The sequence below is a fragment of the Acipenser ruthenus genome, chromosome 13 (genome assembly GCF_902713425.1).
Source record: "Acipenser ruthenus chromosome 13, fAciRut3.2 maternal haplotype, whole genome shotgun sequence".
NCBI lineage: Eukaryota > Metazoa > Chordata > Actinopteri > Acipenseriformes > Acipenseridae > Acipenser > Acipenser ruthenus.
Genome location: NC_081201.1, coordinates 12197722 through 12341900, shown reverse-complemented (window position 1 = coordinate 12341900; position 144179 = coordinate 12197722). Strand labels below are relative to the sequence as shown.

At 39.6% G+C, this 144179-nt stretch overlaps 1 protein-coding gene and 1 long non-coding RNA gene across 2 annotated transcripts; both read right to left on the bottom strand.

The window, feature by feature from the left end:
- Positions 1-81592: 81592 nt before the first annotated feature.
- LOC131740203 (uncharacterized) lies at positions 81593-90781 on the bottom strand. The gene is made up of 4 exons (XR_009330823.1): positions 88962-90781; positions 86988-87109; positions 83701-83781; positions 81593-82840 (listed from the first exon to the last, which is right to left on the bottom strand). It is a non-coding gene; the product is annotated as an uncharacterized LOC131740203 (long non-coding RNA).
- A 1506-nt stretch (positions 90782-92287) lies between these two features.
- On the bottom strand, positions 92288-139386 carry LOC117418304 (ATP-sensitive inward rectifier potassium channel 12). The gene is made up of 2 exons (XM_034031223.2): positions 138787-139386; positions 92288-97654 (listed from the first exon to the last, which is right to left on the bottom strand). Exon 2 carries the CDS (start codon positions 97519-97521, stop codon positions 96235-96237), a length of 1287 nt encoding a protein of 428 aa, XP_033887114.1. The 5' UTR covers positions 97522-97654; positions 138787-139386; the 3' UTR covers positions 92288-96234.
- Positions 139387-144179: the final 4793 nt, after the last annotated feature.

Here is a 144179-nt window from a genome sequence, read left to right as displayed (position 1 = left end):
AAGAACTGTCAGAACGGCCGATCCAAAGAACTCTGTTCTCATTGCTTAGTGCCCTCACAGGATCGGGAGGGAGATTTACAGTCAAGAATCATTGTCTTTCTGTCAAAGGAACCAATTGAATTTCTCAGGAAAACTGCACCACTGCTATCCCTTTTAATGCTGTCTATGTTTTCTGATTCCCTATCAACTCAATCACTTCCTAAGACTCTTCGTCAGGCTTCTATAGCCTTGATCAGACATTGTTTATTAACCCTTTGCAGTCCTATGTCGGACCTGGTCCAACATTGCAATTATTCCTATCCGGTCCAATGTCGGACCCTGTCCGACATCATCACAAAAATGCAAAAAACGGGTTTCTAGTCGTTTTTTCTCCGGAAAAAGCAGAGAAAACCATTCAATGGCCGAGTGGGGGCGACAGGAGCCGAGACAAGCCGATAAAATAAATAAATAAATAAATAAAAGGCGTATCTCATCAATAGTCATACTTGCCCCTGGCATCCCATATGGGCGGTCATAAGAAAACAAGCTGGCTGTTACTATATCAGCGCACAGACTATCACGGACATTTGCAGAGCTTTTTTGAGATGTTATAGTAATAAAATAATGACTTGGATTGCATTATTGAGGAGTTTGGTGATAAAACGAGTGATCAGGAGATGACTGATCGGTATGTACAACTATTATTATTATTATTTATTTCTTAGCATATGTGAAAGCGATAGCGAACGAAAGGGTGGGGTGGGGCTGGAGATGCCTAGTGAGTGCTTTGTTGATATGCAGGGCCTTTTAAACCCATTTGACTGTGGAAAAAATACTTTTAAACAGCTCGTCTAAAATTAACTGCGCGTGTGAAAATAAATTGGACCTGACGCGCACTTAATAAATGGACTGCAAAGGGTTAAGGGCAGGCAGTCATTTTTTAACCTATTTAATATTGTTTACACTCAACCGACTTCTTCTTTTTCCCGAGATCCTTGTTTCAATAGATGCAGAGAAGGCATTTGATTGCGTCGAATGGGATTATCTGTTTGCCGCTCTCCACAAATTTAACTTTGGACCCAATTTCATATCCTGGATCAAGCCGTTATATTCATGTCCTGAAGCCTCAGTCCGTACCAATAACATTAATTCAAAATATCTCTCACTTCATCGTGGTCCCCTCTCCCCCCTTCTTTTTTCAATGGCTATTGAACCGCTGTCTTTCTTTACAGGATTGTAAGGATGTACAGGGGGTGATGCGGGGAGGAGAACAAGGTGAACCACTGTCTATCTCTTTACAGGATTGTAAGGATGTACAGGGGGTGATGCGGGGAGGACAACAAGGTGAACCGCTGTCTATCTCCTAACAGGATTGTAAGGATGTACAGGGGGTGATGCGGGGAGGACAACAAGGTGAACCGCTGTCTATCTCCTAACAGGATTGTAAGGATGTACAGGGGGTGATGCGGGGAGGAGAACAAGGTGAACCGCTGTCTATCTCTTTGCAGGATTGTAAGGATGTACAGGGAGTGATGCGGGGAGGAGAACAAGGTGATCCGCTGTCTATCTCTTTACGGGATTGTAAGGATGTACAGGGTGTGATGCGGAGCGGGGAGGAGAACAAGGTGAACCACTGTCCATCTCTTCACGGGATTGTAAGGATGTACAGGGGTTGATGCGGGGAGGACAACAAGGTGAACCGCTTTCTATCTCTTTACTATCTCATTAGACAACTGGCAGGTGTGCCGAGTTGCACTGATCATGGGGTGGAGTCTCCTAGTATATAAGGGCTGTCATTTTGTAAGTGCAGGGCCTTTGAGGTAACACTGAACCTGGGTTGCTGAGCTGTGTGTTTGTTTGTGTTCTACGTGTTTTTGATTTGCTTATTGTCAGGACTGGGGTCAGAGTGATCCCTGACACCAAGGAGCTGCCGCACTACTGCCAGCACTTTCACCTTGGACATCACACACCCCGCATGACTGGACTGGACACTTCAGCACCTGAGCACCTGCACTTTTCACCACCCCAAATGTGCACCAAAGAGCTGAGAGGGACTCGCTCTATTGGGACCTATGATTTGTATTTTTTTAATAAAGTACGCCCTCTACCATTGTTAGTATTGGAGTATTTGCACCTGTATCAGTGACTCTGTGACGTCTGTTCCACCACCACACCCACCACACCATCACAAATACTGTTTTAAACACAATACTAATGTCTGAATAATTCCTTGGACAGGGTAGATCAACTAGGGTTCAAACACTTTTAAATGGTAAATGGAAATACAAACTGTAAATGCCATTGAATTTGGAAATGTTTAACTGAAAATATACTCCTCTTATAGAATCTTACATTGATTTTTTTTAAATCTAAAAACATTTATATTTGTAATATTTCATGCATTGTAAACCATCCATCCATCCATCCATCCATTATCTGTAACCGCTTAATCCTATAGAGGGTCACGGTGAGCCAGAGCCTAACCCAGCAGACACAGGGCGCAAGGCGTAGAAGCTAATGCCAAATTTAAAATACAAACACATATAAAAAGATAATTTCTACAAATCAACTACGTTTCATTGAAAATTCAATCTATTAAACATAGATTTACAGTCTTAGTTACAACACACACAACTGCATGTTTGAGAGGGGATAGTACACGACTTGATTTCAGCATTAAGGATACCTACGTGTATTACTGTATTAGTAGCTCCATCATGATTGCTTCAAAGATGACATCCTATACTATAACATTTCCTTGCTTAAGAGAAGGAAACAGTCCCCTTTGACCCTGACCACTGCCCTGACCTTGCTGTCAGAACTGGTTCCCACTTTTTAAAAGCCATGGACTGTGTCTTACTTCACATTTTAGGACCAGTGCCATAACCAGGAGATACAAGCAAACCAAGATCGCCAGGTGATGATAATCCTGACATGGTACCTGGACAACTGCCTGCCCAGCAATATTATGAAACATTGTGTAAAGGATACATTTGCTGTCCTGCATTGTATAACTACAATAGTTGTTATGTTTTAATTATATAATCTAACACAATCAGAGGCAAGTTAAGATTATTTTTATTGTTACTGAATGTCCATTGATTTAAAGTTCTGAGTTTGCTCAGTGAAGGTCAAGCTTATTTATGGACCAGCCTTTTTTAGGGATTAGCCTAGGGATAAGTGTGCAGCATGAAAACAAGTGTCAAGTTTCTAGGCAGGAACTCTTGGCAATAAGTGAGGATTTTCCCTTCATTGTCTGCCAGTAGAAAGGGTAAATGCATTCACACTCACGTATCATTTCTGAAACGTAACAAACTATGAAGTCAAAGATTTTGACCTAGCAGACCCCCCAATGGAAACCAATTTGAACACCTTCCGGATGGATGAATAATACTTTTCTTTCCTGAGTTTTAATATTTTAAAAGCTTCTAAAGCCCTTCTTGAATGGCTCTTGACCAGAAGTGTTGTTTGTACAGTATGTTCAATATGGCTACATATTTGTTCAAGGACAGTGTACACATGCTGCTGGTTGATGAAAAATTCACAGGTAAGAATCAAAATCAATGAAGTACTGCACATACTGATGGTGGAATTAATAACCAGGAAGGGACCACTCTCCACTGTAATGTGTTTGAAGTTAAAAACAAGCACTGAATTAGCCAAACATTTATAATTCCTGTTTGAAACCAAACATACAGGTGTGTGCTATAGCACCACAATTTTTTTTTTCCTGTTTTTTGATTACATTCACCCTTCTTTAAAGAAACTACAACCTGCACTGTCTCTCTAAATTGTGGCTCATGTAATTTACTCTGTGCAAACTGGTATATAAATTAAAATCGTAATCCCAGTTTTTACATAAATGTAGGCTGATTTAAAAACGTGTTATTGTAAAGCAACATTTAAGAACACAATCTCAAGTAATAAACAGTCCAATACCACTGCAAGGCATGGTGATACGTACTGTAACTGGGTCCACTGCAAGGCAGTGTGGCACATGCATTATAACTGGGTCCACTGTAAGGCAATGTGACACATGTATTGTAACAGGGGTCCACAGAGGCTGCCCAGGGAAACCCCTCTTTTGTAAATGTGTGGCACACAGTACAACTGGTCCTACAGATCAGACGTAAAACGGAGGTCCTATTGTAAGTGACTCTGCAGCAGCAGTTGTGATGCATAGTTGTGATAGAGAGCGAATGATTCCTAGTCAACCATCTCCCTCCTGACTTGTGAGGGCACGGTATAACAGGAACAGTGTGCCCCGGACTGAATGGTTTGACAGTTCATTCCAGGGTCAGTTGGAAGTGGGCCATCTAGAAAGGGGGTGGAGCCACAATATCAGAAGTCAGCGCCTTAATGTGGTAGGCGATGTGTCAGTCACGAATTGGAGGATACGTGACTGGACTCACCACCAAAGGAGCCGTGACTAAGGGTATTTCAGGGGATGTGGCCAAGCAATCTGTTCCTATGTTATGGTTTATAACTGTTTACTTGTAATTATTAGATGGCTAAACACCCGGGAGCTGTGCTGTCAAGCCAGCATTAAAACCTGGATTACAACTCCTGCACCAAGTCACTAATCACTGTCCAACTTCCTGTCCAACCACTCTCTGCTTGACCCTCTCCAATCTGGCTTCCGCTCTGCTCACTCCACTGAAACCGCCCTCCTGTCTGTCACCAACTCACTTAAGTGTGCCCGAGCTGCCTCTCTCTCCTCTGTCCTAATTCTCCTCGACCTCTCTGCTGCCTTTGACACTGTTGATCACTCTATTCTACTATCATCTCTTGCTGACCTGGGGATCTCTGGCACTGCTCTGGACTGGTTCTCCTCCTACCTCTCCAACCGCACTTACCAGGTAACCTGGTGTGGAGCAACCTCCACACCTCACCCTCTCTTAACTGGAGTCCCCCAAGGGTCAGTCTTGGGTCCTCTCCTGTTCTCTCTCTACACCCGCTCCCTGGGCCCCCTCATCGCATCCTATGTTTTCTCATACCATTTCTATGCTGATGATGCTCAGATTTTCCTCTCCTTCCCCACCTCTGACTCCACCATCTCCTCCCATATCTCTACCTGTCTGTCTGCTATTTCCTCCTGGATGCACTCGCATCACCTCAAACTCAACCTCTCTAAATCTGACCTCCTTTTCTTTCCCTCCTCCTCCCCCTCCTCTGATCTCTCTATCTCTGTTCCTCTGGAATCTACCACACTCTCTCCCTCTTCCTCAGCTAAGAACCTTGGAGTCACCCTGGACCCCTGCCTCTCTTATTCCCAGCACATCTCCACTCTGGCACGCACTTGCCGATTCTTCCTGAGCAACATCCGAAGAATCCGACCCTTCCTCACCAACTATGCTACCCAGCTCCTGGTCCAGGCCCTGGTACTCTCCCGCCTAGACTACTGCAACTCCCTCCTGGCTGGCCTCCCTGCATCCGTCACCCGTCCGCTCCAGCTCATCCAGAACTCTGCTGCCCGCCTGGTGTTCTCTCTGCCTCGCTTCGCCCATGTTACTCCACTACTCCGCTACGCTCCCCTGCCTCCAGAGCCCGCTCCTTCTCCACCCTTGCTCCGCAGTGGTGGAATGACCTTCCTACAGATGTCAGGACTGCCCAGTCCCTGACCACATTCCAGCGCCTCCTTAAGACTCACCTCTTCAAACAGCACCTGTAGAACTCCTCTGTTTGTATCCTGGGACACTATCACCCTTCATTTAAATGTGCTTTATTTTTCTTTTATCTGCCCCCTATTTTACTGCATTTAATCCTGTACTTCAGAATACTGTAATCTGCCAAGTGTTTAACCTGTAGTACTTTGTATTTAATCACATCCTGATGTAACTATCACTATTTAATCATATCCTGATGTAACTATCACTATTATCTGCTGTATTATTGAATTTTGGTTTGTCACACTTGTACTTTGCTTGAACAAAAGTTATTGTATTTCTTGCTCTTATTGTATTACTTGTATTGTAACACTTGAAATGTATTTGCTTACGATTGTAAGTCGCCCTGGATAAGGGCGTCTGCTAAGAAATAAATAATAATAATAATAATAATAATAATAATAATAATAATAATCACTGTGTATTCACCACCAGCATGGGAGCAGCACGAAGGGACACAGAGCCGTGCCCGGACAGTGCCTTCGTTTATTATTGTTTCGGGACTGAAACCCAGTATTATTTCGCTGTGCAAACTACATACTGCTGTGTAGTTGCCTGCGATATTATTGAACGGTGCAAAACCAGGTAAAAGAAAAATTAAAGAACTGTTTGCACCGTGAACTTCTTTTGTGTGTTATTGTTGGAGCGCTGCATCACCTCTACAGCTGCGCACTACAAACCACTTTGTATATACCCCCCCCCCCATGTAATTTATTTTACTTCTTAATAGGTTGTAGATTTGTGAGTTAAAGTACCTGGCATAGTGTGAGTAACATAAACTTTTTAGTGCGAGTAATGGACATTAGGCATAAAGTTCTGTTCGCCATCGCAAGAAGATGGATCAGGTCTGAAATATGACCATATTTTTGCACTTGGTTTCAAATGGGCTGAGAAGTGATACTATTAAGACTGAAATGCACCCTTATCTGGAAGACATTAACATAATGGACGAAATGCTGTTCGAATGCTTGAATACTGTCTGTAGCAGTGAAGCAGAAAGGCAAAATAAACTGAAAATGCGCAAAGCCACTGCTGCTAAAGCATGCGCTGTTCAGTATGATGAAGTGTGTAATGATGTGGGACAGAAACTGAAAACAAACAAACAAAAAGATGTTTTCAGCTTACTTTCTGAAATTAAAGAAATCCGATCAGACATGGCATTGCTGCCATCTCCTTTAAGACTGAAGCACCGAGGAGCCATGGGGGAAATCAAGTGTGAACATTGTTTCAAATGCGGGAGCAGTGTCCACTATCAAATCGGCTGCAGGAGGAGAGCGAGGGGAAGCGGAGCAGCAGCAGGGGAATGCCGAGGGGTTACTGCCGCGGGACAGGCAGTAGCTGACAGCACAGCAACATCCCAACACTGCACAAACTGCGGGCATGGAGTGGGTGAGACCAAAGACTTTAAACAGTGTTCAAAGTGTAACACTGCGCTATATTGTTCTAAAACTTGTCAGGTTACACACTGGTCAGACCACAGACATGTATGTAATACTATTAGTGAGTTAAGTACGCAGAAAAATGAAGTTATGTCTAAAGTTAATAGCATAACAGAGATTATTGAAATGGCATATAATTGGAAAATAAATGTGCAAAACTTGTAGCAATAAAATATCTTATCCAGTGTATTCATGATAAACCTATAACAGCCTTGTGGGACACAGGTGCCCAAGTGAGTATCGTTGATAAGAAATTATTGAAAACTTCCAGAAGTTAAATTGAGAAAAGTGAACTGATGGAACCTGAAATTTCTCTTAACCTTACAGCAGCTAATGGAGCTCAAATTACTTATGATGGGTGGGCAGAGGTTAAATTCAAACTTTCAGGAGGGGGAAATGTAAGAGAACTAACTGTGCCTGTGTAGTTACTGTGCATTGGATCAGCTAATTATTGGTTTTAACGTTATAGAGGAGGTAATTAATGGGACAGGGGACAGCTGTAATACTCCTTTACAGCTGTCACTGACAGAACAAGTATGTGCTGCATTTACTGAAGCGCCAAAGGGCACAGTCAAAGCTCTTATCAATGTCATTCGAACAGGTAACACAGATGTTGCTTATGCAGTGAATAGTGGCAAACAAGATGTAATAATATCGAGAGGGAGGGTCACCAATCTGAAGTTTAAAATTAGGACAGGGGTACGAACAAAGAACCTGATGTTGTTATTTGAACCCATTGATGAGACAATGTGGCCTGAAGGATTATCATTTTATAAAATAGTGGTCCACTTGCATAAAGGGGCAGGTCAAGGTGTAACACTACGGGTAGCTAATAATGCAGGCCATGATGTTATTCTGAGAAAAAAAAACAAAAAAACAGTGATTTGGAAATTGCAAAAGGCTAAAGTAATTTTTCCAAATAACACTGACAATGTCACAATGGAAATCTGGGTGCTGAAACACTGAATGCCTGTGTAAATTGTGTAAGAGATTCAAACAAGTGTGCTATTAAAGAAAATGAATGCAGTGACAGGTCAGCTAATGAAATGTGGAACCAACCTGTACATATAAGTCACCTGACATAGGAACAGCAGGGAATAGTTAGGAACATGCTGAGAGAAGAAAGTACTGCCTTCTCAAGAAGCGACAGTGACATTGGAAGTATAGATAACTGAACATTGTCTATACAGTTAAAACCTGGTGTACCTGTGCAGAAAACATATACTGCTGTACCTAAACCACTGTATAAATAAGAAAGGAGTATCTTGAGAATGTCATTGCATGTGGGTTGATTACCCAATCCAAGTCTTTTTATTCTTTCCCAATGGTAAGTGTATGTAAAAAGCACGGGACTCTCAGACTTTGTATAGATTACCAAGAACTGAACAGCAAAACCATCTCTGACAGGCAGTCTATCCCCAGAATAAAGGATGTACTTGATAGCTAAGGGGGAAATACTTGGTTTTCTGTACTTGACCAGGGGAAAGCCTATCACCAGGGCTATGTATCAGAAGAGAGTAGGCATTGTACTGCTTTTATTACACCATGGGTCTGATGAACGCTCCTGGTTCATTTCAAAGGTGCATGGAGGAGTGTTTGAGAGGTCTCAGGGAGGAGACATGCATTGCATATTTAAATGATGTAATGGTATACAGCAAATCTTTTGAGTAGCATGTGGAGAATGTTAGGCAGGTGCTTGGGGCAAAGAAGGCTTGTGGGTGATGTCAGGCCACAAAGTGAATAGGCACAACAGGCAAGTACTACGGGGCGACACACAAATGCGCTAGTTTCTTTATTAAATAAAAAGATTAAACAAAACAAAACACTTCTCAAAACAAAATGGCACGGTGGCCAAAACAAAACAGACAAACATTCAACAAGACAAAACAAACAAGTATCATGCTAGTGTAAACCCAGCACGAGTAGCAATTGTTTATATTTTTAATGATCTTACTGTCTCGCTCTCTCGTTCTTTCTCCCTGAACACCCAACCCCGAGTGAGAGATTTTCACCTCTCTTATGCAGCTGTGCATAGGCTTGATTACCTAATAATTATTCAATCTGGCCCAAATACAGTCTGCACGTGAACTACTTTGGCAGGGAAGGCAATTAACTTTTCCCTGCCGACCTAAAACCATACTGCCCAAATACATTCATTTTAAATAATGTACGAATTAAACTGAAACCAACAAAATGTGAGCTGTCCAAAAGGGAAATTAGATACTTAGGGAGAATTGTGTCAGCAGAAGGCAGTAAAATGGACCCTGTAGACACAGCAGTTATCCAGGTATAAACACTAGAACCGCCACGGTTTGAGGTTTTCAAATTTAAATTACTCTGCGTGTTTGAAAGTTATGCAGTTGCCCATCTATGACTTTTTATAAATATATGTATAAATACCCTGACAGTGTTTGAAAGGCAGGGTCACGAAAATAAGGAAGTTATAATCCCGCCCACCTGACTGCCTTTTACAATACATGTTTTTATTTAGAATATAACTTACAATATTCTATATTTTTATATACAAGCCTGTTGTTATCTCTACCCCCGCTGATCTTACAGCAGTATGTCTTTGAGTAGAATATGGCTCTTGAAGTCTAGACATCCAAAGATTTATTGTAACCCTATCGATTTCTTGGAGAACTGGCATCTGGCTGTCTACATAAGCATATGTATTCTGCTAATGTATAGTATTACTGTTTTACTCTCACAGGTACACTGACAGAGACTAGGTTGAAACTCAAAATATCTCAAAGAAGACGCATGACCACTCAAGAAGCGATTGATATGCTTACCGCATTGTCCGAAAATGGTTCTGATGTAGGGAATGTGAGTGATCACGACAGCGATGAATCCTGGATTTGTGAAACAGGCAGTTCCACCAGTGAAAGCGAGGAAGGTGCCACGGAAGTTCCACGACCACAAACGGCTCCCCAGGTGCAGAAGAGGTCGTGGCAGAAGCAGCAGTCCTGGGGAATCCTCTGCAGTACCCGCCGCTTTGCCTGTATTGTCTCCTGAAGCAGCTGCAGGCATGCCAGCCATGCCAACCGCTTCACCCGCAGCAGTACCAAGGAGAGCGACTCCAGCTGCATCGCCAGCACAAACAGGCATTCAGGAGACTGGATAGGTTGCACTATTTGGGAAATTATAAATCGCAGTATTGAGGCTGCACAAAAGGTTTTGACGGAAACCTCAGGTCCCACGCCATATGCAAAACGCAACATCGATTGCACTCTCAGTGCTTTTCATTTATTGATTGATTTGAGAATGCTACACCACATTCAACGTTGATTGGCAAAAGAGTTGAAGAAAAAAAACAGCCTGGTTGAAACAGTGAACAAAGCAAGAAGAGAGCTTCCACCATCTGTGCAAAACTTGCAACCACAGCTGTACTCCAGTACAATTTCGAAACACAATGACTGTGCTACGCTAACTGTTTACAAGTGCAAGCCAAGAAAGAATGTAATTATTCTCAGCTCTTCAGATTATTCTTCATACATAAGTTGCAATCGGGACTGTTGACCAGAAAAAAACTGATATTTCTACAATGACACAAAGTTTTAGACCATATGGCATGTCAGTACTCAGTGAAAGCTGGTATGTACTGGACCTGGCAGCCATCAATTTCATAGTTTTATACAAGGAATGCACCAGGGAAAATAACAGTAGGAGAGATTTCATCTTGAAGTTTCCCACAAAGCTTTGGCAGAAACATTTTGATCAGAAAACTGCAAAGCAGCAGGCAAATGCAGCTCAACCTGGATTCAGTGCTGCACCCAGTGACACACGCAAGAGAAAACAATGCCAGGTAGCTAAATGCAATAAAAAATAAAACTTCTGATATCTGTGCCCAATGTGAAAGAGCAGTATGTGGTAAATGCACAGGACAAGTTGATAAGCGTTACATCTGTGTGGATTGTGCTACTTAAAGTGCTACTTTTCCCTGAAAGCGCATTCATGTTACATAATGGGAATAGAGTTATTTTCTTTTTTTGTTACTTAAAAAAATCAATTTTACAGTTTTGTATGTACATATACCTGTTTACGCACTAGTTTCTTTTGAAATGTTTATTTTATTATAGTTTTTTTTATTTTTTTAAGTAGTACTTTATATGTAGTAAGTTGGAAAATAAACCCTTTATGTTTAGTTGTTCATTTCAATGTGGTGTTTCAGCTGTGCAGATGTTTGATATGATGTGCTTGAATAAAACTTTTGAGTTGTATCCGATAGTTTGTCTTTCATTTTAATATTGACGTTGTTTAAAATGTAACCGTCATAATGACTGCCGGCGGCGGTTCTAGGTATGAGTATAACCGCAGCGATTCTAGTGTTACCTGCACTGTAACACCAATAGATCTTGAAAAATGCTCAATAGGTGATGTTAACATTAGATCAACTATTGAATTCAAGAGCTGAGGGAGGAAACCTAGTGAAAAGTAGATTAAAACTTTTAGTGCAAAGGCTAGGTGGCTGCTGAGGGAGCGGAATAGATTACATTTAGAAAATGATGGTATTTTACATAGGAAGACCAGTACAATATATCAGCTTGTGTTGCCAGAAAAATTCCATACACAAGTTTACAAAGAGTTGCATGAAGAAATGGTCATTTGGGCACTGACAGGATGCTGAATTTGGTTCTACTGGCCGTATAGGAGGCAGAGATTCTGGGATCAATAAGCTACTAACAACCAAACGAGCAAGATGGGCCGAATGACCTCCTCTCATTTGTAAACGTTCTTATGTTCTTATGAGTAATATAACAAGTAATGTAACGAGTAATATAACAAGTAATAAATGAGTAATATATCAATATAATGAGTAATATAACGAGTAATATAAAAGTAATAAACGAGTACTATAACAAGTAATATAACAATATAACGAGTAATATAACGAGTAATATAATGAGTAATAAATGAGTAATATAACAAGTAATATAATGAGTAATATAACAAGTAATATAATGAGTAATATAACAAGTAATATAATGAGTAATATAATGAGTAATATAACAAGTAATATAATGAGTAATATAACAAGTAATATAATGAGTAATATAATGAGTAATATAACAAGTAATATAATGAGTAATATAATGAGTAATATAACAAGTAATATAAAAGTAATATAACAAGTAATATAATGAGTAATATAACAAGTAATATAAGTTGTTAAGCTACTAACAACCAAACGAGCAAGATGGGCTGTGTTATCCAGCTGTAATGCAATACAGATGGTCACATCTCTGCAAAACACCTGATCACCCTGTTTGGGTCAATGTAAATCTATTTAGAGAGCAAACTGTATGGTCAAGAATCAGGTAAATCAGACAATCACTGGTAGACTGTAACATGTTTGAAAGGGACTCTGTTATGATTGTGAAGGGTTGATGAAGCTTCATATGGCTTTATACAGGTTTACATATGCTGTTATTATTAAAGTATTTATTATTAAAGTGTGTGCAGCAGTGTGGAGTCGTGGTTAAGGCTCTGGACTCTTGACCGGAGTGCCGTGGGTTCAATCCCAGGTGGGGGACACTGCTGCTGTACCCTTGAGCAAGGTACTTTACCTAGATTGCTCCAGTAAAAACCCAACTGTATAAATGGGTAATTGTATGTAAAAATAATGTGATATCTTGTAACAATTGTAAGTCGCCCTGGATAAGGACGTCTGCTAAGAAATAAATAATAATGGTAAAGTAAGGTGTTCTTACTGAAATTGAATGTGGAGACGACATTACCTTTTGAGAGGAGAATGTGGGGCACACAGTACAATTGGTACATTAGTAACCCCCCCCCCTGTAATTTATTTTACAGTGCCGAGAAAAAGATAATTATGGATAATGATAATTATGGAATGATAATTGTGAAATTCAATGATAATTATGGAAATTCCATAGTTTTACCATGATAGCTTTCTTGAATCAAAACCAGTCTTTTCTTAAATATCCAATAGGGTTTATATTAACCAATTCCATGTCTTTTGAAACAAAATGATGTATGAATTAGACAAACAATGAGTAATTAAGATTCATGGTATGTAAAAAAGTAAGTGAACCCCTGGTTTTATCAGCTCAATTATAATTGGAATCAGGTGTTTAAATAATTAGGTAGATCTTCAGGGGTGAGTTTGGTCTTAACCATACAGGTGTGTGGAAATACGTCATGCCACTATCAAAAGAAATCTCTGAGGACCTCAGAAAAACAGTTATTGATGCTCATCAGTCTAGAAAGGGTTACAAAGCCATTTCTAAGGATTTGGGGCTCCACCAATTCACTGTCAGACAGATAGTCTACAAATGGAGAAAGTTCAAGTCACTCTACCCAGGAGCCATCGTCCTACCAAAATCTCTCCAAGAACAAACCAGAAAATCATCAAGGAAGTCACAAAGAACCCCAGAGTAACCAAGGATCTGCAGGCCACTCTCGCCTTGGCTAATGTGAGTGTTCATGACTCAACTATGGTGTTCATGGAAGGATAGCCAGGAGGAAACCACTGCTCTCTAAAAAGAACATTGCTGCCCGTCTGAAGTTCACCAAAGAGCACATAGATGATCCACAAGACTTCTGGAACAATGTTCCCTGGCCAGGCGAGTCAAAGGTAGAACTTTTTGGCCTCAATGAGAAACGTTATTTTTGGCGAAAACCAAACACTGCGATCGAACAGAAGAACCTCATCCCAACCGTCAAGCATGGTGATGGGAGTGTGATGGTTTGGGGCTGCTTTGCTGCCTCATGACCTGGACGGCTTGCCATCATTGACACAACCATGAATTCTGCATTGTATCAGAAGATCCTAGAGGAGAATGTCAGGCCATCCGTCCGTGAGCTGAAACTGAACCGAAAGTGGGACATGCAGCAAGACAATGATCCTAAACATACAAGCAGATCTACAAAATAATGGCTGCAGAAGAAGACATTCAGCGTTTCAGAATGGCCTAGTCAAAGTCCGGACCTAAACCCCATCAAAATGTTGTGGCTGGACCTGAAGCGAGCTGTCCATGCAAGGAAACTCTCAAATGTCATCGAGTTGAAGCAGTTCTGTAAGGAGGAATGGGCCACAATTCCTCAAAAACAATGTGAGAGACTGACCAACAGTTACAGGAAATGCTTAGTTGAAGTCATTGCTGCTCAAGGGGGTGCCACCAGTTACTGAATCTAAAGGTTCACATACTTTTTCACACCTGGATATTGAATGTTGAATCATTTGTGGATAAATAAATGTTGAAAAAGTATCATGTTTTGTGTCATTTGTTTAATCAGGTTATCTTTATCTATTATTATGACTTAGATTAAGATCTAATAACATTTTAGGTTTGAAATATGTGAAAATCCTAAGGGGTTCACAAACTTTTTCTCGGCACTGTACTTCTTAATAGGTTGTAGATTTCTGAGTTTAAGTACATGGCATAGTAATATGAGCATTATGGGAGCTCGTTATCCTAGCTCAGCCGAGAGGGTGTGTCAATAGCTGTGGCACTTTAAATATGGGAGGGGCCGGCTGTGATGTTGCAATTCTGAACGCACCGGTAGTAAAATAATTACAGACACACACCGCATGGCCTGATGTGTGATTCATTCCATATTATTCAGGTTGTAACATAAAGCAATACGTATGTAAAGTACAGTCTTCACTTGTGAGGTGAGAGACACACCTTGTGATACTCACAAGCATGTACTTCCACTGCAGTACAGTCTTGTTTGCGATTTGCCTTTTACTCAAATAATTCTTAAAAAAGGTCTCTCAAACAAAAAAGTTGTAAAATAGCTGGCTTCAATCACATCTGGACTCAGCGCTATACCCAAAGGAAAAACAGGCAGGCCTGTGCCGTTCTTTCTCGCTGCTGTAGCTATCATGTGTTCACACATGGCACAAAAATGATTCTTGGCTTATAATAGTGATAATACCCTAAAAATTGGTCAATTCTGGTATTTAATGACAAAGACAGGGAATGATCACATTAGAAATTACAAAAAGCAATACTACTTTAGGAATAAAAGACACCAAAAAAAGGTTCTTCAGATTTATTTTTAAACCTGTTACTATAGACAAGATGGAGCCTAGATTAAAGCACATGGGTTGGTAGTATTGTGAATTTGCTAACTTTTTGACTATGATATTATAGTATCAAAAGAGACTAACTGATTAAATCCTTTCAAACAACACATGACTGTGTGCGCAGGTGTGTGTGTCAGTGTGTGTGTGTGTGTGCGTGCACATGTTTGTGTGTGTGTGTGCCTTTAAGAATCCAGATGGCTGTAATGTTATTGTGATTTTTTTGTTGTACTAAGTCCCTTGGGTATAATCGCCGCTTAATTTAAATTAAGGCCTTGTTTACATTTAAATATGTTAACAGAGAAGCTAAGACAAACCAAGGGATTTCCTTAATGAAGTATTTTAACTGTATTTGTTTGTTCCTAAAATTCGACAGATATACTAAAGAAGGTAGCGAATTAAACCTATTTTGATGAAGGGCAACTAAACCCTGATTCTGTGGGCATGGGAATTGATTAAAACAGATATACTGTGATGTACTGCATAGTCAAGTTCACCTCTGTTCTAATGATTCAAACTACAGGAGTCACATATACTCTAAACTGATTTATGAACATCCTGTTGTTTGGCACAAGACAATTCGCAGTCATGCCGTCTTCACTGAATCATCAAGGTAATTGGGAGGAAAGGGCCTGCTCCTGTAATTGTATTCATCTGGGTACTGCAAAAGAAAAGCAATTAATACTGAACAGTTCAATTAAGGGTATAAAGTAATTGATCAGTTGGAATGAAAACCAATGTCAGTCCCATGACCAGGGTTGAGAACCACAGCTATAATTTACGTACAGCTGTAAGGTTATATGGTTTATTATGTACAGGTTACGTGGGCATCTTAACTGACTTCACCACAGCACACAAACTGGCAGTTTAATGAAAATGACGACCAGATTTCAAAATGTTACTTATGAAAACATAGTAGACATGTTCACTGAAAATCAGGAAAATGCTGCAACAAGAAAAATACGTTGAGTGATATAAATTTACTAAAAGTTTAACTGGAGAAAAACAGAAAATTCATCAAACACCAGTACAGCAACTCGACAACATTATGGTATACTGGGACACAAAGACAGGTGTTTAACGAGACACAAATATGAAAGTTCAATTTACTACTGTAACCAAATGGACTTCACAAAAACAAAAGAAAGATTAGTGGCAAACAAAAATATTAAAAAACAAGGGAAGGGAAATGGTCATATGTGTTACTTTTTCAAGCTATTGTAAACAGCTACAGCTATTTATAACAAAGTACACCAAAGCGTGTAATAAAAAATCCTGTAATTGTACCTTGGGCTTCTGGTCACATGGGTACTCCACCTTCGGTCTCATCATGTATCGTGCTACGAGGTTTATAGGTTTATTTGTGCCTTTTATTGTTGTGGACTATAGTTGCTCAATGGCAGTGCGTTGTGTTTATTCATTTTTAGAAAGGGAAACGGTGATGCAATGTGATTGCAGTTTTCTAATGTGACAGTGTAGATGCTGTGAAACTCAGGAAAGAACAGAAATAATTCACTCTGATTGGCTGAAATGCTTTCTAGCATGGTGTGCCGAGTCATTATTGGCATGAGAAGGGATGTTGGTGTGGTTCAGTTGTGTGTACCATGTGAAAGACAGCAAAACATTCACTTGACAGTTGGCCCTTCCACATACATAAGTGACCTTCGTTTGGATGCTTAACTACTGTTTACTATGGTATTTTTGCAGTTTTACCATGATTTCCCCATGTTTATACTATCTATTTCCCATAGTTTACCCTGGTTTGCCAGGTTTACTAATATGCTTTACCATAACTCCCTATTCTTTACAGTATTTACCTATGCTTGATCATACTATGACCGTGCTTTATCACACTTTGCTATGCTTATACTACGGGAAACTTCTATAAAGGTGTCAATGCAGTCAGTTGTGCGGTGATTCGTTTGCTAAAATATGTAAATGTCTTAAGGTTTATAATACTTATTTTTGGAATATAAAACATCACATTGTGTGTGAATGTCCTTATTGAAATTTTCAGTTTTCACGGTTGCTTGCCACTTGAGCGATCAGCAATGTAACAATGCAGCAATGCACTCCCAAAGGCCAGGTCACTGTTGTACAGGCAGATAAGAGATCAATAATAGATCACAGTTTAGAGTCAGATGTCTCTAGAGCAGTAGGGACAGATTACAAAAAAACTTTTCTTAAATTTAAATTAAATACATCACTTATTAAATGCAGCCACGTTCTTAACCACCCAGCTGCCCATTTATTTTGGCAATTTCCATGTCAAATATTGGCTTTTTTTGTGGAGATTTTTCATTCTTAGCCCTCAAATAAGAAATTTAGACAGTTTTCAAAACAATTTTTGCAACTTTTTTTAAAAAATACACACTTTTTTATTGTTATTATGAAACACAAAAATATATTATTTCAATAGAACTTAAATAACAACAATGTGTTTACAATTGTAGCATTATAACAATATAAATCACAACATAACATATATATTTTTTTACAATGGCAGCATTATATAAGTATATTTGAATATTTGAGCAGATATATTTAAATATTTCAACTATTTGAAATAGTTGGTGTTTACAAATAAAATATAAAATACAACTATATTTGCTGGAAATTGGTTAGTAAATTAACCAATGAATGGACCAGGCACTTGTACTATAGATCACCTGCCTGAAAACCTTGCAAGCTTTATAATATATATATATATATATATATATATATATATATATATATATATATATATATATATATATATATATAATTTATTTCTTAGCAGACGCCCTTATCCAGGGCGACTTACAAATATTACAAGCTATCACATTATTTTTACATACAATTACCCATTTATACAGTTGGGCTTTTACTGGAGCAATCTAGGTAAAGTACCTTGGTCAAGGGTACAGCAGCAGTGTCCCCCACCTGGGATTGAACCCACGACCCTCCAGTCAAGAGTCCAGAGCCCTAACCAGTACTCCACACTGCTGAATATATATATTCTATTTAGGGGAAATTTGTTTTGATGCTGTGCTACACCTTGTTGCTTTGTGCTTTTGCTGTGGATCTGCATTATTCCTCAAGCTACTACTCACTCACATTCTTCCAGATCATCGAACATTATGGGGATATCTAGTTATGCCTATTCTTTGGCCCTGCCTACGTCAGTTCTCAGACATTAATTTAGCAGACCCATTCCCTCTTCACTCTCTGATATTTGGCCATGCATCTCCCCCACAAATGGCTCCTTGGATTCTCTGTGCATTTACTGTTGGAACCTGCTTTTCTTGTTACACAACTGGCAGGTCCTCCTTCACCACCTGCAAGCAAAATCAGGTATCTCCTCCTCCCTTCAACCAGGTATATCTCTCTGATATCTATTCAGCCAAACAATATTGCTAGTATGCCCGGAGTGGGGGCAATCTCTCTGCCGGGGCCACCAGAGGTTTCCTCCAAGAGGGTGACTCTCCCTGAGCCAGGGAGCAACCCTGCACTTTTCTCAAATCTCAGTTTTCTATCACTTGTTTCCCTTGGGGCAGCATACATGCTCTCGCTGAGCCAACCCTGTATTCTTTACTAACAACTTGCTTTCATCTATGCCACTCCCTCTCTTTGCCCTTTGAATGTTAATTTCCTTCTCTTTCAGAATTCTTGTCTCAGAGGTCTGGCCATGCCAATCTCCTGAAGCATAGGCATTCCTTGTTAGTCGGGGCGACTTCTAGTCTTCTCAATTGTATCTGCTATTCTTCTCTTCTCAATTGTATCTGCTATTCTTCTCTTAATTTTACGCTTGCTTCCCAGCCTTGGAGGCCGATCCGTTTAGTCTCACCTCCCATGAGGGCGGCTCTCCATGGGCCAAGGGGAAAGCATGTCATTTTACTAAACTCACAAGCGCAGAATCCCTATTTCAAGTCCCAGGGCTTACTCCTTGCAGCCCTTGATCCTGTTCTGTGAATATACACATGCTAGCACAACCTGAAAAGCTGAAATGCCTTATACACTACCTTTCTTATTAAAAAAGAATAATTCATGTTCAGAAGTATTTCAGTGGACTATATTATGGCAAATCTAAATAAACATTTGTATTAAAACAAGTATGTCAGTAACACAGTGTCCATTCTTCACCAATGCTGTTAATTCTGATTCAGAGCTATCATCATGATGAAAAAATGTGATGACCATTACATGCTGTATACAGTATGAACAGCATTACAGAATATTGTACATATACAGACAAAGATAATGCCATCTATCCCCAGGTTCTGATATCCTCAATAACGTTTGCTTTATATACCCCCAGGATCTGATATCCTCAATAACGTTTGCTTCATATACCCCAGGTTCTGATATTCTCAATAATGTTGGGTTTATATACCCCCAGGATCTGATATCCTCAATAAACATTTGCTATATGTCAGAACCACGTTTCATGATATTTTGAGAAGCAGTTCTCCAGATATATGAAAAGTGTGTGAAATGTGTCATACGTATGCACAACCGCATCCACTATATCCACTTCACAGGGGATAGCAACCACCTCGTCAAGTCCCAGAGCCAATGACAAAGCTAGAACAGGAGCGTGATAGGAAGAATCTGCCATTTTAAGCAGCAAAACACAACATATTCATAACAATTGTCTTAAATACATTGTTTAAGTATAATTCTAAAAATATTTTAAACAATTAATTTCAAATTAAGGTAACATTTAAAAGCCACGTGTTAAGGGACAGCACTGGGGATTCCCTCTAGATTACATCAACTACCTTTTTAGGGCTAACCACCTATCCGGGTATCCACAGATACATTTTAAGTGTGGTGGCTTTTCCTGGCAGGGTAAATAAAACTGCCTGCAACACACGATTCTGCATGGATAAAGGGCATATGGGATTACTATACAGTGGAGAGGCTAGATTGTAAGCGTGTAGTGCAGTGAACATGATGGATATTGAGAGTAGCGTGTGTTACTGTAATATGGTCAGACTGGGGCAGTGGCATGTAGCTTTCAAGGGAGGACGCTTGTGTCCCAAAATCTAAAACTGCTATTGGGGAAGGTAAATAAACAGGACAGGGTGTGATTTCTGTTCATGTAATAAAGCTATGAAGTCGGATTTCTGTTCATGTAATAGAACAATGAAGTTGTACTTCTGTTCATGTAATAGAACAATGAAGTCGTATTTCTGTTCATGTAATGGAGCCATGAAGTCGTATTTCTGTTCATGTAATAGAACAATGAAGTCGTATTTCTGTTCATGTAATAGAGCCATGAAGTCGTATTTCTGTTCATGTAATAGAACAATGAAGTCGTATTTCTGTTCATGTAATAGAGCCATGAAGTCGTATTTCTGTTCATGTAATAGAGCCATGAAGTCGTATTTCTGTTCATGTAATAGAGCGGAAGTTGTTTCTTTTGAACCCTACTGGTCACGAACATATACAGTACTAACCAAATCCAAGACGTCCGTCTGGTAGAAAAAATAGCTGAATTTAGTGTCATGTAAAAACATTTTACATGACAAACTCATTTTTTTTTTTGGCATTCTGATTTCAGATATTTTTGAATTAGGTAAAAACAAACTGTAATAATCTATCTTGGATTTTGTTTGTTGAATTTTAAAGTTTCATTTGACCACCCTATTCCTAATATATGCAAGTGTGGAATGTTTTATGTATTCCTTAATTTACTTCCAAATCAATAGTACGTTAAACAAGTTTATAGGCATTGTAAATGCATTTGGATTATCAAAACTTAAATGTTATATGGTAAAGATCTACCTTTACATCAGAAAGATTTTTTAAAACTCTTAAAACGAACAAAAATAAAAAAAACACACAACATTTTTTTTTTTTTTTTAAACTGTCATCCACCGTGGCATAAAGACCTTTTGACCTTCTTAATGAATTGATATTGCCCTGACATCAGGACACAAGCCAATTTGAAAGCCAGGCTGGAATATTTAGCTGCTTTAATTCTGAGCTCCACCTGTCAGGTTTGCAGGATCAGATTTCCAGTTTGAAATGCAATCATCCTGGGAAACAATATGATTAATTCATGGTTCACAGAGTCCTTTCTCAAATTAATCAGGAGAGTAGATTGCTTTACCTGTGTCTGCACAGACACTGACAGCAGTATTGGCTTTTTTATTATTAAACTTGACTCGTAGCGATTAGTAATTCAAGATAATTGTTTTGTAATGGAATACAGGGACATGTTTGAGTTTAGTGTCGGCTACTTCCTTTGTTTTTATTCCCCCTTGATTGAGTAAATGCTGACAGTGTAAAGTCCGATAACTAAGTTGAGTTACAATAATTGTTTTTTGCAACTTACTTATTTTAACTCAATTTTTAAACATTATTTTGGTATTCTAATCAGATTCAGTTAGTCTGTTTTAGTCACACAATTCCTACAGTCAGGTCATGTTGATTGTTTTCACTCAAATACTGATTTTATATATATATAATTGTGTATTTCATTTTCAATACCATATACCATCCATTCTGCTTTCCTCAGGGTGCCTGTTCAAAGTGTGCATCCCCCAAACTACCAATTGTAGTCGCAGTACAATATTACCTTTCTTAGTAATGCTTATAAGGAAAGATAGTTATCACTGAATTTCCTTTAAATAATTCTTCATGTAATACTTTGATTTAACCTTGAACTAAACTTAAAAATATAAGGTGTGGTAATTATCGGGCACTGTTTGGGGCTCACCTTAAGGCTGCCACACACCAGAGCAATGCAGTACTTATTGGGCAACAAGATACTTTCACAGCAACATGACCATAGACCCCAGAGGCAATGCAACAGATTGGAAAACTGCCAGATCAATAAAACTATAAACATTGCTATTGACAAAACTATGATCAAGACTGGTACATATTCGTCAACATGATGTAGTAATTATGAGTGTCTTCTCTGATGGTATTTCAACATATATTATCCAGTGTATTCGACATGGACTTCCATATATCACCTTTGAAATCTGTATCTCTATAATTGCGATGATCTTTGTCATAAAATTCGAGGTATTTTTTTTCTCTATCGTTTTGGATACAGCTTCACTGTGCTTGACCATGTGCATTGAAGCTGTTCACTGATTGGTCAATTCCCTAGTTGTCGCACGACAACTCGCAAAAAATAGGTGTCGCCCTGGTGTCGTCTGTGTTGTAAAAGAAGTTGATAACGAGTTAATAACTGTTGCAATGTATTTATAATGTAGAGTTAATAACTGTTGCAATGTATTTATAATGTAGAGTTAATAACTGTTGCAATGTATTTATAATGTAGAGTTAATAACTGTTGCAATGTATTTATAATGTAGAGTTAATAACTGTTGCAATGTATTTATAATGTAGAGTTAATAACTGCTGCAATGTATTTATAACATGCAGTTAATAACTGTTGCAATGTGTAGAGTTCATAACTGTTGTAATGTATTTATAATATAAGGTTAATAACTGTTGCAATGTATTTATAATGTGGAGTTAATAACTGTTGCAATGTGTAGAGTTAATAACTGTTGCAATGTATTTATAATGTAGAGTTAATAACTGTTGCAATGTATTTATGATGTAGAGTTAATAACTGTTGCAATGTATTTATGATGTAGAGTTAATAACTGTTTGTGGCAATGTGCCCCGCCCCCGTGTGTTTTTTTGTGTTTTATGTTGTATGTGGCATGTGTTAATGTTGGTGTATTGTAGTTGGTACACGGGATATAATGTGGGTAATGAGCACAAGTGTTTAAAATGTATAATTGTATTTAGGCACGGGGATTGCACTTCACTTCACGTGCATTTAAAGCATTTAATATGTGAGCACGGGGTTGCACAGAATTAGTTCACATGCTGGGATTCAAGTGAATAATTAATTAGTAATTGAATCCCGGCACAACAGTATATATAGATGCACGTTTTACTCACTAGGGGTTGGGTGTTCGGTGAAGAGTGAACGGGAGAGAGAGGAGGAGAAAAATAAAGTGAAATAATAATAATAACAATTGCTATTGCGTGCTGGTACATAAGAACATAAAAATAAAATAAAGTTTACAAACGATAGGAGGCCATTCAGCAATCTTGCTCCTTTGGTTGTTAGTAGCTTATTGATCCCAGAATCTCATCAAGCAGCTTCTTGAAGGATCCCAGGGTGTCAGCTTCAACAACATTACTGGGACCAGCATGATACTTGTTTGTTTGTTTATTCTCACTCACCGTGTTTGTTTGTCTGTTTAGTCCACCGTTTGTTTAAGTGTTAATCCGTTTTGTTTGTTTATTTATTTTGGCCTCAGGTGCCGTGTCCTGTGTTTTGTTCAACCTTTTTATTTACAATAAACCAGCACAAGCAAGCGCTTTTACCATTTCATCCATCCTGTCTGTGTTATTCATTTCCTGATTCTGACGTCACCACTCCACCAGCCTTGTGACACTGTTGCAATGTATTTATAATGTGGAGTTGATAACTGTTGGAATGTATTTATAATTTAGAGTTAATAACTGTTGCAATGTATTTATAATGTGGAGTTAATAACTGTTGCAATGAATTTATAATGTAGAGTTAATAACTGTTGCAATGTGGAAAAGTCTTTGCCTTCTAGAGTTTTGTTTCCGTTTGCATTGAAGATGCATAATGTTAAAATGATGATTTATAATTTTGAATGTTGTAACTTGGATAAATGCACAACATAAATTTTGTTTTATATACCACTCCTGCTGAATGTCTGAACGGTCTCATACTCTTGATCTGTGAGAAAATACATTTGTGACCACTTCAAGTTGGTAGCTCGTGCAATCATGACACGGTGATACAAGTCTGAATTTCTCTCTTACACTTAGTTATATCCACTAATAATTCAACAATATTTTAATATAATTTAGTTTGGGCAATAAGAAGAAAATAACCTGTAGCAGGGCGGTAGTAAGCCCTGATGTTTAAATGTATTTGTTTATTTTTAGAACGGTGTTTCCCCCTCCGCCCCTGTGTTATTTTGTATTGTTTGTTTTATTGTATTTAAATGTATGATGGCGAAAGTCGTGCATGTTTTGTTTTTGTATTTATTATTGTATTTATAGATGCTGGCGTAGCCGGTGGTTTTGTTTATTTTAAAACGTGTTCTGGCAGAGGCGAGATTGAGATTGGTGCTCGTCCTCTGCCAGGAATAATTAATAAACTTGTGCAGAAGGTGGCCATCTCCCGAATTAATTAAGTGATTAATTTTGTTGCTAATCGGGAGATGGTCACCTGCATAAAAGCCTGCAGCTCTCTACCCTTGCGGTGGGTGTTAGAGCGGAGAGAGCGAGAGGAGTGAGAGAAAAAACGAAACTAAAAACGAAAGTAAAAATTAAAACGTATAGGAACAGTGAAGGCGATAGCCCAGCCTGACCTATTCAGTTTGTATTTTTATGTTCCTGATTTTGTTTTGTTTACCTGTTTTATTTTCGCTCTGTGAGCAAGTTTCTTTTTGTTCAAACCTTTGATTTATTTTTGTATTATTTAAATAAAACGATGGCACAGCCTGTTTTCAACTGCAGTAATTGGTGTTAGTATTTTTACTTCCTGCATCTGGCCTAACGTCATGCCTCAGCCATTCCTGTCACAAACCTTTAAATTAACATATATATATAACACTTCAATATTTCAAATACTGTAACCTGACAAAATATTGCCACATTTGTTTTAATCGTCATACAAGAGCTGTAACCCAAGGCTGCTAAGATATGTGAGTTACAATTCCAACTGGGATCCCGACTGTCAAGCAGAACCATCCATCTCATGTGTGACAGCAAAGGTATTAGTATGTGGTATTCAATGGCTAGCGGTTGCTTATAAAATATGTATGATTTTGTGGGCCAACAGTAGGAGAGTCAGAAAAAAAACATACCCCCAACAAAATCCTATTTATCTTTTTTTTTCACCAGGCAACTTCATGGCATCTTTTTCTGACAACATATCAAGCAACATGTGAATAGTTCAAACTGCAATATCAGAGCAGCTCTGATTTCAACTGAAGCAAGTCCTCGAAACGTCCCATACAATTCTGTTTGAAAAAATGCTCAGGATGTTACATGGTCTTTAGAGGTTCAAAGCTATCAGTAATATTACCTACAGAGTTGAATGTAAGTTTTTCCCTTTCAGTGGAAATGGTTCAAATTGCACCTTAATGGAATAGAGCTTTGGAAAACGTCCCAGTGTTTGAGAGTGAAGGAAGAACCGCAAGCAGCATCACAGCATGTGTCTGTCTAATTGAAAACCCCAATGGGGACACAAGTTTAACATCATACCCCATAAATCTCGATCAACTGCATTTCGATTATTCATCAGAACGATTTCTTATAATTAGACTTATGTCCTGGAGAGGTTTATCGACCCGCAGGAGGCTTAGTATAATAACACTATACATCTATCATGGTCTAAAAAACTCCATGAGTGTAATTCTCAATACCCCCTACAGTACATGTTTCATAGAGTTAATATCCACTGCATTGCCAGTTTTTACTCAAATCAAGGGGACATGACCACAAAAGAAGCCTATAACATTTTCCTGTATTGCATTACAAAATATTCATCTTGAATTTCTAATAGAAAACAGTCACGATTAATAAAATAAACAGATACATGAATACATTCAGGAGGCTGTGTGGTCCAGTGGTTAAAGAAAAGGGCTTGTAACCTGGAGGTCCCCGGTTCAAATCCCACCTCAGCCACTGACTCATTGTGTGACCCTGAGCAAGTCACTTAACCTCCTTGTGCTCCGTAAAATATTTAAACAGAAAACACTCGCTCACAGAGCAAAATAAAAGGTTAAACAAACACAAATCACGAACACAAAATCAACAATAAATAATAAATAAACCATACAGGTCAGGCTGGGCAGTCACTGTTCCTGTATGTTATAATTTAGTTTCGGTTTTTAAATAAATTTCTCTCGCTCTCCGTCTCTCTACTCGCTCTCTCCTCTTTAACACCCACCTCGAGCTAGAGAGCTGCAGGCTTTTTATAACAGGTGACCATCTCCCGATTAGCAATAAATTAAATCACCTAATTAATTCGGGAGATGGCCACCTTCTGCACGAGTTTTAATTATTATCTTGTGGATGGGGCTACCCATCCACGCTAAACAAAACAAATTGGCTACGCCGTCAAAATACAAACAATAAAACATACGGCGCTCGCCGACAAATACAGTAAATCATAATACACAAAAACAATAATCTGCACAGGGGCGGAGGATGAACCCTCGTTCTAAAAATAAACAAACAAACAATATACAGGGCTGCTCGCCCTGTTACAGGGGTAAATCACCTCTCACACTAAAAAGCTGTACAATTGACCAATTGCGTGGAAACATGTCCGCAAGGGATACATGATGCTTAGGAGACCAGCTGTGGAAATCCTGTTTGTGATGTAACCTTGTGCATTTTTCTTTTACTATTGGCTATCTTCCTCGATCAAATAGGAAAAAATCAGCAAACAAATCACTTCTTCATTCAGTGTTTTCTTTTTTGTTGTGTGACACCATTTATTCAACGTTTCTGATTATTGCCATTCAAGTTAAGTTGTTTTATAAGCAAGGTTATAAAAAATAGAAATAAAAAAAAATCTGTGCAATAATATACTTGCCAACATTTGGGAACTGTTCAGCGGGATGCTCGTCCCCCTGGGGGGGGGGGGGTCATACACATCATACACATGGGAGGAGTCATATGCAAAAAACACTCATTATCATATAACCCAATACCACATGACCATCATGACAGTAAAAATAGACATAATGAAGCGTTCTTAACTTTGTATAAGTTAGTGATCAGCAGATGTGTCAGCCACACAAAGAGCACCGTGTGTGGTTTTCACTAACTCTACTGTGAGGAATAAATGTTTTTTTTTTTTTTCTCTGGGTATATACTGGGATTTTCTTCCTAGGAAATTGGGACGCGGGACATTTGCTAGGAAATCGGGACTGTCCTGATCATATAGGGACTGATGGCATGTATGCAATAAATACATAAATAATTAATGAAGCCCTTTACACTTATTGCTTCAGCCTAGAGTATTCTGTCCCTTAGCAATAAAATGCAATTCATTATACACTAGCTTTAAATAGCATGGGTACTTACGTTTGTACCAGAATATGTATTAAATTAGCATAGCTGTATTATTGCTGCCGTCTACCGACAACACCAGGCTTGAGCAAATTCATTGAGTAAGATTTGTTTTATAAGTATGAAAACATGAAAAAGAAAAAAAAAAACTTGTTTCCACAAATGTGTTCAAAAAGACAACTACGGGTCTTAACATCAGCTTGCTGCAAGACTTACTACTCCAGAAAGTCCCGGTGGATTACAACAGTATCTTCTCAGAAATGTGTTGAACTCAGATGGACTAATATACTGGATCCTAACAACAACAAAAAACTCTGTCACTGCGGAATTCAGATTCAGGTATGAAGAAGAAGAAGAAGAAGAAGAAGAAGAAGAAGAAGAAGAAGAAGAAGAAGAAGAAGAAGAAGAAGAAGTGGGAAATAAGGGCGAGTTTCCTATTTGAAAATACAGTCTAACTTATTTTTATTGTTGTTTTGAGAAAATAAAATAATTAAACACTCTCTGGGCTTAGCTGAGTGTGGGATGGAGGGGGGTGATGCTGGGACACCACAATCACTGTTGAGCCCTCTTGAGGTGTTGTGGGCTAGTCAACGAAACACCAAGGATGGAAGATGCCCACTTGAAGACCCCACAGAAGTACCCTACTCAGCTCAGTCTAGACGGTTATCATGCTGATGCGTTAGGGAGTCCGCACTGTGGTTGATCCCTGGAGCCAGCATTGCACTTCAGCCATCAACACCAGGCAGAAGGATATCTACATCATCAGATGGAAGGAAACTCAGATGAATCACATTAAGCTATGTCTTAGTTTTAATACCTACTCTCATGTAATGGAAATCACCCCTCCGTATATATAAAATGCCAAAACTATGCAACAAACCTATACAACACAACTATAAATTTCTCTTCCACATATGGTAGAGATTTCTACTAGTATTTTTGTGCTCAGTGCAGGTGCTTGAATTGTGATTTACTTATAATTCTACAAATGGGAATATAACTATGAATGAGCCACTGTGTCACAGATTCACAGAGGCTGTGAAACAATTCACAATTGGTCTTCTTTAGATTATTATTATTATTTTTTATTATTATTTCTTAGCAGACGCCCTTACCGCCTTACAGGGCGACTTACAGTTGTTACAAGATATCACATTATTTTTACATACAATTATTATTTTATTTTATTTATTTATTTATTTATTTTACATACAATTACCCATTTATACAGTTGGGGTTTTACTGGAGCAATCTAGGTAAAGTACCTTGCTCAAGGGTACAGCAGCAGTGTCCCCAAACTGGGATTGAACCCACGACCCTCCAGTCAGGAGTCCAGAGCCCTAACCACTACTCCACACTGCTGCCAGTTGTTTGAAAACTGTGACTGCCTGATCTCCAATCATCCATGACATACAGGCAGCCATTTTCAAAGAAGCGTCATTAGCTTCCTGAGGAATTTGAAGAGAAGCTTTTACAATTTCAGCATTTCATTATTAGGCTCCATTCTAACAAACAGTACCAGCTTGGACAGATCGGAAATGCTGATCAGACCCCTGTATTTTCCGACATGCCAAGCAATACCACAGTTCACAAAAAGGGAGACAAACAGGTGTGAGTAATCACGACTGGAAATGAGAAGCAGCGCATAACTGTAATGCTCTAACAGCAGACAGCCCCAAACTGCCTTCATACGTTGTTTTCTTATATGCAGAATGTTGTATCTTTGTAAAATAGCTTTATCTGATGTTTGATTTTTTCCTCAAATTGTGGGTGGGAAAGTTCGAGGGCATCATAAATTTGAACTCTGCTTTTAATTGACTGTTTTGCATTACCTTTAAGTTGTTTAAAAGAGCCGTGAATCTTTTCATCAGAGACACATCGAATATCACTTTCCAGAAGTTTTTGGAAAACGTCTGTACATTTTTGAGTGGGACTTTATGGTAAAGGAATACTGCAGCTACCAGTCTCACCGCTCTAACCGAGGAGTTTAAGAGCGCCAAGGTCCGACTGGAAATGACATTAGTAGAGTCACGTGACAAATGTGTAAGGGAGGCAGCACCTGTGTTGAAAACTGGAAGAAAGTGGGCGGCAAAGAAAGCTGTGGAGGATGCAAAGGCTGCCCTTCGAATTGGTGATATCATGGGGCAAGTTCAGCATGGAAGAGGGGGTCTTGGTCTCAGTTCAGCTCCTCCTACATGGCACAAGGCAGCCCCAGCTCAACGGAGGAAGCTGGTAGTCAACGAGGTGCAAAAGCAGGAGGAGAGGATGAGGTGCATAAAGGCCATTTCCCAGGCCAAGCAGGGAGAATGGATGAGATGGGAGAGTGTGGAACAACGCAAGATTGGCTGGCAAGACCTATGGTCAATGGAACAGAGCAGGATCAGTTTCCTCATCAGGTCAACATATGATGATCACCACAGAACCTAAACCTCTGGGTAGGAGAGGATCCCTCATGTCCTTTGTGTTCATCACCTGCAACATTAAGGCACATTTTGACAGGATGTAAGGTGGCTCTTAGCCAAGGACGGTTTACTTGGCACCATGACCAGGTGCTGCGATGTTTGGCCTTAGCATTGGAAGACAAGCGTAACATGACCAATAAGTTGTCACCTGTTCCATCAAAACATTACACACAAAAGACAACATTCTTCCGCCCATGAGAGCAACAGTCAAGAAAAGGTGTTAAAAGCAAGTCTCGCCCAGGACAACTGGAAGCTGCTAGAGACTGGAAAATGCTGGCAAATGTTGGTCAACGGCTTATTTTTCCACCTGAGATTGCCACCACTAACCTTCGACCAGATATTGTCTTGTGGTCTGGATCAGCATGCCTTGTTCACCTGGTAGAGTTAACAGTGCCATGGGAGGATGCTGTAGATGAGGCATATGAGAGGAAGAAACTGCGGTATGCTCAACTAGCCGCTGAAGCGGAACAGCGAGGATGGAGAGTCCGGGTTTACCCAGTGGAGGTCGAGAATTTGTGGCACATTCTACAACCTGGTTACTGAGAGACATCGGATTCAGTGGCCAAGAGTTGCGTTGCACAGTGAAGAACTTATCTGAAGCAGCAGAGAGAAGCAGCAACTGGCTGTGGTTGAGACGGAAAGATTATGGTTAGGGATCTCAAGCACAATAGAAAGAAAGAAATGCTGATGTACGGGTAAGTAAGCTGGGCTGAGTTGAGTGGGATGCCAGAATCACCGTCAAGCCCTCTTGAGGTGTTGTGGGCTAGTTGACGAAACACAGAGGATGGAAGGTGCCCACTTGAAGACCCCAGAGATGTACCCTACTCAGCTCAATCCAGATGGTTGTCATGCGCTGGGGAGACCGCACTGTGGTTGATCCCCGGAGCCAGCATCACAGCTGTTGTGTTTGCTGATGCGCTAGGGAGACAAAATAAGCTGATCCCTGGAGCCAGCATTACACTTCAGCCATCAACACCAGGCTTCAGCTTCAATCCCCCCTCCTCCCCCCCCGCCCCCCCACCGATTACAACGATCTCAAAATAACTAGTAAATAAATCATTAAAAATAAATACATGGTGCAGATTTGCAGTCTGGTCTAAGTGATCTCCACTTCACTGTGTACATTAGGCACCTCATCACAGACAGCCCATATACAGTCAGTTTCCATATTTCCATCTCCCTTTAGGGTTAAGAACCATCTCTGCATCCTAATTAAGAGAAAACTGTTCACTGGGTTTAAGGTGTTTTTGTCTGTTATTAGTGTACACTCCATGCTGAGTATTTTATGCTGAAAAGAAAATTTGTACGGGCATCTCTGTTAAACTAGTGGGAAAAATAATTAAAGCACAATGATAAAATAACAGGCTAAATTAGGTGACTGCAAGAATTAAAAGTAAAAGAGTTAAAAGTATGATTGGGGATGAGCAATTAATTTAATTTAATTTAATTTGTCAGTTTGTTTGAAATAAAAATAAGACAAAACAGAATCATAGACTCAATCATGATATGAAAGTAAAAACAAGTGACCATATTTTGTAATGAAAAGCTTTTTCTGAGTTTAATTCAAAACAGAATTGGCTCAAAATAAGTTTAAAGCGACATGATCAAAAATAGAACTTGAAAACTTCAAGCCCTATTTTCAAGCAAACCATCAACATGCACATTCAATTATTTCAGTTAATTCCTGTCTCAGTAAAACAAGTAAAACCATTAAGGCTTTATATGTGTACAGTTTTTCTACATAGTTTATTATTATTTTTAGATGTTATGTATATAAATGGCTTTGGTCTCCCTCACTTTGCATAACTATGTCTCTCTCTGCATTGACACACTTTTGTCTGAAGGCTCCTCGTGTGAGAATCTGCGTTTTTATGCCTAGTTTCTTTTAATAACAGTTCATGTCTGGCAGCTAAAAACAGAACGTTTTTATTTACAAAAAAACCTTCCAAAAAAACACCAGAAAATCACGAACAAGAGAAACTAGTAATAATGCTGAAAGAGGGATTCTTTTAAGTTATGTATATAATTTATCTGGGTTCAGTCATGCTCATCTGTGTGATGGCAGCACATAAATGACAACTGGAGAGATAATGAATGGCTCCTCAACTTCAGGATGAAGAAGAACACCACCACCAGTTGGTTCGGTTTCTGCTGCGTTTGAATTCTAACGCGATTGGCTTCACATTGCCTGACTTTGAGAGGGAAACCAATTGCAGTTCCCCTCAATCGAGCCGAGGCCACCTTATCAAGTGAATCCAAGTCCCCTCACTTGGTGCACACTGATGCGAAACAAATATTTTTGACATTTCACACCTGCCAAAACAAACCGAACTTGGGTCTTAACTGAACTCTAGTGTGAATTCTACTCTCTAAACGAACTAGGTATGAAAGGGCCCTTAAATTGTTGAAAAGTTAAAAAGTAAAACATAAAACAGACCAACTGTAGCAGAATAAAAGCCATGGCTGTAATAGACAAACCAAGCCAAGGCTGTGGTAGATAAAAATAAAAATATAAAGTCTGCAAAACTGTTGTAAGCCAAACAATGCTACTGGTACAACTCTGTTAAACGAGAGAGACCTGTTGCTAGGCAGCTGCTAACAACTTGTCTGTTTGCCAGCAGCGCTATGGCACACAGAAGCAGAACGTTTAAAACAGCCTGCAAACAAGAGAGACCTCCACAGAGACACAGAACTTTCAAATACCAAGCAAGGGAGTCAAGTACACATGGAAACTGTGTAACATGAAGTAATATAATAAAATAAATTAAAAACCCAAAACACCATGACGTCAATAGCTGGTCCATATTTCACCCCCAGAGCCATTTGACTTCACTTCTACTGCTGATTGACTGAAGTGGATTAGTCAATGTGAGGGATTTCATCTTGCATCATGGGTAAATAGAAAAGATGAACCGTACCAGGCAAACCCTTTACTGTGTACAATGGGGGATGAAGCTGATGACATTTGGTTTGTCCTGCCACTCACTGAGGATAACAAAAAGAGCTACACTAAAGTTAGAGAAGCATCCCAGCACTTTATAGGTAAGTACAATGTTATCTATGAGCGGGTGGTTTAAACTCAGGAAGCAGAAACCAGGGGAAGGTATACAAGGGGAAGAGTTAATTCAGAAAGGAACTGTAGTGGGCATACAGGATACTAAACTCTCAGAACGCCTGCAGCTAGACCCAGACCTGACTTTAGCCAAAGCAATACACTGCGTCAGGAAACAGCAACCCCTATTACGTGCACCACTGGAGAGACTGTTCTGCCAAAGACTGTGTGCTGTAAGGGTCACAAGAAGGGACATTATACTGTGTGCTGCTCGGCACAGGCACTTGGAACAAGACCAAGCTGAAGACTATGAGGAAGATTTCGTTTTTCTGAGTGAAGTAGCAACAAGAAACAGCAACAGAATGGTCTGAGCAGATATTTCTGAACAGGGAATGCATAGAATTCAGGTTTGACACTGGGGTAGAAGTTTAAGTAACAGAGACGGAGAGCTGATGCAACCATTAAAGGGCTCTTTGGATCCAGGAACAACATCCTAGGGTTTCAAGGATGGTTCAGGGGAACACTAGCTGTGAAGAATGATGCCTCAAAGCAGAAATACACAGTATGTGATTTCTGGACTGTCGAAAGCACTGTTAGGGCTACAGTCTATTGAGGCACTACACATTATGGGGTGCCATGTGTAAAAAAAAAAAAAAAGTAATAGTCTTTTTTTCCAGATTTAACTTAAATCTTATATTTTTTCAGCTGTTTTCAAAGGACTGGGCAAACTAGAAGAACCATATTGGATTGAACTAGACCCAGGAGCCACCCATATGCACTGACGTGCATAATTCCAATTCCAATGAGGAATAAGGTCAGAGACGAAGTGGACACAATGGAAAGTATGGGCGTTATATCAAAAGTGACACAACCTACGGAATGGTGTGCATGAATTGTGGTGGTGCTTCAAGTAAACGGGTAAGATACGAATCTGGGTTGACCTCACTCGCCTTAACAAGTGGGTATATATATATATATATATATATATATATATATACATTCGTAATACTAATATATTGTGTACAATAACGTATGACAAACAATATAATATGCATGATAATTAATATTACCAAATGTTTGAGGGTCTGTTTCCAAACACAAAAATCATGTAATAAATTGCTCACAAACAATTATGGATTTGCATTATTTGACTGACCATTTGTGTTCAGATTCCTCCTTCCATGTGAACTGTGACGCACCATACATACAGTATAGTTGCAAATACACTAGGGTAGCTGCATTTAAAAAAAAAAAAGTAAAGGCAGCGCTTAAAAGTGTTTTTCTAATTTTTTTTGTATGTGATTTACCACTGCGTTTTGTTTCCATGTTGAAATCCCTTGTTAACGGAGTTACAAGTATCTGGTAGATCCTGTTGTTCATGATTATAAGGCTATTATCTTTTTATATCCAGTGATGAAATGGTTGACTCTATTGTATGGAAATGTGCCATTCTCCTCCTAATGACACCATTTGACACAAACGTGCTCCGGTGTGTGTGTCCTGCCTCCGGAAGGTTACCAGTCTGTATACAAAAAGAGAAAAGAAAATAAATAAAACAAAAGAGGTATTATATTTTAGAAAACTTGCTGCAGTTTACAGACTGCCAATTCCACTCCTCCTCCTCTCAATCCCTGTTCCAAGCACCCACTCCAGTGTACAATAACCGGCTCCCTCTTGTATCTGTGGTGCCGCCCCTGGAGTCATTGAAACACTAATTACTAATTTACAAGTGTTTTTAATTCTCCTCTGACCCGAGTGGCCTCTCCCCGTGCACACAGATTGTTGCCCTCCGTCAGGATGACATGGCCTACAATTGGGACTTCTGTCTCACTCACGTAATCCTGGTGAAGGGTACTCTAAACTGGACTGACACCCTCTGCTGTTGGGAGGTGGAATTTCAGAGTGGAGCCAAAGGAACACTCAGACCAATCTAACGCCCCCCTTTTCTCCTCTCTGCCGAGAAAAATAATCTGTGTTCTGATGGAATTTACCTGCCCTGTGCCTTACCCGGAAGGCGAAGCATTGTAACGCCAGGTACCACCGCGTAATACTGGCGTTTGAGTCTTTCATAGTATTCAACCACTTTAAAGGGGCGTGATCTGTGATGAGAACAAAAGATCACCCCAAGAGATAATATTTCAAAGATTCCATAGCCCATTTGACAGCTAGGCATTATTTTTCTATCACTGCACATCTCTGTTCTCTGGGAAGCCGATAATAACCAGCTAACCCTAACAGTGAGTGAGTAGCAGGTATCGGTGCTTCCAATAAAGCCTGCACTTTAGAAAACACCGGTTTCACTCTATACTTACCCATTATAAATCCTAAGTACTTTGTCTCTTCCTTTCCAATTGTGCACTTAGCTTTGTTCGCAGTGAGCCCCACTTCTCTCAACGACTGAAGGATGGTTGCTAACTTAACAATATGTTCTTTCCAGGTAGAACTACAGTATAAATTATTACATCATCAATATACACGGCTGCATACTCTTGATGAGGCTGTAAAACCTTATCCATCAGTCTTTGAAAAGTAGCGGGGGCACCGTGAAGACCAAACGGCATAGTGCAAAATTGGAAGAGGCCTTCTGGGGTGGAGAATGCCGTTTTTTTCACAAGCAGGACCTGTTAAAGGTATCTGCCAATATCCCTTCATCAGATCCAGTGTAGAAATAAACAGAGCCCACGCCAGTTGGCCTAAAAGGTCATCCACCCAAAGTATGGGATAAGCATCAGACTTTGTTATAGCATTCACCCTCCTGAAGTCGATGCAGAGCCTCATGTCCCATCTGGTTTTGATACGGGAACAACGGGGCTGCACCATTCACTCCCGGAGGGCTGAATTACCCCAAGCTCAACATGCTCATCACCTCCTCTCTGATAGTTATCTTCTGACTTTCTGGCATACAGTACGGTCTCTCTTGTACTTGTAGATTTGGTTGAGTGATAATATCCTGTTCAATTAAGTGTGTTCTACCAGGCTGTAACAGGCTGGCTAAGTGGTGACGTCAGACAGAAGCAGGGACGGGAAAGTACTGACACCAGGGACTGCAGTTAAAGTAAGAAAAACGCGGCTGGCCGCCGTTTTTATTAACACATAACAAAAAGAAATAAAATATTTTAACAAAAAGAAACTGTGCTCGCAGAGCAAAATAAAAGGTGTAAATAAAACAAATCACGAACACAAAATATATGAAATACAGGTCAGGCTGAGCTGTAGCCTTCACTGATCCTGTATCTTTTTAGTCTCGTTTTCTCTCCATTTTCTCCTCGCTCTCTCCAGTCATACACGCCTCTTAAACACCCACCAAGAGTGCAGCGAACTGTAGGCTTTTATATCGTGGCCACAATCTGCACGAGTTTTTCAATTACTGTGGATGGGGTTTCCCATCCACGCTACTAACCAAAATAAACAAACATTCGGCTACGCCGTCATATTTATAAACAAAACATACGGCGCTTTGCCGACAAATCTAAATAATAAATAAACCATAATACTAATAATAATAATAATAATAATAATAATAATAATAATAATAATAATAATAATAATATACAAAATAACACGGGGCGGAGGGGGAAAACCCTGTTCTAAAAATAAATAAACAAAACAATGTACAGGGCACCTCGCCCTGTTACACAGGCAAATCAGAAAACACATCAAAGTCTTAAATAGATGCTCTTACCCCTTCTTGTTGATCAGACGTTAGTTGACTTTCCATCGGAATCTCCTTTACTGGATCAGGCTTAACTGAGGGTCCAAAGTCCTCCTCCAAACTAGCTGGGGATATAAAATAGACTTCACTTTCTAACCAGGGTTTGAGATTAATGTGATAGATTTTAATTTCTTGCCGACGCCCAGGCTGTCAGATCTCATAATTGACCTTTCCAATCTGTCTAATAATCTCAAATTGACCCTGCCATTTAACAAATCATTTTGATTCCGATGAAGGAAGTAATAACAACACTTTATCTCCAGGTCGAAATGTTCTAATTCTTGCATTCTTATTGTAATGCTTTTGCTGTTTCCGCTGCGCCGTTTTTAGGTTTTCTTGAGCCAATCGACCAACTGAATCTAAATGATCCCACAGCTGCAGCACAAAATTTACTACATTTTTTGAGTCTTTTGTTTGCTCCTCCCAACCTTTTCTTATCAGATACAAAATACCACGTGGTTGCCAGCCATATAGTAACTCAAATGGTGAAAACCCTGTGGAGGACTGAGGTACTTGATGGACTGCGAAGAGCAGGTGATGGAGTAATTTAACCCAATTTCTTTTCTCAGTAGTCACAAAGTGGCACAGCATACTTTTTAATGTCTGATTAAAACGTTCAACTACCCCATTCGTCTGAGGATAATAAACTGTGGTACGAATACAGTCGGACATAAAATGAGTGCCCTGATCAGTAAGAATCTCTATGGGAATCCCCACCCTAGAAAACATTTTTATTAATATAGAGGCCATTATGCTTTATGTAAAATGTGCTGCTCTGTATGTGTAACAAAGTATTGTACTGTATAGTACCATTAAAAAAAGCAAAAGGTCTATATGTCAGTGGTTGAACAAACTAAATATGAATGTATATCTTATATCCTGTTCATAATGTAAAAATCAACAGATTTTTTTCTGCATCAGGAGTCACGGTAGACCCAAGTCACATTAACCCTTTAGCACCGGATCGCTCTGATTTCAATGCTGGCCACATATCTGTATGATTACTGCTTTATGATCACCATATAGGTTGTTTTTCTATAGACTTTTTTTCTTTTGTTGTTGATTTGTTTGTGGTTATATTGAATTATATATAAATTAATAGAATATTTTTTATATAAATATGATTTTTCTCATCATTATTGAATAATTTTAAATAACTGCATTTTTTACATGTATTTATTTATATTTTAAGGTTAAGTTTTTACACACGATTTAGCAGTGTACTTTGTGACATTTTGCTTAGTCTGGACTACTTCCATAAAATAGCTGACAGTGTTGAAAGTAGGACAGTTTTCAGGCATTTTGTCATACTGTCCTATTTTCAGCACTGTCAGCTATTTTGTGGCTCAGACAAAATCTTGTAATTCCTCACCAGTAGAAGATACTTAAAATCGGAATTTTTTTTTTTAATCCTCATAACATTTTGCAGCTGTAATGTCCAGTTAATTTTTCTTTATCTACCTTGGAAAGGGGTTGAAATTGGCACTGTTAAAAATTGTATTTATTATAAATTTTGTTATGAATTTTTTTCGGCCGCGGCTTCTATAAAAAAATAATAATACATTCCAAAGCAAAAGCCATTATATCATTGTAAGGCTGTTCTGTGGCTGTATTGGGTTTTAATTTGTGTTATGAGGTTACCAGCTACAAGCGCTAAAACACAAAGTGGTCATATTCATGCCCATACATGGTAATTCTGTTTAGGCGTCAAAGGAGTTCCAATTTATTATGATGCATGCCCCTGGCTGACAAGTGCAACAATTAAATCTATTTCAAAATTAATTGGGACTGAAGTGTTGCTGTAAAACCTTCTCTTGTAAAAAATGGGAATGGTGATGATCTTCAAACCTAAAACCTAAAATATTTAAACTGATTTAAAAGCACAAAATGCATTAACTGTAAAAATAATAGACAGTCTGGTACCCATTTGCTTGCTGGATTGAATATATTGGCTGGAAACCCATTGGGAGCATTTATATGGGTAAAATGTATTTAAAAATATCTTTGTATATTGTGATCTCATAGGAGTGAGGTTAATGCCTTTATACATGCTGTTTTATAGAACCTCCGCAGAGCTCATGGATCGGTTAAGTACAGATCTTGTTGGATAGACCATTTTGATTGTTAGGTGGTTGGCAAGATTCTTTTAAATCAAAGCACATCACAGCTGATAGGCTTGAGTACACAGCAATGTTAATCATGTGTGCATGCAATGCTTTAATACGTTTTGACAACCAGTATTATACTTCTGTTATATGCAGTGTTAATTAGAGCTGTAATTGAGCAGTACACAGTTCAGCCAAATATATATTTCTGCTCTAGAAAGAGTGCAAAGAAGAGCAACCAGAATTATCCCGGGTTTAAAAGGCATGTCGTATGCAGACAGGCTAAAAGAATTGAATCTATTCAGTCTTGAACAAAGAAGACTACGTGGCGATCTGATTCAAACATTCAAAATCCTAAAAGGTATAGACAATGTCGACCCAGGGGACTTTTTTGACCTGAAAAAAGAAACAAGGACCAGGGGTCACAAATGGAGATTAGATAAAGGGGCATTCAGAACAGAAAATAGGAGGCACTTTTTTACAAGATGGGCTGGATGGCCTCCTCTCGTTTGTAAACTTTCTTATGTTCTTATGTTCTCATATTGCTTTCTTGTTTCCCCCATTTGCTAATCACTCTGCTATTCTTGTCATTGAACCCTGAATTTCCAAGAACTCACAGGACAAGCAAGCTGAAGGAGCAAAATCACCCACCCAAATTACCAGTGCTGTCACAGCTACTGCAACAATGCATCTGGATGTCAGCATATAAAAAAATAGCCATTACATGTGTAATAGCCCCAAGGGTTTTGAATATCAACGAGGCTTACCATTACTGAGTACATCCTGAGGATAGTCCCGGTTTCCTAAATGGAAAACACTGCTATTTTAAAGCTGCTACAATGATAGTATTATAGTGAAACAGTTTTACTCAATGTATGTTTGCCCTTCCATGGTTCCTGTGCACTCTGCTATCATACAGCAGACCCTGCTTACAGTCCAGTTTGTTTTGTGTAGACAACATTTGTTCTCTCCTTCCTCTGCCCTTTGAAACCTCCTGTGTCACAGTGTAACGTAAAAAGATATCTTCTTGACAATACTCTCAGCAGTAGGAGGTTATAATGTAATCTGCTAGTAAAGCTGTGGACTGCTACACTTTTGTATAATACAATAGCATTACAATAATATTCCAGTGGTATTTTGCAACATTTCAATGATGCTAGTTTGACTTTCTATGTTAATTCCCAATATATTTCTTAAACACAATGATTCAGAGTTTCTCTTCCTTTCTCTCTTGCTGTCATTTTGATTAGCAGTGCTAGCAAATTCTAAACAACAGAAACCCTCAATATCTTACTGCAAGTAGACAGCATCCAATAAATGCCCAACTGTGTTTTGGTTTTGCTAGTCTGTGACGGTGGATGTCTCAATTCACAGTATGACCTGCTAGTATTTTTCCATCATTAGGCCAGTTTACATGTTAGTCTGTTTCACGTCAATGGACAATGCACGTGAAACTTTGCAGAGAAAGCTTGTGAAAATGTCTTTTACCGTGAAAGTCTCAATTTCTTTTGAGCTTCCAGGAAATGCTCGTGAAATAAACGGCCACTTACACAAGTTTTTTGTGAAAATGTTAATTGGCTCATTCAAGTCCTTTCCTAAAGCTGCTATAAAAGTCACATGGGAATGTTTGCAGTATTTCCTTTATCAGATTGATGTTGCAGATAACCCCACTTTTTTCTCAGTCTTCCCTAGAACTTTGCCTAATGCTAATCATACACGGATCTAAATGTGTTTGTAAAGTATCATACAGATTGTATTTACCAAGTTTCTGTTTAAAACTAACGTTTGATAAACTGCATCGTAGGCTTTTTTAATCCAGGAGTTCAGGTTGTTTCCAAACAACTGTCAAAACGTCTTTATTGTAAACTACTACTAAGTACTATGTTTAAATGTGTATAACTATTCTCCAATGCAAGTTCTCCTAGTTACTTGTGTCTGAGCAAAACCCATGTCCATCCACCACTTACGTCCGTTGGAACGATGAAGAGACTCAGATGTTAATACCCATAAGGGAAGAGGATATGATGAGGCAGTTTGATACAATACATAACACGAACATTGTTTAACCCACTCCCAAAATAAAATGTGGTGTGGAATTTTCACAACTTATTTCTTGGGAATCAACAATGCTACTCAATATTCCAATTCTTTATTTAGCAGAAGCAGTCATACAAGTACAGCACAAATGAGGGTGCTATATTTGGTATAAAGAGATACAAAACAAGCTAATGAAACAAAAATGTGATACAAAATAAAAGTACACCGTCGGATTACAAAAATAAAGATAGCCATGCATCTCTAATAGCAGGACCCTCTTCATATTGCTGTTGTGCAATTCTTGCTGGAGGCTGAGGTAGCTGTTCCTCTGCTTGCCTGAACACCTCCTTACGGTCCTGCCACAGATTGTGCAGGCTGTAATAATTTGGTGAATAAGCTTGTGGTTCACTTCAATACGCTTCAGTAGTATCCGCACCCTCCCTTGCAATATCCCAAACACCTGTTCAACCACCACTTGGATTTGGCCTAGATCTAACCCCACCCCCCCCTCCCCCTCCCTCCACTCCTCAGATGATGTGTGAAAAGCAGTATGGGTGACAACACTAAAACAAAATACTAAAAAAAGCAGGAACCCTCCATCAGCAAATCAGAGCTTTAATAACCAATTACGTCAAACACAATGGCACGTGGAGTCTCTCTCGTGAAACTGTTCTCTGCACATGTAAACAGTATTTTGGGGACTTTCACGGTTAACAGAATGAGAATCTAAGTTGGCTGTCAGCATGGGGATTTAACAGTAGAATGACCAAGGCGGTCATTTTGACTCGGGGCAGGTACAGTACTGCTGGTTTCAGCCAGTGGTTTCCATCCCCCAAAAAATTAACTCATTTTTTCTGGACCTGCTCCAGCAGCCCTGGGGGAGGGTCCAGACACATTTATCTGTGCCACAGCATGGACGCTACCAAGTTGTTAATCACAAGGACCCTCCCCCTAAAGGAGAGGCGGTTTAGCAGCCACTGCCAGTTCTGTAGCCTTCCTGCTACCTTCTCCAGCACCCCCTCCCAGTTTCGCTGCATGAATGCCTCAGTTCCTAAGTACACTCATAGCACTTTTAATCCAGTTCTGTTCCACTCCAGCATCTGTGGCAGGGAAGGAGGAGGCTTTCTCAGCCAGCTCCCTGCGAGGAACGCTCCACTTTTAGCCCAATTCACCCGTGCTGAGGAGACTCTTTCAAAGCCCCTCATGCATGACTCCAGCACCGCCACGTCTTTATCACTGGTTACAAACACATTCAGGTCATCAGCTTACGCTGAGAGATGGACGGGCTAGGCGGAGGGGAGGGCAGGTATGGCCAGGCCAGCGAGACTCTCCCTCAGCTGGTGTAGCAGCGGTTCAATGGAGATGGCGTAGAGCATCCCCGAGAGCAGCCCTGTGTAATCCCTCTCTGCACTGGGAAGGGCTGGCTCAGACAATTATTCATCTTGACAAGGCTAAAAATATTAGAATATAAAATTTTAATATAAGAAATAAAAACAGGACCAAAACCAAATGCCTCTAGGGTGCGAAATAAAAAGCCATTCTCCTGGTCAAGCGACACCAGCCCGAAATCTAAGTTAAAAAGCTTAGATACATTAAAAAGATCTCTGATTAAAAACAAATTATCAAAAATTGAGCGTTTTGGTACACAGTATGTCTGGTCACTGTGCACCACAGTATCCATACACTCCCTAAGACGGCCGACCAGACCTTTGGAAAAGACCTTATAATCGCAGCACAGCAACGACACAGGACGCCAGTTCTTCAGCTCACAGAGGTCTCCTTTTTTGGGTAGTAAAGTCAGTACTGCCCTGCGGCAGCTCTCCCTCCACCACACATTCATTCAGCACCTGGTATAGATCATTTCCAATTAAACTCCAGAAATGTTTATAGAATTCAGCGGGCAGCCCATCCAGCCCAGGTGCTGTTCCATTGGAGAGCTGTGTGACGGTGGTTGTGAGCTCCTCCAGTGGGATGACGGTGTCCAGGCCGCGGCTTTCCTCCTCACCCAGGTGAGGGAGACCTTCCAACAGCCGCTCCGTCTCCTGCTGGTCGCAGCCCTCAGCCTGGTACAGTTCTGAATATAATGTCACCGCGGCCTGATGAAGCTCCGCAGGGCTGGAGACCTCTCTCCCCTCGGGCAGCCTCAGTGTAAGCATTTGTTTTCTTTCAGCTTCATTCTTCTCAAAGCTGAAGAAGAAGGTCGTGGGGGCATCCATGTCTCTTAATTCCACAAATCTTGTTCTTACCAGGGACCCCTTGACCTTCTCCTCCAGCAGGCTGCCCAGGCGCTGTTTCCTCTCTTTCAAGCTGCGATAAGCCCCTTCCGTGCTCTGACCGCCTAGCTCTCTCTCAATCTCTAAAATCTCATTCTCTAGCTGGCTGGCCACTGCATTCAACTCACTAGTGATGTTTCTGGGTGAATTGCTGACAGAATATTTTAATTTGGATTTTCCCCACATCCCACCACTGTCTCAAATTAGAAAAACATCTCTTTTCTTTTCTCCAGTTATTCCCAAATAGTTTAAATGTTTCTTTAAACTGTGTGTCTTGTAATAATTTAATATTAAAGTGCCAATAGGATTTGGAGTGCTGTGCAGTGGGTAAACACAAAACAGCTGTGATGAGGTGATGATCAGATAGAGATGTGGGATGAATACTGCTGCCAATAATTCTATTAAGGTGGTGCTTTTGGGTGTAAAATCTATCTAACCATGCTCCAGACAATTGACCATTATTTAATTTAATTCAAGTATATTGTTTAGATCGATTATGTAAATTTCTCCAGACGTCAACTAAATCAAATTTTGTCAGCACGCCAGCCAGCTCTCTCGCAGATTGGGGATTGGGTTCATCATGATTTCTGTCATAATTAAAATCCAGCATACAGTTAAAATCCCCTCCCACCAAAATAAAATGCTCTGGATCACACTTCTCTAAAACCTGGTTGAGTTTTTTAAAAAATAAAATCCTGTCATTATACAAATTAGGAGCATAGATAATAAAAAGATCAATAAAAACACCATTTAATTTGAATTCAATTTTTAAAAGCCTCCCTTGTACAACCTCCTCTTCAGACACCACGTCTACTCCCATCCCCGTAGAGAATAAAACTGCCAGCCCTGCACTAACATTAGAGCCGTGACTTAAAATCGCCTTCCCCTTCCACAATGACAGCCAGTGCGCTTCATTGCTGCTGTCAGAGTGGGCCTCCTGCAATAGAATAAAATTGGCTTTTTTAAACTCAATAAAATTAAATAATTGGGCTCTCTTAAAATCATCACGGCAACCATTTATATTTAAAGAACTCAATAAAAACTTATCCATTAAGGAAGAAAAATAAAATGGCAATAAACAAAACAAAAAAAAAACAAGGGTAAAAGCTTTAAAATTGAATTGATCCATTAAAAACCTTTTGATTGCTAAAATATTTTTCTAGCAGTGCTTACAAACTTTTTCAAACAAAACCCCTTTTTCCTGTCAAATTCCTCTAAACTCGCTTTTCTTAACAGTACATTACACAGTAGACTGGATGCTAGTCCAGCGCTGCCTTTAGCTTCCTTCCCTGTGCGGGGAATCTCCGCAGCCACGGCCTGATCACCGCCATCGCCGCCGCTCTCCCCCGGCCCCGACTCTCCGATGGCGGCAGCGCTGGGCTGAGACCCCGCATCACCACCAACCAGCGAGCCGTGGCTCGGCTCCCCAGGAGCAGCAAGTTGAGGCTCACTGCTTCCCTTGTGAGCCGCCACAGGGTCCCAGATAGACTCCCCCACGACCACTGCTTCAGATCTTTTCTGTATTTTCTTTTTTTTTTTATAACAGCAGTAAAGCTCCCCTCCGGATCGGCAGGGGGTTCCTGTACGGTTGACTCTGTAGGCTGATCCGCTATTTCAGACTGCTCCTCCGCAGCAATCGTCTTCTTAACTCGGGGCGCAGGCACGGGCGTCTCTGCCGACTCCTCCACCTGTGCTCCCCGAACACCCTCAGCCTGACCAGCCCTCTGCCTTTCAGCGCTGCCCTCCACCGCAGCCGCTGATCTGAGCTTAGGGCAGGCTTGCTTCATGTGCCCTTCCTCGCCACAATGAAAACATTTCATTGTGTCCGAGGTTGCAAAAATAACACACTCTTTCCCCTCTATTATAAACTACATTCTACATTCAGATTCTGCCCCGGGTTATGCGGCAATACAAACACTTGTCTACGAAAAGACAACACATGATTCACCTCGGGGTTCTTAAAGCCTAGTGAAATCATTCTAATCGGGGACATGATTTTACCGTATCTTGCCAATTCTCTTTCAATCACTACATTTGGAATAAAAGGGGGAACATTTGATAAAGCCACTTTCCTTAGAGGAGTTGAAAGAGGTAAAGCAGAAAAAAAGCACCATTGACAGAAAATCCTTCCTCTACAATCTTATTTACCAGTGTTTCTTGACTTAAAAACACAACAATGGCCTTATTCATACGTGAAGCAGATTTTATATTGTTAAAACCGATTGACTTACCGACCGATAACAGAACGTCCTCCACAGAAACTTCATTGTCGGGCACACACCTGAACCCATGTCTCCGTGTCAGTCCCTCTATACCGCCGGAGTGTGAGCCCATCTCGGGCTACACAAACTAACTTAGCCTCCCAAACGGCAAGGCCAATAGATAGATAGATAAATAAATAAATCAAAATGTAAAGGCTATAAATATTATTTATTTATTTATTTATTTATTTATTTTAACCCTTTGCGGCCCATTGTTGGACCTGGTCCGACATTGCAATTATTCCTATCCAGTCCATTGTTGGACCCTGTTCGACATCATCAAAAAAACGCAAAAAACAGGTTTCTAGTCGTTTTTTCCCCGGGAAAAGCCGAGAAAACCATTCAATGGACGAGTGGGAGCGACAGGGGCCGAGACAAGCCGATAAAAAAATAAAAAAATAAAAGGGCGTATCTCATGATTAGTCATACTTGCCCCTGGCATCAGATAGGGGCGGTCATAAGGAAACAAGCTGGCTGTTACTAAATCAGCGCACAGAGACTATCACGGACATTTGCAGAGCTATTTTGAGATGTTATAGTAATAAAATAATGACTTGGATTGTATTATTGAGGAGTTTGGTGATAAAATGAGTGATCAGGAGATTGATCGGTATGTACGACTATTATTATTATTTATTTCTTAGCATATGTGAAAGCGATAGCGAACGAAAGGGTGGGGTGGGGCTGGAGATGCCTAGTGAGTGCTTTGTTGATATGCAGGGCCATTTAAACCCGTTTGACTGTGGAAAAAAATACTTTTAAACAGCACGTCTAAAATTAACTACGCGTGTGAGAGAGAGATGAATAAATCATATCCGGGTAAACAGGTTGTGGGGGTGGAGGGAGTGAGAGTGTCTAATGCTTCAGTGTATGATACTCCTTGAAGCATGGAGAAATGCACAGAGATGGGTGCCGCCTCTTCGCTGTCACTTGATGTTGATGGTAAATATTCTTCGCTTATGTCTTTTCAGTTTGGCCTTCTTCCAAGGTTGCCATTGCAGTAGAGAGACTGGAAGCCTTGATTAGTTTATACATTAGGAAATGGCTGGGAGTTCCACGATGCCTTAGCATGGTAGCACTCTAGGGATAAGGAAACTGCAGTTGCCAGTCTTAGCTCTAACTCAGGAATTCAAGTGCGCTAAGGTTCAGCTGGAAATGACACTGATGGAATCACATGACAAGTGTGTAAGGGTGGTAGGACCCGTAGTGAGAACTGGCAGAAAGTGGGCAGCAAAGAATGCGGTGGAAGATGCAAAGGCTGCCCTTCGTATCAGTGATATCTTGGGGCAAGTGCAACAGGGAAGAGGAGGCCCTGGTCTTAGTGGCTACTCTGAGAGGCACCAAGCAGCTCCAGCTGAAAAGAGGAAGCTGGTAGTCACTGAAGTGCAAAATCAAGAGAGGATGAGGTGTGTGAAGGCGGTGTCCCAGGCTAAGCAGGGAGAATGGATGAGATTGGAGAATGTGGACAATTGAAAAGAGGAGGATCAGCTTCCTAATCAGATCCAGAAATGATGTTCTTCCATCACCTGAATGTATGAGTAAGAGAGAACCCTGCATGTCCATTAACCCTTTGCGGTCCTATGTTGGACCAGGTCCGACATTACCATTTTCCCTTTACTGTCCGACTTCATCAAAAAGACAGGTCTCAAGTCGTTTTTTCTCCGGAAAAAGCCGAGAAAACCATCCAATGGCCGAGTGAGACCGATAGGAGCCAAGAGAAGCCGAAAAAAAGGAGCGGATCTGAGAAATACACATAGCCCCGGCACCACAGAGATAACGTGGCTATAAACAAACTGCTTCTGCATCCAGCACTCAAAGAATATCACGGACATTTGCAGAGCTTTTTGAGATGTAATATAATAATGTAATGCAATCCAAGTAATAAAATAATGACTTGGATTGCATTATTGAGTTTGGTGATAAAACGAGTGATCAGGAGATGATTTATCGGCATGCACGACTATGAAGAGGTATGTGAAAAATACAGTGAACAAGGGGTGAGGCGGGGCTGGAGATGCAGTACTGAGTGTCCTGTTGATACGCAGTGCCTTTTAACCCTTTGCGGCCCTATGTCGGACCTGGTCCGACATCGCAATTTTCCCTTTCCGGTCCAATGTCAGACCCTGTCCGACATCATCAAAAAGACGCAAAAAACAGGTCTCTAGTTGTTTTTTCTCCAGAGAAAGCCAAGAAAACCATTCAATGGCCAAGTGAGACCAATAAGAGCCGAGTGAAGCTGAAAAAAAAAACAAGGGCGTATCTCATGAATACTGATAGCCCCGACACCACATAGATAACATGAACATAAACAAACAAGATAGCTGCTTCCGCATCCAGCACTCAAAGAACATTGCAGACATTTGCAGAGCTTTTTTAAGATGTTATAGTAATAAAATAACGACTTGGATCGTATTATTGAGGAGTTTGGTGATAAAACGAGTGATCAGGAGATGATTTATCGGTATGTACTATTATTAAGAGATATTTGAAAAATATAGCGAACAAGGGGTAGGGCGGGGCTGGAGATGTAGTACTGAGTGTCCTGTTGATATTCAGTGCCTTTTAAACCTGTTTTACTGTAAAAAAAATACTTTTAAACAGCGCGTCTAAAATAAACTGTGCATGTGAAAATAAATTGGACCTGATGCGCCTGAGACGCACTGAACAAATGGACCGCAAAGGGTTAAGTGAAGCGGTGGTTCTGGCAGGGAACACTAACATATTTTAGGTGCTTCCAATACCTGATCAAATTGTCAATCGAATAGCTAGTATCTTATTTGTCCTTTGATAAACAATACAGCCAATGATCGGCAAGGAAAAGATGTATATCTTACCTCAATCCATTATGTCCCCACTGTGCGCCAGAGTTTCGACCCTTCCTCCACAGCTTCCATCTGATTTTTTCCTTCGTCTAAATGGGGGAGGGCAGCTATCCTGCCACCCTAACCATGGATTCCCTATGGTCAGCCTCTCCACTTATCTATGGGCAGGGGTACCTCGAATCACAAGGCCAAAGAATGTAGTGTCAAATATGTATAATGTAGTAGTATTGTGTAGTCTATGTTTTAATAAATAATTTATCATGAGTTACCTGACTGAATTCCTGGTCATCACTGGCTACGCTGAAGCACATATTTATAGGATGTAAGGTGGCTCTGAGCCAGGGTCACTTCACCTGGCGTCATGACCAGATGCTGCGATGCTTGGCTTTAAAACTGGAAGAACAGTGTATTAAGATCAACATCTCACCACCAATATCAGCAATAGCTGCACACACAGAACGACATTCCACCGTCCAGGAGAGCAACTAACAGGAGAGGTTATAGGAACTAAGATCCACCTGGGACAATTAGAGGATGCTATATAATGCATACAGATGTTGCCCAGCACCACCCGAGGTTGCTACAATTACCCTACGACCTGACATTGTCCTGTGGTCCATCTCAGCATCCCTTGTTCTCCTGGTGGAGCCAACAGAGCCGTGGGATGATTCCGTGGATGAGGCATATGAGAGGAAGAAACTCTGGTATGCGGAGTTAGCCACTGAGGTGGAACAGCAGGTGTGGAGAGTCAATCTGGATTTATCCAGAAGAGGTGGGTTATCAAGGATTCGTCGTGCACTCCATGACCCAGCTTCTCAGAGATACTGGATTCAGTGTACAGGAGTTGCAGCGTATAGTGAGGCAGAGAGAAGTAGCAACTGGTTCTAGTTGAGGAGGAAAGAGGCCGATTGGGGACCTCAAAAGAAAGGTGATGGATGAAGTTAACATCAATGAAAAGGAATGGATAAGGTAAGTAAACTGGGCTGGGTTGGGTCAGGGATGGAGGGGAGTGGTGCTGGGATGCCAGCATCACTGTTGAGCCTTCCTGAAGTGTTGTGGGCTAGTCGACGAAACACCAAAGATGGCAGGTGCCCACCTGATGACCCCTACTGACTGAACAGTTGACTGAAGTTCCATGTATCAAGTTTGTGCTTCCTACTTTGTTTAAACTGTAAATGAATACAACAAACAGTAGTAATTATATATTTCCTACCATTGGCATATTTGATGTATTGTGGAATTACATGGAAGGTCTTGCATATGTGCTGTCACAATCTAGTTATATTCCGATTCTGATATGATAGAACATAATATTGTTTCTTTAACACAAGTCTCCCAAGCTATTTCACGGCTGTATCACACAAAGTAGTATTTCCCTCTGTCAGACGGAAACTATAGGACAGATCTCTCACAGCAGGGCTGATTACACTGTTAGGTGAATGAAATGCAGTGATACATAAATATCCTCTGTAGCCAAAGTGTAGGGGAACCAGAATAGCACTAATTAGTAAACAATTTGCCAGCTTCCCTTGCAGAACGTGTGAACCTGACACAAGTCAGCATGCACTACAGTGAAATACTAGGTCACATGGAAAATGAGGAGGCATGTATTTTAATGAACCGTAGAAATGTTCTCAAGTACAATAATGATGAAAAGTAACATGCTTATTTTCTGATACAAAATAGAGGTTATTAAATTGATCTAAAACAATGATGGATAAAATATTTCAATGATAGAAACAGGGACTATGGAGATTGGCATGCATGGCTAGGTGTTTGATTTTCACAACCTTCGTACAAAAAAGGATGCACAATGGTGTTCTGACAGTGACGATGTGTAATAGTTGAATATGCTTTGTTACTAGTTCAAATAAACAAATGGCATGTCATAAATAGGACATTACCATAGAGACTGCTTTACTGGTCACTGGTCTCCATTACGTAAAGCTCAAAGAGGATTTGAGTTGGATTTTGCTCATTGCCATACAGAACGAACTAATTAGGTAAAAACCATGGTTACAAGCACCGGGCCATTGTAGAACAGAACTACAAAACAATTTAAAATTAGGGGAAGTAGCCCCGCTGGTTTGCTGGTCCTTCTTTGAGGATTATCTCCATGGCAACAGCTCTTTATATAGCCACAGCTTTCCGTCTTGCTGTTCCTCCATCCTCGCTAAAGAGACCTGGCTGTTTTGGAAAGAGGGTAAGATGGCTATTGAAATACCATTTTGGCAACATATGGTACATATTTTTTAACTTGTTAGCAATCCTGTAATTGAATATGTTTCCCAGGTTCCAGGGATAGCAGCTCTGAGTGCCCATGGAAAGCTGTGACTGTAATGTCACACAGGGGGCTTCTTAGCATTTACTTGTGACTGCAAATATGTTTTAGTGGTCAGACAGACATAACACTTTGGGTAAATGCAACCAAAAAAAATCACAATTATACAATAAATACAAATATGCCATCTGAACCATGATGCTTCTTAGTCAGTTTTGGACTGTGAACTCAATTCACAGAACAAGATAGTCAATAACGCCCATGGGCAGGTTTTAAATAGTGCATTTCAACATAATGAACAAAACAACCCCTGCAAACCGCATGATTTGTAATCAATTAGAATTGTATATTATGTAATTGGTGTCCAGATTGCTTAAAGTGGCTGCAGCACATAGCCTCTGGTACCACACTAGGGGAAAGAACGTCCTCAGTCACAATCTGGAACCACATTAGGTGAAAGAACGTCCTCAGTCACATCTGGAATCACACTAGGTGAAAGAACGTCCTCAGTCACATCTGGAATCACACTAGGTGAAAGAACGTCCTCAGTCACAATCTGGAACCACATTACGTGAAAGAACGTCCTCAGTCACATCTGGAATCACACTAGGTGAAAGAACGTCCTCAGTCACATCTGGAACCACATTACATGAAAGAACGTCCTCAGTCACAATCTGGAACCACACTAGGTTCACACAGAACAACCAAAACACTCATGAAAATAATAAAACAAACAAAAACCTGCACTCTAAACCTTGCTCGAGCTTGTCTCGGTTACAAGTGGAAATTGAGGCGAACAGCAATTGAGGTCCACGTCAGGCTCCTTTCAACAGCTGCGGGCAGAAAGCAGATCCGGCACTGGATCAGTAGGCTCCACAAGGTAAGTAAAGTGCATACTTCAGGTTTTATAATCCACAAGGTCTGTCTGGTAATTTAAATTGTAATCCTCTTTCAGGTAAGTATTCCAATTGGTATCTCTCTCTGCGTCCGGGAGATTGCGCATCCATGTGGCCCACAACAGGTAAATAAGGTTGGCCTGGTTATACAGTCCTTTGGAGTAACATAACTTTTCACAGGTTTTTACAAAGGAGGATACAGACAACATGCCCCGCATGTCAACCTGTTCCTATCCAGTTTTAAATAACTTTAGTATAACAGAGGCAGAAGTGTTAAGGGACTAGGAGCTCTTAAAATAAACAAATCCCCTGGGCCGGATGAGATCCTCCCAATAGTACTCAAAGAAATGAAAGAAGTTTTTTACAAACCGCTAACCAAGATCATGCAACAGTCTCTTGACACAGGGGTAGTACCAACAGACTGGAAAATTGCAAATGTAATACCGATCCACAAAAAGAGAGACAAAACCGAACCAGATAACTACAGAACAATAAGCCTGACTTCAATTATATGTAAACTTATGGAAACTATAATAGGATCCAAAATGGAAAATTACCTATATGGGAACAATATCCTGGGACACAGTCAGCATGGTTTTAGAAAAGGGAGATCGTGTCTAACTAACCTGCTTGATTTTTTTGAGGATGCAACATCGACAATGGATAATTGCAAAGCATACAACATGGTTAATTTAGATTTCCAGAAAGCTTTTGACAAAGTCCCACATAAAAGATTAATTCTCAAACTGAACGCAGTTGGGATTCAAGGAAATGCATGCACATGGATTAGGGAGTGGTTAACATGTAGAAAACAGAAAGTACTGGTTAGAGGAGAAACCTCAAAATGGAGCGACGTAACCAGTGGAGTACCACAGGGATCAGTATTAGGTTCAAACATTCAAAAATCCTAAAAGGTATAGACAATGTCGACCCAGGGGACTTTTTGACTTGAAAAAAGAAACAAGGACCAGGGGTCACAAATGGAGATTAGATAAAGGGGCATTCAGAACAGAAAATAGGAGGCACTTTTTTTACACAGAGAATTGTGAGGGTCTGGAACCAACTCCCCAGTAATGTTGTTGAAGCTGACACCCTGGGATCCTTCAAGAAGCTGCTTGATGAGATTCTGGGATCAATAAGCTACTAACAACCAAACAAGGAAGATGGGCTGAATGGCCTCCTCTCGTTTGTAAACTTTCTTAAAACCCCTTTTCTTCCAGGTCTGCTGGCGCCCTCTGCTGGTGAGCACTGAGTCTTTCAGCCAGCCGCATTGCAGCCTCCTAGCTGATTTAACTCTGTGGCAAAGTGGCTGCTGATTAAGACCAGATGCAGAGGTGATGCAGTGCAGAAACAATCACACGTGAAAACTGTAGTACAATTTGGAAAATGTTCTTTTTATTTTAACAGAAATCCTGGTCTGGCGACCAAACAATAATCCTCCGGCAATACACCCCTGGAAAATAATAACGATTTGTAAACACAAACAAATAATAACACGTTATCCGCTCCCACAATACTACTAACACAAATCACCGGTCCGGTGCGTGCAGTAGTGCTCAGGGTGGGTGATAACAAATGACAGTGACTGTGGTGTTGTTGTTCCAGGTAGTGCTGGCCCAAGGTGACAGCTCTGGAGACGTGTTAGCCGTCTAGTGAATTCACAAACAAAAGACAATTACTAACAGTGCTACAAACAAACAAAACACTCACGAATATTTATTATTTATTTTTGGGAACTCCAGACTCGCCAACTCCCCGACCCGGGAAAGAACTGTCAGTCCAGCCCGTCAAAAGAACTCTGTCCTCGCTGCTTAGCGCCCTCACAGGTCGGGAGGGAGATTTACAACCAGAACTCATTATATTTCTGTCACAAACTCCCACGATAAAAAACAATACAACTAACACAGTCTGTGTTGTGGTTGCTGTTTCTGTGATTCTTTTTATTGCACACAGTTTATTAAAGAAAATAACACCAGGTCTGGGTTCTTCCGTGACCCGAGACTACACAGGCCAGTTCGTGGATACACAGTCCAATATATAACTGGCCGTCCTTTTAAGCACAGCTTGTGCAACACAAACTGGGGTCCATTCTCGATAGGCTGTTGATTAAATAAAGATAGTCCATTCACAATAGACCATGGTTTAAACAAGACAGTCCACTCACAAAAGACTGTACTGTTTCCAGTGCATGGCAATTTTTTTTATATACCGTACACAGCATGTAGGAGATCAGGTGAGTAAAAACAGTCCCATTAATACCGTGGCTTTCATTATAAAAACAGGTGTAAACAGAACGCTGTTTTAAAAACCCCAAGCAAAATTGAATGCCGCCAGCTTGCGGTTTGAATTCCTCACAATAGAGATCTTTGTTTGGCAAATGCCCCAGTTCGGCTTCAGTCCAGGCTGCAGACACGTTGCAGTTTCCTCCGGCAAAACAACAACAAAACAATACTCGTTTTGTATTTCCAGTCCCTCCACACAAGTACCTTTGGTTCTGAAAGCTGAAGTCCTTCTCTGGTTGCAAACAAGGTCGCCTTTTTCTATCTTTTTGTCTCCGTGTTCCGATACATTGGAAACACGGCTGTTCTTGACTTTGCTCCATTATTACACACACTTATAATAGTTGCTATTTTACAATGCACTTCTGTAAAGGTGGAAACCGACAACATCGCTCAGACTCATTGCTGTATAACACTTCCTATCTATGCCTGCTTTTAAACTCCCTCCAATTCACGCAGACAGGTCACCTGACTTTTGATCATTGGGGTGCTGGGAAATGAAGTTTCTCTAACACACAGTACTTCAATATGGTACACAGCTTTACCAACGTGATAAATGTCTGTCTTGTTTTGAGTACAGGGGTAAGATATCAGAATCACCATGTTTCTGATACCTTCCTTTTTAAACTGAAAAAAATGTATTTGTATTAAATCATCCTTTTCTACCCTGCTCCCAGCCTCTTGTTGTAACCCTTTCTCTGTTCCTTTTTGAATTGCAGTCTAACCTGCACAGGCCTTGCTAAATGATAATCACTGTGCTTGATACAGTGTCAACATGGTTATTGAATGAGCACAACAGCTGCAAGCTATTTTTCTCTGCCCAGATCGCATCCTATGTTAATTAAATGGTTTGACAGGGAATGCTGTCAGAGGCAAAGTGTTGCTCCAGGGGGCTGAGAATTTGATCCAGCAGTAATAAACTATTATTGACCAATGGACATGTGACCTTTATGACTTGGCAGGGCTTTGCAGAAACATAGATGTCAATGGCATAAATCTTAACTTCAACTCAAACTAGTCCATCAGAGAGCATATCTGTCCCATATACAGTACTGCTATTTGTGAGATACTTCATATTTAACTGTAGTTGTCAATACATTAAGTGCCTATAGGTGCAGTCATTGAGTACTCTGACCAACAATCAAGCAGGGGAGAAAAATATGATCAACGTCAAATGAATAATATTCAGGTTATGCCAGAAACGTGATTTGTTAGTGATTTGCAATGTATAGGCTGGGTACCAAGATTATGTTAATGAATTACAGAAAATAAATTTTAAAGGGCCGTGTTTATCTAGGATTCTTGTTGAAGTTACAATTATCATATTACCTAAATAACAATTAACAATGTAAGCTTTGCAAAAGAAGCACTGTCAAAAAATAAAGTGCTTAACAAAATTAATGATCTTAAAAACAATCACCCAAATCTAAACCCTAACCCAACCATAACCCTGTTAAACAAATAATAGAAACTATAGGCTTTTGAGGCTCTTTCAGCCAATTACACATCATGGAGAAGCCCAATTCATCATCAACAGTATGTGATAAAGTGTGGGGCACTGTGGTAGAGGGCAGGTATTTTGGGTCACGAACTATACACAGTCTATACCCATTTTAAGGAAATGTAGTCCTACTGGTGTGGTGCAGCAGGACTTAAATTCCCAGGAGGCCACGGGACCGATGGGCAGCCATTTTAGATGGCTTAATTGTAAGCTTAATTGAGCTGTGAGCTGTGAGTGGTGAGCGGTGAGTGGTGAGTGGTGAGCTGTGAGTTGTGAGCAAAGGTGGCAAGAACGGAATCTTTGGGCAAGGTAGGACTTAAGTGTCCTGGTGTTTTGGACTGTTAGTTAGGGAAACTTACCTGTTCAGTCAGTACTCCGTTAAGGAGTTAGGCTTTTGTTTGTTTGTTTTGGATGTCTTTTTTCCAAACACTGTAAATAACAAACAGACAGGCACCGTTCTGTTTAAACTGCATTCTGGAAGTTCGACTTTCTTTATGCCATCAAACATTTCTAGAGTTGTCACAAGTACACAGTTTTTACTGTGCTATATTGTCCAGAACGGTACAATTGACCTCACTTGCTTCCTTGTTTCCAGAAACAATAAAACATTAGTTTCCCCTGGTAGCAGACCTTTTTGTTTGAGAAACATGACTGCAGAAAATGGCAGCTCCCGGTCTCCATAACCGATAAACATCAATAACTGTGTATCGGCACATGCAGTACGGGTTACTGGGGCTGGGTCGTTGTGGTCCCTGCAGGGTATTGAGCTACTGTGTGCATGGAGCAGGGAGGAGGTGTAGGGAGGCTGCTTGCAGTCATTCCCAGGTGGTGCACACAGGAGCAAGAGTCTGCAGGGGTGGGCTTTGAGCTATTTAAGGTAAGCCTGCAAGCTCCTCTGTGGGGAAGCTTGCAATGAGTGTTGTGTGCAGCTGTGATGTGATGAAGAATTGTTTTTCCGGACCTAAGATACAGGGTTCAATCTCATCTCTTCTACTGTTCCTGAAAGCTGTTACACTACAATATGTCCATAACACATGGACCACACAATGCAGTATTAATCCTTTACTCCATTGTTTGTAATGTATTGTGGGAATGATAATGTATTTCTTGCAGCTTCCAAGCCGACCTTCATGAATACAGCCCTCACTCTTTGCACGATCATGTGCAATTTAAATATGCATCTGGAAGGTTGTAAAAATGAATACATGTTTGTTTAATATACATGGCCATTTAATAATATTTAAGTCTTGTTTTTTGTATGTTCAGGTCCTTCATTACTTCAAATGGTTTTATATTCCAATTCCTTAATAGCTAAAGCATGATCAAGTTAGTACATTAGAGATGCACATACTTGCAGTATGTATTGGATTCGTTTATAAGGATGCATCAGAATGCAACTAATTGATATGCTTTTTCTATACTTTTTTTTACACTTTACTATGCTTTTCCTACGAGAAACAATTTTATAAACACATTTTAAATGTAGGTGTTAAATATTAGTCACTGACAAAACCTGTGACTTCCAACATTTCTTACTACAGTAGAACAAAATAATTTCTATTTATCACCTCAGGTATTGCTGGAAACACACACACACCTGCAGAAGATGCTGAAAAAAAATATGATATTGTTGTGGTGTACAAATAAAAACTCATTCCCTTCTCACTTCTTTTGCAGTTCAATAATGTAATCATTAGTTTATTCTTGTTCAAAGTGAAAACTTGGCAGAACTATCCCCATTCACACTTCCCCTGAAATTACGGTTATGAAATAGTTTTTACCTCAGACTGTCAAACATACCAAGTCATACCAGCAGGCATGGATTACACATAGTGTAGGAGTCGCACATACCAAGTCATACCAGCTGGCATGGATTGCACATAGTGTAGGAGTCGCACATACCAAGTCATACCAGCTGGCATGGATTACACATAGTGTAGGAGTCGCACATACCAAGTCATACCAGCTGGCATGGATTACACATAGTGTAGGAGTCGCACATACCAAGTCATACCAGCTGGCATGGATTACACATAGTGTAGGAGTCGCACATACCAAGTCATACCAGCTGGCATGGATTACACATAGTGTAGGAGTCGCACATACCAAGTCATACCAGCTGGCATGGATTACACATAGTGTAGGAGTCGCACATACCAAGTCATACCAGTTGGCATGGATTACACATAGTGTAGGAGTTGCACATACCAAGTCATACCAGCTGGCATGGATTACACATAGTGTAGGAGTCGCACATACCAAGTCATACCAGCTGGCATGGATTACACATAGTGTAGGAGTCGCACATACCAAGTCATACCAGCTGGCATGGATTACACATAGTGTAGGAGTCGCACATACCAAGTCATACCAGCTGGCATGGATTACACATAGTGTAGGAGTCGCACATACCAAGTCATACCAGCTGGCATGGATTACACATAGTGTAGGAGTTGCACATACCAAGTCATACCAGCTGGCATGGATTACACATAGTGTAGGAGTCGCACATACCAAGTCATACCAGCTGGCATGGATTACACATAGTGTAGGAGTCGCACATACCAAGTCATACCAGTTGGCATGGATTACACATAGTGTAGGAGTTGCACATACCAAGTCATACCAGCTGGCATGGATTACACATAGTGTAGGAGTCGCACATACCAAGTCATACCAGCTGGCATGGATTACACATAGTGTAGGAGTCGCACATACCAAGTCATACCAGCTGGCATGGATTACACATAGTGTAGGAGTCGCACATACCAAGTCATACCAGCTGGCATGGATTACACATAGTGTAGGAGTCGCACATACCAAGTCATACCAGTTGGCATGGATTACACATAGTGTAGGAGTTGCACATACCAAGTCATACCAGCTGGCATGGATTACACATAGTGTAGGAGTCGCACATACCAAGTCATACCAGCTGGCATGGATTACACATAGTGTAGGAGTCGCACATACCAAGTCATACCAGCTGGCATGGATTACACATAGTGTAGGAGTCGCACAAACCACGTCATACCAGCTGGCATGGATTACACATAGTGTAGGAGTTGCACATACCAAGTCATACCAGCTGGCATGGATTACACATAGTGTAGGAGTCGCACATACCAAGTCATACCAGTTGGCATGGATTACACATAGTGTAGGAGTCGCACATACCAAGTCATACCAGCTGGCATGGATTACACATAGTGTAGGAGTTGCACATACCAAGTCATACCAGCTGGCATGGATTACACATAGTGTAGGAGTTGCACATACCAAGTCATACCAGCTGGCATGGATTACACATAGTGTAGGAGTTGCACATACCAAGTCATACCAGCTGGCATGGATTGCACATAGTGTAGGAGTCGCACATACCAAGTCATACCAGCTGGCATGGATTACACATAGTGTAGGAGTTGCACATACCAAGTCATACCAGCTGGCATGGATTACACATAGTGTAGGAATCGCACATACCAAGTCATACCAGCTGGCATGGATTACACATAGTGTAGGAGTCGCACAAACCACGTCATACCAGCTGGCATGGATTACACATAGTGTAGGAATCGCACATACCAAGTCATACCAGCACTATGGAGTTTTCACATTTCCCCAGAATATACAGATATCCAAAATGGCAAATCTTCCTGCAAATTGAACCAGAGACTTTGAAAGGAGATGCAAGGCAAAGCTTCAACCAAATAGCTTGATGCATTTGGAATACTAATAGAACTGTTGAAAGGTATGAGTTAGAAGTCATGCTGTATTGTGCTAAATCAGGCTGACAAAGTGTCTATCCTGTTCTGTAGCAAAGACTAGGTTACTAAGAAGGTTTTTATTATTGTGACATATTGGTCTTTTAATTAACAAAACTAAAGACAATAAAAATCTAAACTTATTATATTTTGCATGGTAGCATTGAAACCCAGCATACACAAGGAACATGTTTCTTCAACTAAAAAAAAAAAAAAAAAAAACCTTGTATCTAGTCCAAAAAGGAAGAAAGCATTTCATATTGGTCACTTGTGTTAAGTTCCTTTCAGTATTTTTAAATTCAGCACAAGTGTTAAATTTGGATGAAAACTCCTGAAAGCCTGTTGGAAGTTACAGTACAGGAGGGCAACTACAGAATACTTTCCTATAGTTGCACATTCAAAACATGTGGCAATAAAAGTACCAGGTACAGGTGTGGAAGCAAGCAGTACAGGTTAGTGCAGCCATATAAACACATCCACATTTAACCCGTAAATAAACCTCAATTCTTCCCTGTTTAATTGTCTTAAGTACAGTAATCCTGTGCAATAAGGTACATTTCTTCAATATTTACTTTTCTTACAATGAAAGACCAACTAGACAGCCAAGTGAGATGAGATGACATTAAAATGCTCTATAACCACGCATGCAGACAAGCCCAGCTCTTTTGCATTGTGGTTAAGACACTCGCTTACGGTGCGTGGGGGCCGGTTCACGCCCTGCTACATTGGTGCTATGACTCTGATCTCATAGATTGGCTGCAGCCAATCACCAAGGTTAAAGAGAGGGGAGAGTGTAACAGGCAGTGTTGTGTGATGCACTGCTGACATGGATTATGTCTCTTGTCGGTGAGTAACATGAGGCTAAATGTTCTATACCCATGAATGCAGACTAGCATAATGGTTAAGATGCTTGCTTGTGGTGTGCGAGGTCACTGGTTCACGCCCTGGTTTGTATTTTTTTTTATATATATATTTTGACTGACAGTTTTTCTAGGCAGAAAAAAATATATACTGTATCAACAACCAAAGAGAGAGCAATGATTACATCTGTCACCTTTCATACACTGGATACCTTTCATGCACTGGCTTTGTATCTCAATTATAAACAGCAGTCGCAGTAGTGAGGGAGATGGCTGTGGGCATTTAATCTGCAGAACCAACAGACTGAACAAATGAGTGGGCAGGGGATTGTACACCTCCTCTGCACTACATACATTCCCTTTGGAAGAACGACACAGTACGTTCCAGTGTCAATCTTAACTCAGTGGGTTTCTATTCAGTTATGACAGAGGGCAACAGCTCAGTTATTAAAAGGAAGGCATTGCAAAGTCAAATGAAAAAGTGCAGTAAATAAAAATTGGTTTTACTTATTTATTTTTAATTGAGTGTCCATGTTTTTATATTACCATATATTTTATGTTCTCTCACCAAAGCAACTCCTAGTAACAGCTCAGAAGTTGTCCTCCATTCCTCTTTGCAGCACATATCCCTTGCAGTCATCCACGTCAGCTCAACAAGGGCCTGAACTGTAGGGCCCACTGTAACACACTGGATAAAGCAAAGCCAAGTGTTGCTTTCAGCTATACAGCATTTTCTCTCTAAATCCAGCTCCTACTCTAATCAACTGCCAACTTTACCTCTGAAATACTAATAAACAAGAGATTTGTTGCATTCAAATTGACAATTTGTTCAAACTAATCTACTTCCACTCTTCCAGTCACAAAGAGAATGAATTACTGTGTAATTAATTACTGGGTTCTGAGCATGCTAGATTCAATAAAGACTTGCAATATTGCATTTCCTTATATATAAAAAAAAATCATTCTTTCAAGCATAAGGCTAACATCCCGGTGGGAAACATCAAACCATTCCACAAAGAGGAGCCCCTCTCTCACACCCTCAAAACATCAGAGTTTCAAACGGATCACATAGTTACACATTCCACAAAGAGGAGACCTTCTCTCACACCATCGAGACATCAGAGTTTCAAACAGATCACATAGTTACACATTCCACAAAGACAGGAGACCTTCTCTCACACCATCGAGACATCAGAGTTTCAAACAGATCACATAGTTACACATTCCACAAAGACAGGAGACCTTCTCTCACACCATCAAGACATCAGAGTTTCAAATGGATCACATTGTTACACATTCCACAAAGAGGAGACCCTCTCTCACACCCTCGCTGGTAAGAGAGACACAGGACGAGATGTTTATCTTGTTGCAAATGTTGATGTCTGTGCCCGTTGTGAAAAGGCAGTCTGTGGCAAATGCACTGGTACAGTTGAAAGGCGTGTTTACTGTGTAGATTGTACTTAGAAAGCTGTAATAGAACTCTGAACACACAGACAGAGCCTTTGAACTCTGTTTCACTCAAAGTGCTTTCACATTGCATAAATTATGTTATATTTTTGTTTTATGCTATTTTTATAACTAGTCATTTATGTTTTAAAATGTTATATGTGCATACAGCTTTGTACACCTGTTTACAGAGACGTTTATTGAGTAAAGTTTATTTTATTACAGTTTTTCATGTTTATGTATATGTGCTCTTTTTAAAAAAAATAAGAACAAAGTTAAATTTTTAATGTAAATACAGTGTTTAGGCTATGAAAATGTTATGTATGATGTTCATAAATAACACTATGTAACACAATTTTTGTTCCTGGGTAGTAAGTGTTATTTCCTAATTGCTTATGCCTCAAAAGTATAGAAAATGGCTATTATTCCCCACAAACTTTGCTTTTGTGACCAGGACAGTGATATTTTGAAATGTACCTATTTCCAATGAGAAAACGAGCAAATTTGTGTCTTTTCGTTCACATAAAGTCAGAAAAAAACAACATATGAATCCAAATTAACATGTATTTATACTAAAGTAATACAAAAATGACTACAAAAGATTTAGAAGTGAGTAGTTTTTCGAGATTTACGATTATACTGTAAATCACTTTCACGAATCAGCCCCCAAATGTAGTCTCCCATCATGTTCTCGTTATACTGTCCTTCATTGACAGCTCATCCAGGATCCTCAAAGCCGTGCTGCTCCATAATGGTAACAAGTACCCGTCTCTTCCCTTGGCTCACTCGGTGCACCTCAAAGAGGATTACAACAGCATCAAGACCTTGCTGGACGCCTTGAAGTATGAGGAGTACGGCTGGGACCCCCGGAAGGTGCTGATGCCACCACTGCACATCAAATTGGGCCTTATGAAACAATTTGTCAGAGCTCTAGATAAGGAGTCGGCAGCCTTCAAGTACCTTCAAGACTTCTTCCCTAAGCTGTCTGAGGCAAAGGTCAAAGCCGGTGTCTTCGTCGGACCACAGATAAAGAAGATCCTGGAGTGCAATGAATTCTCCAAGAAGCTCACTAGTAAGGAGAAAGCGGCTTGGAACAGCTTTGTCGCAGTGGTTCGGGGCTTCCTGGGCAATCACAAGGCCGAAAACTATGTGGAGCTGGTTGAGACTCTGGTGAAGAACTACGGCACAATGGGCTGTAGGATGTCCCTCAAATCGTCCATATCCTTGATGCTCATCTTGATAAATTCAAGGAGAACATGGGAGCGTACTCGGAGGAGCAAGGCGAGCGCTTCCACCAGGATATACTGGACTTTGAACGCCGCTACCAAGGACAGTATAACGAGAACATGATGGGAGACTACATTTGGGGGACGGATTCATGAAAGTGATTTACAGTATAATTGTAAATCTCGAAAAACTACTTGCTTCTAAATCTTTTGTAGTCATTTTTGTATTACTTTAGTATAAATACATGTTAATTTGGATTCATATGTTGTTTTTTTTCTGACTATGTGAACGAAAAGACACAAATTCGCCCGTTTTCTCATTGGAAATAGGTAAATTTCAAAATATCACTGTCCTGGTCACAAAAGCAAAGTTTGTGGGGAATAATAGCCATTTTCTATACTTTTGAGGCATAAGCAATTAGGAAATAACACTTACTACCCAGGAACCAAAAAAAAAAAAAAAAATTGTTACACAGTGTAATAATATTAAGTTGTATCCGATTGTTTGTTTTTCATTTTCATATCGAAGTCGTTTTAAAATGGAGCCGCACATTTTGCGGGTGCGGCGGTTGTATGTAGTCCGAAATCTCGGCGGTTCTAGTTTTAAGGCTAATTATTATCCAGGAAATTCCTTGGATTAAAGAATATGGTCATTTCTGTTGCATTGAATTAGTCCAGGGGAGAGGCTATTGGGAACAGGTATAAACACCTGGCTGTTGATTAATTCTAGAGAGGGATTGAGAGCATGAAGCTCTGTCTGAGTGACCACTGAGTAGATGAGTACTCTGTGTGACATACAGGTGATTAAACACTGTTTTGTTTAAAAGTTTTCTTTTTATATTATTAGTTCTTCGCATTTTCATTGAATTATGTTAATTTATTTTTATTTTATTTTTATTAATTCTTTTTATATATTTGTGTGACAGAGAGAAGGAATTTGAGCTGCAAATCTCCCTCCCAACCAGAAAGGGCGCTGTGTAAGGTTGGTGGTAAGCTTCCCCATAGATGGGCTGACTCGATGGTAGGTGGAAACCGGAAGTCAAGCATTTTGGAGGAAGTGTGTAGCTGCAAGTGCACTGAACAAATTAATTGTGATCAGCTGCAGAGACAGGCAGCGATTGGATAGACCGTGGCACCGGACTGATCACAAGGAGGAGTTTATTAGTACAAAGGGGACGCAGCTACGCAAGTACGGACCCTTATACTGAAAATCACTAACCTGCCGGAGCGCTGTGCTTTTGTTTGTTTCGTTTTGTATTGGAAAGGAATAGGAGCCAGGGAGTTGTAGACATAGAGCCAGCACAAAATCCAGAGCACAACTATCACTGCACAACAAAGCACAACAGCATGGCACCAAACACCACTCGCAGGGCACGGTTCGGTGCATGGGTGGAACAGACCACTTGACCACAATACTTTACACTAGCGCTTGTGTGGCACACTTTTAATTTTTTGCTTTGTTTTGTTTTCTTTACTAACACTGACACTAGGGCTACCATTGCTGCTACCCTAGTGACAGCACCTCTGTGTTATTAATTAAATCTACATGCCTGTGTGGCGCGTTAACACCCAATGCTCTGTACTCATTATTATTCAGTGACAACCCACGCACATAACACTACAATACTACAGTAAGTTAAATAAAATGTCTAGTTTGCTTGCCTTGTCTTCCAGGCAATCTGTTAATGATTTACTTATTTGTTCATTTTTCAATGTCTTCTGTGTCAAAGCATGTTACTGGCTGAAAGGATATCAGTCAATAAGGGAAGGAGCTGATTGGTTATTGATAGGAAAGACATTGGTTATTGATAGGAAAGACGCCAGTAAAGGGATAGGGACTATGTTTTAAACAATGTGTTTCTTTCAAAACTGCACACTTGAAACCAATATAATAAATGGATGTGCATGGCAGAGAGAATGTGTGGAACTGTTTTCTTAGCTGTAATGCCTTAGCTAATTATTTCATTGATGTTTCCTTTATCAGCACAGGCATTACGGCAAGATGGGTCTACATCTCAAATACAGGTTGTCCTGCCATTTGGAAAGCCTCTGAGAGAGGACACATCCAGGGTTTCTGTTCCTTGCCTGTTGTTGGAGTCTTGAGAGCAGAAGTAATAGCAGAGCATCGGCTCAGATTTCTAGATGCCTATTAATGTATTTTTATATGGCAGGCAGGGGTCACAGATGCATGGGCTGAGTCCAATTGGATATGTTTGCAACCAAATATATACTAGCTTTGCTTAACTAAAACAACCAGAGCTAGTTAAATAGAAGTGGGGAGAATGCATGCTGTCCTGAATCAAACTGAAGATAGGAAGTCCTCAGCTGCAATGTTTTTACCCGGTATGTTTTTAGTTTCTTTTTGGGAACACTGTTTTACTTGCTGCTAACCCTTATGAAAGTTTACCATTGTACAAGTACAGCTTGTAAAGCATAGATAAGCAAAGGACAGGGAGTTATAGGCGACTCTCCTCTGATTGTATCATCAGCTGTTATGTAGCTAATAACAATGTAAAATATATAATAGCTTTTCAGAATATTTATTTCAGTAAAGACAGGTGTCACATACTTTTTGAGGGTCACATTTCTCAGCATCAAATGTACTCACCTAATGTTGCTTATTGTATTCCCAGTGTTGCTTGCCTTTCTTAAGAAGTTCAGGAGTGGGAGTAAATTCGTAGCATTTCATTGTCTTGGACATATTCATTTTGCACTTTAACAGGGCTGTTAGTGTCTTAGTACACTTCAGATGTACATTTCAGATTTGCTCTGTTTTGTGTCTTGTTCTTGGAAACAAAACTGAACAGTCTCTCTGATTCTGCATTGTGGCAGAATAACTCATTTTTCAATCTTGCCTAGAAATCTGAAAAGGCATTTGCCACTGGCATCTTTCATACCAGCTACATGGTTCTGGAGTTTGTTGATCACTCATTTCCATCTTCATCAACTGTGATCATCTGTTGCTTAAAGTCCTCATCAAGACCTTGCATTAACTGATACTGTGTGAATTCATCATACAGTCTTTCAGCATCAGCAGCTCCACTTATACACACAATAGATCATTTACGGATGAGAATGTTACAGACGTTCTTTTTTCAAAATCAAAGACATCAGCATGCTTAAGTACCAGGTCATCCCATTGGAATTTTTTGAAGTGATAGTTGCAGTAAAACCCTATCACACTGGAGTAGAACCTTCTTTTCTCCACCTTCCCTGTGTGCAAGAGCTTGAAGCTTTTGTTTGGTCATGATGCCAACCCATATTTCATCATTGCTTATCTATTCATTCCACTAGTCAACATCTTGTAGGTCTACGCTGGCCTCAATAACTGAAAGGGGCACACATCTCCCTAACGATATTTGTGAAAGTTGCTTGGTAGTACTGCACAGTTTGTGTATGCAATAGACTATAGCTCATGAATGGCCTCAAAACAGAAGAACAGAATAACAAATATATTTCTGTCATTGGATTTTCAAAGTATGACTGCAGACGGGTCAGCCTCTTGTCCGATTCTTTAGGTGGCTGTGATTGGAGTTAACTCTTTAGAGCCTCATACATTTGTAAAATTCTGTCAACCACTTTTTTAAAATTCAACCACCATGTGCTGACATGCTTAGGAATTTTCTTAAATTTTACCCCACAAAAATTAGCAAAATCGTGTGTTTGTTTTACACATCCATTAAAGAAGTAGCAGACATCTACCTAGAAATCCTACACATCAAATGAGGAGACTGCTAAATGCTTTAAAAGCTGCTTTTTCAGTATTGTGACTCATGTGGCACCGAGGGAATTATGCTTCCCAACATTTACTGCAGCATTGTCAACACTCAAAGCGATCCAATTTTTCCATGGCATGTCATGCTCTTGAAAGACTATTTGCTGTACCTGATGCACTTAACCCCATATCCATCAGTTTGGAAATTATTCTACCATTAACATCCCATATTTTAACAAAGAGTTTGTACATGTTTGCTTCAATAGCAATGCTAAAAAATTCCTTCCTGCAGTAATCAAGTACTGGGTCTGTCCAGTGGGGCACCAGTGCATCATTTACTAAGCAGATTGTTTTGGTAGCAGCTGCACTGTATTTTTTTAGCAATATTGCGACAGGGAACATCTTTTTAAACAAAGGTCCAACATGTTCTCAGAAGACAGAGGAAGGTTGTGGTCACTTTGAAAATTAGAGAAAAGAAGCTCTGATTTTTCTTGGGGGCTCCTGTACATAAATAGGGGCTCAAGAACCTAAAAGGAAGGAAGAAAAAGGGGGAACTCTGGCTCATAGAGCTGCCCTCCATGAGGTGAATTATAGACTTCCAAAGCTGGGATGGAGACGCACCCCCAGAGAACCTGAAATGAGAAGAGAGCCTTGTGTTACGAAGGGAGAGCTCCTATAGCAAAGTTTAGCAAGAATAAGCTTAGCTCCTCAGATTACGAGGGTAGTGCTAGATTATGAGATGCTAGAAGGTTGGGTTTGGCCGGGGGTTCCCTCTGACTCGTAGAGAACCCTCCTGCTGAGGTAAAGGAAGCAGAGCTTAACCAAGGGTTGGAGAAAGTGAGATCACTAACCCCCGGCTTCCCGCTAAAGAATCCTATATGTGCAGGCAAACAAAATAACTGCCAATGTATATACAAAGAAAGAAAGAAAGAAAGAAAGAAAGAAAGAAAGAAAGAAAGAAAACATTTTAACACAACAAAGAAGGTTAGTAACTGGCTCCCTACTGCCTATGTGAAGACCCTCCACTCAGTGGAAAGGGAAAAAAAAACTTTCTTTTAGGGGGAAAACCTTTGGTGGCCCAGGCGGAAGAGTCATCCCCACACTGAACATGCTAGTTATTGTGCAGAAGATATCTCAGATAGGGAAGAACATATGTATGATTCAACTGCTGATGAGGTCCAGCACCCCATATTTTTAATTAGATGCTGGTTAATCTTTACTGCTGATGTGGCTGCCCCAATTCTGAATGAATGAGGAGTATACAATTGAGGGGGAAGTCCTGCTCTGGAAACCAATGTAGACAGATGAGATGTGAACCAATGTCTGGCTATAACAGTCTGTATTGAATCAATGAACAGGTGGTCAGAATTCAAAATAGGTTTGCGTTATGAAATATATTATGCATGGAAGCATATGGGCATAGAGGAGAGTCAGTTTTGTTTTATAGCTGAATAAATTGACTTTGCCGAAGCTCATCTGTTTTGGAAATGCGCAGGAAGACAATAAAGTGTGAATCTAGGATGAGCGTGAGATCATGCAGCATAGGAAAGCTGGCAATAGAAGGAACTGCATATTGTGAGCATCTTAAAAAAACAAAAATGCTTTTAGACATATAGTTTCCATTGTTAGGTCATCAAATGTAGAGAAGCAGCCTTGACGGAGGATTGAATAGGCAGGCAAGAAGGAGAAGCAGTCAGAGAGCTCTTAGAGATTCCGCACAGGAGGAGACAGACAGCTGGTATTGATAGGAGAGTTGGGGAGGTAATGGACATCAAGTGAAAATGGTATTATATTCCTGGCAGTTAGGATTTGATTGTAGCTGGTACAAGATGTAAAGAGTCCTTTGCGTGCACTGTAAAAGCCATAATCCAGTCCTGGTTGAATGGGGTCGGATTAATCCTGCTTTAAGAGCAGAAAGTCAAATAGGTGGTCCAACCGGTGAAATGAGAGGATCTGGTGTAAGGAGCAAGTGCTGCAGCCATGTATGCTTGCGCTGTATTGAGTAGTCCGCTGATAGTTGGGTTCAGTTGAAAATTAGCTGGTTGAACTGGGGGGTCACTGCTTTAGTTGGCAGAGCTGTAGGGACCAGACTGCGAAATCTGGAAATCTGTAAACGACATAGTGCGTCAGCTGCATTATTATTAATGCACGGTAGATGGTGCACTTGGATTAGAAAATGATTTGATACTGAAATCCATATTAACCACTTCAACACCATGACGTACGCACATACATCAAATGAAAACCTACTTACAGTACCATACCGTACGTGCGTACGTCAAGTTTCCCATTCTGTTCTGTGATTTGTTTCTCAGTCTAGCGTTTCAGGTTTCATTCTCTAAGGCAGTGCTAGTACTGTGGAATGTGCAATGAAAGTCAGGGGAGGGTCAGGTGTCATTTGTATCCAATTGCGTGTCATGTAGCGATTCCAATCTAGCTGTGGGTGTTTAGAAGACTGAGATATATTGCGGGAAGCCATTAAACTTTTACAAGTATATATATATATATATATATATATATATATATATATATATATATATATATATATATATATATATAGTGTTTAAAATTATTATTTTTTGTTTTATTATTAGTTTTACTTGTTTAGTTGTAGTTTATATGTTTTTTAGCGAAAGCTAAACATGGCAACGTACGTGGTCTTTCTATAATGAGCGACCGGAGTGAAGTTGGTTCGGAGGATTTCGATACCAGCGACAGTGATGCTGACTTATCACTCAGCAAAGATGATGAAGAGGATGTGGAGCCAAGAACAGTACAAACTGTACAAACAAAATAGCATGCAGCTACTTTACAGGTAAGCCAGCTGCAAACGGGAAGCTGTCTGGTTTGAAATGGCAGTGCTGTGATGAAATACTATCAAAACACATTACTGGGTACAAGGCAACAAAGCAGGCGTCTGCGGCAGCCAGATCCATCACAATGCCTGTGCAAAGTAGCCCTGTACACGCATTTGTGACTATCCCTCCAACACAAGGGAAGCAGAGACTGAAACAAAGGTGCAGGGTCTGCTACTAAAATGAAAACAAAAGACACAAGAAAAATGTGCAGTGGTTGCGAAGGCAACCCCAGGTTCTGTTGTAGTGAACATTTCAATAAATGGCACAGAGCAAGTCGATAATGGCACATGTTTTGCTTGTTTAATTTTTATTTGATAATTACTGTTTACTGATTATTATTGTTATTAGCAGCGTTTTTGTTTCCATTGTTTAAAAAAAAAACATGTTTTTATCGCTATATTGAACATGGATATGTAGTACACAGGAGCATAAAGGGTTAATGAAAAACACCGTTTTTTGTGTTTTATTCATCATATGTTAACATTTTATAGCAATTACAGGTTTTGAAAACATTATTATTATTATTTTCAAAATCTGGTACCTGGGAAGGGGTTTCATTTGTACATCTGGAGTTGAAGTGGTTAAGCGCTGCAATAATTGCATAATAAGAGGTGAACTGGAACAGCCTTTATTAATTATATGATCATAGAACATAGACAGGCCGTTCTAATGCTATGAGAGCAGACCACATTTTAATGTCTTTCCTAGCTTCTGATGAAATATTGATACAAGTTTTTTGCTGTCGATGAAAGAGCAAGTAATCGAGATATAAATGTCCGTCCCTGGGGGATAATACAAATTGCAAAATTGAATTGTCCCAGCAAAGAGAGCAGTGCACGTTTCCTGATTGTTTTGCTGATCTGAAAGTTCTGGATAAGGGAATGAATATTATCGAGTTTAGATACGGGAAGGCTGGTTTCAAACTTTTCTGTGTTCAGTATGATTCCTAGAAATTCCAGTGAATGAAGGGGGACGATTGTTTTTTCTTCTGAAAGTGGGACACCAACCTCTGAAAATAAACTTTTAAGATTGGTGATCGCTTCTGCTAGTGGATCTGAGGAAGGAGAGATCAAGAGAAAATCATCGAGTAGGTGCAACAGAAATGGAACATGATATGAATTGAGAAGTATCCAGCATAAAGCCTCTGAGAGAGTATTGAATATTTTGGGGGCTGCAGGAGCAGCAAAAAGTTAACTGAGTAGAAAAATAGAATTTTTTTTCCCAGCATATCCTGAACAGGAGGCAAAGAGAAGGATGGATTGGCATTACTTAAATGCATCTGATATATCTGCTTTTGCTAACCAGGAGCCACGACCAACCAATTTAATTGAATGAATTGCATCTGATATGGTAATGTACTGTAGAGAAAACTGATCGTGAGAGTGGCATTATTACATGTTGTTCCCGCACTGAAGCAGGCAGACAGGCAGGTGAGAGCTGGAGTGAGGCACGGAGACACAGAAGTACAGTGAAACACGCCAGCACGGCGCTCAGTATTTATTAACACAAAAAACAAAAAAACAAACAATAATGTCATGTGACCCTACCAGCAAAGGTATCGCACAGTGGACGGTAAAAAAGAACACAATACAACAAACTATAAATCAAAGGTGCTGTAAAAACAGCAGGCCTTGCAGCAGCCCCGGTCACAGTGATCTCTATGTTTTTATACTGACGCTCTGCTGAGACACGCCCACCTGCCTGCTGGAACAGCTGATTGCTTTCAGCTGCTGCTCCACGCAGACAGGTAATCATCCCTGGCGGAGTGCCACAGCAGTTAAACAATTAATTAAATCAATCTATTTGCAGCAATTAAACCAAAAATATACAATAAACTACATATTTCTCATGTGCAGGAATGAGCGAGTTGATGCTACTGGTACTTGATCCCCGTGGTTCTGACAAGTCAATGATGAGAGACGTTTTTTTCCTGTCATTGTCGTGGTTAATCCTGAATATTAGAAACGGGAGTACTACAAACAGGCCTACTATATATCCTTTTTTAATCTCTTTTTGAATAAGAGACTGTACTGTCTTGGGCTCTTGAATAGCAGAATGGAGGTTGTTGCTTTGGAAGGAGGAGAGAAGGATTTGACTGAGTCCATTTGATAAACTGTTCTCTAGTCCATCGATTAAATAATTAACTAATATCTTGTCTGGGTGAGTCAGAAGTTTTTGTTTTAAAATGGAAATATTTATGGGAGTGGAGGCTTTAAGGGGTATATGTACTAATGTTTGGGCCAGTCGCAGCGCAAACTGCAACTTGCATTTTCGTTGCAACACTTTGCAAAGTATACATTTTGCCACATGTACTAAGAGAAAACATGTTATTGAAAAGAGCCGCAATATATCATTTAAATATTTGTTGCGTCTTCTCAGCGAGATCTCTAGCATACATTGCGAGAGTCATGTTCAAATGAGTTTTGGTTTGCTGCAGCAAAGGGTGCCCAAAGGATAACGTCTATACATGGAAGGGTGCAAGAATCAAAAATATAAATCATTGCACTGAAATAACATTAATGTGTTTTGGGTAGGCTACACATTACATTACGTAAAAATATAAATCTGTACAATAGGCCTATACAGTATACAGTACAGTAGTAAAATCAAATCATGGTAACACAAAATAAATCAAAATAAATCATGCTGCTGCATTGTACACATTGATGCGAATAAAATATTATTTCAAATTGAAACTAAATGATCTTAGGTTTTTTTAATTTTATTTTAATTATTATTATTTTTAACTTGGCCCACTTAGTAGCCTAGACAATTAACACACAATAGATCATGGTCCTATACAGATGCTCAGAATGAGCTGGAGGGGTTTGTGGCATATGTGTGTAGTCTACTAATCCCAACACACTGGGGAAACCAGAAATGTCATAGAAATCTGTTTTCAAGGCTTGTAAGCACACCCTGACTTTAGTGAAAATTAGGCACTTGGGTGTTCATCTCAAAAATGCATTGAGCACAACTGGCAACACACGAGAAAAAGCGGACTGGGAAATGCCAGCAACATATTGCGACTGTTTAAAACATGCTTTCAAAAGCTCTTAACAAATTGATGCAATTGTAAGTGTCCAATTGTGAACAGCTTTAGTACATCTCATTATAATATCTGTGAACCCTCATTTGCATTGTCTCCACCCCCGTTTTGCAAATGTATGCGGGAACACCCATAATTACATATTCATCTAAGGTTGAACCGCAAAGAAAAACTGCTGCCACAAAGCATTCCCTAAAAAGCATTGTGCATGTATAGTACATTTCACCCTAGACATCCGACTCGTTTGCAACTGGTTTGCTACACTTTAGTACATCTACCCCTAAGTGTTGGAGAGAGTCACTTTGGAGCTACTGGACAGATGGCTTTAGAATGAGCGTCCCCACAGAAAGTGCACATATGGATGTTGGTGCACTGTCTGAAAGATCATATACTGGAATTGAAATTATTACATATTTGCCTTCCTCCTGCAAATGCAAATTTGTCTTACCTTGTAGATTGCTCAGGTGGGGCTGAAGAATGGATGGAGTTAGGGATCGAGATTCTGTTAGAGAAGCGGGAGGAGTGATGCAGACTGCTGATCTGGTAGAGCCGCAGACCCTGCATGCGTTGGCTCTGAAACCGCTGAAAATCCTGTTGAATAGGTCTAGATCAGGCTGTGCCGTCGATGATGTGGTTATCTGATGCCAAATCTCCACAAATCCATGACTATGGTGCAGAAATTCAGATGTAGTCATCAATGGTGAAACCAGATTAACCTCTTTACTGTGGGGATATTGAGTGACGACGAGCAGTGGTTGTGGAGGCGGAACCATATCCTGTGGCAGTTGCAAGATTGTAGATCGGAGGCTCGACCATAGGGACGGGGGTTGCTATCAAACCGTAAATGACTGTAGCTACAGCAGAAGTGGCTGAGTTTACTGCAGGAATGGAGGAAAAACTGCTATTATTTCGACTTTCTTCTGCTTATTTAAACACTGTATATAGTAGTGTAAGTTAATCGCTCAATAACCCTCATACTCCATTGATGATTTTTAAATATTTAACTGCTGAGCGCTGAGCTGTAGGGAGTTGTATTTAAATTCTCTCTGCTTCAATTGGATTAAACAGCTTTGTTCCCATTGGTTCCTGATTTCTTATTGGTTAGCAGCAGAGTGATCACATCTTAGTGGATGTGTATCAGAGCATATTTTGTGTTTTACTACATGGGGAAGCAGTCAATCACCTACAAGAGCTACGCAGGACAGTGCAAAGAAATACTGTGCCAAAAAGCATGTACACAATGTATACAGTTGTAACTTTCTATAGAACCTAATAAGTTTTCTGTATTATTGCAGGTTCTTGAATTAATAACTATTTTTGATATAAGGACACATCTGAACTAATCTGTTGGATTGATTTTTGAGCACAGCAACAGGGAAGCATGTTGAACTTTCGACTGGAGCAACTTCCGTGCACCCGGCACAAAGGAGGGATAGTGAGCTTTAACTGAACCCGTACAAAGGAGGGAGTAGTGAGCTTTAACTGAACCCAGCACAAAGGAGGGAGTAGTGAGCTTTAACTGAACCGAGCCCAAAGGAGGGAGTAGTGAGCTTTAACTGAACCCAGCACAAAGGAGGGAGTAGTGAGCTTTAACTGAACCCGACACAAAGGAGGGAGTAGTGAGCTTTAACTGAACCCAGCACAAAGGAGGGAGTAGTGAGCTTTAACTGAACCCAGCACAAAGGAGGGAGTAGTGAGCTTTAACTGAACCGAGCCCAAAGGAGGGAGTAGTGAGCTTTAACTGAACCCAGCACAAAGGAGGGAGTAGTGAGCTTTAACTGAACCCGACACAAAGGAGGGAGTAGTGAGCTTTAACTGAACCCATACAAAGGAGGGAGTAGTGAACTTTAACTGAACCCGACACAAAGGAGGGAGTAGTGAGCTTTAACTGAACCCGTACAAAGGAGGGAGTAGTGAGCTTTAACTGAACCCTGCACAAAGGAGGGAGTAGTGAGCTTTAACTGAACCCGCACAAAGGAGGGAGTAGTGAGCTTTAACTGAACCCGTACAAAGGAGGGAGTAGTGAGCTTTAACTGAACCCAGCACAAAGGAGGGAGTAGTGAACTTTAACTGAACCTGGCACAAAGGAGGGAGTAGTGAGCTTTAACTGAACCCCGCACAAAGGAGGGAGTAGTGAGCTTTAACTGAACCCAGCACAAAGGAGGGAGTAGTGAACTTTAACTGAACCTGACACAAAGGAGGGAGTAGTGAGCTTTAACTGAACCCAGCACAAAGGAGGGAGTAGTGAGCTTTAACTGAACCCGTACAAAGGAGGGAGTAGTGAGCTTTAACTGAACCCATACAAAGGAGGGAGTAGTGAGCTTTAACTGAACCCGTACAAAGGAGGGAGTAGTGAGCTTTAACTGAACCCAGCACAAAGGAGGGAGTAGTGAGCTTTAACTGAACCCGTACAAAGGAGGGAGTAGTGAGCTTTAACTGAACCCGTACAAAGGAGGGAGTAGTGAGCTTTAACTGAACCCGCACAAAGGAGGGAGTAGTGAGCTTTAACTGAACCCGACACAAAGGAGGGAGTAGTGAGCTTTAACTGAACCCGTACAAAGGAGGGAGTAGTGAGCTTTAACTGAACCCTGCACAAAGGAGGGAGTAGTGAGCTTTAACTGAACCCGCACAAAGGAGGGAGTAGTGAGCTTTAACTGAACCCGTACAAAGGAGGGAGTAGTGAGCTTTAACTGAACCCAGCACAAAGGAGGGAGTAGTGAACTTTAACTGAACCTGGCACAAAGGAGGGAGTAGTGAGCTTTAACTGAACCCCGCACAAAGGAGGGAGTAGTGAGCTTTAACTGAACCCAGCACAAAGGAGGGAGTAGTGAACTTTAACTGAACCTGACACAAAGGAGGGAGTAGTGAGCTTTAACTGAACCCAGCACAAAGGAGGGAGTAGTGAGCTTTAACTGAACCCGTACAAAGGAGGGAGTAGTGAGCTTTAACTGAACCCAGCACAAAGGAGGGAGTAGTGAGCTTTAACTGAACCCGTACAAAGGAGGGAGTAGTGAGCTTTAACTGAACCCGTACAAAGGAGGGAGTAGTGAGCTTTAACTGAACCCGCACAAAGGAGGGAGTAGTGAGCTTTAACTGAACCCGCACAAAGGAGGGAGTAGTGAGCTTTAACTGAACCCGTACAAAGGAGGGAGTAGTGAGCTTTAACTGAACCCAGCACAAAGGAGGGAGTAGTGAGCTTTAACTGAACCCGACACAAAGGAGGGAGTAGTGAGCTTTAACTGAACCCAGCACAAAGGAGGGAGTAGTGAGCTTTAACTGAACCCGTACAAAGGAGGGAGTAGTGAGCTTTAACTGAACCCAGCACAAAGGAGGGAGTAGTGAGCTTTAACTGAACCCGTACAAAGGAGGGAGTAGTGAGCTTTAAATGAACCCGTACAAAGGAGGGAGTAGTGAGCTTTAACTGAACCCAGCACAAAGGAGGGAGTAGTGAGCTTTAACTGAACCCGTACAAAGGAGGGAGTAGTGAGCTTTAACTGAACCCGTACAAAGGAGGGAGTAGTGAGCTTTAACTGAACCCGCACAAAGGAGGGAGTAGTGAGCTTTAACTGAACCCGTACAAAGGAGGGAGTAGTGAGCTTTAACTGAACCCGCACAAAGGAGGGAGTAGTGAGCTTTAACTGAACCCGTACAAAGGAGGGAGTAGTGAGCTTTAACTGAACCCGTACAAAGGAGGGAGTAGTGAGCTTTAACTGAACCCAGCACAAAGGAGGGAGTAGTGAGCTTTAACTGAACCCGTACAAAGGAGGGAGTAGTGAGCTTTAACTGAACCCGACACAAAGGAGGGAGTAGTGAGCTTTAACTGAACCCAGCACAAAGGAGGGAATAGTGAGCTTTGACTAGTGGACTTTAACTGAACCCGACACAAAGTAGGGAGTAGTGAGCTTTAGCTGAACCCAGCACAAAGGAGGGAGTAGTGAGCTTTAACTGAACCCGACACAAAGTAGGGAGTAGTGAGCTTTAACTGAACCCGACACAAAGTAGGGAGTAGTGAGCTTTAGCTGAACCCAGCACAAAGGAGGGAGTAGTGAGCTTTAACTGAACCCATACACAAAGGAGGGAGTAGTGAACTTTAACTGAACCTGACACAAAGGAGGGAGTAGTGAGCTTTAACTGAACCCAGCACAAAGGAGGGAGTAGTGAGCTTTAACTGAACCCGTACAAAGGAGGGAGTAGTGAGCTTTAACTGAACCCAGCACAAAGGAGGGAGTAGTGAGCTTTAACTGAACCCGTACAAAGGAGGGAGTAGTGAGCTTTAACTGAACCCGTACAAAGGAGGGAGTAGTGAGCTTTAACTGAACCCGCACAAAGGAGGGAGTAGTGAGCTTTAACTGAACCCGCACAAAGGAGGGAGTAGTGAGCTTTAACTGAACCCGCACAAAGGAGGGAGTAGTGAGCTTTAACTGAACCCAGCACAAAGGAGGGAGTAGTGAGCTTTAACTGAACCCGACACAAAGGAGGGAGTAGTGAGCTTTAACTGAACCCAGCACAAAGGAGGGAGTAGTGAGCTTTAACTGAACCCGTACAAAGGAGGGAGTAGTGAGCTTTAACTGAACCCAGCACAAAGGAGGGAGTAGTGAGCTTTAACTGAACCCGTACAAAGGAGGGAGTAGTGAGCTTTAAATGAACCCGTACAAAGGAGGGAGTAGTGAGCTTTAACTGAACCCGTACAAAGGAGGGAGTAGTGAGCTTTAACTGAACCCGTACAAAGGAGGGAGTAGTGAGCTTTAACTGAACCCGTACAAAGGAGGGAGTAGTGAGCTTTAACTGAACCCGCACAAAGGAGGGAGTAGTGAGCTTTAACTGAACCCGTACAAAGGAGGGAGTAGTGAGCTTTAACTGAACCCGCACAAAGGAGGGAGTAGTGAGCTTTAACTGAACCCGTACAAAGGAGGGAGTAGTGAGCTTTAACTGAACCCGTACAAAGGAGGGAGTAGTGAGCTTTAACTGAACCCAGCACAAAGGAGGGAGTAGTGAGCTTTAACTGAACCCGTACAAAGGAGGGAGTAGTGAGCTTTAACTGAACCCGACACAAAGGAGGGAGTAGTGAGCTTTAACTGAACCCAGCACAAAGGAGGGAATAGTGAGCTTTGACTAGTGGACTTTAACTGAACCCGACACAAAGTAGGGAGTAGTGAGCTTTAGCTGAACCCAGCACAAAGGAGGGAGTAGTGAGCTTTAACTGAACCCGACACAAAGTAGGGAGTAGTGAGCTTTAACTGAACCCGACACAAAGTAGGGAGTAGTGAGCTTTAGCTGAACCCAGCACAAAGGAGGGAGTAGTGAGCTTTAACTGAACCCGACACAAAGTAGGGAGTAGTGAGCTTTAGCTGAACCCAGCACAAAGGAGGGAGTAGTGAGCTTTAACTGAACCCATACACAAAGGAGGGAGTAGTGAGCTTTAACTGAACCCAGCACAAAGGAGGGAGTAGTGAGCTTTAACTGAACCTGACACAAAGGAGGGAGTAGTGAGCTTTAACTGAACCCAGCACAAAGGAGGGAGTAGTGAGCTTTGACTAGTGGACTTTAACTGAACCCGACACAAAGTAGGGAGTAGTGAGCTTTAGCTGAACCCAGCACAAAGGAGGGAGTAGTGAGCTTTAACTGAACCCGACACAAAGGAGGGAGTAGTGAGCTTTAACTGAACCCAGCACAAAGGAGGGAGTAGTGAGCTTTAACTGAACCCGTACAAAGGAGGGAGTAGTGAGCTTTAACTGAACCCAGCACAAAGGAGGGAGTAGTGAGCTTTAACTGAACCCGTACAAAGGAGGGAGTAGTGAGCTTTAAATGAACCCGTACAAAGGAGGGAGTAGTGAGCTTTAACTGAACCCAGCACAAAGGAGGGAGTAGTGAGCTTTAACTGAACCCAGCACAAAGGGGCCTCCACAGGATCGCAAATAGATCGAATCATCCGACCAGGATTTATGGAGAAAAAGGAAGCTGGAGACAACAGAAGGAAGACAATTTATTCATCCCATGCAGGATGAGGCAATCCATTGTCCAACACAATGGAAGACAGTTGTAGGGGAATGTATAGGTTTTTCTTCAAAAGTCCTATAACAACTGGTAACTTGCGACCAGTATTTCGAATTGGTTTCTGAGTCTACATGGCTCCATAAGAGAGTGAGCATGAAGCTTTATACCTCTGGACAGCAAGAAGATTCTGTACCCTGTATAGCACTTAGGCTGTGGAATGACCTTCCAAAGGTCATAAGGGACAGTGATACTCTTAGTATTTTTAAATCTAAACTGAATACCCACTTTTATACTTTGGCTTTTATTGTCTGACCTGTTATGTGTTGTTGTATGTAGTTATTGTTTTTCTTGTTTTATTGGGCATTATGTAATTTATTTTTATTGTCCTTTTTTTTTTTAAAGTAAATTTTGTTTAAATTGCTTTTTTATTCTTGTGAAGTGCCTGGAGATGTGCACTTGAAAGGCGCTATATAAAATCAAGATTATTATTATTATTATTATTATTATTATTATTATTATTATTATTATTATTATTATTATTATTATTATTACCCTACAATAAACAAACGTCAAAGAAAGTTCCGTGTTCGGACTCCTGCTGATAGGAAAGAGAGGCGTCTGCGAGTCAGTTTATCTATGCGTCAATAAGAACCATTCCCAGCTTTGAAACTAGCTTCTGTCATAAACACAGCATATTGAGAGACTGTGTCTGCCCTCGGGTGAAGCATTCAAATAAAGAAGAAACACACAGTATGCTAAACCCCAACTTGGGTTTGAAGATAAAGGAACACACGGGAAGTATGCAGAGCCCCAACTTGGGCTGAAGATTTGTTGCAACAAAGTGAAAACTGAACTACAATGGAACGTTTATTCTGCAGACTTTTGGGTCTTCTTCATGGAACCGTTGAGTATGATTTCAGTACCTCTCCCTTGTGGAACTAGAGTAATTAATTGTAACTGCAAACACATAAAGTTGATAAAATAGTTCTGTTAATTTGCACTTTAATGAGAATATGAAAAACCTCAGAGTCTGAACCTTGTTAAAAGTAACTATAAGCTTCTTGTTTGAAAGTATACTTGTGTAACTGTTGTCAGACAATTGTAGTTCAGCATTATCTGTGACCTCTTACTCAGAAACTGTATTTGAACAGGAGTTAGCTTGTATATAAGCAATAGACGCAGAGGTAACTGTCTGAGGAGCTGAGCTAGAGGGTCTGTCAGCAGAGTGACATCATCATATGCTGAAAAGTCTGTGTAGCCTAGACTGAGATTGATACAGAAGAGTTGCTGTACTGTGTTGGAATGAACCTATACTTAATGCTAGTAAAACTATAGTATTTCACTTGTACTGCAATTGAATGCATTGTTGGGGAACGATATATAGCCAATGAATTAGCATTTACTCTTGCTGTATTGATGTGTACCTTGTACTGCTATCTCACAATGATTATCTGTTTGGTTTTTTTTTTACCTTCTGTACCATTAGTATTTTTATATAATAAACTGCTACTATATTTTAAACTACCTTGTTGTGGTTGAGGGTGTTTTGTGTGTTCACTGTAATTCCTTGATCTTATAACATCATTAAATAAAAATGATTATGATGAGGTCTTAACGTGAATGAATATTCAGATTATTTAACAGGTAACTGATAGATTGTCTTTGTTTAGTCGGTGATCTAATACGGTAATGATCATATAGTATTCATTCAGGTTAATTAACTTCAGGTTAGTTAAATTAAACACTGAAATGTAAACTATTTGATTAGTCAAATTCATTAATTGTTAAATTGATTATCAAACAAACTGACCTGATTTGCCCCACAAAATGCAGGTTTCGAGATTTGGAGTACAAAAAGTGAGCCTGACCCGCGAAATGAGGGTCACTTGAAGTGTGTAAAGGTAAATGAATCACACAGCTATATCCAGTTCCCTGGAAATGGACTGCCAGATGTTCTCCCTTATTGCTGTGTCTTTATAATTTTTGTGTCCTTACAGCTCTGGGTATTTTGATACTGCAAGAATTATCTTTTCTTCTGCCATTGTTTACAAAGATGCACAAGGGAAGCTGTTCCTCATTGGTCAGTTCCCTAGCTGCTGTGCGAAAAAAATCACAAAAATAGACACCAATCCTATTTTTTCCACACCGTTTCAATGCCGCTTCAGTGTTGCCCATCTCATCCCAGGCAGTGTGAATGGCTTGTATCAAAAATACATGTTTTATTTTTTTTTGTTGTGATGAGGTGTGTCGTACGACACATTCGCTTGTTGCATTGCGTCCGGTGTGTAGAGGTCTTTAGGGAGCTCAGCCCCTACACACAGTGCCAGTTTTGAACTCACTGTTACTGGTAAGATTTAGATAAGATTTTACAAGAGCCAAGTAAAATGTGGTTTTCTTGGCTGTGTTTACATTTTCTTGAGTATCTGTATTGGTTGGGTGTTGAAAACGGGACAACATATTGAGTTTGTTGCTCGAGCTAATCTTGACTGACAGAGAAAGTCATTTCTGTTTGTTCTCATCAGAATATTTTGTTCATTTTCTTCTAAATTAATTAACTTGAGTTTTTGCTGGTACTGTATATTGAGTGCAGTGGATTTTAAATGGAAATTACCTAAACATATTAGGTTGGGTTTCTCCTAATTTTCGATAATTGTTTATATTTTATGCAACATGGATATATGCCAGATTTCACTTTTTAATGAGTCAATGTATTCTCAGAGTGGAAATAGGAATAAAGGAACTCAATCTGGAAGTTAAGCTCTTTATGATTAATCTATGTGTATGTTGCAGAAGTTACTTAAAAAAAATACAGTAGCTGCTTTGCATCCAGTGAGCTCTGGTCCAGTGTCCTTTATTGAGTGAGTGCAGTGCATAAAATACTGTGGAATACAAACAGAAACTAGGTTTGTAAAAAAAACGGTTTGACAAAAACTGAAATACCGCAGGTACAGTTCGCACTTTTCCATGTTGTACCTGTATCCTTAAAGTCTCTCTGTGTCTGACATGCAACGACTGTAGCACAGTAAGAGAATACTGCCGTATTTCTGTGAGAGAATACATACGAATACACCATGTTGTTCTTCTAAATCCCTCCAGCTCCCAGGAGCCTAAGTGGTCCCTGGAGCCCTGGATATTATTTGCCTATTTTATCAATTTAATTGCTTAACATTTATATCACCCCTATGTCCACCACTGGTTGCTTTTGTGCAATTTAATAAAATAAACATAATAAACTGAGTGACAAACATTTGGCCTAGAAGTCTTTACTTGAAGACTTTTGAACAGTTTGTTATTGGATTTATTCAGTGCCTTTTAACATTTCTAAAAGTAATTAACGAGTAAAATAAATTTGTATGCATTAAAAAAAAATTTAAAAAGGAGGACGTTCCTAAACCAGGTTTGAACCCTGTTCTTCACAGTGGAAGCCCCCACACCACATGCCATTTGGGGGATAACAGCACTAATGGAACAGCTAGCTAAACCTTATAGTAGTCGTAGTATTTGTCATGTATATCCTTTATACAGTATACCTACCTACCTACCTGCGTGAAAACTGGGTGTGAGAATTTCAATTTTCTATCAGTAATCAGTGATAGAGAAACAATAAGCACTTGTGTGCAAATGTTAGACCACTTTGCTTTAATTAGACATCTTAAACAACCTCTAAAAAGTTCCCTTTCTCTTACTATTTTAAATTGCATGTGTGGCTGTGACAGGATGCAAGTGGTGCGGTGTACAAAGTGATTGTCCAGACAGTATGCATCTCCCAAAAATGTCTGTGTTTATTTATAATAAACTCAAAAAGGCTGCCCCTCTACCAACGATGGTATTAGGGGGAACACGGTGGGCTTGCAAACCCAAACAAATAAACACACAGCAATAACAATCCAAATCCATGATGCACGAAACTGTGCTCTTCAAAACCCGGGGATGGTGGTGCGTGTCGGTGTGCAGTGAAGGTTGTGCTCAGGGGTGAGTGCTGGCTCTGTGGCGGCAGCTTCTGTTTCCTCCTCCTCTGTAAAATACATCAAAACAACACGTAACACAAAACAAAACAAAGCTTCAGCCATATGTTACATTTTCAGCGCAAGGGCCGTACTGACGTAGCTGCTTCCCCTTTGTACTTCCAAACTTCTCCCTGCAATCAACCTGGCACCATGATTTCTCCAATTGCTGTGTGCCCCGTTGTTGATTTGCAATGCAGTCTTCCAGTGTACGTGCAACTACACGCTCCCCCTAATATGGTCACCTTCCGGTTTCTGCCTACCGTCGAAGCTGCCCATCTGGTCGGGAGAAAGATTTACAGCTCGAATTCTTTCGCTCTCTGTCACAGTTTTGACATTTTTCCAAGATTTTCAGTTACAGTTATAGTGGTTTGATTTCATATGCACAACAAATCAAAACTACAGAAACAATGGGGTGTTCTAATATATGTGCACACTACTATATGTGTAGTGTGGGACAGTGATATCAAATAAATATGTCAGTCTGAGAGCTACGTTCCTCGGTAAAGTTTAGAAACGTGTAGTTCAGTTGATCTCCCACAGATGTTATGGCTACAATGCGGAAAACTATATTTCCCAGAAGCCTGGGGGGGGGGGGGGGGTTGGTATAGGGCATACTGCTTAAGAAAAGCTGTCCATGTGTAAAATACTTAATTGAGTGTTGATTAAGTGATTGTTTGTAATTTGCTCATGTATAAAAGACTCTTTGTTGTCACTCGGGGAAGGTGAAATTGGAGTGAGTCTGGTGCGAGTTGAGCGTGCAAAAGCTGTTAGTAAGTACGGAGAATAATACTTGCTTAAAACCAGGCAAATGGTTTAGCCATGCTGTGCTAGTTTGTTTTCTTTGTTTGTAAATATTGTAAATAAAACCATGTTTGTTCATCAATTGCTGGACTCCTTATGTGTCTGCAGTAAAATACACAATTGCACCAGCCACATTACCACATTAGGTACTCCTTTTCCAGTGGATGAATGGATTACATGGGTTGCACTTGTCCTTGCTTGCCGATTTCCTTTCAAAAGAACAGAAGCATTGACTTTAAAAAAAAATGGCAAAAGAATAACTCTACAACAAAGAGGAGCAGAGCAAAAAGGGTACCAAAGCTAAGGAAACAGATTGAAAAAGTTCTTCAATTATTTAAGAATTTGCATACAATATTTTCTTTACCATATTTAAAAAGCACCGAAGCATTAAATAATTTAAAATGTCCAGATAATCGCTCCATACACATCATTGAGTGTGAGGTTAATGACTTTACTGAGGCATGCCTATTGCTTCTTATTGAGAAGACACTGATAGCACTAGTTCTACATCATTTATTGATAGCACATGAAGTCATGCATGTTTGATTGGGTGATTTGGTATTGTTTAAACTTAATTCTGCTCTCTGTTATAATGTTTGATGCTGGGGTTCTTAATTCTGTTCTCTGTTATAATGTTATAATGTTTGATGCTGAGGTTCTTAATTCTGCTCTCTGTTATAATGTTTGATGCTGGGGTTCTTAATTCTGCTCTCTGTTATAATGTTATAATGTTTGATGCTGGGGTTCTTAATTCTGCTCTCTGTTATAATGTTTGATGCTGGGGTTCTTAATTCTGCTCTCTGTTATAATGTTATAATGTTTGATGCTGGGGTTCTTAATTCTGCTCTCTGTTATAATGTTTGATGCTGGGGTTCTTAATTCTGCTCTCTGTTATAATGTTATAATGTTTGATGCTGGGGTTCTTAATTCTGCTCTCTGTTATAATGTTTGATGCTGGGGTTCTTAATTCTGCTCTCTGTTATAATGTTATAATGTTTGATGCTGGGGTTCTTAATTCTGCTCTCCGTTATAATGTTTGATGCTGGAGTTCTAAATCTTTTTAACTTACATGGTCTGAGCTCAAGCTCAAGACTTTACTTTCAGGGCATGTTCTCAAAGGGCTTCGGCAGTCCTATATTCCTCTTGTTTTCTGTTTTAAATGAATACAAAAAACTATTTTATTTTTTCAGTTTGATTATATTTCTGTGCAAGAATATACATGCATGATAACACGCCATACAGGCAGGTAGATTTAATAAACACACAGGTGCTGCCACTAGGATACCAGCAACTGTATTTTTTTTTAAAGAAAATAAAACCAAGCTAAAAATAAAAGTTTGCCACACAAGGTGAGCTCTAGCCTCATTAAAAGAGACGTCCCGCTCCAGGAACCCACTACACTGCTCTCTATATACTGGTTGAAATCAGCATCCCCTAAACTAACCTACAGCTGTTGCTCCAGAAGTCCCGGCCTCCCAGTGACTCCAGGTCTTTACGACAGATCTGGCTGGGCAGAGCCTTCACAGGCACTGTCTTGCAGTTGAAGGGTTCTGTTGTAGTTTTCCTGTGGAGCGGACGCTCTCCTCCTTGATTGTAAACAAAGCGCCCATCTGTGTAGCATGGCGGTGCAATCACCTCGAGCTGTTGCGCAGATGCTTCTTGAGCTGTGTGCAGGCTCCCCGGGCACGCCCCCCAACCGATCCGGACCTCCTGATTGGCTCAGTGCTGGATGAGCCTACCTGCTCAATTGGTTGCCTAGCAACGCGTCTCCTGTTATGCGCCCTAGCTGCACACAAGTCGGGTACTACAGGGATCAGTATTAGGACCATTGCTAATTTTAATCTATGTACGTGGACCAAAACATAATCAGTAAAATATGCAAATGTGTAGATGACACAAAACTGTGAGTGGTAGCCAGCTCCCACTCAGCAACTCTAATAATACAAAGAGACTTAGACAAGATTCAAACTTGGGCTGACACATGGCAGATGACATTTAATGTCTTGCACATAGGGCAAAAATTAGAGGCAAGTACAACATGAATGGAAACGAAATAGAGGAAGCTATGTACGAAAAGGACTTGGGGGGTAGTAGTGGATGAAACTCTAAAGTCAACTAGACAGTGCGGAGAAGCTATAAAAAAGGCAAATAGAATGTTAGGATATATAGCCAAGATAGTTGAATTCAAATCTAGAGAAGTTATATTAAAATTATATAATGCACTGTGTACAGTTTTGGTCCCCATAGAATAACAAAGGCATAGAGTCCTTGGAAAGAGTACAGAGGAGAGCAACACAATTAATTCTAGGATTAAAAGGCATGTCATATGAAGATAGACTGAAAGAGCTGAATCTGAAGAGAGTCAGAGGCGACTTAATAGAGGTATTTAAAATTGTCAAGGGGCTTAACAAAGTAACTGCTGAGAATTATTTTTCACAGGTCACAGAGAACAGAATCAGGCGCCACAGGTGGAAGCTGAAGAAGGGCATATTCAGAACCGAGGGGAGAAGGAGCTTTTTCACAGAAAGGGTGGTGAACCATTGGATCAGTCTGCCGGACAGAGTTGTTGAAGTAGAGACTCTTGGATCCTTCAAGAAAAGACTGGATACTGTCATGAACATTATAGTATAACCCCCTCTGTGACCACAATATGACCTTTAGTGAGCTGTCAGGAGGAAGGGTGGTCCGTTTAGCCACGGATTCCCAGAGGTTTCATTTCCCCTACTAACTTGGTTAGGGTTTTTTTTTGTTTTCCCTCTCCAGAGTGTTAACGGACCACACTGGCACAAACGTTAGCGAGCATAGGTGGGCCAAATGGCCTTTCTCTTATGTTCTTAATTATATAATCAATGACAAATATAAAACCAATAATATACGCAAGGGTGTTGAAATATGGTCCAATATCCGCTAGTTTTTTATTGTTTAGGAAATGGCACATCCCACCATACCCCTCCCCTCCCAAAGTGAATGGGTTTGTCCAATGAATCAGGCAGAGTGGTTCTGAAAGTTCCAAGTCGTGTTGGCATGGTGACATATCTGCACAGGTTGCAAAACCCATTAGCCCAATAGATTGCTCCCTCTGTTCTTGTCATTTTATAAAATATTTTATATGCAATTAAATAGGCAAATATATCAATTAATTGATTAATTAGAAAAAACATGTGTTTTTAAAGGATATTAATATTCTCTGCAAAATAAATGATCAAAATGTCTTCTGTGTGTGTATTCAAGTAAAAGTTCCTTCATAATACTGCGCTGCAGCTGGTTTATACATAAAAAATGTATAATGGTGTAGCACATTTTTTTGTAGGTCAAACTTAAATTTTAGATGGAGAAGATTCTTCTATTACAAAATGTGTGTGTGTGTTTTAGTCAGGGCATTACTGTTGTTTATAGTTATTTTCTTCTGGTTTGAAAGTTTTTTTTAAAGGGGAGACCAATCCAGGACTGTATTACAGTATTTTGAGGCACAATATATTGAGGAGAGTGAAAGGATGACCAAGCCCCTCAAGCAGGGCTACAAGTGAAAGGATGACCAAGCCCCTCAAGCAAGGCTACAAGTGAAAGGATGACCAAGCCCCTCAAGCAGGGCTACAAGTGAAAGGATGACCAAGCCCCTCAAGCAGGGCTACAAGTGAAAGGATGACCAAGCCCCTCAAGCAGGGCTACAAGTGAAAGGATGACCAAGCCCCTCAAGCAGGGCTACAAGTGAAAGGATGACCAAGCCCCTCAAGCAGGGCTACAAGTGAAAGGATGACCAAGCCCCTCAAGCAGGGCTACATTTTTTTTAGCAGCCTGGAGGGGGAGAGTGAATATGAAATTTAAAAAGTGATCTATAAGCAAAATTAAGTTTTTTTCTTCTGTTTCACTTGCTGAGCGAGTGAGCGAGTGACTCGGGGTCACAACAATTTTGAATCAGGAGTTTTCCTTTAAGTTAGGCATGTATAGCTTTCCTGTTAAAATGCTTTCCTGTTAAAAAAATATATAACTAACAATAACAAAGTCGGCATTTTTTTTTATTGGTCTGCATGTGTACCTGCATACCAGTTATGTGAACGCCTGTCTATAAGGCTTTGTCTGACCTGCCTGTCATCTGCAGCTTCTGCAATCTCCAACACTGGGGCTTCAAGTTCAGCACCTGCTTCTCTCAAACCCTGTAATCTTTCATCTGTAAGTTCAACATTCATTACGGAGAGCTATGTTGTGTAAAACACAACAAGCCAGGATGATATTGCTAACCTTCTGATGAGTGCACTGTAGTGTTCCCGCAGAGACATCCAGATATCGGAATCACATTTTGAGGATTCCAAATGTTCACTCAATTACAGTACGAGCGTATTTAAAGTACGGTTATACCTCTGTTCGGCAGGGGTCGTGGGGCTGAGCAGTGGTGTCAATAGGCACCGCTTCAGTGGATACCCGTTGTCCCCTATCAGCCAGCCTCTCAGACTGTCATACCGTTGAAACGCAGCTGCCACCTGCGAATTAACGAGGATAAACAAGTCATGAGCAGAGCAACAATAGTTTGCATACGCATTTGTGATGTAGTTGTTGGCATCACAGATCACACACTACTTGCACATTGACAGAATAGGTCCCCTACGGTTTACGTAGAAGTGCCTATTCTGTGTTCGTGCATGTACTTTAGTGTTGCAGGCAAACAGTGTGCTCTCCGCATGTCTCCTTCCAGGACAGCCTGAAGCAGCTGGCAGATGTCAGTGATTGTCTGTTGAGGTGAAATTGCTGCATACATTGTGTGTCAGACAGGCTCAGAAAAGACAGATGACTTCTAAATATTTGGGGACGTCTCCTCCTCCTCTCTTTGTCTGGCCACGTAAAAATGATTATTATTATTATTTATTTATTTATTTATTTATTTGTTAGCAGATGCCCTTATCCAGGGCAACTTACAATTGTTACAAAATCACAGACAAAGTATCACATTAATCTTTTCTTTGCCTGCTTCCCTGGTAGTTTCACAGGTATTTATAGCCGACCATGTCATTTGCACACAGTTTAGACCTGGTTTTCACATGTCAACCTAAACGCAAGCGCTAACACTGTTGATGGTTTGCTAAATCACTACATTTGTATGTAAATGAGGACACTCTCCTAAAGTTCAGCCCATGTCCAGCACTTGCCGAGTGCGCACTAAAACACGGTTGCTAAATCACATATTTGGGCAAAGTCTGTTTGCCCACAAGTGCGCCTGATTCCGGTGTGCTAACTGTTCGTAAAAGTGTTTTGCGATTGCCTTAGGGGTTTGTGAACGTTGCTAAATAGGGCCCCTGGTGTTTAATTCTTAAGTTATGATTGTGTTATTATATAGTGTTATCTTGACAGCTTCAGAGTTGCTTTGGTGTCAATGTATTGAAGAAAAAGTCTACATTTTCCAGTCTAGAAATCTGGTAAACATAGTCACACAGGCTTGAAGACCACTGATTTAGTTGTTTCATGATTTCAGATGTTGCTTTCAGGCAACATACTATTTATTTTTTAGATACCATTATCCATAAACTTAGAGGATCTGAAAAGAAATGTTTGGGCATGTTACAGTAATCTATAGTCCGATAGCAGGTTTGTCAGTGCAAGGTTAAAGAACAACATACAAATAAAAAAGAAAAGAAAAAAAAAACTCATCCATTTAAATATTACATTTTTTTAATTTAATAAACGTTTCATCATCCATTTAAATAAAACAGAAAACCCAGTGTCATTTTTTTAAATATATAATCTGGGCAAGAGGAAGACTTCTACAGAGGTCAAAGGTCATCCAGTTATCCCTTTAAGAGAAATACCAGTTTTAAATCACAAGCTTCTGTGCTGAAACAAAGTAAAACTGTAGATGACTGAGACAAGAAATCACATTGCTGTTTGTTCAGTTTTTTTTCTGGACTGGCTAGTGTTAAATGATGAGACAGGCTAGTAAGGGAAGCTGTAAGCTAACATACATTATTTTGTAAAACAATATCAAACAGAAAGGCTGGGTTTGCCTTCTTAAGGAATGGAATTTCTACATTTGATTTGCTAACAAACAGAATTAAAAGAGAAGTTGGGAGGTGAACAAAACAAAAACAAAAGAAAATAACGACAGCTAATATTTTAAAAGCATGATTTATCTATATATTACCAAGAAGCCAGTCAAACCCACCAATTCGCAACTTCTTCCCTCAATAAGAGCATTTCTCCATTTTATAAGGCGGCATCAATTTCAGCTTAAATAGATTAGCTTGGGTTTAAAAACAAAACCTGGTAAAAAATTCCACCTAAAAAAACACACTGACACTTGCAATCCCAGAATAGAAGCTAATGGTGCATTATTATGATTACCTCATGTGAGAAAAGCCATAAACATCCCAGTGGTATCACACCCTGCGGTACTGTGGGTACAAAGGCTTCAGACAGCAGGTCACCTGTGCCTTCCCAGAAGGCAATGCAAAGCATATATACTGTAAGCCTGGGACACTTTCAAAATCTTTTAATCCTTCACATAACAGAGAGGCGTGTCTTTCGGTTACTAAGCAGATTATTTCACCAGACCCACTAGCTGATAATTATTAGGCTCAGCAGCGTTTATTTATTTAAATAAATATTTGAGTTATGTATTGTAATGAATCTCAGCTGGTAGTGCTAAGTTACTGGAAGCAGCAATTGCTTCCCTGTACAAGGGATCAAAAAGTGTTTGTGTTTTGTTATTTTACCTTGCCTGAAGTTTAAAAAAGGGAAAACCACATTTGTTGATTTTTAAAGTTATTACATTAAGTTGCAGTTCATATATATATATATATATATATATATATATATATATATATATATATATATATATATATATATGAAAAAATATAAGATATATAAGAAAAAAGAAAAAAGAGAAAAGGATATTTCAGGTACTTAAAAAGATAGAATAACTGATTACAAATCAATTATCAGGACTCCCAATTACTAAGACTGAGACGCATTTGCAGTGATGATAGTGATTTTTTGAATAAAACAAATGACATGTGTGCATTTTTCAGAAACTGTGGTTTTCCAGACACTATACTTAGAGAAGCTCAGTTAAGAGTATCGACAATAAACAGAAAAGATGCCTTGTACAAAACCAAAACACAGAATACTAACAATCTTATTCCCCTTGTTCTTACTTATCATCCTATGACCAAAAAATACAACACATCATACAGAGAAATGTTAGCATTCTTCAAGATGATCCTTCTACAGCTCCTATTTTCAATAACCCTCCTCTAATGTCATACAGAAGAGACAAAAATCTAAGAGAGCATCTGGTCCACAGTAACATTCGACCCAATCTGGACAGTCTTAAGGGTACGTTTCCATGCAATAGGTCAAGCTGTGCTACTTGTACATACATTCACAGCAACACAGTAGTTAAGGGAGCAAAATCCTCATTTACTATCCATGATGCTTTTACTTGCATTAGTAAAGGAATAGTATATTGCATTGGCTGCATCAAATGTAACAAGCTATATATTGGTGAAACAAAACAATGCTTGGCTGATCGCTTCGTGGAACATCTGAGAAGTATACAAATTAACACCTCTGCCTTTCCTGTCGCCAGACATTTTAACAGAAATGACCACACTATAGAAGACATCACAATTTGTGGGATGGTTCAATGCTATAGCACTGTTTTTTTGTATTCAGCCGATGAAGGACCTGTTGTGTGAAACGTCCTGATAATTGATTTGTAATCAATTATTCTACCTTTTTAAGTACCTGAAATATCCTTTTCTCTTTTTTCTTTTTTCTTATTGATCATTTTGGTACACAGCAGTTTTCCTTTTTCTCAAACTTTCTCAAACCCCCCGTGGCTGCTTGGTTTTCATTCCAACCGAGCTCTCAATTACTTAACTATAGCCTTAATTGAACTAATAATTTGCTTAATTAGACCTTTTTACTTGTTTTCAGCTCTTGAACAGTTGCATATTTCAAGTTAGCTGTAACATTTAAGTAGCTTAAACTGCAACTGTTGAAGAGCTGAAAACAAGTAGCAGTGTGGAGTAGCGGGGCAGCAGTGTGGAGTAGTGGTTAGGGCTCTGGACTCTTGACCGGAGGGTCGTGGGTTCAATCCCTGGTGGGGACACTGCTGCTGTACCCTTGAGCAAGGTACTTTACCTAGATTGCTCCAGTAAAAATCCTGTATTATATAACTGTATTAATGGGTAATTGTACGTAAAAATAATGTGATATCTTGTAACAATTGTAAGTGGATAAGGCCGGGTGTCAGCTAAGAAATAAATAATAATAATAAAGTAAAAAGGTCTAATTAAGCAAATATATATATACACACACAGTGTGTGTGTTTCACAGTTTTGTTGTAACTCAAATGGGTTTTTAATAGTTATAAAGCACTAGGTTTACATAACACCAACAAATTTTTATTATTTTTTTGTTCCTGGGTAGTAAGTGTTATTTCCTAATTGCTTATTCCTCAAAAGTATAGAAAATGGCTATTATTCCCCACAAACTTTGCTTTTGTGACCAGGACAGTGATATTTTGAAATTTACCTATTTCCAATGAGAAAACGGGCGAATTTGTGTCTTTTCGTTCACATAAAGTCAGAAAAAAACAACATATGAATCCAAATTAACATGTATTTATACTAAAGTAATACAAAAATGACTACAAAAGATTTAGAAGTGATTATACTGTAAATCACTTTCACGAATCAGCCCCCAAATGTAGTCTCCCATCATGTTCTCGTTATACTGTCCTTGGTAGCGGCGTTCAAAGTCCAGTATATCCTGGTGGAAGCGCTCGCCTTGCTCCTCCGAGTACGCTCCCATGTTCTCCTTGAATTTATCAAGATGAGCATCAAGGATATGGACTTTGAGGGACATCCTACAGCCCATTGTGCTGTAGTTCTTCACCAGAGTCTCAACCAGCTCCACATAGTTTTCGGTCTTGTGATTGCCCAGGAAGCCCCGAACCACTGTGACAAAGCTGTTCCAAGCCGCTTTCTCCTTACTAGTGAGCTTCTTGGGGAATTCATTGCACTCCAGGATCTTCTTTATCTGTGGTCCGACGAAGACACCGGCTTTGACCTTTGCCTCACACAGCTTAGGGAAGAAGTCTTGAAGGTACTTGAAGGCTGCCGACTCCTTATCTAGAGCTCTGACAAATTGTTTCATAAGGCCCAATTTGATGTGCAGTGGTGGCATCAGCACCTTCCGGTGGTCCCAGCCGTACTCATCAAGGCGTCCAGCAAGGTCTTGATGCTGTTGTAATCCTCTTTGAGGTGCACCGAGTGAGCCAGGGTAAGAGACTGGTACTTGTTACCATTATGGAGCAGCACGGCTTTGAGGCTCCTGGATGAGCTGTCAATGAGGGAAAGTATAACGAGAACATGATGGGAGACTACATTTGGGGGCTGATTCGTGAAAGTGATTTACAGTATAATCATAAATCTCGAAAAACTACTCACTTCTAAATCTTTTGTAGTCATTTTTGTATTACTTTAGTATAAATACATGTTAATTTGGATTCATATGTTGTTTTTTTCTGACTTTATGTGAACAAAAAGACACAAATTCGCCCGTTTTCTCATTGGAAATAGGTAAATTTCAAAATATCACTGTCCTGGTCACAAAAGCAAAGTTTGTGGGGAATAATCGCCATTTTCTATACTTCTGAGGCATAAGCAATTAGGAAATAACACTTACTACCCAGGAACAAAAATTTTGTTACATAGTGTAATCAGTCATGTACACATACATCAGACAATTCAAAATGATGTTGGGGGTCCTAGAGTTTTCAATTTTAAAACTTAGAATTATTCAATTAAAAATAGACTGAAATGTCATTTCTTTTTATTTGTTCACCCCACCCTTACCTTTGTGTGGTGTTTGCAATCATCCTGAGCGGTTCTGGGTTGTGTTGCTCCTGTACTGAGTTAGTACTTTACCTGCTTCATCTTGCTTTGAGCTCACCTGGAGGATTCTAACGGCCTTGCACTGAATAGACTTCCTCATTCCAGTGAACCATGTGACTCCCTGTAACTCTGCTGGCCTAGCCTTTTGACACATACAGCAATTTTAATGCAATAGGAATCTGTATCCAGACAAGCTCACATACAGGTAAAGACAGATCTAGAGAAACATGATAACAACTAAATATTACATCAACAGGACCACTCAGAACGATTGCAAACATCATATTGGAGTCGAGTTACTCATAAAAATAACTCACTTCTGGAGGTACTTTGTGGTATCACAACAGTGCAATATTTGACCTGAAAGAATATTAAAGTAACTCCCAGCAGTGACTGCTATACATATATGAAGGAGAGGGTTGATAGCAAAGATCTAACCTTTAAAAAAGAGAGATCAAAGATATGAGAATTTGTACCCGCCCTAAATACAGAGAAGTGCAGAGAAGTCTCGCAGTTTCTTACACCGTTGTTATTTATATGCATGAACACTTCTTTAGGTGATCATGTTATTAAAGTACACAGAGCTAACAAAACAATCCCACGAATCTAACCTGTTGTGCTTCATAGGTCTCAAATGTGCAGTTTTGAAAGAAACACATGTATGTATAGTATGTATTTTTATCTTAAAACATAATATCTGGTACTAGGTTAAAGTCTCTGTTTGCAAGCCATGCTTTTAGTTAGGGATGCACATCGTTGATCCCCACACCTCAATGGCTTCTTTCCTCTAATTAACCAACCAGCTGGCATGCTTTTAACATGACTCAGAAGACACTGCTGTGGTAAAATGATCCAGGAAGTGCAAGTGTAACAGTTATCCTGAGAATAAGGCACAGAAACTGAGACCTTTCTTTAACCTAAAGTAGTACCAGATATCATGTTTCTTTCAAAGCTGCACATTCAAGGCCTATGTTGCTAATGGAAATGCAAACAGATAAGATGTATGCAGTGGTTTTGTGAGCTAAATCATTTTAATGATGAACAAGTTTGCATGAAACTACCTGAATCGTTTCCCTAGGACAGGCAAAATCCACTATATCAATATATCTCTTTATCATATGGAAAGAGTTGCAATTTCTCTTTTTACATAGAAATGTGGTCAATATTTATATATAATAATATAAGATTGTAACATCAAGACACTGTGTTCTGTGAGATACAACAAGGTAAAGCTTTTTGGGTTTTCTTATTTTACAAAATCAAAAAGGAAAATTCATATCAAATGGTAAATTCAAAATGTTAATCTCTATCTAAATAGCTTTCTTTATAATAAACAGTATTAAATAGCAAATGTAGTAAATGTATACTTATGTCAGTGGACCACGACTAGTATGTAAAGTCAAGTAAAGTCATGACAGAATGACCTTATGTTTGCTTTAGTCTAATAAAAGTAACATACATATGAACAGCAGAACGAGTTGCTTTTTCTGTTTTTTTTAAATAGCTTTGATATTAGAAGAAAACACATTTGCAACTGCATTCCTGTAGCTACTGCCTCAAAAACATACACTGCATTCTGTATTGCTTCACGTTACAATAGCATTGTACACAAAGGTTGATGATACAGTACACACTATGATGAAGTTATTTAATTCATTTTGTGGTTAATTTATTGCTTTTCAATAAGGCATTAGGGAGAAACAGGATCCATGGCAAATTAATACTGAACAGGGGTTAATAGTCTGAATTTTAGTTGTAAATGCAATTATAATATTGGTATGGTTCAAATAATTTTAAAGAGTTTTGTTTAACATAGATGTATTTCTGATATATGACAACTGATTATTATTTGGGGGTATTATTTGAATACATATTTGGAAGCACTAATAACCAAGGAAGTAAAAAAAAAACAAACAAAAAAAACATTTTATTACATCTAATTCACATAACGCATTTTTCCATTTTCCAGACTCTTCATATTGACTGGTGAAGTGGATTAATTTCCTGTGCAGCTGTTTTCTGAATCCTTCGGGAATATTAGCCTTATTAACCAATGTGAAAATATGTTATATATATATATAATTATGTGTAATCAGGATATGCACATTTCAGCATTACAAGAGCCAATCAAATCATGTGAAAGTTGCCAAAAGGTTTCTACATTTACAGCACTTTAAAAGTCAGAGTACAGTAACTGCAGCCATGTTTTGCCCTGTTTGGGGCTGTGCATATCCTGATTACCCATAATTCTGTAGATACTGCTTTCTTTTGCCTTAACTTGATTTACTTGACTTAATTACTTTCACTAATTGGATTACAGTTATGCTGCACCGATGAGCCCCAAACAGGACGAAACATGTTTGCAGTTACAGTGACTTTTGAAGCACTGTGAATGTAGGAGACTTTTGGTGACTTTCACATGATTTGATTGGCTCTTGTAATGTTGAAATTTGCATATCCTGATTACCGATAGTTATATAGCTACTGCTTTCTCTCGTCTGAACTCGAAAGCTACTTTTGTATATACTGTATATAATATAGTTTAACTGTTTTGTGCAAGTTGTAAAAATAAAAAAAGAGAAGGAAAGTTATAGCTAACTAATAAAACTTTTCTGACAATATGTCCTTCAACTGGATGCAGTTCAGAAGGTGCTGATTTTCAAGTTTCAATTTGATGAATTAGTGTATGTACGTTTTAAACTTTACTTATTTTACTTTACCACCAATTACTGTAATTCAACTGGAGGAACTAGAAAGTATTTGTTTCAATTGAGTACTAAGTTCACTGCTTCCCCTATATTCAGGAGGTCACCTGTGAATGCACACAGTTTATGACTATTTAACAGTATATGGTAGTAAAATGATGGATCTGTTCATGGCAATATTGCTTTCCTTTACTAGGATTGTGTCTTCTTTATTTAAATTACATTTCCTTAATATTCACCAGCTTCCATGTCATTTTAGAGGTGTAAAATAAATTCAGTTCTCAAAGGGTTAAGCCTGTTTGCCATGTCTGTTTTGTCAAGCTTTTTGTACCAGTAATTTTACATATTCTACAGTAAATTGTGCTTGCCAACATAGTAGTCACTCAGAGTGTGTGGCTTATTTGCTGTGCATTGTTGCAGTGTGAGTCCAAGGAAATTTGCATGCACCACAAATCTATAGCTCCTTTGTGTATATGCCCAAGTTTTCAAATGTGGATAACTACATTATCTCTTAATTGTGGCAATACTGCATTCACGCTGGTGTCCTAGGAGCTTAAAAAAGCAGGCAAAAAACATTGCAATTCCAATTGTTTAGTTACAACATATAACTTACCTAGGCAACCTATTTACAGATCAATGCTAAATAATCTCTTTAATTTCTATATTACATTTATTTGTATTATTTTATTTTAAGCTTTCAGCCATCTTACAAAAAAAAAAATTCAAGTTTTCATTAAGAAACAAGATAATTTTATGTCACCTGATTTCTTAGTCTCGGACATACTTCCAGGAAGCCATATTTATTTTTTGTTTTTCTTACCACAATATTTGGTAATTGTATTTTGTTTCAGTATTTCTGCTTACTCTTCTAGATTCACAAGAATCTTGCCCACTGATTTGTTATTACAGTAGTTAAGTTGTCCGATGGCACTTGCATTGTTCTGCATGTATTCATTAAAACAAACAAAACAAACCAAAAAAAGCTGACACAAGGTCAATGGTTAGGGGTCATATCTCTGATTCCCGCCTGTATGACTTCTGATCCAGTGCTATGGTGGCTTGTAGTCTATCAAATTCATGCCTACTGTCTGGACTCAAGTCATCCAGCACTCGGCTGTCCTCGTCATCTTCCTCGTCCCTGCTCATAAAAGCAAGTTCATTTTCATAACAGAAAGAGTTGGTACTAGGAACCAGGAATTTATTCTCAATCATGTCCTTGGCACTACAGCGTGGAGTTGAGGGCACCTCGTAGGTTTTGTGGAAGTGGAAATAGTCCACTTTGTATTGGTTTTTCTCCTCAAAGAGGACAGGTTCAAACCTGTGGCCCCAAAGAATCTCACTTGCCAGGTATGAGCTACGGGCTTGGGTTGTCATAGCGGTGGCTTCCACCATCCCTTCAAGTATAACCACAATTTCAAAATCTGCCGTTTCTAATTCCTGTTTGCTTATGCCATATAAAGGACTCTCCTCATCAATTTCGTGAATAATTGTTATTGGAGAAACCAAGAAGATACGGTCTAAACCTTTATCAAACCCAACGTTTATGTCAATTTGGTCAAGGGGTATGTATTCCCCTTCTTCTGTGATGCGTGGCTTAATCAACTGAGCCCTGACGTGGGCCTCAACAATGTGACTCCTCCTAAGGTTCCCGACTCGCCACATGAGACAAAGCTTCCCATCCCTCATCGCTATTACAGCATTATGACTGAAAAGTAAGGTTTGGGCTCTCTTCTTTGGCCGTGCCATCTTTGCCATGATTGCACCAATCATGAAAGAGTCGATAATACACCCAACGATGGATTGAAAGACCACCATGAAAACAGCAACAGGACATTCCTCAGTGACACAGCGAAACCCATATCCAATGGTGGTCTGAGTTTCAATGGAGAAAAGAAAAGCAGCTATGAAGCCATTGACTTGCAAAACACAAGGCTTGAAGTTGTCATCACCCGCAGGGTTGTCTAGATCTCCGTGGATGAGGGCGATCAGCCAAAAAGCAAATCCAAACAGCAGCCATGATATCAAAAAGGCAAGGGAGAAGACCAACAGCATGTACCGCCAGCGGATGTCCACACATGTTGTGAACATATCAGCCATGTATCTTTGAGACTTGTCATCCATGTTGGTGAACTGGACGTTGCACTGTCCATTTTTCTTCACAAACCTGTTCCTGCACTTCCTCCGGGTGTGAATTTTGCCGTTTCCAAAACCGTTTACTCCAGGCATGGTGGTCAGCCTTAGGCCGTCTTCTTCTGAAGATACAATGCTGTAAAGGTTTATTCTGCCAACACTCATCCCTGTCTAGTGCAAGAATCGTGGCCCTGGGTATGTCGTAGACCTGTGTCCCTACTTAATGTTCACAAAACATTCAGCATGAAGTCCAGGTTTTTCAGCTCTTTCAGTCGTCATATATAAATCCAGTTAGACCCTGTGGAAAGACAAGACAAAAATCAGCCCACAATACAGATTCAACACTTTGAATAACAACTACAGCCCTAATCAAGAAGCTGTATCTCATGAGTTATTTAAAGACACTTAAATACAGATTGATATTCTTTAAACTGTTCTTGACAGTTTTTGGCTTCTTTGATAACAGGCAAGAAATGTGTCATGAATATGTATTTATTTAAATTCACCAAACACTTTGTGAATAGATCCTCACATTTTTATTGAAGTCTTCCATCCCTAAGCAAGTGGTTAGCCATTTTCCAAGGTGCTCTGTTGATTGGGGAGGGAATGTTTAATAAAACCCTGTTAGACAATTTTTGAGTATTGCAGTATTCAAATGTTATCCCACTGACAGGCACAACTCAAGTTTGGTAGCAAAGTGGAGTTAGGAGTTTCCCCAAAATATTCTGCTTTTTTTTTACTTTACTAAGCTGTACTGAATCTTGTCACTAATGGAAGTAGGAAGTATAGTCCAATAAATATTATTGTACATACATTTTCATCTATGGCTATATTGAATTCACATCATCATAAAAAAACAAAGCTTCATCTACATCATCTGTCAGAAACTCGGAGGCAGCGCATATTGCATTGTATTATTCATGTCAATTGTGTTTGGCATTTATTTAAATTTACTGTAGTGTTGATATTAACATTTTATTAGCTTTGCATCCTGTATTTAGTGAGTCATAAAAAGGAAACTCAATTTAAGAGAGCCATTTAAAATAAAAGTTATACTGGTACAAAATGATATTAAATGATATAAAAATGAACATTCAGTCTGATATTAGGACCACATATTTAATGACAGAACATGCTGTGCAATAATACAAATTATACAGTACTTTTAATAAATAAAAAAAGCAATCTTGTTCATGTTGGTTAGTGTGTTATAAAACACGACCTGAAATATTACTGCACTCATGGACATTTTGCCTGTTTAACTTTGTGCCAGCAAACCTGAGCAAGGTGGAATTTCTATAATGGTACTGGTAAAAATGACCACTAGCATCAGTCACACCCTCAGATGCTAATACTGCACACATTATATAGAGAAAAGTCTGCAGAAACATCTTCATCATGTAACTCCCCAGCAACTCCTGCAGATGAAGTGTCACTGAATTAGCTTCAAGAATCATAGATGATTTACACAGTGCCAAATGACAGTGTTGAGCTCCTGGAGACAGTTTTGGCCCAGGATCTCGCCTTCTGGGGAACCGGAATGAGACACTGACACTGTCTGGAGTCAACCAAGGCTGGGAGATGGAACAGCTACCCCCCCCCCCCCCAGGTGTAGGCAAGCACTGTATTTAAGCAGTAGTTCAAATAATGATGGTAGCAAACGAAGATTGGATCATTCATTATTTTTATCCCATCTATTGGCCGAGAAGTATTCTGGGCCAATTATTATAACATGCAAACAGACCATATTTGAAACCTCCCATATTCTGTTACTTCAATAATTAGCAAACCACACAAAGTGTAGATTGTTTACTGAAAGTCTAATTGAAACAGACCTCTTTCGCAGGATACAGATTAATAAATGGTTGCTACCAAACAGTGTCCAAGCATATCACAACCCAGAGCCACAGATTTTAAATAAATGGTCAATTCAGATACATTGGGAGAGTTCTTTAAATAATTCATGACAGGCCACATGTGCAAAACAGGTGACACAACAGTTAACAGTATCTAATCAATTGGAAGTGCAAAGTTTATTTTTCGTGAGATGACGCAGTTGTTGAGTTCCTGAGCCCGAATGTGTTGGCAGTGTTCGGGAACAGTGGGTGTTATGAAAACAAATAAGTGACTTCTTATGAGAAGAAATAGACAACTTCACCCCAGAGCAGAATAGATGAGCAAACCAAAATCTGAAAGAGCTTTAAATGAGTAAGTGGTATAGTGGTTTTGTACTACAAAGTACATTTAATAAATTGCTTCTAAGGTAGAACAAAAATATGGTTCACTTAGTTCACCTGAGTGACAATGACCTCCAAGACCTGTGAAAGAGAGAGTGCAAAGGACAGGTAGAGAGAATACTATACTGTGTCTTCTTTTATATGGCTTCAGATACCTAGTAACTGGATTGTGACTATTACATTGCTCAACATAATGTTAACATACAAATAAACATACGCCAAGGGTCAGAGCCCCACTGCCAGCTAGCAACACCCCTCAGTGTAATTATAGCTGATCTAAATTAAGCTCTGCTATCATGAAAGGGAAGCTAAAGACTAATTCTAGACTCCTCTGTAGTGTAATTAAAACATGTACGGCTGGTTTTACAGACTCCAATTGGCTTAAGTAACAGCAGTATAGGATTAGTGCTAATCAGGGTTTGTGAAACTAGTCATTAAGCTTTTTAGTTTCACCGAGGCTGCAGGCTGATCTGATCCCAGAGGGGTTTAAATATCACTGTTGGTAAACTCAACTGGGTCACTAGTGAGTTTGGTACGGTTGAGAGAACTAAGCCGACAACATCATATTGTCAGTGTTCTATGGTCAGCACATAAAATGTTATTTACTTAAGGAACATGTTTTCAAATATTTACAAAACTAGAACCAAACATATGATTTGATTGACCTACAGCTATGGCCAAAAGGTTATGCATTACCCTAAAATTTTGCTTCATAAAGTTGAATGAAATGTTTTACTATTATGGCTTCCAGTAGACTTTTGCGAAGTCATTTTGTAGTTTCTTTGGTTACATGATGTTAAATTATGTTCACATACATATATATATATATATATATATATATATATATATATATATATATATATATATATATATATATATATATATTTTTTTTTAATGATATCTTTTTATATAGCGCCTTTCATAGTGGACCACCATCACAAAGTGCTTTACAGAGGTAGGCTGTGAACTGTGCATTATATGCAGAGTCACTTACAATAGGACACTGATTTAACACCTCATCCACAGGATGGAGCACAAGGAGGTTAAATGACTCAGTCATTGGCAGAGGTGGGATTTGAACCGGTGACCTTCTGGTTACAAGCCCTGGTTTTTATTTTGCGAGCCTCAAATAAAAACTGATTGATCAATTATTCACCCTGGAGCCTCAGAACAGATTTATATACAGGTGCATGCATCATTCATCTTTTCAGTTGCATTTGAAGGCTGCCACGGTTTCTAATAGTTTTTGCAATGCCTATATTATATTTGTATGTATAATAACACACACAGGCATGTTTTCAGTTCGATGTGAAGGTTTTTTTTGTTCTCAATGCATTGATACTGTTGACTATTACCAGTCAATATTTGATTAGGACATTAGCTGATGATTGCACGGCAACCCTTAGTCATGCATTCAGATGCTGATTGCACGGCAACCCTTAGTCATGCATTCAGATGCTGATTGCACGGCAACCCTTAGTCATGCATTCAGATGCTGATTGCACTGCAACCCCTAGTCATGCATTCAGATGCTGATTGCACTGCAACCCTTAGTCATGCATTCAGATGCTGATTGCACTGCAACCCTTAGTCATGCATTCAGATGCTGATTGCACGGCAACCCTTAGTCATGCATTCAGATGCTGATTGCACTGCAACCCCTAGTCATGCATTCAGATGCTGATTGCACGACAAACCTTAGTCATGCATTCAGTGCCACTTAAGCAAGTTGGTTTCTCTTTTGTAATCTTTTCTTCTTTTTAAAAAAGTAGGAGTTAATAAAACTGGAAATCTGGCCTTGAAGTCTAGTGTCATGTTGACTTGTTGATAACCAACTTCCATACAAAACCTCTGATGTTAAGTGACAACTTGTAGACCTAGTCGACCATATTTATCTCAACTACTCTTTCAAATTAGTATTCGTTCCACCCCTAGTAGCTACGGATCGGTTAATGGTTGACATGATGAATGTAGGAGTTACCTGCATCTACTTGTTACTGGGGATCACATTGGCCACTACCTGGTAATTTGCATTGCTTTACATTGCATTTGTAGCTTACATGCAATGGGGTTGGAAGCTTTAGACAACATGCACACATCTATTTAGATCGGTGCCAGAGGATAGCTTCTTCAAACTGAACAATCACTTCTTTTTGGGATTGTCTTTATGTTTGTTATTCCTGAGATCAATTGCATCACTGGGACAGTTTCCATGGAAAAAGAAAAATAAGTCTCACCTTTGTCTCACACTATTTTGGTAGAACGTTCGGGTTGTGTGTGCTTCCATGTAGTTTATATGGGAGGGTATATTTAAATGTTTGTGTCTGAGTTCCAATCTGGCCTTGCATGACCACTGATATCATGCAGCTTTCTTAAGAAAATGCTATGTACTATCCTTATATTATTTGCTAAACTTTTTGACTGCATATATAATAATAATAATAATAATAATAATAATAATAATAATAATAATTAGAACTGCCAGGCAGTTTTACGGCTTCCAAGCTCAGTACCAGTTGGAAATTTTGGCAAGCTGTAGCATTGCAACAGTGTGGTCCAGTGGTTAAAGAAAAGGGCTTGTAACCAGGAGGTCCCCGGTTCAAATCCCACCTCAGCCACTAACTCATTGTGTGACCCTGAGCAAGTCGCTTAACCTCCTTGTGCTCCGTCTTTCGGGTGAAATGTAATTGTAAGTGACTCTGCAGCTGATGCATAGTTCACACACCCTAGTCTCTGTAAGTCGCCTTGGATAAAGGCATCTGCTAGATATACAAAATAATAATAATAAAAGTGTCAGCAACAGATCAGTTTTATGGAGCAGTTTCAATTCAAACTACTGCATCAGTTCATTGTCTCACAATGCTTTATAACTTTAAACACCATAGTAACAATGACACTATCTACACACTGTAAGGAGGTATAAGCTCATTTTACATTTAACCTTAAGGAGAGGTCAAAGGTCACAATAAAGATAATTTTTGAATAGAGCATATATGGGTTCCTAAATGTGTTGTGTAGTAACCATAACCTGATGTGCACTGTAAGTAGTTATAAGCTAGTTTTACATTTGACCTTAGAGAGGTCAAAGGTCACATGCAAGGTGATTTTTTTGGATAGAGCATATGTAGGTTCCAATCTGTGTTCTATAGTAACCATTAACCTATATACACTCCGTAAGGAGTTACAAGCTGGTTTAACATTTTAACTTAAGGAGAGGTCAAAGGTCGCAAGCAAGGTTATTTTTGGATGGAGTGCATATGTGTTCCATAGTAACAAACTAGTTTTACATTTGACCGAAGATTTTGAAAGGTTTTTAAAGAAATGCGTCAGGTGGCCATACTGGTTTACGCACAAACACCATTTCTGAAAAAGTCAATTGTATTGACAGAGGGATGATGCTTGTCAACTTTGGAGTTAACTAAACTGTGTTCAACTGAAGCAGTTTTAAATTTAAGAACGAAACATAGGTCTGGCCGCCATCTGGTTTTACCAAAGAACACCATTTTGCCATATTTGAATTCCATTGTCCCCAGGATGATGCCTACCAAGTTAGGAGTTAGTTGATTAAATGTTTGCAAACAGAAGGAGTTTGATGTTTGGACACATTTTGGCTAATTTGGTGGCAGCCATTTTGATAGTAAAATTTATTGCAGCAACTTCTGCTTCACAAACTTGAAGCAGGTTTGGTTGCTGATGATGTATGCGAAGTTTCAGATCAATTTGTTCACCAGTTCCCAATCTTAGTTGATGCAGGAGCGCATTTTTTTGCAGCTGAAGTGTAATCTACACAGGATGATACCTGCCAAGTTTCATGCTGATTGGTTACACCACGTGTGAACAGGAGCAGTTTAAAGTTTTGGGAGGAAAAACGACAATAATAAAAATAAAAAAATTAAAAAATTAAAAATCTTTACAATAACAATAGGCTTCCCAAGCCAGCTTGGAAGCCTAATAATAATAATAATAATAAGAAGAAGAAGAAGAAGAAGAAGAAGAAGAAGAAGAAGAAGAAGAAGAAGAAGAAGAAGAAGAAGAAGAAATCCCTGAATCCCGCAGTGACAGTGCAAGGCCAGTAGAATGTGGTTATACAGTGGGTTATAATATTAATATTATATATATATATATATTTAGTTCTTGTTGTTATTTATGAACCAGTATATCGGTAGTCCTGTGCGTTGTGTCAACACCAATGCTCTGTGTCTGCCTATTTATTATTCAGTGACAACCCACACATGTAACACATCACCCTGTTACAGGCAACTTTTTTTAGCCTTTGGTTCCAGTTGGATTTGTAGCTGGACTTAGAGTCATGCATTGGGTCGGGTACCCGAGGGTACCCGGGTCGCAGTTTACGGTGCGGGTGTGGGTCTAAAAAATGTAATTTTCGGGTCAGACTCTGGTCTGAACTTGTATCACCAAAAACATTTTCTGTCCTTTTAGCGTACTCGTCTGTAACCCTTTCCCAAATAACGTACTAGAAGGTCAATGTATTTCCTGCACTAAAGCAGGAGGCAATCAGCTGAGCAGTGTTCTCAGTTTGTATTGCCGCTTGTTTGGTCCATCGCAAGATCCTTTTATCACATCTGCTTGGTGATATTAAAAATGTCTGTGGACGAGGTGAAACAAAAGATAGCGCAGGGTTTATATCATGTAGTGAATAACAATGCAAGAGGTAAATCAGAAGTGTGGAATTCTTTTGGAATCACAGCAAATGAAAATAATTATTTTTTTGTGCACGACAGCCACAAAATTGGTACATCTCTGCAAAAGCACAGGTGTAGCTCCCTTTCAGCTGGTGGCACAAAAGGAATAGACAGCTATTTTATAGTAAAGTAAGTACAGTAATCCATCGCAAATCCAAATGCGGTGGGACATGTAAAAAGGCAGATAAATGAATCCTGTTTTAAATACCATTATACACAGCTGTAACAATTACTATATTCACACAATTATTGTTTTGAGATTCAGATTTTATTAGGGAGTGCCCATAAATATCTTATTTAGAAAGATACAGGTTATTAATACTTGTGACGGAGTAGCCGTCTGCTGTGTGAGTGTGTGTATTTGCTGCTGAGTGACAGGCAGGAGATCGAGATGGTGGTTGAAGTTGATACGCCCCACAGGCCAACTGGATTTATTTACATATCAACACACTGAACAGCTCGGCGTGACACTACCAGCAATGGTTGCACATGGGGCACATGCAACACAGTGTACGAAAACTTTTTGGTAGTATCTACAATATCTGAACTAATATTCTCAGTTCAATACTAAACTAACGTTGTTGAAGAGATTGATCATGGCGGATAAACGGCTAGGGCGATGTGTGACAGGCGGATACGCAACAGATTACTGTAGAGATAGTTAAAATTTTACAATGTTAAAATATATCCAGTCCACTACAGAAAGCTACCATGCTGTACAGCCTATTGTATAAATTCAATCTGTGGAGAATGGTAGATATATCTGTGTGTGAATGTGAGAGCGTGAGAGAGTCAGTCGACGCAGGCAGTAGGTAAAGGACAAACACTTGCGGGTTTGGGTCGGGTCGCGGGTAAGAAGAGGGTGCTGCTGCTGGTTGCGGGTTCGGGGTGAGTCCTGTAGTAGCGGGTCCGGGTCGGAAGCGGGTCTTACAAATCGGACCAGCGCTTCAACCTATGTAGCTTTGATTTTTTCTTATTCTTACTGTGATTGGCTGCAAAGACAACAGGGCTAGCCAGAGACTGGATAATGTTTGTTGGGGGGTTGGTTTTTCTTGTGTACAATTTCCTAGTAACTGATGACATTGTATTCTGGGAGATGTAGTTGTTAGTGGAAGTTTTAGGGGAGACAGACAAGCTGTGCAACAAAATTGCTATGTGCTAAGTCTATCTCCACTTAATTTCCTTCTCTGTCTTCTAGTCCTGGTTTCTGTAATGCGCTTCAAGTATTGCTTAGGGTTAACTTTTTTTTTTTACAGTGAAATGGAAGGTAAAATCATAATCTAAGGCAAGCAGACAAATGTTTCAGCTTGTTTCTTTTTCAGTGTATTAAGAGCTATATATGGTGCTACTTGTACTGTGTATCGGTTAAAGCTATGTGATTTGGAAGCACTACAACCTTACCAAAAATACATGCATTTATATTATAAACTATGTGTGATCAAGTGGCTTGCAATGGTGATGTCACGGACCAGAAACAAACCAAAACAATTAATGGCGGTGGTGAAACTGCAGCGCTACGGTGCACAGTGATTTATTAAATAATAAACAAACAAAAGATTTAAACAAACAACAAAACAAAAAGGTGCGTTGGCCAAACAAACAAGTATCGTGCTGGTTTTTAGCCAGCACGTCTAGCAATTGTTTTGGTTTTGGTTTTAAATCTCTCACAGCCTTACATCTCTCCCCTGACACTCTCTGCCTTGCGCAGATAGCTGCAGGCTTTTATATTCTGGCCGAGGGGTTAACTAGCTATTAATTAATTATTACCCCTCGGCCATAGTGAGCACAAGTTTAGTAAGGATGTGCGACTGTCAGCTAGTTAAATAATCAGTAGCTGATCAGTCATGCATCCTCATGAGGTTTTTAAAGTATAAAACAATAACAAATATGCGGTGCTTCACCATAATATAAAACATAAATCATAATATAAATAAATAACAAACAAAGGGCCGCCACACATGCCCCCCCTTGTGCGCAGCACACATGGCCTTAAAAGGCTATCTCCCCCCTTAGTCCCCTAAGTCCCAGTTCACCGTCCCGGCCCAGGAACAGGGGCAGCAATGGACCAAAGGTGGGTCCTCCTCCCACCCCAACAGCTGTAGGGGCCAGGCTGACCGTACACAGGCCGGCTCCTCCAGCCAAAGCAATCTTGCGGCCGCCCATCGGCCTGTGGGGGTGGTCTCCTGACCTTCCCCCCTACTCTCTGCAGCCGGCAGCACCCTCTTATGGGGCTCCGGCCACCCAAATTCCCTGCAGCGAAACTGCTGCGGGGGGAGCTGGTCTCCTGACCTCCCCTCCCCTTCTTCATGGCCGGCAGCTTCTCAGAGCCGGCGGCGACCCCAGGCAAAGCAGAGCGGACCCTCGGGAGGCGACGGCAGCAGCGGACCCTCGGGAGGCGACGGCAGCAGCGGACCCTCGGGAGGCGACGGCAGCAGCGGACCCTCGGGAGGCGACGGCAGCACCGGACCCTCGGGAGGCGACGGCAGCAGCGGACCCTTGGGAGGCGACGGCAGCAGCGGACCCTCGGGGGGTGACGGCAGCAGTGGACCCTCGGGAGGCGACGGCAGCAGCGGACCCTTGGGAGGCGACGGCAGCAGCGGACCCTCGGGGGGTGACGGCAGCAGCGGACCCTCGGGAGGCGACGGCAGCACCGGACCCTCGGGAGGCGACGGCAGCAGCGGACCCTCGGGAGGCGACGGCAGCAGCGGACCCTCGGGAGGCGACGGCAGCAGCGGACCCTCGGGAGGCGACGGCAGCAGCGGACCCTCGGGAGGCGACGGCAGCAGTGGACCCTCGGGAGGCGACGGCAGCAGCGGACCCTTGGGAGGCGACGGCAGCAGCGGACCCTCGGGGGGTGACGGCAGCAGCGGACTCTTGGGAGGCGACGGCAGCAGCGGACCCTCAGGAGGCAACGGCAGCAGCGGACCCTAGGGGGGTGACGGCAGCAGCGGACTCTTGGGAGGCGACGGCAGCAGCGGACCCTCGGGAGGCGACGGCAGCAGCGGACCCTCGGGAGGCGACGGCAGCAGCGGACCCTTGGGAGGCGATGGCAGCAGCGGATCCTCGGGAGGCGACAGCAGCAGCGGACCCTCGGGAGGCGAACTCGGGAGGTGAGCCCCCGGCCATGGAGGCGGCAACAGCAGCTCCACTTCTCCCTCGTACCCTGCAACAGGTGGCTCCACAGGCGATGCGGAGCAGCAGGCAACCCAGGCGATGTGGAGCAGCAGGCAACCCCAGGCGATGCGGAGCACCAGGCAGCCCCAGGCAATGCAGAGCAGCAAGCAACCCCAGGCGATGCGGAGCAGCAGGCAACCCGAGGCGATGCATGGCAGGCATCCTTGGGCGGAGCGGGGCAGGCATCCTTGGGTGGAGCGAGGCAGGCATCCTTGGGTGGAGCGAGGCAGGGCAGGAGCAGTCCTTCCCATGACGGTGGAGGTGGAACCAGCAGGTATTCACCCTCTGCTGGTGGAGGTGGGAGATGCAAGCAGTCCTACACGACGGTGGAGACGGAACCAGCAGGTATTCACCCTCTGCTGGTGGAGGTGACCTCCTCTGACACTCTCCACCTTGCGCAGATAGCAGCAGGCTTTTATATTCTGGCTGAGGGGTTAACTAGCTATTAGTTAATTATTACCCCTTGGCCATAGTCTGCACGAGTTTAGTAAGGATGCGTGACTGTCAGCTAGTTAAATAATCAGTAGCTGCTGATCAGTCACGCATCCTCACAAGGGTTTTAAAATATAAAACAATAACAAATACACGGCGCTTCGCCGTAATATAAAACATAAATCATAATATAAATAAATAAAAATCAAAGGGGCGGGACAGTCCGCCACACTATGCCAGTATCGGTACATTCAGTTTTGTAAAAAATATTACATTTGGACCATTCCAGCTCAAGTGGATGAATCTTCAGGAGGTGTTTCTCCCCTTCGTACTTTATGTTTTTTCAGCATGATACAATCAGGTTTATGTGATTATTAGAAACCTTTTCAGTAATATTAATAACAAGTTTCTAATTATCAAGATACTTGTAGTGTAAGTGCATTATCCAGCATTTAATGTTAATGATATTTAAAGCTATCTGATTCATGGTTTCAGCAAATGTCTTAAGAGAATAAAAAAAATATTGTTAAAAAACTTTTAGGACATATCCTGTTCACCTGTTTTCTTTATTGTAATGGATTGTCCCATCCATTGTCCCATCCTAAGATTTGAATTATTTATTAAAAAGATGTACTCCTTGTAAAGGTAATTAAGAAATCAGTACAGTACCTGGACCTCGTCCAATACATCAATGTTTAAAATGTTTTTAAACTTTCATCTGATTAGTGCCTGATCAATAAAGCACTTTATTCCACACGGTACACAAGAGCTTGCCAGCAGTGTGTCAGCGCCCCTCCTTTTCATTTTTAACCTGTTGCATTAAGTTATTAAGATGCTGTGGCAAAGTGATTTGCAGTGTGCAGGTGCAGTGGTGATGTGGGGCTCAGTATAAACAGACACAAGACAGTTCACGGTAAAACAGCTCTTTATTTGGCTGGGTTGTGTGCCAGCAACATTTAAATAATAAGCATAAGCTCTACACAGCAATGCGTATCGCTCCGTGCAAAACAATGGATTCAGTCCCGAAATATAATACAAACACAAACACAACACGGTCACAAGTCCACAATGTTCATAGTGTACGTGGTGAAATACAGGTAATGTGCACAGTGCTGAAGTGAACTCCGGGTTTGGAAACTGGCCCCTTAGCAGCAGCTCCCAGATAGTTTAGCCGTCTAACAATGACAAATACAGTTACTAGACAGGACAAAACAAACAAAACACTCACGGTTAGTACACAGGTTTTTCCTCATAGATCTTTCGTAACCCTAACACAAGGAACAGATCGCTCGGCCCCTGATATACCTTCAGTCACGCCCCCGTAGCGAGTGCAATCATATCTCTTCCAATCCATGACTGACACATCGTCTACCGCAGTGAGGTGCTGACTTCTAGTATTGTGCCTTTGCCCCCTTTTTGGATGGCCGACTTCAGACTGACCCTGGAATGAACTGTAAAACCATCCAATCCGGAGCACACTGTTCCTGTTATACAGTGCCCTCACAGGTCGGGAGGGAGATTATTGACTCGGATTAATTCGCTCACTATCACAGATGCTCATAATGGATGTAAGCAGCCAATATCTAGAGAACCACTTACCCAACTGTACTGAACCTTTATTAGGGCACTTTATTGAGATGTTGGTCTTTTTATACGTATGTTACATTTTTTTAGCATGTGTAGCAAAGTGGGGTTGCTTTGTCACATTCCGGGACTTTCACCTGTCATCTTGTGTAAAATGAAGGACTCTCACAACAGCAAGTGAATTTAAAACATGGCGGTGCCTGTATATTTTCAAACACAAAATAAACAAAACAAAAGCCTACCTCCAACAAGGAGTGCTTAGTTAAACACTAAGCAGAACACATAATAATAATAAAAATACTTAACATTTAAAAAATAAAAGTTTGTATGGTTTCTGAAGTACTATATAATGTTCTCCAGAGTGTTCTGAAAAAAAGGACACCAATTCCAAGATGCTACTGTAATTTTTATAGGAAGAGAGTCAACTTTAGCCAAATAAACCTGAAAAATGTTTGTTCCTTAAAGGGATAATTACAGGCAGGTGTTTCTAATTAAATAAAACAATTAAACATGTGGCTGTGTAAAAACAGCCACAAAACATCCATTTATCAGTGTGCAGGGCCTGGACCCTGTCACACATGTATGTCACCTTTGAGATTTCAGTTATTTATCCAGTAAGATTTGAAATTATACCCAATTGGATCATTCTCACAGAATTTCAACCCCTATCAGTACAGATGCAAACTGGAGTTTGTGATGTTGTACAAATTCGAATCCTATATAGAATATTTATAGATTGTGATCCTCACTCAGTGCCGCCCCCAGAAATTTAAAAAAGTAAACTCAATGTCTCACTTGAAGGTACTACTATTAGAGTACGTGCCACACAGAATCATGATGTGGTCTTTTTAATGTGTTGCACCTGTTGTCAGGTTGTTAATTCACACATTTGGTATTGCCTCCATGCTCACCAGGTCCACACAGGGGATGCACGACTGCACAGCGACTCTCCTAGTCCTTCACATCACTGGTGTCTGAGCTGCCTTCATGGGACTGGTACAATTTAAGGACTGTGGGACCATTAATGTTGCATAAGCTGCAAATTTGGTTCATTGCGATGGTTTATAAAGAAGAAAACGCTAAAAAACAACGTTTCTATGAAGAGTTTCCACATCTTTTGAGAAATGCGTGTTTGTACTGATGTTATAGGGTTATAGGAAGGCGAACATCTGTGTATGGAGGAATATTGTCACGAGTAGAAGTGAACAGACCGTCTGAAAGCAGATGTTCGTTAAAGAGTTGATATAACCCTGTGGCAGCGTGGCATGGTAAAAGCCCTGCCAGTGCATGGGTGTGTGTGTGTGGGGGGGGAATACTATGTGGCAGGGAGGGGGTTAAAAACACGTGGTGATGTAGCTGGAGCTGAATTGAATAAATAATTAAATGATTAATTAGGCTCAGCCACAGGTGTATTTAAAGGGTGATCATGGGTGTTGGTGAGAAGGGTTATAGTTAATGCTAGTGACAGGTGGAGTTACATGGTTTGGGAGCTGGGCTGTATGTAGTACTGTATTGTGGGGTTTGGAGGATATACCATTTCAAGATCCAGCTATGTTTGTTTTCTAATCATTACACACCTTTATTTAATCTGTTGTCAATTTCATTGAAAAGAGGGAAGAGACTGATGAAGAGCAGAGTTTGATTGGTCAAATTTCCAGTGGGGGGAGGGGGGTAAAATACACAAACTACAAAACAGTAGGAAAGCCTCCAGTAAAGATGCATCATTCATGTGCCAACGTCTGCCACCATGCAAATGCCATTATTGTTTTTTAAAACTTTTTTTAAAATTATTATTCTTGTTAAGTAAAAGGCAATAACATAGTACGCTTATAATCAACCAAAAAATATATATATTTTTTTAAATAAAGCACTCGGGACAGGTAATTCCACACACATAACATACTTGATAACTCACTCCTGTAGGAAGTGTGTTTGTACCTCTGGAATACCTGAGTAAAAGCAATTATTACTGACAAGAAAACCAGTATGTTAGGGTTAAGAGGGAGGGGATTCTGCTTCTAATTGTATTAACTGATAATCAAAAACCAGCGGTTCTCAAACTTTTTTGGCTGTTACTTAATTAAACCCTTCTAAAAAAGAAGACAAAAATGCTTAACATAAAAAAGAACAGTCCTACTACAGTACCAGTTTCTGATCGCATCATCAGTTCCAAATTTTTTAAATCCATTGATGGAAATGTCCGGTCTACTTTAAATGTTTTTAAGAAAATTGGCTTTGTCACTGCCATTCTCATATCTGGCACGTTATTTCTCTTGTCCAGCACTTATTTAATCTGTTCTGTATACCAGTATGACAGAGGGCAGGGTCGCTGCAAATACTGTATGCAAACCTCTGATTGGTGGAAGTATTATTGCCGATCCAATCAAAATAGCCAATAAAGCCCAAATAAAGTATTCACCCGTTATACGGTATAACCTAGGTTAAGATGTGCACTGTAATTTAAAAAAATAATAATAATAAATAATAAAAAAAAAAAAACCCTGAACCTTCTAACGCCCCCCCCCCAAGATACATTAGAATGTCATAATACTATCAACAGCAGAAATGTATATTTAGAGTAATGAAAATTAACAGGAAAATCTACACATGGTATAAAAATAACTCTTCATGAACATGCATGGAGTATCCTTCATTTACCCTTCATTAACCCTTCATTTTTTTCTTTAAATAAAAATCGTAGCAGAACATCCAATAGTTGCTACGGTCAGATCTCTGTTGAAGTTTGAAACTCTTAAATTGTACCTAATAAAAAAAGAACTTAAACAGTTCCCGGAATTTCCAATCTGTACGATGCTGGGATTCCTAAACCATTATTGAATTTCAATGACACATGTCCCAGCCCCGGTTCTGTTTGTTCTTAATGTGTCTTGTTATTGCTGTGTTTTCAGGACTTTTGAGTTGTAGAATTTGCTACCTCTTGAAATACGAGAATGTATTAGAAGTTTAAAAATAAGGTAAAGGCTCCTTTTTTGTGATTGCCTTTTTGGTTTCCTGGTGACAAAGATTTAACGCTTTTAGATGTTGCGTTCATGCTCAGTACACAACTGAGTTCTATGATTCTTTCAACAAAATAAACTACAGGTGTCATCTAGAAATCGATCCACTACCACATTGTATTAGCTCACATCATTTAAGGCCATTCTCCTTACATTATGCACCCAGAAAAAATAAATTAATATGTTTTTGTTATATAGCCTTGCCGAGATTTAGGAGAAGGATCAATAGCTATCAACTCTACAACTAATCAGACAGCCTATTTAAACCTAATACAACTTTACTAAAACAATTCCTATTCACTGACATGCTTGTGAACTTTTACCTGTCTATTTTCCTGTCCACTTTGTATTCAAAAGATTTGCTTCTATGGTTAATAATCCTTTGACAAATACTGAGAAACCTGTATTATTGATTGAATGAAATAAAGTAGGAAACATGTTTAATAGCTGGAGAAAGCACTTCATTTTTACAACCACAAGTCTGGCTAATGCGTTTTTTCCTATCAGTCCTAATTTACACGTCTATTTAAGTCCATTTAATAAAATGTTATATAATTTAACAAAAACAAAATCATTAAATCACACTTGGGATTTGGTTCAGTCTGCAGAGTTATCAGTGTACCTGATGCCCAATTTGAGCAGTACTATATAGCAGTGGCGGAGGAAGCTTTTAAGATTGGGAGGACGAAGCTTCCTCAGTGCTATTTTTACTTTCACACCTTACACAGTTCATGAGTTAAGGCAGAGACATATTTTGTAGAGCATGAAATCTCATCTTATAAGACAGTTGCACTACATTTGTGACAGACACTTATCCTAGAGTTTTCTACACTGTCAATTAAAAAACTAACACTGCCACAGATTGTTAAAATGATTGATATATATATATATATATATATATATATATATATATATATATATATATATATATATATATATATATATTCTTCCTTCAGTATCAAATGCAGTGATTTTCTGCTACTGTTTTTTCATTATTATCCCGTATGTTACCTTATGGTATACATCAGTCACAGAATTAATCTTTTTAGTGTTAGGGTATCATGTATCCAGGTTCAAACAAATGCTGGCATATATGCTATGCTGCAACACATTTATTTAATCAATACAGGCAATTTTTATCTCATATGAACCCAGGGTTCCCCTACCATACACATGTATGCAACAACCGTTTAAAACACATAGAACTTTGAGTTGCATGTTAAATAAATACAGTGTACTATCCAACAATGCTGCACTTGTACCCTGATGACTACTTTCAAGACAATAATGCACCCATCCACTGTGTCAGAAATGTGCGTGAATGGTTTGAGGAGCATTACAGAGACCTCTTCCACCCAGACCTGGGTTCAGTTTCAATTGTAACTATGTCAGTTGCAATTAATTACGATTAATAGTAATCAGTAATTGTAATAAACCTTGACACGCCTTTGTAATTGTAATTGCGATTACACCATGTAATACATATAACTGATCAGTTCAATTATGCCTTCTTTACCAGGGTTTCCTTTTCAGAATTTTATAATTAGATAAATGTGTGATCCACTGAGAAATGACAGCACCATTAGCTTGATATTAAAAGCAGGTTTAACAAATCAAATATAACTGGATTTACACTTGAATTCAAACATGTGTGAACTGTTAAATATGAGCTCTATACAAGGAGACACCTTTCCAAGTTTCATCTGCAGTTCCATGCTGTGTTTTATGTGAGCTATCATACCCCCACATTCACACATTTTCAACCACTTCAAGATGAAGTGCAAGCACTGCAGCAAGGAGGTCTCGGGGTCCTGCAGAACTACCTCCAACTTCTTCACACACATGAGGGTGAGCTACATTTAAAGTAACCATTTTCCCTTGCATCATTAACTATATAGGCGAGTAAAGTTTGTAAGTTTTTCTCAGTAGTTAGAATGTATGGTGTCTTGTTACATGTGGTTTGCCAGTAACTGTTAAGAGTGGCCCAGTCCTCTGTAATGTCTATTTTCTTTACTCATAAACCTGGAGTGGACTATGAGATAAATTGTTATCTCCCTGTGATATAGGAACTTTGTCATAATGAATGAAACTGATATGCTGTGTCCTTTATCATTATTTTGTAATAGTGTAAAGAGCTTTGAGATGCTGCTCACCATATAGAAAATAAAAATGGATTGACTGATCTGTGATACATTTTTCAGACACCATCCAGATATCCACAAAGAGTTGAAGCAACCTGTTCAAACCGAAACAGCAAATGACCAACCAGCTGTCACTGCTCAGCATAATGTCTGGAAACCAAGTGACCCACGTCAACATGCCCTCACAGACAGTGTGGTCAGTTTTCTTGCCCCTTCAACCTCGGTCAGGTGTAGAAGATCCAGCCTTCAAAGCTCTGCTGAAGTTAGCACAGCCATCCTACACCCTCCCAACCTGCAAACACCTCAGCTATAATCTTGTGCCTGGCAAGACCTCCAGCCTCCAGTCCACTATCAATTCTGATCTAGCAACAATTCTGGGCCTCTGCCTGACTGTGGCCATTGGGTCTGGTATGCACTCGTACATTGGCATCACTGGTCACTTCACTGACAACTTTAAAATGAAGAACGTCATGCTGGCTTGTAGGAGAGTCAAGGGGTCACACAATGCAGAGAGCTGAAGGCTTTTGTTACTCTTCCTGGCCTAGAGCAATATAATACATCAGTATTGTGGATACAAGCCTTGTCACTTTACCTGCTTTGCTTACACTCTTCAGTTGGTTGTAAGGGGTGGACTGAAGCATGCAGGACAGATGTCAACCATCATCAGCAAGGCCAGTAAACTTGTCAGTCATGTGCGTCACTCAAACTTGGCAACAGAGCTCTTTGAAGGAGAGAACAAGCTGCAGTCTGCAAATGCCACATCCTCAAGGTGAAACACACAACCATGGAAAAGCTCAACTTCCCTGGTAAGCTCTCCAAATATGAAATCAACCTCATCAAAGAGCTTGTTGAGATCCTTCACCCATTTGTGCTTGCCACGGATCAGATTGAAGGAGACTCTCAGGTCACAGTTAGTTCCAACCTGCCCTGCATACGTGGACTTAGAGTTGAGTTGGCTAAATTATCAAACACATAAAAGTCCAAAATGGTTTCAGCACTACAATCCTCCATCAACAACCGTATGGCAAAGTATGAGAATGAAGAAGCCTTCACCTTAGCAGCTGCACTGGACCTGTGATGGAAACTTGATTGGTGCACCACCGAAGAAGCAAATGAGATCAAACAGGTGCTTACCAACAAACTCAAGAAATCAAGAAATCGGTCTGTAGCATTTACTTTGGCATTTTGAAGAGGTCGTTGTGCCTATTTCATTGTTAAATAATCGCCCTAATGATTTACGAAATTATGTTGATTTCCAAAGTAATGTTAATATCTCAACAGCAGGGCTTCTTGCGACTATTTCTGTTGTTTGCGTGGGAATTTAAAAGCAAATCTGTGTTGGCTCCCTGTACTGGTTTCCATAACAACGAATTATGCTTCCATTCATTTTTCTTGATCTTGGTAACATGCATTTTGATTAATGAGTTCCCCTCATTTAATCGTTGAGACAGGAAGTGTTGTATGTGACCTGCGACAATGAGAATGTGATGAGAAATGTGTTCATTAATGACCTCATCGACTCAATTTCAAAGCATTAATGGTTTGAGTTACTTAACACATTTCGTTTGAAAATCACTTAATATTAAAGCTCTCGTTAGTACACTGTGAGTTCGATACAACAACACTGTTTCTTGAATATCCTGCCCCTAATCTCTTGCAACACTGGCGTCTGCCCCAGTTGAGCACCTTTTTTCAATTTTTGGGAAGGTCTTCAGGCCCGAGAGATGTTCTCTCTCAGATGCTAGATTTGAAGAGCTTATGTTCCTTAGATGCAATGGACAGTTAAATTGTTAATGATTTTTTTTTTTTTTTTTTTTTTTTAACAAATACAAGTTATACTTTATGTTTCTGTATTTAAATCTGAGATTGTTTCTTGGGTTTTAAAATAAATAAGAGTAGGCATATTAATGTGTGGATATTTGTTACTTTTTAGTATAATTGTAACTCTAACTGTAAATACTGCTGCATAATCGTAATTAATTGTAACTGAACAGAACACTTTAATTGTAATTGTATTTTCAGCTACCACTGCTGCTGTAATTGTAATGGTAATGGTGATTGAACCCCGGTCTGCTTCCACCACAACCCATGGATTTCAATACAAGTGAGCATGTTTGGGATGAACTAATTTACGATCACCATCCACTGTGTACCTCGCTGCACCAATTGTATGAAATACAGTTCAGTCAGTAAACTCATGCGATAGATTATTTATTAAAATAGACTAGACAGCACTATTACATTATACATATTTTACACTTAGCTTGCAGATTAGTGGAGAGGGAGCCATGGCCAGGGAACAGGATAGCTGCCCTCCCCCATTAGATGAAGCCAAAAAAAGCAGATGGAGGCTGGGGAGAAGGAGGCAAACTCTGGCGCACGGCAGGGATGTAGTGGATTGAGATAAGAAATAAATCCTTTCCTTGCTAATCATTCTGCATATTTTTATGGAGGGACGAATAAGAAACTAACTATTCAATTGATGATTTAGTCTGGTATTGGAAGAGCCTAAAATATGCTTAAGATTTATGTGATTTTAAAGAGGTTAAAGTGAGTTCCCTGCCAGAACCATTAGTTTGCTTAATTATTACTGAGCAACATCCCCTGAGACCCCTTCCAGCACCTAGTGGAGTCTCTGCCACGTTATGTCAAGGCTGGGATCAAAGGAAATGGTGGCCCAAGATGATATTACGTACAGGTTCTAATGAAGTTGCCAGGCATTGTATGTTTGTTTCAGATTGGCTGATTTTTAGATGTTGCTTTTCTAATCCGGTAGTAATGGGATGGGCATGGCCACAATAATAATATTCACAAAGACTTATTTTAAATAATGTTTTGATGGATTAAATACTCTTTTGTATGAAAGAAACCAACGGCAATTCATGAATATATAACATGTGATTCAGAACTATTTTAGAAACTCATGAGTTAAAAATGGACTCATCATCTTTAAAACAAACTACAGTGTCTGATAAGTCTGGGTACTGGGGGTATGACAGTCCCCTCCCTCCTTCTCTGCTGGGGTTAGAGTGCAAACTATCCAGCTAATTAACCAAACTGACTTTTTCCCACTTGCCTACATTCAAATACAGTTTGAGAACAGATATCAGAGACTTACCCCTTATCATTTAATCAATAGATTATAACTATAATCCATAACCTGTGTTAATTACTAACTCTCCTCCACCCTTATCACAGAAGTATAATTCTCTATTGTGAGAATTATACTTCTGTGATAATTCTCACAATAAAAGGGACGGGGGAAGTGACAGCCATGGCACCTGCACAGGTAATTGAATGCATTCATTTGTAATTCAGTTGTGAAGGCTGTCACTGTCCTCAACTACTGTGCTGCATCCCTCTTGTTGGTTTGGATAATATTTGACAAGTTAATTGTTAAAAGATATACTGTAGAAAATGATGGTACTGTTTTTTAAAACTGTGAGACCAGGGCATCTTCTATTATTGAAGTATCGTTTGAAAATAAAAAGAAATAGGATAATTTAAATAAGTCTGAGATGACATCACAAACATTAAACTTAATCAATTTCATGAAAGTAGGATGAAATTACTGTACTGCAGTTTAGTAGTTACTACAATTTTAGCGCATTGAAATTAGACTACCGGTACACTTCCATAATAATCCCTAGCCTAAATTCTTAGATAGAACTGCAAGTAGTGTTTTAGTACTAGGATAAATATTTTAATATTTGAACAAACACTGTTTAAAATGTATTCAATGGCACAAACAACCATGTTTGTATTCATTCATATAATAAATAAACAATATCAGAGATAAATGACACACATTTTACTGTACTTGAAGTAGGTGTATCATTTTGAATTCATATTTGAACATGAAAAACCTGTGTGTGTCCCAGTACTGTTTCAGCAAATACCTCCAGCAGTGTTATACATGTTAATGTATCTTTACTGGAACGTCATTGCAGCTGAATTAATGAGCACTGTTTCTATATACAGTAGCTTCTGGTAACCCAATCAAACACACACTGCAGTTTAATTGCAGTTGAGGGTTTTTCTCAGCATGAAGTGAAATGTTCATAACTGAAATATACTGTGATAAGGATTTGTATATTGTACAATTTAATATACCACAGGGAAAGAACAAATGTGATGTTTGTTTAATGTATGGGTGCTAGAAGACAGCAAATATGCCACTTAAATGATTAATGGCAATATGCAACAAAAAAAATGCTTCAAGAAAGACAAGTCTCCCACACAAAGGACATAAATATAGTAGCACAATACAGTTCTGTCAAACCAGGAAAAGCAGGTCTTGACCTACATTGACAGCATCTCACTTTAGCATCTCATAACAATCTCCATGAAAAAGTGGTTCCCAAGAAACCCCTTCAATAGCTCAGTAACATGCAATAAAATGGGCTGAACTCTCCCAGACTTAATTGTATAATACAGTACTTCCCAAAACTATATTTGCAGTATGTGAAAATGCTAATTCTATAGTGATCAATCATGTTATTAAATCTACTCGGAGAAAGAATCCTTGAGGAGGTCCAGAAGCATTTAAACTAGAAAGGAAGGGGGGAGAACCAAAAAACAGAAGGGAGACCACATCAAAACAAAGGCAACAACTCAGGTAAGACAGCTATTAAATGTATTTATCTTAATGCTAGAAGTCTCAGAAACAAAATGTTAGAACTTGAAGCTACTGCACTAACAAGTAACTACAATGTGATAGGTGTTACAGAAACTTGGTTGTCTGAGAGTGATGGAGACAAATATAATATTAGTGGGTATACACAGTGTAGGAAAGACAGGCAGGACAGAAGAGGCAGAGGGGTAGCGCTATACATAAGAAATAGTCTTGAAGCCCAGGTGTTAAATCTGGACAAAGAAAACAACGCCAAATCAATATCGGTCCGAATAATGGACAAAAATTCAAAGGGCATAATAATAGGAGCATGCTATAGACCACCAAATTCAGACGGCAAGCAAAATAATCTGTCATACAATGACATTAGAAATGCGTGTAGAAAAGGAGAAGCCATACTAATGGGGGATTTCAATTTCCCCCATATAAAATGGGAAAACCCAGTGGGGAGCACGACAGACAAAATTGAAATGGTGGAAATGACAAATGACTGCTTCCTAACGCAATTTGTCAACAGAGGTCAGAGAGCAATTGGCAAACTCAGACCACAACATGGTCTCATTTGAAGTGTTTTTTAAACCCCCAAAAGTAATGACTAAAGCTAAGGTTTACATTTTTAGAAAAGCAAACTATGAAGGTATGAAACAGAGACTAACAGAAGTAAATGGAGTAAAATAGAGAAAACATCCACAGAAAAAGGATGGCTATTTTTTAAAAATGTAGTACTAGAGGCGCAAAATAATTACATCCCAAAAGTAGACAAATCTAAATCTAAAACAAAATGGCCAAAATGGTTTAATAGATAAATTTTAAAAAATATTCAGCGAAAAAAGGCACTTTACAGAGCGTTTAAAAGGGACCAAAAACAAAGTACACAGAAAGAGTACTTGGAACTGCAAACGCAAGTCAAAAAGGAAGTTAGAAAGGCCAAGAGAGATATAGAAATGAACATTGCTAAGGGGGATAAAACCAATTCCAAAATGTTTTTCCAATATTATAACAGCAAGAGAACATTCACAGAGCAGGTTAAATGTCTAAGAGACACAAATGGCAAAATCATAGACGAAGAAAAAAAAAATAGCAAATATATTAAATGATTACTTTTCACAGGTTTTTACAAAGGAGGACACGAACAACATGCCCCACATGTCGACCTGTTCCTATCCAGTTTTAAATAAGTAGCATGACAGAGGCAGAAGTGTTAAAGGGACTAGGAGCTCTTAAAATAAACAAATCCCCTGGGCCGGATGAGATCCTCCCAATATTACTCAAAGAAATGAAAGAAGTTATTTACAAACCACTAACCAAGATCATGGAACAGTCTCTTGACACAAGGGTTGTACCAACAGACTGGAAAATTGCAAACGTAATACCGATCCACAAAAAGGGAGACAAAACAGAACCAGGTAACTACAGACCAATAAGCCTGAATTCTATTATATGGAAACTTATGAAAACTATTATTAAGATCTAAAATGGAAACTGTTGCTGTACCCTTGAGCAAGGTAGTTTACCTAGATTGTTCCACTAAAAACCCAACTGTATAAATGGGTAATTGTATGTAAAAAATAATGTGATATCTTGTAACAATTGCCTGGATAAGGGCGTCTGCTAAGAAATAAATAATAATAATAATAATAATAATAATAATAATAATAATAATAATAATAATAATAATAATAATTTGAAAAAGACCTAGCAGTTTATGTTGACTCAGAAATGTCTTCATCTAGACAATGTGGGGAAGCAATAAAAAAGGCCAACAAGATGCTCGGATATATTGTGAGAAGTGTTGAATTTAAATCAAGGGAAGTAATGTTAAAACTTTACAATGCATTAGTAAGACCTCACCTAGAATACTGTGTTCAGTTCTGGTCACCTCGTTACAAACAGGATATTGCTGCTCTAGAAAGAGTGCAAAGAAGAGCGAACAGAATTATTCCTGGTTTAAAAGGCATGTCGTATGCAGACAGGCTAAAAGAATTGAATCTATTCAGTCTTGAACAAAGAAGACTACGCGGCGATCTGATTCAAACATTCAAAATCCTAAAAGGTATAGACAATGTCAACCCAGGGGACTTCTTTGACCTGAAAAAAGAAACAAGGACCAGGGGTCACAAATGGAGATTAGATAAAGAAGCATTCAGAACAGAAAATATGAGGCACTTTTTTACACAGAGAATTGTGAGGGTATGGAACCAACTCCCTAGTAATGTTGTTGAAGCTGACACCCTGGGATCCTTCAAGAAGCTGCTTGATGAGATTCTGGGATCAATAAGCTACTAACAACCAAACGAGCAAGATGGGCTGAATGGCCTCCTCTCGTTTGTAAACTTTCTTATGTTCTTTTGTTCTAATTAGTTCCAGATGACTCCTGCTAGATAAGTCCACATTATCACAGTTGCTTGTGTACAGGAAGTTAAGGGTTTTGACCTGATTTTAAAAATCTATTTCCCAGATCTCCAATAATGTAATCTCCTATTTCCTTTATTGCACACTCTGAAACCATTAATGCTTGCCATCATTAATCTGAATTGCAGTTGTTTGGTTTTTACACTTTGTATAGTGGGAAGTTAAGTGGTTAAATATCTATATACTATGTCATCAGTGCCTTATAAAAGCTATGTGCCAAATTTAGACCACATTAGTAAGTAAAAGTGGTGAAAATGCTGCAGTATGTTTACCAAACCAATGAAAATCATTTCAGTCAATACAGAGTAGATAAAAACATTAGGTCTATTTTAAGCTTCTGATACAATGAGCATACACTTCTCCAGTGAATAAGGAGTTTTATCGTACCTAGATATTTAAAAGAAAGATGAGCTGTGCTCCAATCAACTCACTGCAATGACAACTCCACCCTGGTCCTTTACGAAGGAACAATAGTCACTGCTTCAGTGGTACAGTATGTGTCATCGCTTGAATGGTACCACGGTAGTAACATTTCCCTGTGTAGAGGTACTGTGGTGTCACACAGGTATGAAGTGACATTCATTGTAGTACCCATATCGTATCAGAGCCACAAGGCTAACATGTGTTCCATCTCATAACTGGCAATGCTGTGGCACACGTTCGGTTCTACATAGATTTCATCAGTGGAATGAATTCAAAGGTATTCTAATGTTATACAGTTTTCTTAAGGATCACTTAAGAAGCTAAAGCTCTATGTTGCTATATTTATACCTGCCACTGGGATTGACTTGAAAACGATTTAAAATCAGACTTGTTCATTTCCACCAGTAGTAGATCGAGACCAATTTGATTTCAACTGGGACTCTGTCAGCCCTAGTGAGGATCGCGAGTTGACTAATGACTGTCCAAGGAGGCAGGTTTTAAATCTGTAGCCTGAACACAGTATACTGTCAGGGAAAGGTTACAGGCTGCTGAATTCCTTAATAAATAGAAACTGTAGAAAGACTTTTGTGTCAGGTTACAGATAGGCAGGTTGTACTAGTAGCCTGCAGGTATACAGCCTGACAGGCATAGCAGCAAAGCCTACTACTTTTTTTACCAGGGCAATACAATATACAGTATAACATCTGAGTTATGAATACCTTGGGAATGGAGTTTTCAATGGTTTTAATAAAGGTGTGCACCTAGTATCTACAGACTTAATTTGGTGAATAATACAAGGATACAGCAGAGTAATGCAATATTCATTATGGTTTGAAAGGCTTTAAAATTGTACTATACACAGGAACATAAATTGAACTTACTATTCAGATCCTTACTCAAAAACACAGATTTAAATGTCCAGGAAAACCTGGGTTAACGTCGTGCTTGTTTTTATTTTATTTTAAAGAAAATTCGTGCAGCTTGCTCAGTCATTCAGAATCCTTTGGCTTGAAAAAACAAACAAACTGTGCTTTGTTTAAAACTAAAATGTTCAGAGCAAAGTTGATTGTACTTGCTTTGAAATCTGCCTCTCCTTAACTTATAAGGCCCTTAGTGGTCTGGCTCCCAACTGCATCTCAGACCTGTTAAAGTACATTCCTGCACTTTGCAACCCCTGGTCTGTTAAGAATTCCTAGACCTGAGCTGCGTTCTATGGGTGATGGGGCATGTTGCTGCTGTGTACCATGGCTCTGGAATGAACTCCCGCTGGCAATCAAGGCAAACGCATTTTTACCTATTTGCATTCCATCAGAGTTAGGTTTTTATGTGATTTGGAATGATGTACCGCTTTGTTTTATATCTTGAGCTAAAAATATATATTGTCTGTGTACCTACAATGGCACAAGGGTCAAAATAAATGGTCTACAAAAACTCACGGAAATTTAAACAAAAAGACAGGATGAGACAGCTCGGAGCACGAAAAACCTCCAGCTCTCACCAACATAAGCTCTAATCATTACTTCTGATACCCGTAATCACCCTATTTATACACCTGTGGCTGGAGCCTTAATTAATCATTTAAACATTTATTCAATTGATGGCTCCAGCCACATTCCCACGTGTTTTGACAGGGAAAAATGTAACCCCCCCCCCTGCCAACCCATTATTCCCCACACAACACATACACACATGCACAGACAGGGTTTTCCCTGCTACACTGTCACAGTACCATAAATCTGTTTTTCCTGCTCTTCTGTTTTTCGTCTCCTTTGCAAATTGTTGGATTTTTTTACATCGCTGACAATTTCCCGGTACCGTATTACCGTTGCTGAGGATGATATATGATACCGCTGTCAAGTTTTAAAAAATATTGTCAATGTTTTCTTTCAGTTGACAGTGGAACACGTTCTCATTTCTTGCCATTTCAGTAGGCTAATCTTGCACTTTTTAAAACTGGTTTCTGATGGCATTGTACGCATGATTAAGTGATTGCACACTTCCAGATAAAGTGGGGTGTTTGGTTGACCGATCCGTTCATACGTTTGGTGTTCGTAACTCTGATGAACTACTGTATGTAATATTTAAGGGCTTTTAATGCATGTATTCTGTACAGTGGATATACTCTACAGCCACAGTCACATTGGTGAAATATTTTATACTGTATTCCTTGACTATTCTAAATAACAAACTTTAATCACTTGTATTCTGTTGGTTACTATTTAATACATTTGCAAATTCACTGGTCACTTACAAGTGCAGAATAAGGGGGGGTTAAATTTGAGGAACGGGGGTGCTTGTGTAACACAGAATTAGAGACATAAAGCTGGATAGCTTGAGGTGAGAAGAGCTGGACAAGACAACGACATATAACAATCTGAACTCTCACATCTCACCGGGTCAGGCAGCGCCCTCTGGCTGCTGGCCGGCTATTGAGAATGAGAGACAGAACAAATAAGGACAAAGCTCTCAGTCCAGGTCGGAACCAGGCAGCGTCTCTTAGCTGCTGGACGAACAAGGTGAATGAGAGGACAAACATAAAAGACACTCTCGATGAGAGACATAAAAGACAAAGGGATAGATCCGTCACGACTCAGTGCAGCATCCCCAGGCAGCGTGGCTGGCAGCTGGGTGGCGTGGAGAGTTAGGATAAAGAGTCTCGGGTCCGTGTTGGAGAGACGAAAATAGAGACCCCCCCCTTGGCGGGGCCCGGCTCGGCAGGTGGGGACTCGGCCAGCCAGAAAGGGCAGAAAGGTGCTCGGACCTGAAAAGAAACGAGGTAGATGGGATAGCAAGGTTGTGGCCTTGGTGAGGCTAGCGCATGAGCTGCGACAGAATAGTTGTGGCCGGGGGTCCCCTCTAGCCGGCGAGGAACCGCCGGGGACGGCAGTGACTTGGGCAGGAGGTCGACCCGGTCGGTTGGGGGAGTGAACACTATGTAACACAATTTTTGTTCCTCGGTAGTAAGTGTTATTTCCTAATTGCTTATGCCTCAAAAGTATAGAAAATGGCTATTATTCCCCACAAACTTTGCTTTTGTGACCAGGACAGTGATATTTTGAAATTTACCTATTTCCAATGAGAAAACGGGCGAATTTGTGTCTTTTCGTTCACATAAAGTCAGAAAAAAACAACATATGAATCCAAATTAACATGTATTTATACTAAAGTACTACAAAAATGACTACAAAAGATTTAGAAGTGAGAAGTTTTTCCAGATTTACGATTATACTGTAAATCACTTTCACGAATCAGCCCCCAAATGTAGTCTCCCATCATGTTCTTGTTATACTGTCCTTGGTAGCGGCGTTCAAAGTCCAGTATATCCTGGTGGAAGCGCTCGCCTTGCTCCTCCGAGTACGCTCCCATGTTCTCCTTGAATTTATCAAGATGAGCATCAAGGATATGGACGATTTGAGGGACATCCTACAGCCCATTGTGCCGTAGTTCTTCACCAGAGTCTCAACCAGCTCCACATAGTTTTCGGCCTTGTGATTGCCCAGGAAGCCTCGAACCACTGTGACAAAGCTGTTCCAAGCCGCTTTCTCCTTACTAGTGAGCTTCTTGGGGAATTAATTGCACTCCAGGATCTTCTTTATCTGTGGTCCGACGAAGACACCGGCTTTGACCTTTGCCTCAGACAGCTTAGGGAAGAAGTCTTGAAGGTACTTGAAGGCTGCCGACTCCTTATCTAGAGCTCTGACAAATTGTTTCATAAGGCCCAATTTGATGTGCAGTGGTGGCATCAGCACCTTCCGGGGGTCCACCAGTGGCTCCCACTTGACGTTGTTCCTCCCCACAGAGAACTCGGTCCGCTTGGAAGGGTCCACCATGCAGAAGTAGCAGTTGCTTGAGTGGTCAGTGGGTTCCCGCCAAATTCTTGGGATAGCGAACTTCATGGCTCTCTTTTCCCCTCTGTACCATCCTACAAAAATACATTTATTTCACCCATGACTAATGTGTAAGAGATTCTCGCAACATTTTTCATATATGATATATTTTTTCAATAACATTGATAATTGTAAAACATTTTAAAATTAAAAACTTTTACAATTTTAAAAATTTTAACAAATTTTATAACATAAAATTCCAAGCAACAATTGTCCATCTTACCTTCCAGAGTTTTTTTGCAGTGCTCGCAGGTGAAATGAGGTGCCCAGGGTTTGTCTTGATCCCCGACAGGCATGCCAAAATATGCCTTGTAGGCCTCACACATCTTAGCAGATGCTTCCACGGAGTACTTTTTCGCTCTTCTCTTGATAAATTGGCCGCAGACATAGCAAAATGCGTCTGCCGGATGCTTGCAGCCTCTTGATGCCATCTCTGAAAAATGCAGATATGTATCCACTTAGGCAGCTGGAACTAAACTAAACTGGTGGGCTTAAGGCCCCTGTATTTATACTACTATTTATATTACTGGAAAGTTCTAGAAAGTTCTAGAAGTTACTCCAAGTTTACTCAGCACTGAATCTATCTGGAATGTTCTGGAAAATAGGTAAATTTCTAAATATCACTGTCCTGGTCACAAAAGCACGGTGAAATCACTTCCCCCCCAGAGGGATCCCTGTGCGGACGGAGCGGTATTACAAATAAGAGAAAGTGGAGGAGGAGGGAGGAGGAGGACAATAAACAAACACAGACAAAGGGCGGAAGCAGTGCTGGGTGTATAAATAAGAAAAAAAAGAGAGATTGACATGCAAGCTACCTAATGGGATTGCCCACACTGCTCTGGTCACGCCCTTTCTATTTACCTGACCAAATAGAGCGGCGCGAGCTATTGGTAGAGAGACTGGGACTTGATTGAAACTGAACTGCACCCCCCCTCACCTGGAAGTAATTTGTGCGGCTAATCCCGCCCCCACTGAGAGCTGCCAGGGAAGCTAGAGAAGCCGAATACAAACATAATACTTGGAAGTTCAGCGAGAGAGCGCCCTCTACAGCGTCCACCGAATTACACCTAAAGGTTAACATTTCTATTGATATGGATGAGAACTATGGTAGGATTCTTACTTCATTTACATTAGTTACATTAGTTACTGTTAAGGACTTGGGCTCATGTACTATTTCTAGATTATTATTTAAAACTGCAGCTATGTTCTTCATTCTTTGAAAATATTAGATTAATTAATTAGATGTTTCTATGGCAACCTAATACACCTGCCATATAATACAGCCACACAGAGAAAGTGCACCTGAGCAAGCTTATTATAATAAGGAAGTGTTTTGATCCCACTGCGATTTACATTAAATGTGTATGTGTGCCAGTGAGTATTGTGAGCACATTTGTGTTTTTGCCAGGCTGATTCTGCACTAATTGTAAACCATTAGGGTCCTGCCATTTTGCATTTTGGATGTAAGAGTGTCTCTGCTCCCTAAACATACAGATGTAAATGCCACTGCTCTGTGGAGATCAGTTTTAAAGACCAGTTTAAAGAGAAGGGAGCTGATGCACGTAGAGGGTTATCAGCACTCGTTTTACATCTAAAGAAGTCACTGTACTAATGACATAGAAATACAAAGGGCTGCACATATTGAACACACAAATAAAACACATATTGTTTCATAATAAGAATAAAAACAAACCTCTACTATAACATAAAAATACACAGGCCTAAATGTAAAAATAATTCTTCAGGTTAAAGGTTGAGATTGAGTTTCAGAGTTGAGGCGCATAGTTTGAGTCTAACCCACAGAACCATATTAAATTTCTTATGCAGGTCTCCAATATAGTGCTACTGGAGCTGTAGACAAGTATCACATCAAATGAAGGCATTTTGTAAGCTGTCAAGTGACGTAAACAGCTTCTAGACATTTCATTTGCAGGTTTTGCAGGTCATTTTTTAAAAATAAATTCTGCATTAAGTACATTGTAACTGTTCATATTAACACTGTAATTACGTGTAAATACACAGTAATACCTTTACAAATACAAGCAACACAATAAATACATGTGTGGTTCAAACTTAATCAGCAGCCGACAAAAAAGAACAACAGAAATAAGACACGTGATCTATATGTTAATAAAGGAAAACAATGGCAAGAGGCCCTAAGCAATTCCCAAATATGATCTTTATAGCCAGAAAAGGAGAGATTAATATAAAAGTACATACAAGTAAAATAACATTTAAGCAAATAACGAAAAATCGAACGCATGGAAACAAATGTGCAGTGCTAACAAGTGAGAATGCATCATGATATCTTCTTTGCTTTGAATTTAGTGCTTGTGAGTCACACAGAACTAGAGCCAGTTTATGTTGTAGACACAGAGAGAGAAATTCATTGTCAATGTATGTATAATGCATCTTATTAGTTCTGTGGTTTTGGCTCCTGAATTGCGCTTTACTGATTGTATTAACAATAATATGGTCACATTTCCATCAACTGTTCTCAATAATAGGATCACATTTCCATTAACTGTTCTCAATAATAGGGTCACATTTCCATTAACTGTTCTCAATAATAGGATCACATTTCCATTAACTGTTCTCAATAATAGGGTCACATTTCCAATAGGGTAACATTTCCATTAACTGTTCTCAATAATAGGGTCACATTTCCAATAGGGTAACATTTCCATTAACTGTTCTCAATAATAGGGTCACATTTCCATTAACTGTTCTCAATCATAGGGTCACATTTCCAATAGGGTCACATTTCCATTAACTGTTCTCAATAATAGGGTCACATTTCCATTAACTGTTCTCAATAAAAGGATAACATTTCCATTAACTGTACTCAATAATAAGGTAACATTTCCATTAACTGTTCTCAATAATAAGGTAACATTTCCATTAACTGTTCTCAATAATAAGGTAACATTTCCATTAACTGTTCTCAATAATAGGGTCACATTTCCATTAACTGTTCTCAATAATAAGGTAACATTTCCATTAACTGTTCTCAATAATAAGGTAACATTTCCATTAACTGTTCTCAATAATAGGGTAACATTTCCATTAACTGTTCTCAATAATAGGGTAACATTTCCAGTAGGAGTTGTTGTGTGGATTGGATCAGAGGTATAGGGTTAGCTGTCTGCCAATTGAAGCTGATAATAGCGACTACGCTTCCTGGACATGATGCCAATGTTTCACGGTTAGGCGCATTGTTACAGAGATGTAGAAAGATAAATCAAGATAAATGGACAAGTAAAAACAGGACCAATTTAACAGGAACAGCAATTAGGCTATATAGCCTTCAAGGAAGAACTCAATCACCTTCACCCTAATGGTCTGCTTAATATTGAACCATTTTGAATGACTAGCTAGGGAAACACATCATTTTAAAACTGTTTCACTGCATAGTAAACTGTGTAAAACTGCCTTGGTTTACATGCAAAATTAAAATAAGTCTCACCTTTTTGCCATGCTATTTTGGTAGTACCGTTCTGGCAATATGGGTTTATATGAAGTTTTCTTGTAGGGAGAGAACTTCTCCTTCAAAATTCAAATGACCTAATTAATATTAAAATATGGGCAGGTATATTTAAATATATCTGTCAGTGTTCCACTGGTGTTGTGCAGCTTTCTTAAACTGGGTTTACAAGTAGTGTTTAGATTGTGTCGAAGCGCTGCAAGTGCAGCCACCAAAACAATCAAATAAAATAGCAAGGGAAACAAAACAAAATACCAGACATACCGTTACACAAACCACAATACCAACATTGCACGTATTCCCGCGAAACATTTCTGACTGCATATACTGTATATTCATATACATATTACACATGTACATATATAAGGTTGCCTACAGAAGGGTAACTTCTGCAATTCTGATCCTAGAATGCAGCTGAAATCCAGCTTAGGTCAATGATATAAAAAATATCCAGTCAAAGGGGTTTCATTTTCAATGGTAACTGCAAAATCAGCTGCATTTTTTCACCTGTTAATCCGTTAAAAATAGCCTCCTATTTTCTAAAGTGGATCTCCATAGTCATTTTCAGTTCTAATACACTTATTGAACATTTCTGTAAAATAAAAGATTTACACTTTATTTTCCGTTTTCTCGCGTTCTGCATTATGTTGCGTGCTGTGGTTACCAGACTGTAACACGGGGATATGTACTCACTTTACAAACAAATCCCATTTACAGTTACCCAGCATACTGAACATTTATATACAACAGTATATAACCAGAAAATGCTTATGTGTCTGAATATTATTACTCCTGTAATTACCCTTAGAGCATAGGCCAGTATAACCTATTCAAAAACATATAAACTTTCACTGTTTAGGTATTCCAGTATAAATAATAATTCTGAGGTGAGGTCTAAAACCAGAACAACCATGGCTGTTCTAATTATATGTGAATTAGAAAAGCAAATTAATTAACAGCGCTATACACCCGTGCCTGAAACTGGGGAAGATACTGTATATGACGTGATTGAAAATTTGCGACATAAGTTTTCTGGTGTATATGTGCTAGATAAAGAAATTAGCATTGATGAGAGTTTGAAGTGAGTCTGCTTTGAAATCTATCACACAAAAAAATAATTTCTAAAAAGTGATATGCCTGCGCAAGTATTATACTGTTATTATAATGCTGCCATTTGAAAAAAATATGTTGTGATCTATATTATAATGCTATAATTGTAAACACATTGTTGTTATTTAAGTTCTATTGAAATAATTGATTTCCGCTTTTCATAATAACAATAAAAAGTGTGTATTAATAGGGCAAAATTGTTTTGAAAACTGTCCAAATTGCTTATTTGAGGACTAAGAATGAATAAAGAATGAATAAATTTTGGCCGGCGGGTGGACAGCAAAAAAAAGAAAAAAAAGCATTGAAAATAAACGAGTTTAATGTTGTGGTAACAAACAGAATTTAATGTGGTAGAACTGCATGAACTCAAAACACTGTACGCCACCTCAGAGTTTATGAAACCATGATCTCTGATCCCCCAATAAAAAGCAAACTTTTCTTTTTAATTAACAATTTACCGTTGGTGACACTGAGGATCCGAGAAGCAGCACGGCTCAGATTTGGGAAGTCAGTGCGATGGATTGTTTCAGAATGTAAACAGTGATGCTGCCGTTGTCTTGAGAAGGCATTGTCATCTACACATGGAATTCGCTTTTCATTTTATAACGTTTTTCTTTTTCTACCCATTTTAACATGAAAAGTAGTTCACTAACACATCAACTGTAATTGCTTTGAAAGCTGTTAACTATCCGCGCTATCTGTAAAACGTGAAATGTGTACCTGGTGGGCGTGTGATTAATTAACAGTACGTACAGATATATGCACGTGCGTGGGTGTGTGTATATTGTGTGTGTGTGTTTCTTCCACTACATTGCCTTACTTTAACAGACAGCTGCGCATATACACGCAGCCTCATTTATTATTAACATAAACACATATATCTAATGTAATGTAAAATTATTTTTTGCCTAAAATTATGCTGTCTATAAACTCCCCCCCTTCTCCTTGTATTATCTTGTGTTTCCTCAATGATAATATTAGCTGCTACTAACATAGGATTCATGTTGAAAGTCAGGGTGACTTGATCTGAAGTGCTGTCACTCTTTTTTATACTGGAATATATATCCTGAAGCAGGTGGAAAGAAAACTGGTGGAAGTTAAAATTATCCACCACTTTGGTCTTTGGAAAATACACAGATTCTTAGATCATTATATATTCCGCCAAAAAGAAAACGTTTGAATAACTAATGAACCAAACTAGCAGATCGATTCCAGCTGTGTTTTCTGCAGCTTTATAATAATAATATTTATATAGCGCCTTTCATAGTGGACCACCATCACAACGCACTTTACAAGATACAAGTCTAGGGTGTGTGAACTATGCATCAGCTGCAGAGTCACTTACAACAACGTCTCACCCGAAAGAAGGACACAAGGAGGTTAAGTGACTTGCTCAGGGTCACACACGGTGAGTCAGTGGCTAAGCTAGGATTTGAACTGGGGACCTCCTGGTTTCAAGCCAGTTTCTTTAACCACTGGACCACACAGCCTCCTTCAGAAAATTCTCAATCGGTGCAGAAATAAAAATCGAAATAATGGTGTATAGCAGTACCCTCCAGCGGCTCTCCTTTGAAAATACCCCAACATGTTTAGCAGAGTACATCATCAAAATACTGGTTGTAAATCTATAGTAGGCCACCCTACTCTCGCACATTTTACACTACATGGTGTTCTAGGAAGAATCTGAATTCCACAGAGGCAGTGCATGGCTCTCACCAGTAGAATGTTTTATATTGTTTGCTATTGGGGATTCACTATATCGGTATCCCACAGGAGTTCAACACATTCCTCAGTAGATGATAATCCAAACAGGCATTTTGTAATTTTCTGTAACTTTGTTCTGTAAGCAATCTGAACAAATGTGTTCTTGTGAAACAAATCTTGCCCTATGAATTAGGTTTAAGAGATTTTGCTTCAACTCTATACACAGTCACTCAAGCCTGGTGCTAAGGTCGGTAGTCAGCAGCAATAATACAGGAGACCACTGGCACAATGTTTCACCTATGCTAATTTATACATTTTGGAGTAAAAATGTTTTTGGTAGGTACCCATGATAGATGCTACTTAGGGCTAGTGTACAATGAATTGCATCTTACTGCTATGAGAAAAATCTAACCTTAAAGCAATCAAAAGTAAAGGATGAAAAAAAATTCTAAAGCTTTGCAAAAGGCTTATTAATTGATTGATTTATTGCAATGGGCTGTGATTTTGTGTTTTACTTTGTAGTAGCTTCAGTATTTTTGCCTTGCTTATAAAACAACTAAACTATAAATCATTCTAGGAGTACCCTGCAAATGGCAATAATTTGAAACATTGTATAAATGGTGGCACCATTTTTTTTTTAAATAAAAACCTACTGAATGAAGGAAGAGGTCTCTAAATCATACTGTTGGCTTACTTTTTTATTTTTTCTTATTAGGTCAAAGAAACCTGCCACATCTAGTGTCAGCAGATCTCAGTTGCTAGCTCTGTTATGCCCAAGCATTTTTTAAATGAGAAAATCTACTATATTTATGTAACTAGATTTTGTTTCTTGTACAAAACACCTTTTATTTTTCCTGTCCGGCAGCACATAATGTACTGCATATGAAACATTCTATCTTGTGAGGCTCGATTAAAAAAACAAACAAACAATATCCTACAGAGAGGTGACTGAGCACTGTATCATTGTATCATTGTAGCACTGTATCATTGTATCATTGTAGCACTGTATCATTGTATCATTGTAGCACTGTATCATTGTAGCACTGTATCATTGTATCATTGTAGCACTGCATCATTGTATCATTGTAGCACTGTATCATTGTAGCACTGTATCATTGTATCATTGTAGCACTGTAGCACTGTATCATTGTAGCACTGTATCATTGTATCATTGTAGCACTGTATCATTGTATCATTGTAGCACTGTAGCACTGTATCATTGTAGCACTGTATCATTGTATCATTGTAGCACTGTAGCACTGTATCATTGTAGCACTGTATCATTGTAGCACTGTATCATTGTATCATTGTAGCACTGTAGCACTGTATCATTGTAGCACTGTATCATTGTAGCACTGTATCATTGTATCATTGTAGCACTGTATCATTGTATCATTGTAGCACTGTAGCACTGTATCATTGTAGCACTGTAGCACTGTATCATTGTAGCACTGTATCATTGTATCATTGTAGCACTGTAGCACTGTATCATTGTAGCACTGTATCATTGTAGCACTGTATCATTGTATCATTGTAGCACTGTATCATTGTATCATTGTAGCACTGTAGCACTGTATCATTGTAGCACTGTATCATTGTATCATTGTATCACTGTATCATTGTAGCACTGTATCATTGTATCATTGTATCATTGTAGCACTGTATCATTGTAGCACTGTATCATTGTAGCACTGTATCATTGTATCATTGTAGCACTGTAGCATTGTAGCACTGTATCATTGTATCATTGGAGCACTTTATCATTGTAGCACTGTATCATTGTATCATTGTAGCACTGTATCATTGTAGCACTGTATCATTGTATCATTGGAGCACTTTATCATTGTAGCACTGTATCATTGTAGCACTGTATCATTGTATCATTGTAGCACTGTATCATTGTATCATTGTAGCACTGTAGCACTGTATCATTGTAGCACTGTATCATTGTATCATTGTATCACTGTATCATTGTAGCACTGTATCATTGTAGCACTGTATCATTGTAGCACTGTATCATTGTAGCACTGTATCATTGTATCATTGTAGCACTGTATCATTGTATCATTGTAGCACTGTAGCATTGTAGCACTGTATCATTGTATCATTGTATCACTGTATCATTGTAGCACTGTATCTGTATCATTGTATCACTGTATCATTATAGCACTGTATCATTGTAGCACTGTATCATTGTATCATTGTAGCACTGTATCATTGTATCATTGTAGCACTGTATCATTGTATCATTGTAGCACTGTATCATTGTAGCACTGTATCATTGTAGCACTGTATCATTGTATCATTGTAGCACTGTATCATTGTAGCACTGTATCATTGTAGCACTGTATCATTGTATCATTGTATCATTGTAGCACTGTATCATTGTAGCACTGTATCATTGTAGCACTGTATCATTGTATCATTGTAGCACTGTAGCATTGTAGCACTGTATCATTGTATCATTGTATCACTGTATCATTGTAGCACTGTATCTGTATCATTGTATCACTGTATCATTATAGCACTGTATCATTGTAGCACTGTATCATTGTAGCACTGTATCATTGTATCATTGTATCACTGTATCATTATAGCACTGTATCATTGTAGCACTGTATCATTGTATCATTGTAGCACTGTATCATTGTATCATTGTAGCACTGTATCATTGTATCATTGTAGCACTGTATCATTGTATCATGGGTATCATGTGTGATACAGGAACGGTCATTACAGGGTTAGGAAAGAATTGCTCGGTCCAGCCTTTAGTTTTAGTATAAAGTTGCCACTGATGATCTATTCTAAGGTCTGTGATTTCATCATTTCATCATGCTTGTGCTACAATGTTCACTGGTACACGGTTTACAGAGAGTATATTTAAACAGCTGAATTAAGGAAATTGCTTTCTTTATATCAAGTCTAATTTGGAACAGTGTGAATTGCAGTCATTCTGTTGTTGGATTTAAAAGAATGAAAGGTCCAAAATGTGATCCAGCAAAAAAACACCTATCTGGTGTTATTTTATATAAATGAAACATGTGGGTTACACCTGAATTGAACACATTGTAATTTCCCCTAAATCCTTGAATTCAAAATTAAATTTCCCACACTTATCCAGCGTTACACTGCTTGTGAACAGTCATTCTCAAAATAAGGTAGAAAGATGGGTAAGGCAGCCCAATTCACATGGACTTCAATTCATAATAGATTAATTAAGGCATAGCCTACATGGAGACTATGGTACGTATGTAAGCTATCTATGTGATAAATACATTATTTTACTCAACATTTTTTTACCTTCAGTTTAAAAAGTAAACCATTATAACTTGTCTGGTTGCTTCCTTCTGAATGTACAAGAGGCATTTTCATATAGTGAAAAACTGTAATGCATTTGTATCGGTTAAATTAGTGATGGAAACTAGCATTTGGTAAACGATTAGCAAAGCATTTGTACATACCACAATGTATAAAACAAACCGTCGAGTTAAATAAAAAAAAAATATATACTTCTGCAAAATACATAATAAGATATGAATAAGACTATGAATAATAAGAATAATAATAGCTCCAGAACTCAGTAGTGCTGTTTACTAAAACTCTCCCACCAAAAAGAATAGTGGAATGGGTGCGTGAATGCCTCAATCCCACATACACATCTTTAGGGCCTAACACCTACACAAAAAGGCAACTGAACTCCAGCCTGGCATCACGCAGCCAGTTAAATGAATGCATGATAAATCACGATTTACAGCATCGGTTATTTCTCTCATTCCCCTTACAAATAAGTACGCAAAATAACATTGGAATGTGCGTTTGCCTTCGAATTCTTAGCAGATCATAATGAAAATGCAGTGGGTTTGGGATCAATCTTTGTTTTTGTGTGAAGTTGGAATTAGTCTTAGTTTTTCATGTAAAACTCTCTCATTACAAGTGTCATCACTGTTGCGTGGAGGCTGAGCAGTTTCCTTGCCCTCGAGGGCAGGTTTGAGGCTTGCTTGTCACAGGGGGGTGTGGGGAAGCGTCCTCGGCTTGTGGGTTAAGAGAGAAGACTCCTTCTTGAACTCTGTTGCTGCTTGTCTAGTACCTTTCCAGAGCACACAGATAAAGGACACAGTCAAACCATGACAACCTTTAGATTAGTAGTCTTCCGATAAACATTGAATGACATGTGATTCAGTTTGTAGCTGTAATAATGGTAACATACTATATTAAAACTGGTGTTTTCCTCTGCAGATTAGTCTCTTAGAAATGTCATGTAAGGCAAATACATATTTTTAAAAAGCAATAAAGCAATCTGAATATTTTTCACCTAAAAGGAATCTCCTTAGAATTATACTTAAGAGCCCTGTTTTGCAACTGATTGTTTTCTTCCTAGTGTTATACTGTTACAATGATTATATTCTGTTCAGAGAGTGAGCTAGGGCCCATATTCAACACAGGGCCCTCACTCTGTTTTTCACAGAATCAGATATTGCTTTTAATGACACACTTTAATAAACCAAACAGACTGGAACTTTCAGAAATCAGCTTTACTTCTATCAGTAATGGTAGAGCTTTACTCAATGTCAGCCCGCACTGTAGATGCACAATGTTATTAATACACAGGTACACAGCTCCCAGTACACCGGTCTCAGCAAAACCAAGCCTGTCCACTAGAGGGCTCCCCTGAGGCAAAGTGGGTGAAGACCATGTCAAATTTTCACTTTTTACAATTATCTTCAATGTGGCATTCCCAATTTAAAAATAAATAAATAAATAAATAAATAAATACATTTAAAAAATAAACTTGTGTCTGCTTTCATGTTAATTCTAATGAATGGTTCCATTAGCTTTGTGCAGTGGGGGGGTTGCTGTCTCATCAGGTCCAAATCATCAGGGCTGAATAAAAAACAAAGTTAACTGAAAGGCTAAATATAACTAAATATAGCACAAGTGAACCATATTTTTATAATTCCTTTAACATACAGAGCATTATATATATATATGTATTTTTTTTTTTTTTTAGAGTCATATATTATTATTATTATTATCTATTTCTTAGCAGACGCCCTTATCCAGGGCGACTTACAGTCGTAAACATAAATACATTTCAAGAATGTTTGATTCTGTATCTTAGAAATTAATTTCTGTCCATCTGTTTTTTAAACATTTTAGAGGAGTCGATGAGTGCTGAGTCACTCAGTATTGCTAATGTTTCAAAGCACAACAAGAGCTTTACATAACTACTTATTATGGGCAAAAAACAGACCCTTTTGATAATGTGTATGTGTCAGAAACAGCAGTAGACTCCAAGCATATTGTACATTTTTATGTGTCATGTAGAAATACGAAATTGACAATACATAAAGAGTATATGATTTATTTTTTAATTTTTTTCCATGGTTGCTACAGTTTGGACTTTAAATGACATGCAGTTTACAATAACAGAACTCCAAAGTGAGTAGACTGTGTCAAATTCCACTTTCAAATTGTATTTGTAAATGTAGAATTTCACACTGAAATTACAAACTTTCAATTCATTGTGCACACCAATTACATTTTAAAGATAGACGAGAGAGGAAATGTGGCTGTGATTCCTGATTTTCTGGATATTAAAAGCTATTGAAAGGCATACCATATTCCTAAATTATGTTTCATATGCATGTTCTTGTTATTTTGGATTTAATAGCAATTGACCACATCTTCTGCTGCTAATTCTCTTCTAATAGAATACAGACAGACCTGTTTCTAATGCACATTAAGCATCTACTGAGCCACAAGCCACTAAATGGCCTAAGAAAAATTAAGCTAACATTATTTTAGCATTCACATTATCTGAACCAATTTACAATCATGATTGGTTATCTTCATTTGACAGTGTGCATTTTCATAAAAAAAAGCTTGGAGTACTTCAATTCAAACATTTGTAGTACACCAAACTAAAATAAAAATCCACAAGAAAATGCGCCTTTTTTTCTTCTTTTTGTTATGGACAAATTGCCATAAAACAATAGAAAATTGACAGTAAGAAAATATTTTAAGTCTCCTTAAATCATCTTCTTATTACAAAGTGTTCACATAGATAAAAAAGTGTACCTGGACCCACACACTAAATCAAAGTGTCAGATATGTTCAGGCCACAGCACTGTAACTGAATAACGCTTTATATTAATCCCAGGACCTGACTTATACTATTACATAAGATGAGTTCACTTAACGTATTTCAAACACACACAGGTTCCTTATAAAGAGTTTTTAGAACCCCCTAAAGAACCTTCTGGCATATTTAACTGATTTATTGGAATTACAAGGGGTATTTCCAGTGACGATGCTCTACTTTCGTGTTTTACATCCTGCAGTTGCTAGGATGCCAGTTTCAGAAACTCACTGCAAATCCTACATATCTTGAGAAAAGCTCATTAAAAAATGAGACACAATCGAAATGTTGGTTACCACTGAAACTGCAAGCATGCAAAGTTCCATGAAGTAAAACTGGTAATTGCTTACCTTTCAGTTACTTCGTATCCCCTCTTCTCTAGCTGAAGCTTCCCATTTTCCGTCTGGCTTTATAATTGTTTTTTATTTTAAACACCTATGGATAAAACCAATCCATCCATTTCAGACAGAAGCATAAAAAACCCTTGAACTTGTTCATCTCCATCAGTCCTCTTGCAGTGTCTTCCAGGTCTCCCCCCGATAGTAATGTTAGTGAAGCAAGAGTAATCTTCAACTATAGCTCAATCCTTTCCTCCCCCTCCAAAAAAAAAACAATATTGCACACACCACTGCCACTGCTAGACTTGGGCTAAGTAACAATCTCCCAGTACAAAAAACATGTGATATCTTTTCCTCCTTTAGATCCTGCTTGGAGTTGTGCAGGGTCGTCTACTTGTTGTGTGTTGGAGGCAGTTCCATCTCCATCGCCAATGTTTTAATTGGTGTCTCTCCCTCTCCCTCTCCCTCTCTCTCTTTCTTTGCTATCTGATCCTGATCTGCTGCAGTTTTCTCTCTCTTTCTCGCTCGCTCCCTCAGCATGTCACAGTAGCTGGAACTCAAAGCCACTGTGGGCTAACATAATCCAAACACTCCCTCCTACAGCACTGCCAATGAATAGCAACTTGATGTGCAAATAAGTGCTCCTAAACACATACATCAGCACTTGTATTCTATTTTTGGTAACATCCATGCATTGCTCCCCATTGATGCTTATGATTTTAGGATTTATGGAAGTTTGGTTGTCTCTGATTAGGCACTGTACTAGTTCCCCTCTCCACAATATACTTGTATTAACTACTGTTACTTTACTGGGGATTAAACATTTATAAAATGTCTGCCTTGAAGAAAGAAATGTCCTCCCTGCTGCCTGATTACTTACCATTGGTTTTTGGAGGACATATACCCATGTATGTAAAAAGGCATTTTAGTTTATTCAAATAACCATGTTTTCTGTACAGCTCTCAAATTGCTCTTGGAGAGATAGTAGTGTCCCTTTTTAATTCTTTGAAAGACGTTTTGTGGAAGAGGTTGATCCAAACATATTACAGTTTTTCTCAATTGCTTGAGCACATTTGGCCAAACAGAATTCACTTTTTCAAAACAATTAACACGCAGCCCCAAACTGAAACACGTTGGCCAAAATGACACATTTCATTTGCAAAATGCACTAAGACTCTCAAAACATTAAATACATGACACAAAATCAACTACCTCCATCAAAACATACAACTTGTTATCTAATGAAAAGTTATTTAAATCAATCGTTACACAATGGCCCAATAAATATTCACTCACTACAACTATCAATATTCCCTAACATGGTTAACCCTCTTTTATATGTCTGTGCCATTTGTTGATACTATAATTATAGTATGTACCATAAAAGGCAAGTAAACATATTATCACAGCATGGGCTGTATTCTTTTTTCCTAAAATTATTTTACCAAAGATGACCAATGCAGAAAGAATGTCACTCAAGAGCATGAATATCCAGAAACAAAAGACTTTATTTGACCTTTTTCCATTTTGTCCTTTACAAATTCAATGATGCTGTATATACAGAGAATAAAAATAAAATACATCAAGCTAACAAAATCACTGCAAAAACAAAGCAATGTCAAAAAAGGCAACACAAATACAGTATACACCACATTCAGTGCATTCATTCTTGTCGATCAGACCACATGTTTTCATCAACATCACACTGGATGTTTTCCCTTGCAATGCAGCGAGGAAAAAAATCTCCTTGCATGGCGCATCCACACTTGACAGTCCTCTGCAGTGATTGCCAGACAACCGGCATTCATTGCATCTAGGAGGGACATCTGGTCATGTGGGACGGTAATCATAAACTTTCCACCTCCACACAGAGAAGAATTCCTCGACTGGATTGAGAGAAGGAGAGTACGGAGGGAGAAATTGCATCATCATTCGTGGGTGGGCTGCAAACCATTCAGTAACCAGACGGGAGTGGTGGAAAGCAACATTGTCCCATATGACGACGAAGCGGGACATGTCAGGCCTCACCAGCCCTCTCTCTTCTGGTGGTACCACTCTCTGGTGCAATGCATCAAGAAATGTGAGGAGACGTTCTGTATTGTATGGGCCAATTGTAGGGATGTGGCAAAGACCACCATCGCTGGTGATAGCGGCACACATGGTGATGTTTGCACCCCTTTGCCCTGGCACATTTACGGTGGCCCTATTACCAGTGAGGTTCCTCCCTCGTCTCCTTATTTTGAAAGGTTGAAGCCGGCTTCATCCACATAAATGAATGCATGGGGTGTTGTGTTTATTATTATTATTATTATTATTATTATTATTATTATTATTATTATTATTATTATTATTTGTTTATTTAGCAGACGCCTTTATCCAAGGCGACTTACAGAGACTAGGGTGTGTGAACTATGCATCAGCTGCAGAGTCACTTACAACTACGTCTCACCCGAAAGACGGAGCACAAGGAGGTTAAGTGACTTGCTCAGGGTCACACAATGAGTTAGTGGGTGAGGTGGGATTTGAACCGGGGACCTCCTGGTTATAAGCCTGTTTCTTTAACCACTGGACCACACAGCCTCTTCAAGCTCCAGTATTTATGTATACATAAAGTAAATACATTGTAAAATATTCCAGCTGCATGCAATGCAATGTTTTACTGTAAGAAAAGGCATTACAGTGACAAACCCTTATCTGTACATACTGGAGTCTAGTCTCCTTCACACTGTCACTGTTTCTTTGGAATGGGACCTTTGTTTCATTCCCACTTTGTGTCTTTTAAGGATCCGATCAATAGTGACCAAACTCACACTGTTGACATTTCTGAACATGTTGTGATCTTGAATGATCTCTTGCAATCTTATGGAATTGTTGGCAACAACCATATCCACTATGGCAGTCTCCTGTGCCACAGTGAAGACTTTACCTCTGTCACCAGTGTGTGGTTGTCTTTGAATTCTATAAATACAGAAAATATGTACAAACTGTGACATTTTGATGGTCACATGAAGGGCATTGACAGAACAACTGTTTTACACATATATTGTATTGTATGCAGTACAGTAATACTGAAATACAGTGTGGTATAGCATTGTAACTTACTGTGGCAATGTGCCCCGCCCCTGTGTGCATTTGTGTGTTATATGTTGTATGTTGCGTGTTGCGTGTGTAAATGTTGGTGTATAGTCATTGGTACACGGGATATAAACGGGTCTGTGTTTCACATGTATTTAAAAATGTAGATTTGTATTTAGGCACGAGGAGGGCACAAATCACTTCACGTGCTGGTTAAATGTAATATGTGAGCACGGGGTTGCACGTAATGAATTCACGTGCTGGGATTCAAGTGAATAATTAATTAGTAATTGAATCCCAGCACAACAGTATCTATAGATGCACATTTCTTTCACCCGGGGTTGGGTGTTCGTGTGTGGAGAACGGGAGAGAGAGAGAGGAGAAAGAAAGTAAGAAAGCAAGAAAGAAAGAAAGAAAGAAACGTTTGTTTTGCTTCACTCACCGTTTGTCTGTCCGTTCACTGTTTGTTAAGTGTCTGTTCGTTTTTGTTTACCTGTTTATTTTGGCCGCAAGTGCAGTGTCCTGTTTTGTGTTCTGTCTGTTTAAACCTTTTATTTCGTTTAATAAACGCTGAGTGCTACCATTTGCACTCAGTTTCTCATCACCACCATCTGTCTGTGTGTTTCTCTCTCTCTGGTCTGAGTTCCTCCCTGCAGCCAGCATGTCACACTTACCTATTCTCATTCTTGAATATTCTTACTATTGACGCCACAGTTGATCTACTGAGATTGGGCTGGACCCGCTGCCCAGCCTCTCTCATGGAAAGGCCATGATTGACAACATGGTCAATAATTGTGGCACAGATTTCATCTGAAACATTAGCTCTTTGTGTTCCCCTTTGAGCTACTCCACCACCATGCATCTGTGGTATTTCATGACAGTACCTGGAAAGTAAGTGACGAGCTTCTGTGGTGGTTAAAGAAAAGGGCTTGCAAACAAGAGGTCCCCAGTTCAAATCCCGGCTCACTCACTGACTCACTGTGTGACCTTGAGTAAGTCACTTAACCTCCTTGTGCTCCATCTTTTGGGTGAGACATTGTTGTAAGTGACTCTGCAGCTGATGCATAGTTCACACATCCTAGTCTCTGTAAGTCGCCTTGGAAAAAGGTGTCTGCTATGTGTAAATAATAAATAATAATAATTTACCTGTGTCCAGTACACTGGATTGAGCTGACTCAGCAGATTATTATTAATCGGGGCAGATATATTACTTATAGAATAGGCTGTGTAGCAAGGGAAAGACGTATATATTTATGAATTCTTTAAAACAACCCTTGGGGAATAATATTCACAGGATGAGTGGCCGGTGGGAGAAATCGTGAAGCAGTTGCTCTACTGTACATGACTGTATCATGCATGCTAATGGAAACCTGCTAGAGGAAAGCACTGCATCTCAATGGTCAAATGAATGTGGCATTTAAAAGATGATAAGAGCACTAATGCAAATGAATGTGGCATTTAAAAGATGATAAGAGCACTAATGCAAATGAATGTGGCATTTAAAAGATGATAAGAGCACTAATGCAAATAAATGTGGCATTTAAAAGATGATAAGAGCACCAATGCAAATGAATGTGGCATTTAAAAGATGATAAGAGCACTAATGCAAATAAATGTGGCATTTAAAAGATGATAAGTGCACTAATGCAAATGAATGTGGCATTTAAAAGATGATAAGAGCACTAATGCAAATGAATGTGGCATTTAAAAGATGATAAGAGCACTAATGCAAATGAATGTGGCATTTAAAAGATGATGCACTAATGCAGTCTTCTGACATGCTATGTCTTGATTAACATTTCTATCAGCAAAAATGTTATCAATGAATTAATAAACCATTAACAACACTTTGCTGATTTTATGAAGAGTGTTATTTTGTTGCATAGCCATTTCATTTAATTACAATCAGATTTAGTTATTGAATGCATGATTTAATGTTGGAGCATGGAACAGTATTTTAAAACCATAATATGGCAATGGTCCTACATGTCTTTAATTTACTCTAGTTTACATTAATTAATTATATTAATAGAACTCCTATTTAGGTTGTTATAACTCAGTAAGGGTTGTCCCTAAGAATTAGCCTTTTATATAATGCACCTCTCAAAACACCTCTAATACTAATTTCCCTGCATAGTGTGCATGACTGAACAGTTTAATTTAACCTCCGTTGTATAACACTCACCCCTTGTAGAAAGCAATCCCCTTGTATAACACTCACCCCTTGCAGGCCCTGCAGGAACACGCATGTGTCAGATAGGCAGCACAGACCTTACCCTGTTACACCGTCACTTAATCCAAACCACATATCTTCCAAACCCCACCTGATA

Excerpts from the sequence above, each read along its gene's own strand:
- LOC117418304 (XM_034031223.2), bottom strand. The coding sequence starts at position 97,521 with ATGAGTGTTGGCAGAATAAACCTTTACAGCATTGTATCTTCAGAAGAA.